This window comes from Nomascus leucogenys, chromosome 2 (genome assembly GCF_006542625.1).
Source record: "Nomascus leucogenys isolate Asia chromosome 2, Asia_NLE_v1, whole genome shotgun sequence".
NCBI classification, from domain to species: domain Eukaryota; kingdom Metazoa; phylum Chordata; class Mammalia; order Primates; family Hylobatidae; genus Nomascus; species Nomascus leucogenys.
In genome coordinates, this window is record NC_044382.1 from 129891163 (window position 1) to 130035341 (window position 144179).

The following is a 144179-nucleotide window of genomic DNA, read 5'->3' on the forward strand; positions in this document are numbered from 1 at the left end:
TGAGGATGGGTATAATAATTTCTTTTTCAATTAAAAGAGGTCATACATTTCTCAACTTTGAGAAACATTGTTCTTACCTTCCCAGTGTGCACCCCCCCAACTTTTAGTAACAGCACCCCACACATCTCTTGGAAAACCACTCTTCTCCTTGTGGTTTTAGCAGAACTATAAACCATGCTATTGCTGCTAGCCTTGTTGAAGGTAATAACCACATGACTCACATTAGAGCAATCATATTCTCCCAACCAGGAAATTTGAATATTGAGAGGAGAGACATAAAGGTAGAAGACAGATGGATTTGGGCTATTTCCAATGGAAATAATTGTGAGTTTTTGCTACTGAGATCCCTGAAGCTACAGTGGGTTTCTGTTCTTTCCTGAATCCTTCTTGAGCCTATCATTTTCTATCATGAGTAATACACTATCCTTCTTATAAATTATTTTTCTACTTTTTTCTTTTATTTTTGCTTAAGTTGATCAGTTGGTTTATTTTGGTTACCACCAAGAATCGTAACCAATGCAGTAATCTAAACAAAACTAACCCAAAGTCACACAAAATTCAGAGGAGAATTTGAGAAATTGAGAAAAAGTATTCAAGAGTTTACAGAAAGATAAGGAAGATGAAAGCAAGACCATGTATAACATTTTCTTTCTTCCTCTGTCTGGTTTATAAGTTTTGAATTCACTTATTAAAACATTTTGAAACTGATATTCTGCTCCATAATGTCTCACACCTGACCAAATGTTTCTTGAAAGCAAGAAGTAATTCATATTCATGTAATATCCTAGCATCTTACAGAAGGCTTGGCACACATAATAGGCAGACAATAAATATACTTTGAACTGATAAGTTTCACCTCCGAGGTTTACAGTTGTAACAGTAGGTCAATAAAAAAACAGTTATTATTATTATTATTATTATACTTTAAGTTTTAGGGTACATGTGCACAATGTGCAGGTTTGTTACATATGTATCCATGTGCCATGTTGGTGTGCTGCACCCATTAACTCGTCATTTAGCATTAGGTATATCTCCTGATGCTGTCCCTCCCCCCTCCCCCCACCCCACAACAGTCCCCAGAGTGTGATGTTCCCCTTCCTGTGTCCATGTGTAAAATTTATAAAGTTTCTTGTAAAAAGAGGCACAGGTGACTTTTCCAGTTACTGGAGAATGATCTTTAGTATTACTGCCATAAACATCCTCCAGTCTACAGTAGACTGCTTTAAGTTAGAAAATGGTGTTTACCTTTGTACCTCCACAAGCCAAAAAATGCCAGGTATACAGCTGTCACCTCAATCACTGTTTAGTCAATTAATGTAGACTGAGATTAGATCTGTCATTCCAGAATTTATTTTCAGGATATAAATCAATGTGACTTAAATTTGAAGACAATGTTTACATCATATTCTAGTTTACACATATTGTTGTTCTGCTGAAATTGATATCAAACTATCTCTGTTGGTTACCAAATTTCCTCCTTTAAACTAGCATGCCATACAGCAATACCAGTTCTTCCAATTGTCTATACTAGGTCTGTTGAGGTCTAAGGTGAGAACCACTGAGCATTGAACAGTAAGTTAATTGGTAATACTAACTCTTTTGGGTGTACTATCATTGTCAACATCTTTACTAAAATATTTAAGTCATTTTTGCTGAAGTACATGATACAGAAGAGATCACTTTCACCTATGCACTGGTGACCTCGCTAGTTTTTCATAGAGCATTAAGCATGAGCTAGCCATGCCCTTACCTCTCCCCACTCCATCCCCATTCCACTCCCCTCAACCCAAAAGTGTCATTTTTATTGGCCACTTAGCAGAGATAAGGCTTGGTCTTATGCAGATTCTGTTTCACTTAAGGATGAATGTTGGTGAGAAGAGTTTAAAGGAAGTCATCCTAAAGACTGAACAAAGATGTGACAAGTTCCATATGAAATTTAAAGTAGTTATTTCTAATTCTGTGAAGAAAGTCCACGGTAGCTTGATGGGGATAGCATTGAATCTGTAAATTACTTTGGGCAGTATGGCCATTTTTCACAATATTGATTCTTCCTATCCATGAGCATGGAATGTTTTCCCATTTGTTTGTGTCCTCTCTTATTTCCATGAGCAGTGGTTTGTAGTTCTCCTTGAAGAGGTCCTTTGCATCCCTTGTAAGTTGGATTCCTAGGTATTTTATACTCTTTGTAGCAATTTTGAATGGGAGTTCACTTATGATTTGGCTCTCTGTCTATTATTGATGTATAGGAATGCTTATGATTTTTGCATATTGATTTTATATCCTGAGACTTTACTGAAGTTTCTTATCAGCTTAAGGAGATTTTGGGCTGAGACGATGGGGTTTTCCAGATATACAATCATGTCTTTTACAAACAGAGACAATTTGATTTCATGTCGTTCTATTTGAATACCCTTTATTTCTTTCTCTTGCCTGACTGCCCTGGCCAGAACTTCCAATACTATGTTGAATGGGAGTGGTGAGAGAGAGCATCCTTGTCTTATGATGGTTTTCAAAGGGAATGCTTCCAGCATTTGCACATTCAGTATGATATTGGCTACAGGTTTGTCAGAAATAGCTCTTATTATTTTGAGAACATTCCATCAATACCTAGATTATTGAGAGCTTTTAGCATGAATGGGTGTTGAATTTTATCAAAGACCTTTTCTGCATCTATTGAGATAATCATGTGGTTTTTGTCATTGGTTCTATTTATGTGATGCACTGTGTTTATTGATTTGCGTATGTTGAACCAGCCTTGCATCCCAGGGATGAAGCCAACTTGATAGTGGTGGATAAGCTTTTTCATGTGCTGCTGGATTCAGTTTGCCAGTATTTTACTGAGGATTTTCGCATCGATGTTCATTAGGGATATTGGCCTGAAATTTTCTTTTCTTGTTGTGTTTCTGCCAGGTTTTGGTAGCAGAATAATGCTGGCCTCATAAAATGAGTTAGGGAGAAGTCCCTCTTTTTCTATTGTTTGGAATCATCTCCGAAGGAATGGTACCGGCTTATCTGGTAGAATTTGGCTCTGAATCTCTCTGGTCCTGGACTTTTCTTGGTTGACAGGCTATTAATTATTCCCTCAATTTCAGAACTTGTTATTGGTCTATTTATGGAAAACAGCCTGTATAGCCAAGCCAATCCTAAGCAAAAAGAACAAAGCTGGAGGCATCATGCTACCTGACTTCAAACTATAATATAAGGCTACAGTAACCATAACAGCATGGTACTGGTACCAAAACAGATATATAGAACAATGGAACAGAACAGAGGCTTCAGAAATAATGCCACACATCTACAATCACCTGATCTTTGACAAACCTGAAAAAAACAAGCAATGGGGAAAGGATTCCCTACTTAATAAGTGACATTAGGAAAACTGGCTATCCATATGCAGAAAACTGAAACTGGACCCCTTCCTTACACCTTATACAAAAATTAACTCAAGATGGATTAAAGACTTAAGCATAAGACCTAAAACCATAAAAACCCTAGAAGAAAACCTAGGCAATATCATTCAGGACATAGGCATGGGCAAAGGCTTCATGAATAAAAAACCAAAAGCAATGGCAACAAAAGCCAAAATTGACACATGGGGTATAATTAAACTAAAGAGCTTCTGCACAGCAAAAGAAACTATAATCAGAGTGAAGAGGCAACCAACAGAATGGGAGAAAATTTTTGCAATCTATACATCTGCCAAAGGTCTAATATCCAGAATCTACAAGGAACTTAAACAAATTTACAAGAAAAAAAACAAACAACCCCATCAAAAAGTGGGCAAAGGATATGAACAGCCACTTCTCAAAAGAAGACATTTATGCAGCCAACAAGCATAAGAAAAAAAGCTCATTATCACTGGTCATTACAGAAATGCAAATCAAAACCCCAGTGAGATGTCATCTCACAACAATTAGAATGGCGATCATTAAAAAGTCAGGAAAAAACAGATGCTGGAGAGGATGTGGAGCAATAGGAATGCTTTTACATTCTTAGTGGGAGTGTAAATTAGTTCAACCATTGTGGAAGACAGTGTGGCAATTCCTCAAGCATCTAGAACAAGAAATACCATTTGACCCAGCAAGCCCATTGCTGGGTATATACCCAAAGGAATATAAATCATTCTACTCTAAAGACACATGCACACGTTGTTTATTGCAGCACTATTCACAATAGCAAAGACTTGAAACCAATCCAAATGCCCATCAGTGATAGATTGGTTAAAGAAAATGTGGCACGTATACAGCATGGAATACTATGCAGCCATGAAAAAAGGATGAGTTCAGCCAGGCATGGTGGCTCACGCCTGTAATCCCAGCACTTTGGGAGGCCCGAGGCAGGCAGATCACAAGGTCAGGAGATCAAGACCTGGCTAACATGGTGAAACCTCGTTTCTACTAAAAATACAAAAAAATTAGCTGGGCGTGGTGGCGGGTGTCTGTAGTTCCAGCTACTCAGGAGGCTGAGGCAGGAGAATGGCATAAACCCGGGAGGTGGAGCTTGCAGTGAGCTGACATCGCGCCACTGCACTCCAACCTGGGCAACAGAGCAAGACTCCCTCTCAAAAAACAAAAAAGGATGAGTTGATGTCCTTTGCAGGGAAATGGATGAAGCTGGAAACCATAATTCTCAGCAAACTAACGCAGGAACAGAAAACCAAACATCACATGTTCTCACTCTTAAGAGGGAGTTGAACAATGAGAACACATGGACACAGGGAGGGGAACACCACACACTGAGGCCTGTTTGGGGTGGGGGGCTAGTGGAGGGATAGCATTAGGAGAAATACCTAGGGTAGATGACGGGTTGATGGGTGCAGTGAACCACTATGGCACATGTATACCTATGTAACAAACCTGCACGTTCTGCACATGTAACCCAGAATTTAAAGTATAAATAATAAAAAAAAAAAGATGTGGCAAGCATACTGCCCTTCTGAACTCAGTGATGTTGTTATAACTTTGAGAGCTGTGGAATTTGAAATTCATGAGCGGAAATTGAATTAAAGACTCCTTGTCCTGAGGTATTAGATTGCCCCTAAAACAAAAAACCTGTTTTGGTTTTTGTTTGTTTGTTTTTTAAAAAAAAAAACCTGTTTTGTTTGTTCTAGTTCTTTCTCTACCATTAACTAGCTCTATTACCTTAATTAAGTTATTTAATCTGTCTGAACCTCGCTGTCATACCTATCCGTCTATCCATCTATCCACTTTCAGATGGAACTTTTTTCTTTGAACATATAAGGCTCTTTCATGCCTTTGTACATTTGTACATGTTGGAAACATGCTTGCCTCCTGTAGACTGTCTGGATAAATTTTTGTTTAGTTAGCTAACACTCGCTCAACCCACACTTCCTCCTAGAAGCCTCCAAGACTGCTCTAGTGGCTTCTCCCTGTGCTTCTCATCCTGAACACATGATAACTTTGATCACACCACATCATTAGTGCTTTTGTTGATCTATCCATCTCTAATCTTGGATTAAGAACTCTTTGAGAGTACAGACTATGTGTATTCCTAATGCTATTTTTATCACTTAACAGTGACTGTGAATATTTGGAGCTCAGTACATTAATTAACAGAAGGATGAATGAATAAGTAAACAGATTCTTTTGTAATATTTGTGTCTTTTTGTTATTCATTGGAATAGTTTGGCCTCATTCAAATGTAAAAGAAGCACAGGAATTTAGCTGCATACCTTCCTGACAGAATAGGATTATACATAAGATTTATTGTTTTCCTGGCCCTTAGATTAGCTTCTTTACAATGCAGTTATCTATGTAAGCACAATTATGCCATTTGTAGTCAATTCATTACTAATGTTTTCTTTTGATTGAATTCACCATTAATGTTTTCTTTTGATGATTGCAGAAGTTAAAGAAAAAATCAGCATCATTACCAGCACAGCAATTATTATAACTGAGTTTTGAATAATAAACAAACAGTATACAAAACTATACTTTAAGAGTAGTTTATTAGGCACATTGTTTCACTTGATATATTAATTTTCAATGTTTTATTGGTAAAATGGTATCAAATGTTACGTAACCAATATGGCAATATTTGCAATATCACTAAATTCTAGTTTTAAAACATATTTTCATAAAATTATATTTAAAATATTCTTTACTGTTCAGTGTAGTAAAATAAAAATATATATTATTTGAAGCCTGAGAAGAAACCACTTAACAAGAAGGCTTTAAATATTTGTTGTGGGTGGGATTTTGTACCATAACAAATAAACAAGTCATACCATTCATATTAATGTTTGTTTGGTTGGTTTTATCATCCCTCTATATTTCATTTTACAATAGAAAGATAAGCCTGAAATTCAGTCTTAGACTATGAAGTATAGTCTAAGCCTGAATTGCACTGTTTCCAATATCTCAAAGACAAATATATCTGAAAACTAAGAGTGTGTCAAAAAGATAAAATTTTATTTTTGACGATGGTTATAAATGGAAGAAAAAAGAGCTGAAAATTTAAGAATCTAAATTATTTTCTTCTTTATCAAAATAGTTAACATTATGATGAACAATGTTCTAAAAGTAAGGTAGACTATAAGTTTCCAAAAAACAATGCATAAGCAGGAAAAAAAAGGGAGGAAATACATAGCCAAAAAGTTTATTTCTCCCAGTCACCACAGTTTTTCTGGAGCAGCTGAATAATATAGACGCTACCATCTGGAAAACCTCTAAAATGCAGTTTATGTAAAGAATTTTTCAATTACCATTTATTCCTTTGCCTTGTATACTATCTTGCATATGTGTACATTTGTGGTTATTTATTTTCACCGTTTCATACCTGTCCCTTAAAATTTATCCTAAGAATGAGTAGATTTAGGAATTAAATATATTTTTCTCTAAGATTTAGAACAGCTCAGGGTGACTATAAGTTTGAAGAGAGATATGAAGGCAGCAAATCTGATTGTACATATTATGCAAAAATAAAAAGTCAGAATGAACAAGTAAGCAAACAGTGAGTCATCATTTTATAGCAGAATATAATTGACCAGTGCAGCTCAAAATATCATGGAGTTGGTACCTAAAGAGAGTCATGGCATCAATTTTTAAATTAAAAGCTCATTTTACATCTTCTAAGCAATTATCAAAGGATGTTGATAAGTTACAGAAATTATAGCATCATCATTTGGCATTCACAGTTCTGATAGCTATCTTCGAGGCTTCCCAATAAGAGAGCTGGTTAACATAATGAGTGGATGCTTGAAATCCATTGTTCATAGTTTTATCAACATGGTAATGATAATAATAACCAGGAATACCTCATTAGTTATGTATATACAAATTTTATATATTCTTGAATTATATAATGTTTTATTTTTACTATTTTTATATTATTATTTAAAATAATAGTTGCTATCTATGGACTACTTACTATATTCCCATCACTATGCCAAGAACTTTATGGAAATCATCTCATTTAATACTTACAGTGACCAAATTAAATAGATGCTATTATTATTTTCATTTTATAATTAAGAGAACTGAGACTTTGAAAGGACTTTTTGACCTAATTATTGGCAGAACCTGAACCCTTCCCAGATCTGTCTGATTCCTGAATCCGCATTCTTAGCCACAAACTTACACTGCTTGAGTAAAGAAATATTCAAAACCATAACATTCAAAAATCTCATTTTCATGACTAATGTAGTTCATAATTTTTTAATTTTGTCTGAACTAAAAACAGGAAAAAATGAAATTCTTGAAATGCAAATGGAAGACACTTGCTTTATTGAGCAAATCTGCTGTTAAACCCTGATCTTGAATTCTGCTGACTCTTCGTAGTATTACCACTAGCAATGCCAGATTCATAACATTGTGTGCCAAAGACTAGAGCAAGTTTTTCTCTTCAACTCGTCTATTTTACCAAAATAGAATGTTTTATTTAAACAGATGTGCAAAATAATCACTAAACATTAGTTTCTAAATTATAGTTACGTAATTTAGAGTAGAAAAAAAAGAATATTATACCTATATAATCAAATCTCAAAAAAATCGTTAACAGGTGTCACATCCTGCATAGTTCAGCACAGTATTCTCTAAGCTTGATGATATTCAATATATTAGAAGTCTCTTAAATCATACACAGCACATCCCATGGGCTTCTCTGGACTGTGTAACTTACAGATTGTTTAAAGATGGCTTTACATCAAAAGCATTTTCAGTTATACTCTTCAGGACCTTCAAATTTTATCTAGATACTTTTTTACAACTTAGGGGAGTATATAACCTTGATTGTCTGTATGGTATCCCATTTACCCACCACTTTCACATCCACAGAAGTAGAAAATTAACAAGGGCCATGAAAATCTGGTGTTCATAAGAACCTTTGATGGCCTTTTCTTTAGTTATTAATATCCAAGGTCACCATTCTTCCCATTTTGAGAAACTTTGTCTCCCTTTTCCTGATTCTTATTTCTGCCCACAAAGAGCTAAATATGACACTACTGTTAGTGGACTTTATTTTATTCAGAATTTCCATAGAAATAAGATATATTTTGTGGGATAATTTCCCATTTATTCAGACCATAGTATCTGAGTTTATATTTTAACCTAAAACATCATTTTTAAACAAAAATTTAAGTGAATTGTCTGTATTTGTCTAAGACTTCCACACATTGAAAACTAAGATTCCAACCCACGATCCTTTTATCCGATTGTAGAAATCCCACCATTGCCAGGTCCCAAGACTGTAGTCTTTCACGGCAATATACACAGAGGTGTAGATATATTAAGTACCTTGTGCCCTCATAGCAGAATAATGTATAATATAATACAGTCATTCCCAAAATGTGGAACACTCAGCATTCAGAGTACTTGATATAATTTAGTTGGTACACTGATAAAACATTTTTAATTTTATTGGTAGTGTGTTTATTGAACATATATCAGAACATATTAGTAATATATTAAAACTGTAATATTAAGTAAATAATAGGAAGGGCAATATATGAACGAGGCAAAACTTAGGAAATTCTACAGGAATTACTGAGATTTAAAACACAGTGATACAATTGTAATATAATTGAAACTTGACTATTCTCAGAAGAACATCAAAATTAGGCCAAGCTAAGGTATTATAACTAATTCATAGTTTGTACTTAAAGTAGAAAATACAGGAATAATTTCTTGCTATATTAATGAATAATAACTTCAGGCATTCTCAAAGCTAATGTTTTATTAAATGTGACATTATAAACATTAACTTTTGCAAACCCAGCCAAGAAGTAAAATATGCTGCATTTTATAATCTATTTATAGATTTTTCTCCCATTCAAATTTGTGCTTTACCCTGTAAGGACGATAAATAACAACGGCTTGAAAAAATTTGTAAATACTTCTTATAAGGCTCTCCAGACATTTATTTGAGACAGAAATATTAAGAATCACGTAAAATCAAGTAAAACTGATGGTAAGTTCTATTCCTAATGGCACACCTAATAAGCAAGTTTTATTTATTTGAATGTAAAGGAGAACAGAGTAGAATTTCTGTTCAATTAGGTGAAGGTTTGAGCTTTGTCCATTCTTACCTCCCTCAAATTGTGTGAATTTGTGGCTTTAAAAAAAAACTTTAAATGACAGTTGAGTTATTTCTTTTATTTTGAACATAGGCTTCGCTTTGAGCTATTATTTTCAGGAATAATGCCAAATCACAAATACCATAAACGTTGCAGGAAAAGGAAACCAAATACAGCATGTTCTCGCATATAAATGGGAGCTAAATATTGAGGCACATGGACATAAAAGATGTGAAAAACAGACACTGGAGACTACTAGAAAAGGGAACACAAGAGGTGGGGGTTGAAACACTACCTATGAGGTATTATGCTTACTACCTGAGTGACGGGATCATTTGAACACTAAACTTCAGCAACACATAATTTATCCATGTGACAAACCTGCACATGCACACCCTGAAACTAAAAGTTAAAAAAATATAAATATAAAATATATTACACTAGAGTATTCTAAACACAAGTGGTTCAATATCAAAGGTCGGTAGTATCACAATCCAGAAGCAAATAACAGATACATAATTCCACAATTAAAAGTTTAATGTATAATTTACTGTATATAAACGATATCTCAATAAACAAAGCTTAATGGGAAAAACACAGAAAGACCTATGTAGTGAAACTGATAAAAGAATTACAGAATTAACCAGCGCCTGGTAATAATGAGTGCTGACTGACAATTATTTCATGGAATAACACAAAGATGTAAAATTATACTATACAAAGCTTTGTCATAAAAATTATGACAGACAGTAACTCAGAGGCAAAATAGACAGCTGAGCCTGAGGCACTCTAGTCGGCTTGTAAGAAATCAAATATATGTCCAGTGAGACTAAAATATATACAGCTTCAACGCAGTAAAGGGACTGGCAAAGTCACTAAGAATTATTGTTAGAGATACACAGCATCTGCACAAAATAATAATCGTAATCAGAAATCCATCATGTTGACTGACTTTCCTCCCCACTATCTACCCAGAGGAAGAGAAAGTGTCTGTTAGGCGTGTGGCAATTAAGAAAAAAATTCTCTCTGGGCTGGGGATTTCATGGCTCACACCTGTAATTCCAGCACTTTGGAAGGCCAAGGTGGGTGGATTGCTTGAGCTCAGGAATTCTAGACGAGCCTGGGCAACACGGCAAAACCCTATATCTACACACACACACACACACACACACACACACACACACACAATTAGCCGGGGCGGTGGCACACACCTGTAGTTCCAAGTTCCAGTTACTTGTGAGGCTGAGGAGGGAGAATCACCTGAGCCTGGGGAGGTTGAGGCTACAGAGAGCCGTGATCATGCCACTGCACTCCAGCCTTGGTGACAGAGTAAGGCCCTGTCTAAAAAGAGAAAAAACAAAAATCTGTCTGCCTCCAAATTTACGAAAGGATTTACATTGAGTACTCATTCTTACCACTCTGATATTTTTCTTTTTTTTTTTTTAGCTTTTTAGTTCAGGGATACATGTGCAGATTTGTGACACAGGTAAACTTGTGTCATGGGAGTTTATAGTACCGATTATTTCAGCACCCAGATACAAGCCTAGTACACATTAAATATTTACCCTGATGTCTGTTGTTCCCCTCTATGTGTCCATGTGCGCTCACCACTCTGATTTTGTATTTGTAAGTATTTATTTCTCCTTCTTACATGTTGTTTTCAGTTTGCCTTTTCCTCCCTTTTCTTTTTCCAGTTTAGTTCTGACTATATTCAGTTATTTATAGTATAGTGCTCATGACTATCATGATAATCACTGGTCCTTATGAGTCTCCTTAGTTTCTGTATCTGTTATATCTGTATCAATTATTTCCAGCACCATTCATTTATCCCCTCCAACTAAACTTCCAAGTTGCATATAGATTTATCTATGATATATAATAGTGTTATATGTACCATAACTTACAATTTAAAACAATGGTGTTCAACAAATTTTCTCTTTTGTACTCTTTCCATTCACATTATGTTTCTTGATATCCATGTTGCTATACAATCTAAGTCTATTCCTTCTATCCTGTACATAGTATCCCAAAGCATGCAAATGGCACATTTACTTATCCAATACACCTAGCAGTAACAAACATCCGCATATCAGCCGCCTTGCACACCACAGGAATGTGTCCCAGGAGTACATATCCAATAGCAAAATGACTATGCTTTGCAATATGCACATATATCAACTGATTTTTTTGACTTAATATTACTCTCACTCTCATAAATAACTGTACAAATTTAAACTCCTACTAGTTATACATGAGGTCTTATTTTTCCTGCATCCTAACCTGTCCCTGATTTTTACTTGATTTTTAATTTTTACTGAACAGACAGATGTGTACTGATATATTACTGCTTTTTAATTAGCATTTTCTGATGACCACTGATGTTAAAATGCTCATTAAGTATTTAATTTTTCCCTTCTATAAATTGTGTCTTTATATTCTTTGCCCAGTTTTGAACTGACTTTCCTGACGTTTACCGGTGTGAAGTAGTTCTATGTACATACTAAATATTGTATTTGTTGAACATCAACTTTTCCATCACCTTCGTGAGCCTGTTAACCTTTTTTGCTTTGACTGACCAAAATGTTTAATTACATTGTAAATATTTATACTGTTAATAATTCTGATTATTGGTTTAGGTCTTATTTAAGAAATTATTTCTGTTAACCTTTTTTGCTTTGATTGACCAAAATGTTTAATTACATTGTAAATATTTATACTGTTAATAATTCTGATTATTGGTTTAGGTCTTATAAGAAATTATTTCCCAATCTCAAAATATTCCCTGACATTTTTTTCATTAACATCATAGTTACATTTAGAACTTTAATTGATTTTAAATTTATTTTTGTATCAGTTTGAAGTTGGGATCCAACTCAATTTCTCTTCATATAGCTTGCCAACTTTCCCTCTTTTTCCCTTTTATAGTAATTTATCCTTTCACACAAGTTTGTAATCCTATATCTCTTTTAATTGAAATTGTATATCCTTTAGCAGAGTTTATAAAATTTAATCAGTTTATAAACGTCCTATATAAAAGTTATGTTTCTTGCTATGTTAATTCCTGGGTACTATATAATCTTGTTTTCTATTCTATGTAGCACTTTCTACTTGGTTCTTGTTGATATAAAGAATATTGCTGCTCTCCATATAGTATTTTTAAAACTGGAATTTTTTAAAAAAATCTTGGTTTTGGCCTGTTGCGGTGGCTCACGCCTGTAATCCCAGCACTTTGGAAGGCCGACGCGGGCGGATCACCAGGTCAGGAGATCGAGACCATCCTGGCTAACACGGTGAAACCCCGTCTCTACTAAAAATACAAAAAAAAATAGCCGGGCGTGGTGGCGGGCTCTCATAGTCCCAGCTACTCGTGAGGATGAGGCAGGAGAATGGCGTGAACCCGGGAGGCGGAGCTTGCAGTGAGCCGAGATCGCGCCACTGCACTCCAGCCTGGGCGACAGAGTGAGACTCCCTCTCAAAAAAAGAAAAAAAAAAATCTTATTTTTTTATAAGAAGTACTTGGATTATTTTGATTTTTCAATGTAAGTAATCAAATGACATATAATTTGAAAATAAATTGTCCCTTTCTCTCAAATCTTGTGGGTTTTTAAAATTTCTTCCTGTTGTTTTGCAGGACCCATCTAAAATCTCTCCATTTATTATCATGCTTGCTATAGGGTTTTAGTGTATAGCTTTTCTTAGATTAGAGAATTTCCCTTTCTGCCTATTGGGGGGTGGAGGGTGGAAGGATCAGGAAAGATAAGTAATGGGTACTAGGCTTAATACCTGAGTGATGAAATAATCTATACAACAAAGCCCCGTGACACAAGTTTACCCATGTAAGAAACCTACACATGTACCCCGAACTTAAAAGTTAAAAAATAAAAGAATTTCCCTTTCTAATCCTAGCTTTCCAAGAGCTATCATCTATAATTTTTTTATTTTATTGTATTTTTATCCATCTATGGACTTGATTATAAAGAGGTTTTTTAGTCTTTCATGATTAATTGCATTGATAGTTTATATAAATATTTATTATTTTTGCTGATAACACAAATGCCCAGGGTAGAAAATGTATAACATATAGTCAATTTTTAAAAAGAAAATAGTCACTAATAATCTCAACACTCAGAGAAAATGTCTTAATAAATTTCTATATTTCCTTCCAGTTTTTTTTTTCTTATTTACACACATATACATATTTTTTAGACAAAATTTGAAGTACATGTGGCCTGGGAAGCTTCTACTCCTTTGTTCATTTAACATTGTATTGTGAAAATTTTGCAGAATCATTACTGGCATTATACTTGTGTAGTCTGTATCAAAGATATTTCAACAACTGCTTATATTAAATATTTAGGTTACTTCCAATGCTGATAGTTAATGCTCTTTACATAAATGTTTATTTAAACAAGTCTGTTGTTCAAAAACCTTGGATTTCTAGGGAACATATTTACTGAGACTGTGTCATATGAGTTTTCAAAAATTTCTGTAGAAATACTACCAAGTTCCTTTTCAAAAAGATAATAGCAAATACAGCATTTAGCTGGGCATGGTGGCATGCACCTGTGGTCCCAGCTACTCAGAAGGCTAAGTAAGGCAAGAGGCTCACCTGAGCCTGGGAGGTCGAGGCTGCAGTGAGCCATGATCATGCCACTGCACTCCAGCCTGAGTGACAGAGTGAGACTCTGTCTCAAAAAAAAGTTTTTAATGTTATATGTGTATAATATATACTATATATTTATAACAGCAGTTAACAATGATTCCAGCCAAATACAAGAGTGCTCATGTAATCACACTTGTCAAATTTGTGTTACAGCAATAAAGAAATTATTAACCAAAATCTTAATTTCTCCTACCCATAAATATGACATTATTTTACATTTTGAAAGAATGCTTAAAACAGAATTACATATTCATAAATGTAGAAATGAAATTCAATGCTAAATAGCCTAAATGATGCAGCACTTTGAAACCTATTAATATATTTGTGGTCTCAGCAAAAACATATCAACAATAACTAGTTAATACATTGCCAATTGTGTTTAATATTCAGTAACCTGGCTCTCTCCCTCTAGCTCTACATAATCTGAGTTTTGGCCCTTTTTTAAATAGCTATTATCTTTCACTTGTGTCTTCACCAGTACTGTCTATATTTTCAGTTGTTCAAAGACCTAACTTTTGGCTGCATTTATCATCTGTATTTCATGTTTGCTTCCTGTTACATTAGTTTCTGCATTTCTCTTCATCATTTTCTTCCTTCTACTTATTTTGGCTTTATTCCATGAGTCTTTTTTCACTTTTTAAGATCCTTAGCTTGTTAATGTTAAATCTTTTACCCCAATATAGGTATTTAAGACTATAGACATCCTCCTAAATATGACATTAATAGCAACCTACAAAATTTTAATGATAAATACTACTAAAAACACACTGTTTTAGATTATAGACTGGGGGATATTAATGCTCAGAAATTTAACGAGGTTCGTTTTATACCCTATATGAAACATGAACTATTTTAATAAATTTTCTGCATAGGCTTGAACATAGTACATTCTCTAATTCTTCAATTTAATGTTATGCATGTCAGTTTGAACAAGTTTAGTAAGTATGCTGTTCAAATTATCTGTAGTTTTATTGGTTTTATTATACACCTATTTGAGTAGTTACAGAGGTGTTTTTTTTTTAATTTATTATTGTACTTTAAGTTTTAGGGTACATGTGCACAATGTGCAGGTTTGTTACATATGTATCCATGTGCCATGTTGGTGTGCTGCACCCATTAACTCATCATTTAGCATTAGGTGTATCTCCTAATGCTGTCCCTCCCCCCTACCCCCACCCCAAAACAGTCCCCAGAGTGTGATGTTCCCCTTCCTGTGTCCATGTGTTCTCATTGTTCAATTCCCACCTATGAGTGAGAACATGCGGTGTTTGGTTTTTTGTCCTTGCGATAGTTTACTGAGAATGATGATTTCCAGTTTCACCCATGTCCCTACAAAGGACATGAACTCATCATTTTTTATGGCTGCATAGTATTCCATGGTGTATATGTGCCACATTTTCTTAATCCAGTCTATCGTTGTTGGACATTTGGGTTGGTTCCAAGTCTTTGCTATTGTGAATAGTGCTGCAATAAACATACGTGTGCATGTGTCTTTAGAGCAGCACGATTTATAGTCCTTTGGGTATATACCCAGTAATGGGATGGCTGGGTCAAATGGTATTTCTAGTTCTAGATCCCTGAGGAATCGCCACACTGACTTCCACAATGGTTGAACTAGTTTACAGTCCCACCAACAGTGTAAAAGTGTTCCTATTTCTCCACATCCTCTCCAGCACCTGTTGTTTCCTGACTTTTTAATGATGGCCATTCTAACTGGTGTGAGATGGTATCTCACTGTGGTTTTGATTTGCATTTCTCTGATGACCAGTGATGATGAGGTGTTTTAAAATATTATAATATGATGGTAGATAGTCCTTGTGAGTTTGCAAATATCATCTTTATGTATTATTAAACTGAGTTATTTAGTGTACACAAGGTTAGGACTGTTGCATCTTCCTGGACTATATAACTTTTTACTATTTTCTAATGATTTTTGTCATATATACATATACAGGTATATATTATCTGTGTCTGTGTGTGTGTATAAACAGAGAGACAACGTTAGATGTCTCTTAGAAAAAAATATAAAATTGTATTCTTAATCCTACTTGACAAACCTTGTATGTTACTTTCAAATTGTATTCTTAACCCTACGTGACAAACTTTGGATGCTACTTTCATCCTTTTACATTTATTGTAACTAACAACATATTTTAGTGTAGTGCTGCCATTCGTATTATACTATTTGCCTTCCTATTTCGATTTATTTTTCTCTGTTTCTGACTATTTATAGATTGATTGAGAGGTTCTGTCCTTTCTTTTATTCCGCTCCTACAAATTAATAAAATATACTCTAAACATTTTTTTCCTGTGTGCCGTAGATATCTTAACAGGCACACTTAATATATAAATTTAATGATCTTTACCTTTCCTTCAAGCAACAGATGGATCTTTAATGATTTAACTCTGTTCATTCTTTGCCAATTTATGTTATTTTTTCCAGTAGTTTAGTTTCATCTTTTACTTAAACCCCGTAATTCAGACATTATTTTATTATTTTATAAGGTCATTGTTAATTTATATGTACCTATATATTTTTCAACATCTTTGCTTATCATTTTTTCTTCTATTTTTAGCATCTTTAGATTACTTTCTTTTGTATCAGGCCAGTGATGTATTTTTAAAACTTATTTTTATGTTTAATCTAGCAATTTTTAATTAATGGATCTCCCAGAGTAATTAGACTCTTGTTTTATCTGAAATTATTTATATTCTTTACTTTTTTACATTATTCAGATAAGTTTTACTCGAAAACCAGATGCTAATTTTTAAATACACTATTTGATTCAATTAGCTAATATGTTATTGAAGACTATTGCATCTATGTTTGTAAGTGAAATTGGCCTATAATTTTGTACTACCATATCTAGTTTTGCTACCAAATTTTACTATCCTCAAAAAATACTTTCTTCTTGTCTTTCACTGAGCCTATTATTTAACTGAACTGTGAGAAACATGCAAACCTAAAATATGAAGCCAAGTGAGAGATAGACAGAAACTTGAGGGGGTTTAGAACTTTAAACAGTGCTTGACAAAAAAAAAGCCAATATTTGCAAAAAGAAATTTTACGGACATTCCCAATTTACTGTTCTTCGTTATGAAATATGACTCTATACAAACTTTTTAAGAATATCAAATACTCAATAGGAGAAACACACTTGTCGGAAACATTTACTGTTTTATAAACTAGGAAAGATTACCAAAATTCATATGTTCATATAAATATAAACATAAATTTATTTAATACGTTAAAATTATATATTTAATATGTTAAATATTAATATAATTAGTATTTATAAACATAAATTATAAAATTTATATATTTAGATGAATGTAGTCAAACACTCATCTAAATAGAAATACAAATTTGGGAAAAGAGATACTGCGGAGTATGGCTTTTCCACTTCTTAAAAAAAGGTATCAAACTAGCTCTTAGAAGAGTTTTTAAATTTCCAGCTGATATGCACGAAGGCATGATTTAGCACAGTATTCTCTTTTCCTGTGTTGGCACAGTATCTGGCACGTGGAAGTTACTATGCATTCATACACTTTTACTGTGATAGCATCCCTCACCTTTTCCCTAGCCTTAGAATAACGGTCAAGAAACTATTGTATTTTTCCTGTCATTTAACTATTCCAGACATACTGGTACTTGTTCAATCTCTCTCTCTTTCACTCACGAATCACGAAAATGTCTTCTGAACCTCAGTGTTTCTTCTTGACAATAAAAAAGCTATTGATAGTATGACATAATATATTGACTCACTAATTAGCCTTAATTGATCACAATTGATTAGTTTGGCAAGCATTTGACTTAATAGAAACAATTCTGTAAGCAGTGATAAGTAGAACTAAAGGTACAAAATTATGAATGTGATTAAAAATGCTTTCACCATGATCAAAAAAAAAATCAAATGAGAATACAGTAGGTGTTTAGTTTTAAGGTCTCTGTGTAATAAGTGTATTTAAAATATTTTCTTTCTTTCTTTGTTTTGTTTCTGATGCCAGGGCTGGAGTGCAATGGCAGAATCACAGCTTATTCCATCCTCAAATTCCTGGGCTCAAGCCTTCTTCTCAAGCCTTCTTCTGCCTCTGCCTACTGAGTAGCTGGGACTATAAACGTGCACCACCATGCCCAGCTAATTTTTAAATTTTTTGTAGAGACTGGGTCTCACTATATTGCCCAAGCTGGTCTCAATTTCCTGGACCCAAGCAATTCTCTCTCTCCACTTCCCAAAGTGCGAGGGTTACAGGCGTGAGCCACCACATCCAGTAAAATATATTTCCTTATTGTTCTACAACAGGTAGATGGACCATTAAATTGTGTGATTAATTTTACGAGAAACAAAGTAAAACTACAACAAATAGATAGCTGCTGAAGTAGTAAATAGAAAACTCATACTCACTTGCAAGAGAATTCTGGAAACCAACTAATAACTTTAACTCTGATTTCTTTCCCTAGATAACTTTTATTCAATACATGGAAAATGAAACAACTCAGGTGGAAACAGATCAAAACATTTGAAGAAAGTAGTGTCAGGGAATTTATGAGAAAGGAGCGCTGAATAGTGAGAGGGAAAAGAAGAAGAAAACAGTGAAGAATTATGTGCCTAAATACTTCACCCTGAATACTAATCATGTTATACAATGAAAAACTGTGGATGAATCTTGACATTATTTATCTGGCTTGATATCTCTCTCAATACAACAGATTTTGAAAGCCACCTTCTGTTTGAGGATATAAATACATATTCTTCCTTTTTGTCCCAGTCAAGGAAGCATCAAGCACTTAAATAAGAGACATTGAAAATTGTCACTGACCATATCACACAATATAAGCACCAATCCTTTGATAAACTGTCAATTTTAAAATTTTTTAAAAATTACAGGTAGAAGCATGGATCCAAAGTAATACCAATGTATTACAGATGTCAGTTGTTCTAAGTATAGTATAATGAATATCCCATCATTGTCATCATCTTCTATTCTCTAGGTACCATAGAAAACCAGAATTAGGCAATCTCTTACATTCCATATGTATTTGTGTTGGAATTATTTTGATATAATAGAATTTGGTGGTTAAGGGTATGGCTTGACCCAGATCATCCCTGTTCAAATAGTGGCTTCAACATTTCCTCACTGTATGATATGCTTTGGTGAATTAATTTGCTAACTGTGCTTCAGTTGTTGAAACTATTGGGAAACTTTTTTCCTTGATAATGGTACCACCCTTAAAGGGTCATTTTGAGGGTAAAATAAAGCACATCAAGGGCTTAGAGACATATGGCACTTAGAAAACAAATTTTGCTGTTTTATTATTGTGAATACTAGAATTCATTATTATTTTTTATTACTGTTAACATTGTTCTTAATCCTTAACTTTTCTCCTTTTTTGTCCTTCCTGGGAGATAGAAATATTAGCAATTTGAGGTTGTTATAACTATGGTATAACTACACAACTTGCTGATTCTGAAATAATGTATTCTTTCTCACTCTCTACCCCCGGAGCCTATATCAAGTTAAAGTCTCTTGTTTTTGAAAGTAAAAAAAAAACATATACATAATGAATAAATAAAGCATATAGTTAATATTTCACAACCAACCTTTAGCAGAAAAAGATTGTCAAATTATCTTCCATGTAATTCATCACTGTCCTTTATTTTCTGAAAAAATGGAGTGATGTCCTTGATCCAGACAGTTTCATAGGACATATTTGATTAGTTCCTAAGGATAAGTATGAAATGTCAAGGAAATATTACCACTAGGCATTTTAATACCTTAATGAGATCCTTTTATTCTCCCTTCCTCTGCTCTATTACCTTCCTTATAGACTCCAGTTGCTTATTACTTTGGAAACAATAGATGATGTTACTGATATGACTACAGAGTCTCTAGGCTAAAATTTAAGTTCTTTAGCTGATGATAAAATTGTCAGAAATTCATTGTAACAAAGACGTTCATTTTTTCTCCCATTTCTTTGCTCTAAGGACTTTTGCAAAGGCTTACTCTACCATCTCCAAGTCCCAACCAGAAACTTGAATTCAGAAATATGAGAAAAGAGTATGCACTTGGGAACCATATAGGCCGAGCTAACTTAATGCTGTGGTGGGTAAATAAAACATATTTGAATAGTTCCTAGTATAATGTTCAGTTTTTAAAAAGTACTCAATTAAACTTAATTTCTTTTTCTGCTTCTTTTCTTTTGAAGTCTCACTTTTTTGCCCTTAATTGTGCTCTGTATTTTAGATGTCTTCCAACTGTCAAAAGTCTTATCTATCCTTCTTACCCAACTCACCTTTTGCCTTCTTAACTAAGCCTCCTAATATCACTATTAAAGAATTTTAATTTTTTAGTTCTTTGAGAGTAGTAATATCTCCTGTCAGAATTTCTAAAAGAGTAAGTGGCTTGAACACAATGAAAAAGTAAATTCCTTCGAATGAACTATTTGAAACTGGAATGTGAGTTTGGGTGTGAGGTCAAGAATACTGGCATGCATAAGGATCCAACTTGTGCTGCGTATAAATCAAATAGGCTGTATCAAAAGTAAACCAAGATGCAGCTGGAAGCCATTACCTAAGCAAATTAACACAGAAATAGAAAACCAAATACCACATGCTCTCACTGATAAGTGGGAGCTAAGCATTGAGTACATATGGACATAAAGATGGGGATGATAGAAACTGGGACTACAAGAGAGAGATAAAAAGGGGAAAGGGGCTGGAAAACTACTTATTAGCTAATTGAGTACTATGCTCACTACTGGGGTACTGGGATCATCTTTATTCCAAACTTCAGCATCACAAAATATTCCCATGTAACAAACCTGCACATATACCCTTAATCTAAAATAAAATTTGAAATTTATTTTATTTTATTTTAAGTTCTGGAATACATGTGTAGAATGTGCATGTTTGTTACATAAGTATATGCGTGCCATGGTGGTTTGCTGCACCTATTGATCTGTACTTTAAGTTCCCTTCCCTCATCCCCCCACAACACCGCAACAGGCCCTGGTGTGTGTTGTTCTCCTCCCTGTGTCCATGTGTTCTCATTGTTCAACTTCCACTTAAGCAAACATGTGGTGTTTGCTTTTCTGTTCCTGTGTTAGTTTGCTGAGGATGATGGCTTCCAGCTTCATCCACATCCTGGCAAAAACATGTTCTCACTCCTTTTTATGGCTGTGTAGTATTCTATAGTGTATATGTATCACATTTTCTTTATCCAGTCTATCATTGATGGGTATTTGGGTTTTTTTTTTTTAAGTAAACCAAGGTTCTAATATCGGGGGGCAAGCACATAATAAAAGCACAAACTTTTAACTATTAACTGGGAGTCTCAACATGGACCTTTAGCCTTAGAGAGCAAAACCAGTGCAGGGAAATTTTCTTAAACTTGAATAGCACATGGTTCATATAGTATGACTCTGCTTTTTCTACTAAACCTTTCTATTGCTCTGCAGCTAGAAGGTACTTATTTAGACTTTATGTAAATAATATTATTTCTACCTACTGAACTCCTGCTAGAATGACCTGCTAGCATTTGTAGTTATATATTCACATAATTATAGTACTCATACATTCCAGTTTGCGTGACAAATAAATTCTACAGTTCTCTTAGCAGGGGCTTCTATGATAAGGGGGGAAAATACCTAGGGATGTGACTGAAATAACTACATTGCAGAAATAACTAAAAATAGGACCACCAAAACTATGAACATTGATTCTATATGGGAAATAAATTATTCTGAAACAAAAATAAATTTTCAGAAATATGTATAATGAATATCAGGGTAATAATAAATAACAGAAAAATCATAATGCAATTATGTAAAATGTTGTTTTGGCACTGAAAGATTAAGTAACAGCTATATTATGAGAAGGACTGGATTTGCAAAGAGTGAAATGTAGGGAAGATTTCAAAAGTAATAGGATATTCAAAAGTTAACAATTGTTGCATGTAGGAGTAAAGGAGATGAAGAAATTAAAATCACTTCAAGTATCCATGCAGCCACTGAAAGGATTCATTTTATTATTTGTCAGTTTACAAGAGTGTTGGTTGTAAAATACGTAAGCAAGCCAAAATTAAAAAAATATCAAATTTTCGAAAGCATACAGACCCATTGTTAACAGTGTTTTGAGATCTTCTGTTTGTTTTTCTTTGTTTTGTTTGTTTTTATGCATTTATAACCGTTTGATAGTTTCAGGTTCCTTTCAACAAAAAGATAAGCATAAATGGGACCTTTTTTCAGCTTTTCTATGGTGCAATAATTATTTCATTTTCAATTTTTCACAGTTTGCAAACAAGATTAGAGTACAATAAATAACTTGGAACATATATGACTATGTATATGTCTGTGTACATTTGCAAAGTTTACCTATAGTTTTAGGAATAAAATTGCTGAAATAAAAGATAAAAACATTTTACGTTTTAATATATTTCACAAAATTTCTCTAAAAATTATTAGAATACTACAGTATTACACACCTACTAGAGCAGTGGCTCTCTGCTCATATTTTCAGTAACCCAATAAATATTTTTTGAATGTTGATTTTAAGTGTTGTTAAAACATTCCAGTGGAAGCACTTTTTCCTCGCTCTCCAGTAGAGCAAAAGTGAAAGGATTATTTCTATAACAAGGCCAACAAGAGAGAAGACATACATGCAAATGTAAATCTCAACTAAGAAAACAGTTCAAACTCTCACAGGAGAAGGGTTATAGTGAAAAATGTAGTTCACATAATAATTAAAATAATATTCTATTATGCACAAATTATTTGTAGGTTTTCTCCAACTATGGTCCAAAGATGAATTTTTCCTCACTTTAGACAAAAATTGTGCCGAATCAGAAAATAATTTCCAACTCAAATATTAGTCTTATTAAAAATATAATTAACAAATTATCTGATGTCTGTGATAGTAAAAATTAAGAATGTCTTCTGAGTATAGACTAAGTTTTTGTTTGCCTTTCTTAATATGTTTAAATTTAGAATCCACTAACTAGTGTACATTAATTTGTCAATTTAAACTTTCCAGTTTTTTCAAACAAAATATCATATTATATGATATCATGATTGAAGGATTGAAGTAAAGACTCTAGGGATGTTGTATTTTCTTTAAATTTAATATAAAGGAGCGATTAACTAGAAATAAAATTATATTCAACTTACAAAATTAAATTTAAGACCACCACTTACCTGAGTCCTTCAAACACTCATTTAATCAATATATGTTTTTAATGCTAAGTTACATGCTTACTCACAGAGCTTAATTAAGAAATACAATGATGAAATTATCAAAGGTACTAAAAGAGGCCATCTGGACATTTAGTCTTTCAGCCCATAGACTATCTGTATTTATTTTATGTTTTTAAAATTCATCTAGGAACAATTTAGAGAACCAATATAGTAATACCAGATGTACTTTGCAAGATGATTATGAAGCAGATGGTTTTATGATCGCATTTGTGTTTTAAAAGGTGTTATTCTATTATATAAGGTTCACATTTATGACACATGCTTCTTGTTTAATATCGTGGATGGTGTCATCCCACCAGAGCTTATCACACATTTCTCTTCCTTGCATCTGTTCAGTAAGTATGCAGACTGATTCTCTTAGCAGGGGGTATAAATTATCTCATTACATTGTTGGAAGAATGGTATATTACACAGTCCTAATTTTCTTATTAACATGATAATATCAGTAAAACTTATACTATAGGCAACCATGGAAAATCAACACAGATGCCTAAAAGCCAACTTTAGTTGTGTCCAGTTAGATTTGATGTGACACTTCACTCCTTGGTGGTATCTTTATGCTATGTACAATCGAGTTTTATTTAACTAAGCTCAAAGGTACAACATACTCTGAAAGTAATTCTGAATTAAGAGACTATAACTGTGATTATTCTTGGCATACTCAACTAATAATAAAAATATTAGGCTTTAGTTAAGCATGATAGAGAATAAACGTGATTATAGTAATAGGCGTGCCCTAGTGAAGAAAGCAATTAAGCATTATGCCCTTTGTCATGTAGTAAATTTTGATTTTCTCACTTTTTTAGGATATAGTTAAATGTAAGAAAAGCATTTCAGAAAAAAGCTTGCATTGGCTATAAACTCAGTCTGTGTCCTGACATCCTGTCACTGTTCCCTGCCTGACTTGTGTAAGTAACCTAATTTTGGATCTGAGTGATCCAATGGGAATGATCCTATTACCTAAACTGACTAGATTAGTGCTACTGTGAGAAGGTAACTTCATTCATTCTAGCATTTATTTATCACCTGCTAAATGGTCCTAGGCTAGTCATTGGGAATGCAGATATATGTAGATCATTGCACATGCCCTCAAGGGGATCATAGTCCAGTGGTAAAGTAGGTATGCAAGTAATCACATGTATATGTATGTATTCAAAAATATGTATTTCAGAGAGAATTACATATTGCACGTATGTATTCTATAATTACACAATTATTATGTACAATAATTGTTTTAATATAATAATTTTTAAATACACAAATAATTACATATATCAGAGAGAATTACTGTTATTGTAATAATATTACAATAATATTACACTTTGGTTAATGACATTCATTCCCAGATATTAAAGGAGAAGTTTATGGACATCTGAAATTTACATTAAAACTTACCTAAAGTAAGATGGATAAATGGTGGAGAGATAAATAGATAGATGATAGATAGATAGACAGACAGATAGATAGATAATGTTATAAAACAAATATAGTACAATGTTAATGATAGAATCCAGGTGGTGGGTTACATGTATTTACTCTCAACTTTTCGGTATGTTTGAAAATTTTTTCATAAAAAATGCTAGAAAGGAAAAGAAAGTAGGATGGCTGATAGTGATCGGATATTTGAGAATGAAAAATATGGTAAATGGAATCAAAAAACAGTTTGCTGAATGTATTAGTCCGTTTTCATGCTGCTGATAAAGACATACCTGAAACTGGGAAGAAACAGAGGTTTAATGGACTTATAGTTCCACATAGGGGAGGGCTCACAATCATGGCAGAAGGCAAGCAGGATCAAGTTATGTCTTACATGGATGGCAACAGGCAAAGAGAGAGAGCTTGTGCAAAGAAACTCCCGTTTTTAAAACCATCAGATCTCATGAGACCCATTCACTGTCATGAGAATAGCAGGGGAAAGACCCACCCCATGATTCAAACATCTGCCACTGTGTCCCTCCCACAACACATGGGAATTATGGGAGTTACAAGATGAGATTTGGGTGGGGACACAAGCCAAACCATATCACTGAAGCCTTGGCAAAGTCTGTTAGTTCCTCTAGCACATTTGCCCTTGCCTCATGGTATTCTAAATTCCTTCTTTTATCTGGTCCTGCACTCTATTAATACAGTTTGTCCAAGCAAGAAGATTAACATTTCCGTGTGTATTCTAGGACTTCTGAATTCTGCTTTAACCAGTGGCCTTTCTTTTTCTTTCTGCATGTGCGTGTGTGTGTGTGTGTGTGTGTGTGTGTGTGTGTGTGTTTAATACTTTCTGTAGCCTTTATCCGTGTTCTTTGATTTTTGGCGTTTTGGCTGGGGAAGAGAAGAGACTCTCAGCGTCCAGGTGTAAGTATTACATGGGATATGAAAAGGAGGCAGATATTCTTTTTATTTTTATGTAAATTTGCTATTTCATAATATTATCTCACCAAACTGCATTGAGTGCTTTTGAGTAGATAGGTAATTGTCTGGGAGGAAAAGTGACCAGTTGGTAGGCAAATCAGCAGAAACTTTTTAAAAAGATGGTTACCATTATCATTATATCAGAGAAATTTAGCTTGACCCAACTGTTACAGAAAATCAAAATCAACAGTGGCTTAAACACATAAATTTTTTTGTTTATTTGGTTGGTTGGTTATTGTTTTCTTCAAGGAAAAGCCAAAACTTGATATGACAGTTTGACAAAGTAATCAAGGTCCCAAGCTCCTTCGAAACTTTCCTTTGCAATTTTTATATGTGGACTCATCTGTATGTTTGCAAATATTGCTGAAGTTCATACCATTGTATCAAAATTCCTGTCACCAGGAAGGAGAAAGACTTGGAGGCACATTCACTTCAACATAAGTTGTACCTACCAATTCACTTATATTCCTCTAAAGGATTCAAAATGAGTAAGCATGCCAACCTTTCTGTACAGGAGGCTAACTGTAGTCTATACTCTGGGCAGGTGAATATATTTTTAGTTGTCCCAGCTTTTTAAAAAAATCAATGATTCTCTTAAAATATCATATAAGGAGAACAAGGAGTAGAAAAAACTATCAATCACAATTACAGAATTATCAATCTAGAATAATATATAATTAAATAGAGAACTTGAGAGTCCTGCAATCAATATTTCAAAGAATTTAAAAAATGAAACCAACTAGAAGTAAAATATAGAGGGAGACAATAGAGTTTAGTGGCCCAGGAGCTAATTCAATGTATGCTGAATCTTCAAGGACATATTGGTGTTTCATTATACTAGATTTGGTCTGAAACAGAATAAGCAGAAATGGAAAGTAGGAAACACCTTGAATTATCCTTGACTAATATTTCTTTTTGATTAATTAGAAGATAATGATGGTAAGTGGTAATTTGCCATTTCCTCACATTGGGAATTGCACAGAGAAAGCATATCTTCAATTTGTCAAAAAAAATCAGAAGTAAATTTAAGAAGCCTTTGGGGCAGGGAGTGCTGCTGTACCTTTTGTCTTGTGGAATTAAGATAGTCTATGTAGAGATCAATCTACCACCCTAGTTTTACATGTGACGATCCTGAAGTTCAAGATGAAGTGACTCTCCCAGGGCCACAGCAGTAATAAGTTTTCATATTGGCACTAGACACAGAAGCATTCTGATTCCTAGTCCATGGCTCTTAAATCTCTAAAAATTTTCTTGGCAGCATCTAGCTATTCATCAAATTCTCAATCTCGGAAAGGTATCAACATGTCAATGTAGAATTATTTTCAGATCTTTGTAACATTGAGTCAAAAAACCAGTTTAACTTGGAGTCCCTTTATAATTATCTAAATTCTGCATTTTATGAGGATTCATTTAATCCATTGCTCAGCCTGCCTTTATGTTCATGCTGACGTAGCTTTTTATTCATCTTAGTGACTATTAATAGTATTCTCGAATATTAAGAAAATCTGACTTTGCTGTTTTTTATTAATAATATTCTCAATTTAACCAAGTACTCAATCACACCATGCACAAAATACATGTAGTAGTCCCTGTTAATAGCACAGATATTTGGCTAGATGCGGGGAATAAGATGGTGAGCAAAATCAGACATGGTTCCAACTAATACTGGGCTTAGAGTTTAGTGGGCAGACAGAAATTTAACAAGCACAGTAGTGGTCACATAATTTTAAAAATTACGGAAAATAACAGGGCCCAATAAAAGCACATGATGAAGACCTTCAACAAATATTTGTTGAATGAATTATTGGACACTGACCATATATGGGAAATGGTAGACTGATTTGAAGTGAGATGGTAATGTTAAGATGCACCAAATTGTTAAGGGCTTTGAATGGCAGGATAGGACTTGAGACCTTGTACAATAAAATGTATGGATAAAGAGAGTCATTAAAGGTTATAAAATGAAGAAACAAAATGATCCTTTTATGTTTGGGGAAGAAGGTTTTGATATTAGTGAGAGAATGGCATTGTAGGGTGCAAAACAAGAAACAGGGAGACCAGTTTGCTGGCAATTTTAACATTTTAGGTAAGACATAATGACAGACTGAACAAAGGTAGTGAGATAGAGGATGAGGAATGAATTTAAAAGACATTTCATGGATACTTATGACAGAAATTGGTGACAAATAATCCTTTAAGGTGTCAGGGTAAGATAAACGAGATATTAAAATTAATCAAATGTTTCTGGTTTAGATGACTAAGATTACATCAGTAAATAAGACAGAACAAAGAATAAGTTTTGTAAATAGAGCTGAGGAAGAAAAACAGCTGCTCCTGATATTGGAGAACTGATCTAAAACAGTGTTGTTACAAACTGGTTTGATGCTCAAAACTAGGCCATATTGTTCCGCTCTTGAACATAAACAGTCTCACAGAATATCAACATCAAATGAGGTAACTGAGAGCATGACTAAGTGAAACTAAAAAATGGTCATTGTGCAACCACAAAATACCAAATATTCCTTTCCCCAGCTAAAATGAGTGACTGTTTTTATAAACCAATTTCAACTTTATCTTCACTGTAGTCAGCCCTCCCGTATACATCAGATTTATTGATATATTCGTGGATTTTCCTTCTGCTTTCTGAAAGCACCCAATTTAGATCTAACCCCTGCTTCATCAGATCTTCCCCAGAATTACTCAAGCAAACCCCTAATTCTACAAATGCTTTCAAACACCTTCTTACTGAGACCCTGTGTTTCCCTAAAGTATGCATTCTCCCTCATTGAAACAAGTAATAAATCTAACTCGTTTGACTACAGCTGTGCTTCTGGTGGTCTTTGGCTCAAGGTCATTGCATGATAATACGCCTAATATTAGACAATGTAATATTTTAGTGTTTCTTGGGATATAAGATACTACTGGAAATACAGTTGCTGTCTTGTGTCATTCATTTTCTTTTGGTTCATTAATTTCTTAGATATACACTTTTCTGAGGAAAATCGTTCTGTAGGAACCTAAAAGGGGAAAAAAATTTCAGAATCGCTTAAGAATCTACTATCAGTGTCTTTTGATAAATTCTGTATACCCAAAAATAAAGCAACCATGTAAAAGGCTAACTTAGCTAAAAGTAATGTAAATATCTTTGCGTATTAACATACTATAAAAGGTACCATTCAAGGGAAAAAATTAATAGAAGGAGAAGTAATTTTTATAAAAAATTGGAGCAGTGAGGTCTGCTTTTTATTACAAAGATTTTCTAAGCTTTATCATAAATATTGCCATTTTTGCAATTACAGTATGACATTATATGGTAACTGGTCATATGTAACAATCCACTGCATAAATAGAATGACTTGGATTAATCTGCTATGTTATGTAGCATATATACAGTTAAAACCTAGCATGAAAGGTTAAATAGGAAATATTGCCCAACATTTCTTAAAAGTAAAATGCTCCATTGTGATGAAATTATTTGGTTTAATATCACATTACTCTATATCTTTTAAACTTTTTGGGAACAGGGATAATTTGTAGAAAAATCTCGATTTAGGTTAAATATAGGTTCTTAAATCTACTAATGTTGTCCTTTTTGTACTTTTGTAAGAATGTACAAGGAAATTACTTTAGAAGAAAATGAACTTCTATTTAAATGTTGAAATATTTGTATGCTGTGAGTTTAAGAAGTCTTTAATTATCTGTAAGTTTTAGAGAACCATTTGCTTTCCATGACTGTAAAAAAAAAACAACTATGAAAGCATCATTTTAAAGGCTCCCTACAGATTATATTGATTTTCAAGTATATTTAATAAATTATTAACCAAACACAGAAAGTAGATACATTCCTACATATTGGTGTGTCACAGCACTCCCTAACAACATTACTGTCTTTGTTTTTAAGCCCAAACTTCTGCAGATTTTATCCTCTCCCACAGCCCAGCCCTTGGTACTTCATTCATACAGCTGGTTGTTATGGACACAAACATAGATCAGGGGTTTTCAACCTCAGCACTGTTGACATTTGGGCTGGATAATTTTTTGTTGAATTAATAGTGTCCATGTGGCTAGGTCAGGTATGAAAAAGTCTAGTGTGAAGCAACCACTACATGATGAGGCTTATAGCTTAGATAGTGATACATGTTGGGAGGCAAGAGAGGAAGCGGTCACTGGCTCAGCCAACACAGTCAAGTCTGTCAATCAGTGGCAAAGGACTGGGATGATGATCTCATACTAAAGCGCTCTGAAATCCAGCTTAGTGCCTAAGAGGTCACTGGTGACATTGAGAAGTAGACTTGCAGTAGAGTGGTAACAAGTAGTTACCAAAGTTCAGTGAGCACATTGAGGAATCTCTGTAGAATAATGAAGCAGAGATATCATGCTTGACTATAAATTGGGCAAAATAATAGAGTTTCTCTCTCTTACTCTTCTTCTTACTAGAGAAACAGCATTTGATTTCTTCAAGGAGAGACTAGGTGACCTGCTAATTTTACCTCTCCAGGCCATATATCTTGCCTCTCTCTTGGTCTTGATGGAGAAGTGGACCAAAAAATTTGTTACAAATCCTTTATTCCTTCATGGACAAATTAAAAATGTTTTCTCCGAACAGGCTTACATTGTAAACCTTAAGTAAAACTATTTATAGTTGAATTTCCAAATAAACAAGTTACTTGGGAATAATATACAAGGATTAAAATTGCAATTCAATGCACACAATCCAGAGTAGCTCTTAGATGTGTCTGCAAAACAAAAAGAAAGGCTGGAATTTTATTGAGAAAAAGAGAAAAGTTACGTACGTTGCTTTGAAAGAAAGTTCATTGGCACTAGCAGTGTTGAGCTGAGTGAGCGTAGGAGCTTCTGAGCTCTAAGTAGTAAGTGGCAGCAGTTACTATGTAAGGTGTAATCTTAAAGTGATGTTTTTTTCTCTTGAATTGCAAAAATAGTTCCTGGAACAGGGACTTGGGTGTCCTTCCCCATGGCTTCCCAATTCCATTTTAGTTGGGTATGACATGAATGTCTCCATTTTGAATAATCAACTTTCACAATATCATTCACTTTACTTTCTTTCAAACTTCTATCTTCAAGTATAATGCAGCAAAATTTCCTTTAGAGATTACTCAATCATTTACAGATCCATAAATTTCCAGGTATTCTGAAACCTACTTCTATCAGTCTATTAAGATTCATGTATTTTGTTTTTTGCCTTAAAACACTTTATTTCAGTTTTTTCAAATGTTTAATAACTTAAGAAAACTATCATTTTTTTAGGAGGGATGTGTGTAGAAAATATATTTAAGAAATTAAAAAGGTTTTCATTTCTAGGCCTAACAATGTTTTTGGAGATTTTAGGGGTTTATGAAAAATCCCTTGGAAGCTCTATTCTATCTGTGAAATAGTGTGTCTTCTACTACCTACTTTTATCTGACTAATATCTTCCAGTGGAAACTTTTTCTTCCTATTCTTCAGCTTCCTATTAAAGTGCTTCCTTCCTTGAAAATGAAATTCAAATTCCACCTCTTGTAGGAAGCATCCTCGTCAAACTGCTTGTTCACTGCCCTGTTAGACTCCAACGGTGCCTCACACTCTTATTACAGTACTTAATGTAGTCTATCTTGGTATTAGAATCATTTAAGTTACTACTCTGTAAGTCCACGGTGGACGTGGACAATGTCTTCATCATTTTTGTATCTCCCACTGAACCTAGTACAATACTTTGCAAAATAGACACTCAAAAACGTTTATTAAAATGAATCAAAGCCAATCACTATGTTGAAAAGAATCTGAACTGGGTTTTAATAATGTTTTCTGAACTTAACTTTAAATTATTACAGCCTTTGTTGCAATAATCTTGAGCCTATCTTGGGCTAATTGGCAAATAATTAAAATAAGTAAATTGTATATGTGAAGGAATGTATAGTTTATAAGTTATATTACCTCATTAATTATTGATATTAATTAATAAATAATTAGATGAATGGGAATTAATGACATGGTGGCTACAAACTATTAATGTAATTTTACATTCATATCATAGAACTGTTATAAAACTGCTACCAGTGATTTTATGTCAAAAGACTTGGACTGCCCCCTTATTACCTCTATGACCTTAGGTATATTTGTTATTCATAAGACATGAATCCCTCATATGTACCATGCCTATCTCACAAAGTTACTGTTAAGATCAAATGAAATAATAAAAATAACAGTAAATTATTTAGAGGTAAATATTCATCAAGAACTCTATACTGTGTTTTCATTTAAACATCACAACAATCCTGTGAGATAGATTATCACTCCTATTTTCACAAATAAAGATGCCTTGGCACAGAGAGCTTACATAATTTCCCCAAGATCATATAGCTATTAAGAGGTAGAATTAGAATTTAACATCAGATAGTCTGATTCCAGAGCCAAAGCTCTTAGCCAAAATGTTAAATTGCTAAGTACATGTTAGCTCTATCACTTTGAATTTTATAAAACTTGGCTTCGTGACATTAACTAGCTATTGAAATTTTTAAGATATAAAATTTCTAGAATAAAACTTTCTTAGATTTCCTAGACACATAAAGTAACAAATCTAATCAAAATGCTCCATAAAAATTAAAATGCAATTTATGCCAGAAATACGTTAGAAGATTGATTTAGTAAAGCTATTAGTTTAGTGACTTCTCAACTACCTGCCTCTTATACAGTAGCTGTTTACACTCTTTAGTTTGTTATATATTTTTTAAAAACAGAATCTTAAAGGAATCCATTAGTGTTTCACTTAGACACTTTATTATTGCTTAGTGACTTACTTAAAATCAAAATTTGAAACCTTAAGGTGTTAATCCTAAGCATTAAATAAATAAAAGACCTAGTATATCCATCTATTTTCTAATTCAGAAAATGCTATCACATATCATATTTAGATTGCTTTCCTAAACATCTGCAATTTGGATTACAATGTGCAATTTGGAGAACAACACTGCCACCCAGGGGATAGAGGATTGAAAGTCCAGAGTGAAAATAAAATTTTAGAGCAGTGGTACTGGATTGCAGATGAAACACTCAGTTGTGCTGCAATCTGCTGTGAGCTGAATTACTAACAATAGTTCACATACTAAAGGTCGTAAACAATATGCTATAAAAAAGATAGGATTCTCAATAATAACTTCTCTTTTATCTATTCATTTAAGTAAAAAAGAAAAATATAGAGCTACATCTACTTTCTTAGTACTGGCCCATAAGTTTCTAACAGCTGCAATACAATTAGAACACATATGGGAAAAGTGCCTTAAAAAGAAAAACAACATATCAAAGCAATTAAGGCCTCTAGTAAAATAGAAAAAAAAATACCTGGATTTGATTAAATTATTCACCATGAAAAACACCAAATACCATTTTAAGTTGTGAAATGTTAAAGCTCTTCTTCCCATTAAAGTCATGAAAAAGTAAGGGATACTCACTATCACTGTTATTACTTGCACTGTTAATACATTTGTTTGAAAATTCTCATAAATATAATCATCCAAAACAAAATAATTGTTATAAATACTGAAAGAGGTAATTATCTTTCTAATAATATGATTGCAAACTTAAAAATCCTTCTCACTTCCAAAAAATAATTGAAAAAGTGATTGGATAACATACACAAAAAAATTCATGATTTATAGTTTGTATCTATATTGGCAATAACCAGCTAAAGTATATGGAAATGAGAGAACATATTCCTTTCACAATTGCAACAACAACTATGAGACTATGTTTTAAATTTTATTTGGTTTAAAAATTAATAACACATGGTGCAAAATTTATAAGGTACAAAAGGAAGCATGGTAGAAAGACTTTACCTACATTTACCCAGCTCCTGACTTCCCCTGTAAAGAACAAAGATACTATACAAACAAGTAATTGTGGTTTGTGTGTGTGTGTGTACACATATCTTCCCTCTTAACACACACAAACAATAGCATACTATTGTGTAGTGATACTCGATTTATTCATTACGCAATATATCATGAAAAGCCTTTCATTCCAATAAAGAGCTGATTATTCTTTTTAATGGATTATTAGTCAGTTACAGGTTGATGGACAAGTTCCCCCCAATCTTCTATTATTACAAACACTTATATACTGAATAGCTTTTTACATGCATCAATAATTTGTACCAGTGTAATGTTACCATATTTTTCTAGAAGTAGAATTGCTAGTCCAAGGGTAAATGTATTTATTTTAACAGCTTTATTGAGCTTTAATTGACACACAATTAACTGCATATATATATACAAAGTATACACTTTGATAAGTTTTGACATACGTATCAACTGTGCTACCATCACAAATTGATACGATGAACATATCAATTACCGTCCAAAACTTCCTCATGACCATTTGCAATTATTTTTCTGGCATCCTTCTATCCCCTCTCTCTCACTTCTGCAGACAACCATTGATTTATTTTTGTAAATATACATTAGTTTGCATTTCCTAGAATTTTATATAAATGAAATAATACAGTGTGTACTCTTTTTGTCTTGATTCTGCCACCCAGCATAATTATTTTGAAATTCATCCATGTTGTAGTGTGTGCCATTGCTTTTACTGAATGATGTTTGTGTGTGTACATGTGTGTGTGTGTGTGCATGTGCGTGTATGTGTGGGTGTATCATAGTTTATTCATTTGCCTGTTGAATAAAGTTTTGTATTGTTTTTATCATTTGGCTATTAAAAGTAAAACTTCTCTGAACATTTAAGCACAAGATTCTGTATGGACACGTACTTCCATTTCTCTATTAATCTAGAAGAGAAGGCCTAGGTCATATACTGGAAACTTCTTAAGAAACTCTGTCTCTAAATTGTACCAGGTTACATTCCCACTAGTGATGTTTGAGAGTTCCAGGTACTCCACATCCTACTTGGTATGATCAGACTTTTTATTTTAGCCATTCTAATAGGTATGTAAAGAAATCACATTGTGGTTTTCATTCGCATTTCCCTGATGTCTAATTGTGTCTGGAATTTTTTGATTTTTAGCAGAGACGGGGTTTCACCGTGTTAGCCAGGATGGTCTCGATCTCCTGACCTCGTGATCTGCCGGCCTCGGCCTCCCAAAGTGCTGGGATTACAGGCATGAGCCCCCGCTCCTGGCCCCACGGGGAGGCGGCTGAGGCCCGGCGCGGGCGGGCCGGCAGTGCTGGGGAACCTGGGCGCCTCCACAGCTGATGGCCTGGGTGGTAAGCCCCTCACTGCCCAGGACTGGCGCTGGCCGGCCGCTCCGAGTGCGAGGCCCGCCATGCCTGCGCCCACCCGGAACTCGCGCTGCCTGCAGCCTCGATTCCCGCCCGCGCCTCTCCCTCCACACCTCCCTGCAAGCAGAGGGAGCCTGCTCTGGCCTCGGGAAGCCCAGAGATGGGCTCCCACAATGCAGCGGTGGACTGAAGAACTCCTCAAGCGCGGCCAGAGTGGGCGCCAAGGACGAGGAGGCGCCGAGGACGAGGCTGAGCAAGGGCTGCCAGCACATTGTCACCTCTCATAAAGATGCTGAACATATTTTCATGTGCTTATTTGCTATTCACATATCTTTTAAGAGTGAAATATCTGTTCAAATATTTTGCCTGTTTTCTTAACTTTTGTGTTTGGAGAGTTCTTTACATAGTCAAGGTTAAAGTCCTTTATAAAATATGTAATTTTCAAAATTTTTCTCTCCATGTGTGGCTTCTCTTTTCACTATCCTCCCAGTGTCTTTTGAAGAGTAGAAGTTCTATCGCTGATTCAGTCCGACTTTTTAATGTATTTTTATATGGATTCTGCTTTTTGTCTAATATCCTATAAATGTTTGCCTAACCCAAGGTCACAATATTTTTTTCAATTGAAAAGATTTTTTCTTAATTTTTTGTATTATTAATTTTTATAGATACATAGTAGGTGTATATATTTATAGGGTACATGAGATATCTTGATGCAGGTATACAATGTGTAATAATCACATCAGGGTAAATGGAGTATCCATCACCTCCAGCATTTATTATTTCTCTGTTTTATGAATGTTCCAATTATACTCTTTTAGTTATTTTTAAATGCACAATAAATTATTCTTGACCATAGTCACCCTGTTGTACTATCATATACTAGATCATATTCCTTCTATTTACCTATATTTTTGTACTCATTAACCACCCCACTTCCCCCATCCACTACCCTTCTCAGCCTCTGGTAACCATCATTCTATTCTCTATCTTCATGAGTTCAATTGTTTTGATTTTTAGCTCCCACAGATAAGTGAGGACATGTGAAGTTTGTTTTTTCTATGCCTGGCTTATTTCACTTAACATCATGTCCTACATTTCCTTCCATGTTACTGAAAATAACAGGATCTCATTTTTATGGCTGAATGTATTTCATTGCATGTATGCATCACATTTTATTTATCCATTTATCTGTCGATGAACATTAGGTTGATTCAAAATCTTGGCTATTGTGAATAGTGCTGCAATAAATATGGAAGTGCAGGCATCTCTCCGATAGTCTGATTTCCTTTCTTTTGAGTATATACCTAGCAGTGGGATTGCTGTAACATACGGTAGTTCTATTGTTAGTTTTTTGAGGAACCTCCATACTGTTCTCCATAGTGGATGTACTAATTTACATTCCCACCAATAGTGTACAGGGGTTTCCTTTTCTTCACATTCTCACCAGCATTTGTTATTGCCTGTCTTCTGGATAAAAATCATTGTAACTGGAATGAGAAGACATCTCACTGTAGTTTTCATTTGCATTTCTCTGATGATCAAGATATTGAGCATCTTCTTATACCTGTTTGCCATTTTTATGTCTTTTTTGAGAAGTATCTATTCAGATATTTTGCTCATTTTTAAATCAGATTATTAAATTTTTTTCTACTAAGTTGTTGGGGCTTCTTATATAGTCTGGTTATTAATCCTTTCTCAGATGAATAGTTCCCAAATATTTTCTCCCATTCTGTGGGTTTTCTCTTCACTGTGTTGATTGTTTCTTTTGTTGTGTGGAAGCATTTTAACTTGATGTGATCCCATGTGTCCACTTTTGCTTTGGTTGACTGTGCTTGTTGACTATTACTCAATAAATCTTTGTTCAGACCAATGTCCTGGAGAGCTTCCCTAAAGTTTTCTTTTAATAGTTTCATAGATTCAGGTCTTAGATTTAAGTCTTTAATCCATTTTTATTTGATTTTTATATATGGTGAGAGATGGGAGTCTAGTTTCATTATTCTGCATATATAGATCCAGTTTCCCAGCAGCATTTATTCAAGAAAATGTCCTTTTCCCAATGCATGTGCTTGGCACCTTTGTAAAAATTGAGTTCACTGTAAATGTGTGAATTACTTCTGGGTTCTCTACTCTGTTCCATTGTTCTGTGTGTCTATTTCTGTGCCAGTACCGTGTTATTTTGGTTTCTATAGCTCCGTAGAATAATTTGAAGCCAGATAATGTGATTCCTCAAGTTTTAGTCTTTTGCTTAGGCTAGCTATGGCTATTCTGGGTCGTTTGTGGTTCCACATAAATTTTAGGATGTTTTTTCTATTTCTGTGAAAAATGTCATTGATATTTTGGTAGGACTGCATTGGATCTGTAGGTTGCTTTGGGTAGTACGGACATTTAAAAAATATTGATACTTCCAATCCATAAACATGGAATATCTTTCCATTTTTGTGTGTGTCCTCTTCAGTTTCTTGCATCAGTTTTTCTTGCATTGTAGTTTTCATTGTAGAGATCTTTCACTTATTTGGTTAAGTTTATATCTAGGTATTTAATTTTATTTGTAGCTAAGTGGGATTACTTTCTTGATTTCTTTGTCACATGGTTCACTGAACACAGAAATGCTACTGATTTTTGTATGCTGATTTTGTATCCTGCAACTTTAATCAATTTATCAGTTCTAATAGCTTTTTGGTGGGGATGTTGTTTTTCCAAATATAGGATCATAAAATCTGCAAAACTAGGATAATTTTACTTTCTTTCCAATTTAGATGCTCTTTATTTCTTTCTCTTGTCTGATTGCTCTAGCTAAGACTTTCATTACTATGTTCAATAACAGTGGTTAAAGTGAGCATCCTTGTCTTGTTCTAGATCTTAGCAGAAAGGCTTTCAGGTTTTCACCAATCATGATACTGTTTCTGTCATATGTGGCTTTTATTATGTTGAGATATGTTCTTTGTATACTCTGTTGAGTTTTTATTGTGAAGGAATGTTAAATTTTATCAAATGTTTCCTCAGCATCACTTAAAATTATCATATTTTTGTCATTTATTCTGTTGATATGATGTGTCATATCAATTGATTTGCATAGGGTAAACCATCCTTGCATCCTTGGGATAAATCTCACTTTGTCACGATGGATGATGTTTTAATGTGTTGTTGAATTCAGTTTACTAATATTTTGTTGAGAATTTTTGCATCAATGTTCATCAGAGATATTGGTCTATAGTTTTCTTTTCTAGACGTGTCTTTGCCTTTAGTATTAGGGTAATATTGGCTTCATAGAATGACTTTGGAAGTATTCTCTTCTTTATTTCTCAGAATAGATTCAGTAGGGCTGTTCTTAGTTCTTCTTCAAGTGCACAGTAAAATTCAGCAGTGAAGCCATCAAGCCCCAGGCTTTTCTTTGCTGGAAAACTTTTTATTAAGGCTTCTATCTTATCACTTGTTATTGGTTTATTCAGCTTTTGGATTTCTTCATGGTTCAATCTTGGTACATTGTATGTGTCTAGGAATTTATCCTTTCTTCTAAGTTGTCCAATTTGTTAGCATGTAGTTTCTCATAGTACAAAGTTTTTGTCCTATGATTTCTTCCTGAAGTTTTATAGGTTTTACATTTAGATATAAACTCAACCATTTTGAGTTGTTTTTCTAGGTGGTGTTACATGTGGGTGAAAGTGGTGTGTGTGAACACGTGTGTGTTCCATATAGGTATCCAATTATTCAGGCACAATTTGTTGAGAAAACTAACTTTTCCTTACAGAATTGCCTTTGAAACTTTCTCAAAAATCATTTGTTCATATATGTGTGAGTATGCTTTTCTTAATTCTGTTTGCTAAACATCCATTTTCGTTGTAGTCTAGAATTGTATGGATAAAACTTAAGTGCAAAATGAGAATAATGGCAGTAATCCAGCATGCTAGATAAGAGATTACTTTGACTTCTGTAATCACAGAAGATTTCTCAAGGAAAGTGGGTGTTATGAACCGAATTGTATTCCCCGCCCTTCAAAATTCATATGTTGAAGATCTAACCCCCAATATGATGCTACTCAGAGATAAAAATCTTTAGGGATGTAATTAAGTTTAAATAAGGTCATAATGGTAGGACTCTAATCCAACAGGATTGGTGCTACTGTAAGAAGAGGAAAACACCAGAGAGCTCTCTCTCTCTCCACACGTGCACAGCAGAAAGGTCACATGGGGTTGTGGCACAAAAAAGGTGGCTATCTGCAAGCAAAGAAGAGAGCTCTTACAAGAAACTAATCCTGATGGTACCTTGATCTTGGACTTCAATAACCCTAAATAAATTTGTATTGTGTAAGCTATCCAGATTGCGGTATTTTATTATGGCACCCCAAACCAACTAACACAGTGGGACTAACACAAGTTCCTCTTGAGGAACTTGACATTGAAAAACTTGAGTCTCTATTGAATGTGTTTGTGGACCCTTAGTTCCACTATTTGGAGCACTGTAATAAAAAGAAAAAAAGGTCTCAAACTAGTTGCTTTTAATTATTATAGCTTTGTCATTTCATACATCCAGGTCAGCCCTCCATGAATAAAACAGGGAGACAATTTGCTTTCTAGATAAACTTTCAACCTAATTATTACAAATACGTTATTATTACTGGAGAAATTGGGCATTTCGTAATGAAAGCCAGTTAGTAGAAATACCTTTGTTACCAAACAAAATAATTTTTGAGATTGTGGCATCAAAAGAGGTAGGAAGATTGACTTGGAGGTGATATATCTGGAACAAATGATTTCATATTAATATTGTGAAAATGGAACAATATTAGTCTCTTGAAAAACAAGAGTATCTAAGGTTGTTGACAGCTTTTAATATAAAAGAATAACCAGTACACAAATAATTTCAAATTAGACTATCATAAATACTATAAGTATGACCCACTGGTAGACTATCATAAATACTATAAATATGACCCACTGGTGAGCAAAATTAAACTTATCTTTGGGGATGTGGAAATAATTCTTAAAAGAGATGGATGGAATTTGACCTGGTCTTGAGGAGTAGCATTTGAGAAAGCAGATGTAGCAGAGGAAGCATCATAGCTAAGGGAGACAGTATGGGCTAAGGAGGAAAACAACTAAGCAAGTGCTGATCCTGAGGAGACTGGTGGTTTAAGAACTGAGATTTTAGGGAGCAAAAGAGGTGGCCAAAAGAAAAGACTGCAAAGCTTTTCAGAGTTACAGGCAAATTTTGTATTAATAATACATTTTCTGAAGCATTATGAGATCATAATAACTCCTTTCTCCCAAATTCGAAGACAGATTTTCAATAAAGCTCTCTATTTATCTTGATTATTTGACATTCCTTCCTATGTAGTTATATGCAAAGTGTACACTACCCACCTGGAGCTGAAAAAGCTCCTACACTCCAGGAGTTCAGCTTTAATGACAGAAGGTAGACAAAGGAAACAATTACAATTCAGCGTACGATTTAGTAGTGGCAGATCTACCTTCATGTAACACTGGTCAAACAGGAAGTCAGCTGTTAAATCCATTTGTGTCCAAATAAAGCACCAAACTAAAAGAATACCAACTTCTTTTACCAAGTCAGAGCTATTCTAAGTGGAGTTCAGTTTTATGAGTTAACAGCATGGGTTCTGGACAAGGCTGGTTTCTTGGGCAAAGGCTCAGAAGTGGGCCTTGGTTAACTGAGCTTTGGGCAGTCTTGAAATTATTAGTAATTTCATTTTGGAATTTGAGTTTTGTAAGCGAAGTCCAGTGGGATAATGGAACATGTGCCAAGGCCTTGTTGTCTCAGGTCATGTGTGGTCCTGTCCCCAACAGCTCCTCAGGTGGATTCTCTGGTTTCCTGCTCTCCTGTCCCCACCCAGCAACTGCTGCCACCTTGCTCCAGCACATACACTCCTACCTGAGTCTTGGGGCAGGGGTCTCAGGCACTTTTGAGGGTCTGCCCTGACAACCTAATGTCTCTGTGCTTTAGGAAGCATCGTATTAAATAGTAAATTAACAAACACCATGAAGAGTCAAGAGATACTATGGAAGAAACTTTTTTTTTTTTTTTTTTTTTTGAGACGAAGTTTCACTCTTGTTGCCCAGTCTGGAGTGATCTTGGCTCACGGCAACCTCCGCCTTCCAGGTTCAAGTGATTCTCCTGCCTCAGCCTCCCAAGTAGCTGGGATTACAAGCATGCGTCACCACGCTCGGCTAATTTTGTATTTTTAGTAGAGACAGGGTTTCTCCATGTTGGTCAGTCTGGTCTGGAACTCCCGACTTCAGGTGATCCGCCCGCCTAGGCTTCCCAAAATACTGGGATTACAGGCGTGACCCACCGCCCTCTGCCAAAAGAAACGTTTTTCCTGCATTTTGAAAAAAGGGGCCTGGATTTTCATTTTGCACTGTACCCCACGTATTATGTAGCTGGACTTGAAGTCCTGTAGCAGTGGACAGTCCCAGGCAAGTGACTCTGGGCGAGGCACTTGGTGCCTCTGAAGTCACTTTCCACATCTGTAAAATAATAGTTCACAGCAGAGTAGCGTGGCTCACTCCTGTAGTCCTAGTTATTTGGAAGGCTGAGGTGAGAGGATGGCTTGAGCCCAGGAGTTTGAGGCTGCAGTGAGCTATGACTGTGCCACTGCACACCAGCCTGGGTGACAGAGAAAGACTGGGTCTCTAACAAAATAATATTAATAAAAGGATAATAATTTCTATCTTGTTGGATTTCTGTGGAGATTTGGAGCTAATTTATGTAAAGCTCTTGGACCAGCATTTGACACATTTTAATGGTCAATACTAGAAGGTGTTGACAATTATACATTACCTAATTCAAACACACTCCCTTACGTCTCCTATGCCTGCCGGCTAATAAACAGCCATTCCCACAGGCAGTACCAAATGTGTATCCTGGTTTTGCTTCAAATGTTCATTCCCTAAATTTAAATCCTTCTATAGTGTGCAGGAAAAAAAATGTCCGCACCTCAGCTATAATGTGAGGTTGGAACAAAAAGCTGCGAGGATTTAAAAAGGCGTGCTTGTTAGAAAAGCAGAAATCTTCACAAACACTAGATTTAAAAAAATGGAAGCAAAAAATCGTTCATTCAAGTGATCATTTTAGAAGAGCTCTTTCACCGCCGTTCAGCGCCCCCCTAGCCATAAGAGAGAAAAACCAAGGCCAGTACAATGCGAGCGCAGTGTACCAAGAGCGCGCGCGCGCGCGCGCACAAACACACACACACACACACACACACACACACACACACACAAACCGAATCTTGAAAAACTAGACGCTACCCAGCTACCAGTCCCCGTCTGGTTTCCATAGGAACGCGCAAATCCGTTGCGTAGCCCTCTGCGCCGGTAGTTGCTCTATCTCACTTCCGGTTTTCCCTTCCAAGCGTCGACTTTTCTTTTTCCCGGGCGGCAGCTAGAGTAGAAGGTGGATGAGTTTTGGACAGAAGAGGCTTCCGTTGAGGGGCGTGGCGACGCAGCCGCGGTCTGAGAGACCCGGTTCACGTGTAGGCAGCGGCGGATTAGATTCCTTCATCTACCATGGCTCAGCCGGGAACTCTGAACCTCAATAACGAGGTGAGCGCCGAGGAACTTATGGGGCTGACTTTGAGGGTCCTCAAAACCAGCTCTTTTGAGACGCGTGGTCGGAGGCGGGCATAGAGGGTGCGGTTGGAGGAACTTTCGTGGTGGGTCCAGGCGAGTTTCCCGCAACTTGGAGTTTGGCAACCGGTAATTTCCCTTTTCGGTCTCTAGGTGACTAAAGTGAGAGACATGTGTCGGGCCCCACGAATTTATGTCTGTGGGACTTTGGGAAGACCCTTTAGCCTGTATGTTCAATATTCTCCTCTGTAAAGCGGAACTCAAGATAGTTCGTCCCAGGGTTGTGAGATTAACTGAGATACGTAAAGTATTTGCAAGTGCCTGACCCTTAATAAACTTTCAGTACGCATTACTTGCTCCTTATTGCCTGTCGAAAATGAAAGAGAGAAATTAACAGCTGTAGCTTCTAAGAAATTGCTGGTCTTGAATGAGACTGTATGCTCAGTACTTCGTTTCCGCTTCCAGTTAGTGTCCTATTCCTTTGCTTCCGTTTACAGCAGAACTTCAATAAAGAGCTGTTTATACCCAATTCTTTTTTCTGCTTCTTCAGTCCATTCTCATCAGACATTTGTTCTCACCACCGTCATTTCCGTAGTGTGCCAATGTCAACAAAATACCATTTCTACCACTTATCCTGGTCTGGTTTCTGCTTCTATTCAACGAAGTAATGTCAGCCGAAGTCTTAAAGTAAGCTGGAAACATAAGGATCGAGTAAGGACCTCACAGTTACATACAAAAAGGAAATGCTTTATCCCGTTTATGAGCAAGTCACTGTTTAGATTACACACAGTAGTGTAAGGGATATTTCATATTTTTTAGTAACCTATACTCAAGTAAGAGAGCTAAGCAACACTCACCTGTATTGCAGAACAATGTGTGAAGAATGCCCCCAAAAACTAGTAATGCAGAAAAGTTTCCAAAGACGGCAAAATGAAGTGGGTGATATTTGTCCTTGGTCTTTAAGGATCTTACACAGATATTGTAGTCAGTGATTCAGGAAAGGGGAAGAAGTCCTTCCAGGCAGAGGGACTGGTATAAGCAGGAAAGGGCTAGTAGCAGAAGAACCCGTGGGTAACATAGGGATAGGTAAGTCTTCACTGATGGGAACTTGTGAGATGAAGAAGGAAATAAAACTGAAATATATTCTCGACTGCGAGATTAACGAGTCAGGATTTCAGTTGACAGTGGAGTACAGGATGTGCTGAAGAGGGAAGCTGAAAGCAGTTACTATTTACTCATAAACATACATTAAGCTTATGCTTTGTGCCAGAAAGCGTTTGGTGGGCTATTTTCCGTTGGGTTACCTGTGATGTATGAAAGTTCAGAGTAATGTCCCTGGGATTTCAACTCCAGGGAGCTTCATATCAAATTTTGTAATGACTTTGATGATGGAAATGACAGGGGATGAGTCATTTAAGACTCTTTTAACACTTAGCTAACTTCTGTTCTTCTTCAAAACAGTTAAAATTTGACCTTTAGGAAAGCTTCATTAACTCCTCTCGGTGGGGGTTAGGTGTCTATTCTTTGTGTACCCAGATTGCTTTCTCCTCTGGAAACACTTTTGTGACTGTTTCTGTCTTCCTGTGTTTATGTGTCTATCATGTGTAGCACATATGTTTACTAGGTGATTAAATGAATTTATGAAAGCAGGAACTACACACATCCACCACTGAAGTCTAGTGTGTTCTAATGTGAAAGAGATAAAAAGGACAGAAAAACGTGGAGATGATGGAGGCTATTATAATTTAAAATTAGTGGGAAAAAGACCCACAAAAGGAAAGAGAGATATATCTACATAAAAATTGAATAACCTACCAAAGAAAAGAAAAAGGACAACCAACTAGAAAAAAAAAATACAGCAAATATGACAAAGGGCTAATGCCCTTAATAGGAAATACCTCATAGAAATTAAAAGAAACCATCTCAGAAAATAGGCAGAAGAAATGAATTAACTTCTTCAAGGAGGAAATGTATCTGAAAAATAATTTGAATTTGCTTTCAATCTTTTCACTTCTTTTCCATCACCACTAGAATCCTAGTACAGCTACTGTACTAGCTTCCCAACTACTTACATTGACTCTTCTCAAACTTTAATCTTTTTTTTTTATATGTATACTTTAAGTTCTGGGGTACATGTGCGAACGTGCAGGTTTGTTACATAGGTCTACATGTGCCATGGTGGTTTACTGCACCCATTAACCTGTCATCTACATTAGGTATTTCTCCTAATGCTATCCCTCCCCCTTTCCCCCCACCTGACAGGCCTTGATGTGTGATGTTCCCTTCCCTGTGTCCATGTGTTCTCATTGTTCAACTCCAACTTATGAGTGAGAACATGTGGTGTTTGATTTTCTGTTCTTGTGTTGCTTTGCAGAGAATGATGGTTTCCAGCTTCATCTATGTCCCTGCAAAGGACATGAACTCATCCTTTTTTATGGCTGCATGGTATTCCATGGTGTATATGTGCCACATTTTCATTATCCAATCTATCATTGATGGGCATTTGGGTTGGTTCAAAGTCTTTGCTGTTGTAAATAGTGCCACAATAAACATATGTGTGCATGTGCCTTTGTAGTAGAATGATTTATAATCTTTGGGTATATAGCCAGTAATGGGATTGCTGGGTCAAATGGTATTTCTATTGCTAGATCCTTGAGGAATCACCACACTGTCTTCCACTATGGTTGAACTAATTTACACTCCCACCAACAGTGTAAAAGCGTTTCTATTTCTTCACATCCTCTCCAGCATCTGTTGTCCTGACTTTCTAATGATTGCCATTCTAACTGGCATGAGATGGTATCTCATTGTGGTTTGGATTTGCATATCTCTAATGACCAGTGATGATGAGCATTTTTTCATGTATTTGTTGGTTGCATAAATGACTTCTTTTGAGAAATGTCTGTTCATATCCTTTGCCCACTTTCTGATGGGGTTGTTTTTTTCTTATAAATTTGTTTAAATTCTTTGTAGATTTTGGATATTAGCCCTTTGTCAGATGGATAGATTGCAAAAATTTTCTCCCATTTTGTAGGTTGCTTGTTCACTCTGATGATAGTTTCTTTTGCTGTGAAGAAGCTCTTTAATTTAATTAGATCCCATTTGTCATTTTTGGCTTTTATTGCCATTGCTTTTGGTGTTTTAGTCATGAAGTCTTTGTCCATGTCTATGTCCTGAATGGTATTGCCTAGATTTTCTTCTAGGGTTTTTATGGTTTTAGGTCTGACGTTTAAGGCTTTAATCTATCTTGAATTAATTTTTGTATAAGGTGTAAGGAAGGGGTCCAGTTTCAGTTTTCTGCATATGGCTAGCCAGTTTCCCAACACCATCTGTTAAATAGGGAATCATTTCCCCATTGCCTGTTTTTGTTAGATTTGTCAAAGATCAGATGTTTTTAGATGTGTGGTGTTGTTTCTGAGGCCTCTGTTCTGTTCTATTGGTCTATATATCTGTTTTGGTACCATGCTGTTTTGGTTACTGTAGCCTTGTATTATAGTTTGAAGTCAGGTAGCATGATACCTTCAGCTTTGTCCCTTTTGCTTAGGATTGTCTTGGCTATGCAGGCTCTTTTTTGGTTCCATATGAATTTTAAAGTAGTTTTTTCCAATTCTGTGAAGAAAGTCAGTGGTAGCTTGATGGGGATAGCATTGAATCTATAAATTACTTTGGGCAGTATGGCCGTTTTCACGATATTGATTCTTCCTATCTATGAGCATGGAATGTTTTTCCATTTGTACATGTCCTCTCTTATTTCCTTGAGCAGTGGTTTGTAGTTCTTGAAGAGGTCCTTCACATGCCTGTAAGTAGTATTTCTAGGCATTTTATTCTCTTTGTGCAATTGTGAATGAGAGTTCACTCATGATTTGGCTCTCTATTATTGGTGTATAGGAATGCTTGTGATTTTTGCACATTGATTTTGTATCCTGAGACTTTGCTGAAGTTGCTTATCAACTTAAGGAGATTTGGGCCTGAAACACTGAGGTTTTCTAGATACACAGTCATGTCATCTGCAAACAGAGACAATTTGACTTCCTCTCTTCCTATTTGAGTACACTTTATTTCTTTTTCTTGCCTGATTACCCCGGCTAGAACTTCCAATACTAAGTATGCTGTAAAGAGATTAAGATTAAAGTTTGCCATTATTCTTGCGAAGTAAAGTAAAAATGTATCTTTACTCTTCTAAAAAATAAACAATCACTTTTTACTCTATCTTGATGATTATTTATTGCGTATTTTTGGTACTTCAAAGAGAGAATTTTTAATTACTTTTATAGCAGCTTCCCTAACCTCCAGCACAGTACCTTGTCTACAGGTAATAAGAAGTAGGTATATAATGGGCAGATAAAAGCATGGATAGCATAACTGTCAACTAATGTTTAAATGAGAGGGAAAATCTCCTAAATGCTGACTTTTTTTCCTCCCTTTCCATTAGAACTAGAGGAGAAATGCACAATTGAAAACAACAGTGCCATAGCATTTAGTGAGTAAATAATTTGCAAAGCTAGAGCTAGATTTTCTCAAGTCATCTGTTTTCTAAAATTTAGGCAGCAGTGATAATGTAAAAATCAGATTTAGGAGGTGTAGCAATCTGATGGAGTGCTTTAATTTCATAGGAAGGCCAAAGGCCTGTATATACAACTGATGTTTTATTTTATTTTTTATTTATTATTTATTTATTTATTTATTTTGAGACGGAGTCTCACTCGGTTGCCCAGGCTGGAGTGCAGTGGCGCGATCTCTGCTCACTGAAAGCTCCGCCTCCCAGGTTCACGCCATTCTCCTGCCTCAGCCTCCCGACTAGCTGGGACTACAGGCGTCCACCGTCACACCCGGCTAATTTTTTTTTTTTTTGTATTTTTAGTAGAGACAGGGTTTCACCGTGTTAGCCAGGATGGTCTCGATCTCTTGACCTCGTGATCCGCCTGCCTTGGCCTCCCAAAGTGCTGGGATTGCAGGCGTGAGCCACCGCGCCCAGCCTATTTTATTCTTCGATAGCAAATTACCAATAAGCCCATTAGAAAATTGCGTTTCATTTTATGTAAGACAGTAAAGGTAGAAACTAAAGTGCCAAAGAACAAAATGAGTTTCCTCCACATATTGTAAAACATACGAATGTTAAGAATCATGTTTGTATGCGCTTAAGAAGTTACAAAACGTCTGTGTCATGATTAGGTGCATAGTACTTTTTAATAATTTTTTTCTGAAATATTAAATTAAGGCCTGTCCATAAGAACCAATTTGTGTTTAGTTATTAAACTATTCTGGGAAGTTTTGCTAGGTGGCAGCATATGCCCAATAATGGTTAAATTGTAGATAATCACTAAGCACTCTATATATTTTAAAAAATTGTTGCTCATCAGAAATAAAAAGTAAAATCAACAATAAGTTATCATCTATATGATAAAATTAGGGTCCTCTTTATAAAAAAATAATTCTGGCCAGGTGCAGTGCCTCACTCTATAATCCCAGCACATTGGGAGGCTGAGGCCGGCAGATCACTTGAGCGCACAAGTTTGAGACCAGCCTGGGCGACGTGGTGAAACCCCATCTCTACAAAAAATACAGAAAAATCAGCCAAACATGGTAGTACGTGCCTGTAGTCCCAGCTACTCAGGAGGCTGAGGCGGGAAGATGGCTTGAGCCCGGGAAGGGGACGGAGGTTGTGATGAGTCGAGATCACACAACTGCTCTCCAGTCTGGGCAACAGAGCCAGACCTTGTTTCGAAAAAAGACAAGACACCCAATAATTTTGTTAACTATGAATTACTTCAAACGTATGGAAAATAATGTAACGGATCTTCTTATATTTACTTCCTATGTTTAGGAATTGTCAGTGTTTTGCTATATCTTAACGTTTAATTCCACCCATCTTCTTTTCTACCTCAGAGTTAATTATTCCTCTTGGTGTGTTTTTCTCTTCTATATTTTTCACAATTTTAGTAACATACTTATCTATACCCAGTGTATATTGTGTTGTATACTTTTAAACTGCATATTGTTTTACAGATTATAAATTATAGTAGTCTCCCTTTATCCATGGGGGTTATGTTCTGACACCCCCAGTGTATGCTTAAAACCTCGGATAGTACCAAACTCTGTCTTCATTATTATTATTATTATTATTATTTTCTGTACAGTAATGGGCAGGTAACTGGTACAGCAGAAATACACTGGATGTATGATTTACATCCCATGTGGTATGGAGTAGTACAGTGAGAGATTTCATCATGCTACTCAGAGTGGTGCACAATTAAAATTTATGAGTTATTTATATTTGGAATTTTGGGTAACCACAGGTAACTGACACTGCTGACAACAAAATTGTTCGTAAGGGGGGACTACTGTATTTTATTCACCAAATGTTACTTTTCAGGTTTTATCCATGTAATACCTGCAGATCTTTTGCATTGATTTAAAATACTATATTGCTATATGCTTTATTTATATACATTATTTTCTCTCTTATGCTACATTTTGTTAAAATGATGCAATGAATAATGTTGTGTGTAGCCTTTTCCTATTGTTGAGAATGTGTCTTCTGAATAGATTCCTAGAAGTAGGACTTTTGTTAAAGTACAGCATGGTTTCCCCCAAAGGAGTAAATCAGTTTGCATTTCTACCAGCAGTGTATTTGTCTGTTTCCTCACAACTTCATACAAAGAATGTGTTGTCATAGTTTTTTTTGTATTTACTAATCTGATAGGTAATTAATGAATAACCAGAAGTGTTAGTATTCTTAGAAACACAGATATACTTAGATTTTTCTTAACACTGCAAGTTCTCCTGGAATAATACTAGCTCTTAGAATAACTATTTTCTAATAACTATAGATTTTTGTTACAGGCTAACTCAAAAACATGGTAAAGTTGGTGAATTATCAGAGGCTAACTGGTTGGCCAACTCTATCACGTAGCTAGCCAAAAGTCAATTCAAGTAGCATTTAATTTTGTCTTTGGACCAAAGTCTCCTGTCTGCTTTGTATATCAGAAACTTGCTGTCATTGTCACCCCAGAAATAGAGCTCATTCTCTAAAAAGCAAATTCATGTTAAACGTAAGTGTATAAGAGATTGTGTGAATGAGAAAGCTAGTTTATTAAAAAACGTATCTAATATACGTAATAATGCTCACATTGTAAAACACATTTTTTTTCCTGTATACTGACCATCAGCTGCTTGGTATGTAGAAATACAGAAAGGGGTTTTAGTTGCATGATTCATGTTGAGCTATGATGCATCTGTTCCCATAATTGAGTTATTCCAGAACAGATTAGATTTCTCAAGTCTGTGAGCTGGGGAACCCTTTCTTTGGAATTTCCTTGAGTTGGACACTGCCAACTTTTGCCTTTCTGTGGTTTCCTTTCCTGTGTTTATGTTGACTCTTCTGAGTCATCTCACATGGTCTTTTCTCAAATAGCTATATTAGACTTCCACTTTATTTATAGTATTTTTATACTGTCTATGCAAGAGATGCCCTATGTTTAGATTTTGCCAGGTTAACTTTAAAGGCTTCTGTATGCCTAATTTCTAGGTGATACTTCATTGTCAGTACGTATATATTCACTGTGTATGTAAGTCTTAACTCTTCAGATCTTATAGATTGTCTTAAATGTGTTCTCTTGCTGTTTGGAAGACCCTCGGCTTGGCTTAATCAGTCTTGTTGGTGATGGCCTCAGATTTTCCCTTCAATTTCTGTCTTCAGACCCCTTCCTTCTACTTCTCTTTCATTTTCTTTCTTCTGTGTCAGCATATTTTATTTACATTTCTATGCCTGTTTTCTCTGTGCTCACACTATTCCTCTGTTCTTTCCCTCCCAAACAATAATCATTACTGTTTTTACAATTCTAACAATGATAGTTCTTGCTTTTGGTTAGAGTTTTGCCAAAATATACTGCCATTAAGCAGTGCACTTGGACTTCTGGCATTATTGGTGTGTTAGGCCTGTTCGTTGCCTTCTGGGTTGTCAACCAACTTTACAATTCCTGGGTGACAAATACATTGGCAGCCTTTTAAATCCTAACTTAAAGGCTATATTTGTCATCAGTTTTGCAAAAATCTAAGTGCTTGGGGAAACCTAAGTCTTAAGTATATGAAGTGTTCCTTTTGCTTTTAGAATTCCCTTATCCATTAATGACAAACGTAGTATTTCTTAAATTGGAATTTTAAAGTTGGAAAGAAGCTTTCTTATGATTGGAATGTAACCAAGGACCAACTCTGCCCACTGCAGTTTATTAGTTAAGTTTAGTTAACAGTGGTTAGCAAATGGTATATTATCATCTCATGCACCTGCAAAGTTCAGCAATTAGAAACATTTGTTAATATATTTTAATGTACATTTCATCGCTTGCTATTAGTTTATTTTATGAATAACTTAACTTTAAAAAAATGTATCATGACACTGTATAATTCTGTTTATGCAACGTGGCAGTTCTTTTTTTTTTTTTCCTTAAGCCTTGTCTGCGTGCCTTTTCATTTATGCAAAGTATGATTTTTTTTTTCTAAATGGGTCTTTGAAACAAATTCGGTTAACTTATCTAGCGGGAAAGAAACCTGATTACTGTGCATTTTTAAAGTATATTGTGCATTTGAAACAGTGAATAGGCAGTGTGTATTGCTACATTTCTGGTCATTTAACCAATATTTATTGGACACATACTATGTGCCATGCACTATGTTAGGTGTTAAGATGCAGTGTTGAATAAAACCAGATACTTGACCAACTTCACAGAATTTATAACGTACTGGGGAGAGACACATTAAAAATAATCAGATTAAAAGTAAAGTATTAAGTTACCAATTAAAGGTACTTGTGACCCTCTCAGGGAGGCCAGAAAAGACTCTTCACAGAAATGACAGTTGGTCCAAAATCAGGATGAATAGATGTTAACAAGTTGACATGGGAAAAAAGAACATTCTGGCCAGTGGAAATGGTAGGTGTAAAGGCTTTGTAGTAGAAGTGAGTGTGGTGAGGACAGGGGACTGAAAGGCCAATGTGATTTTTCTGAGAGCAATTGGAGACCGTTAAAGAGAGTTACATAAAGGTGCGGCATTGGATATATACTTTAAAAAATTTTATTCTGATGGCATTGTGGATAACTGATTGGAGAGAGGCAAGAATAGGTGTGGAGAAACCGGTTAACAGTAATTCAGCCAAGATTGTGTAAAGGTCAAGATAGGGAAAAAAGTGGTACAATTTGAAAGATAATTAGGATTTAAGATTAATAGGACTTGGAGATTCATTGTGAAGGATTAAGAGAGCTACCTCTGATGACCTTTAGATTAATAACTAAAAGGATTGTTCCATTCTCTGAAATACGAAAGCACCCTCCCCCACAAAAGAAGGGAAGGGTTTTATTGGAGGTGAAGAACATGAATTTAGGTGTGAATTTGAGGTGATTTTGAGCGCACCCAGACAGAAATGTCAAGCAGGAAGTTGCACATTTGGGCTTGAAGCTAAAAGGAGTGATCTCAGCTGAAGGTAAAATGTTTGACTCCTCTTTGTTTAGGTGGCAAATTAAATATGCACACATAAGATCTCTTAAGGCTAAATAATGTATTGTGAAAAGAAACACTGGCTTGGGACTGCCTCTTCGACTCGTAACATTTTATGACTGGGTAGAGGTGGATGAATTTTCAAAGAAGATCAAAATAGAGTGAGTAGAAAGGAAAGAAGAAAACTGTCTTGGAAAACCAAGGGAAGAATGTTTGAAGAAAGAGAAAGTGGTCAAAAATGTCAAATTTCCATTGGATTTTAGGGGCTTTTTTGGAACTCATTGGTGTCCTTAGTGACATCTTTTAGTAGATTAATGAGGATGAAAATCAAACTGGATTTGTGTGGCATGCAGAAATAGAGATACTGAGTTTGGACGTCTCTTTCTAAAAGCTTGGTTCTTCACACAACTAAAGAGGGGGTGGTCCTAGTGAACTATGTAATGAGGATGTTTATTTAGTCTCCAATGAAAATGACTCAATCATGTTTAAAAATCAGTGAGAAAAAAATGCATTAAAAAGAAGAGAATGACAATGCTATGGTAAAGGGATAATCCATAGTAGAGGCTCTAGGAAGGCAGAAGAGAATGGGCTCTAAAAGACAGTTAAAAGATAACCTCAGATATGTGTAGTGGTATTTCTTATATTGTAACTTTATTCGTAAAGGAAGATGGGTCATGGAAGTACATTTGCATTCATGGTAGTAGAAAAATGATGGTTCCCAACTGATAATTATTTTCTCCACACGATTGAAAGAGAGAATGGAGGATGGAGACTAGATGATTTAGGAGAGTAGGCAAAAGCTTAAAACAGGCATTGTAGAGTGAACTAAACAGAAAAATATAGGATGGCTAGGAAGAATGGGGGTCCACTTGAGGTTAATTATGATGAATTTGTAGTAGACAGAATGTTACAAGTATTTGCTATTGGCATATGACAATGAAGAACTCAGAGTGTTTTTTTCATTCAGGACTACGGTTTCCTAACCAGAAGGATAGGAGTTTAAGAAATTGGCAAATGTTTATCATGTATCTAAACTGCATAAAAAGAGGAACATTAAGTGGAGTCGGTGGATTGGTGGTCCTAATGAAGTCAAAGATGGTTGTGGTGGGTGGAGTTGAATAAGCAAGCTGATAGAGGTTGTGATCACAGTGTGGAATATTTGAATTAATGGTTTTAGAAATTGAATATTATGAGTGATGACAAGGTTGACAGTGTGGCCATGGAAGTAGATGGCTGAGATAGAATAGATTAGGTCTTTAGAAAATAAGTAAAGAAGTGAAGATATAATTATCAGATGGGCTATTCAAGTGGACATGTAAGTTAGACAGAATGATGGCAGAACTTAGGGTGTAAAGAAATTGTAAGTTGGTTGCTAATATCTTCAGTGAATAAGGGAGTGAATGACATGAAGGGTAAGAAAAGATATTAATTAAATGAAAGAGCCTTAAAGAAACAGGATGATGTTGATAACGTTATTTTGGCAAGAAGAATTTGAGGAATTTGGTGTGCCAGGCACTCTTGCAGGACAAAGAAAACACTATATAAATATATCAAGACTCCTGTTTTCTAGGAGCTTGCTGTCTATAGGAAAAGACAGCCACATGAGCCATTAGTAACAATGCAGTGAGGTAGATGCTTTAATGACAGAATCTATATAGTGGGGACCCCAGGGATGGAGTGGTTATCCCTAACTGAAGAAGTCATTGAAGGTTTCACTGGAAGGACTATATGGGAACTGAATTTTATGTAGTTTCTAAAGTGAAGAAGGGGAAGAAGGACATTCCAGGAGTAATTTTTAAGATGTATGCCTCCTAACTGTTAGATGAAACATGAACTCCGTGATTACATGCCATTGCACTGAAAGCTATTATAGTGTGTATTTTTTTTATAACTAGAATTTCCATTTCTTGGCCTGTAGCTCTGTTTTTTGTTCTTAGAGTTAAACATTGTTCTCTAGGAGGATGATTTAAAGTATGTATTTGTATGCGTGTGTGTGGCGGGGGGCATTTATGTTTACATGCACATATGCTTGCACACAATGCCCTTGTGTTTGTGGATCTTCTTTTAAAATTATACTTGAAATAATTTATTTCTAAAAATAATGAAAGATTTGTTTTACAAATAAGTAAAATAAATTGCTAATTAAAAGCTAATTTGCTAATTAAAATACTCATTCAACAAATTAAATTCAGACCATTATGAGTGAGGCTTTGTTTTAACGGTGAGAATACAAAGATGAATATGACAGGCTGTGATTTCAGGGAACTCACTGTTTATTATGTTCCAAGCCCAGCAAGATATAAGTGTAACATTAAAATACTTATCTCGGGTAATACTGTGATTTTTTTAAAAATTATAACTTGTTTTTCTTAAGCTCTCAGACACATTTTTAGACTGTTGATTTATTCCTTCACTATTTATGGAAGAGGTTTGATTTCATCAAGCTACGAATATAGTTAGACAAAAAAGGTAGTTAAAGTGGTAGACTAAGTCTCAAATATTAAGACTCAAAATAAAGTGTGTTTGTTCCTGAAGTAAGTGCCTTTCTTCTAATTGTTGCTTTATTCTTCAAAGGTTGTGAAGATGAGAAAAGAAGTGAAGAGAATTCGAGTTTTAGTTATCCGAAAACTTGTCAGGAGTGTTGGCCGACTGAAGTCAAAAAAGTTAGTCATTTAAAGTAATGATCTTGTGACTAATAAAATGTCAAAAGTTGTTTTTATTTGATACTTTAAAATGTTTAGGGTGGGATATAGAGAAGTAATTGAATATCTTATACACCATTTTTGTTTTCTATGCAGAGATGATGTGAGTGAGATAGAATGTGCTGTGTCAGCATGCCCTTCTATGGTTTGGACCATCATTGTCCAAGATACAGGATGAATTTTTTTGCTCCTTTTGCAAAACTCTCTTTTGGTCTTTTTAGAATGAAATTCCCTTGGGCTTGTGTGTTTTATGTTATCAGAAGTTATTTTAAGATACTGATATAGCTTAACAAATCTAGTAATACTTTAAGAATCAGTTTTGAAGATTTTATATCACATTTTTTCTTGAATTGCTAAGTAATTTGAAATCTTCAGTACCTTGTGAAAGTGTTTATTAGAACATTGTGTTCCACGTAATTTTTTGGAAAAATACAATATTTTGTGTTTTCAGTATCCCTAGTGTTAGTGAAAAAGTATTTTATTTATAGTTCTTCTTATGATGTAAGCGTGAATACTTAGCCTTCAAGTATGTTTTGTTCTTGATTAATTTCCTATTCTTTCATAAATATGTCAGAATATAGCCCTTCTTTATATTTTCCTTAAATGCCAGAGAGCAGATTTTCATTTGATAAAATTATAATCAAACTCTAATTGTAACTTATGACATTTATATTACATTAAATACAATGTACTCTTGATTGATTGATTTAAAAAAGTGTTATTAAGGAACTAGAGAAGGCAAACTATCAGCGGTAATAGTCATTAATACAATGCCAAGACAGTACTTATTTTTGCCACTTTCCAGCATATGGGTTTGTTTAGTAAATTGAGGTGTGTTTTGGGAGTGGGGGAAATGGGCAGTGTGGGATAGTGGCGTGTTTGTTATTTAGAGATTTATTACACTTTTCTAAAAAGAAATGAAGTGATTATCCGTTACAATATGAGTCTAAAATTAATGCTTTGCCTGGCTGCATATAGTAATGTATTTTTTGCAGGGGTACTGAAGATGCACTGTTAAAAAACCAAAGACGGGTGCAACGATTGCTTGAAGAAATCCATGCCATGAAGGTAAGGACTTGTGTGGGTGTGTATGTGTGTATGTTTCTTAGTATCCTGTTATCCTGCATTTTGTTTGTGTGTGTTATTGCTTATTTGAATATTCCTGAGAGTTGCCTAAGATATCTTGTATCAGTCTGTTTGGTGAAGAATGTAGCACATTTAGAAAATTGTAACATTTAAGCTTGCATTTTTCTGTTTTTGACCGAATTTCTTAAAGTGCTAGGCTAATTTGAGTCAAAATTGTGCCAAACTAAATTAATCTATGTTTAATAATGCCTCATGCCTCAGGTTTTTATTTTTACTCTAACTGTAGCATGAAGTCAGTTCAAGAATTAAAGTCTTCATGCTATTTGGGAATGTGGATGGTGATATTGGTGGCTGACATCATGCTTTCCTTGTTGCCAACTCAATAAATTTTTATGTATTGGTATCAGCATTTTATTAAGTTCTGTAGTAACTTCAAATAAAATTAGTGTTACACCAACGTGATCCCTTTTTTTTTTTTTTTTTTCATTCAGACTCTTCACTAGTGTAATTTTTAGGTCTTCTTGCTGCTCTTACTTTGAGGAAACTTTCATTTACCAAATGACAGGACATTAAATGTCTGGGAGACTGTTTTACTGTAGAACTTAAAAACAACATCTGGTCCCAGCAATTTTCTTAATTGCAGGGTCATTTTGCATGCATGTTTGCCTACTATATTTTGGTATAACTTTCAAGTTTTGAATTAAGTAAAAGAGAAAGAAAACTGTCTAACAATATTTTAATTGAGTTACGTTATCAAAGGTTGTCACCATTTTAATTGAGTTATGTTATCAAAGGTTCTCACCCTTTCTTCCTTTTAAAGGGATAGTAAAGTGTTTAATAGGACAAAGTTATCCCAGTTAATCTGAATAAAAACATCTAGGAAACGACTCTTTGATATGAAGTATATTTGTGTCTTGTGTTCTTCCCTCTCCCTGCTGCACACTATTATAAAATTCATGGAATCCATCTGATATAACTTTTATTTCTCAAAGTTATAATCCCCTTTTTATTCAGTCATTCAGGAAAAAAAAGTCTTCTGTATTTGACTGTCAATGATCATTTGCGTCTCTGTGGTTTGCAGATTATTTAGTCTTTTTCATATACCTTTTTAAAATGATATTCCTATGAGAAATAAAATCTTTAAAGATATTGTCTTGAGAATAGCAATAAAATAGGAAGTTACAATTCATCTCTTTCACTTTCTCTTAACCAAGGTTCTTACTAAATTACATTGCCTACCTAAATTTTTCCCTGTAATTTCTTCTGAATAGTCATTTTTGTAGTCTTAAATTATTCAGAGGCTTTGAGCTACTATATAATTGCTGATTTTATTTTACCACGGAAAGAATGCAGTGTGTGTGCGTAAATGTATATGTATATATATATATATATATATATATATATATACACACATAAACACACAATGTATAGTTGGCTACTCTGACTTTAACTTCTTTTGTAATGCTGTTTAAAAACTGTAATAAACTGGAATTTATAAAATTTTTATATATATAAAAATATATATATACACGTACACTACATTCTTTCCATGATTTGTTATATATAATAACTTGTATGTGGTGTATGAAGAGTTTGAGAACAAAAGATAATCTTTACAATACTTCCCTTCTGTAAATTTCAGTGACACATTTGATTAATTAGAAAGAAAAGTTGTCCTTTTTAATCTAAATGTAAAGCCTGTTTTCTGTTTCTTGTTTTGAATCTCATCAGCAAAGGGAAATCTGATTCAGTGATAAAGTTTGTAGGTTTACAGGATTACCACATCAGTACCGTGGTTTGGTTTGGTTTGGTTTGATTTGTTCTGTTTTTCCCTGTGATTATGCAATGGAATGGTTGCATCATAGAAAGCCAAATTCCTAGCCTATGTATTCCTTGAATTCATAAAATTCATAGTATGTATATGTCTTGGGTTTGTGGCAGGAGTTAGGGCACGCTGGGTTGGCTACTCTGACTTCAACTTCTTTTGTAATGCTTTTTAAAAACTGGAATAAATTTAAATATAAAATGAATACTAGAAAGACTTATGTATTTGCTGTTCTTACGTGTCAAATTTTATTCTTTATTTATGGTTCTTTTACAAATTTTGTTGTCTTTTCTAAACAAAGCAAATGAATAAAGCATTTTTCTTAATTAAAAGGTCTTTTGTAATTTTCTTAGGAAATGGTTATTACCTACTTGGGAGTATCAAATAAATGGTGACAAAACAAACTCTCAATCTCAATTAAATTTGGAGAAAAGACCTCTGCTTATTTATTTTTCCAGAGAAATTTTTTCCTTGGCTCAGATACTGCTTCATTTTTATAGTCTTATTGATGACATACTATCCTATTCTTGCTTTCTATAACAGTAGAGTATTTTGTTGCAGGATGACTTCTTTGTGAAGAAATCATGAGTATTTTTAGAAATGAGAGTTTGCTTTTTCTGGCCAACCAAGAAAAAAAATTGGCTTGATCTTTACACTGTAAAATCATAGGTTCTAATTTTGTAGACTATAGTGTATGAAACCCATCTTTGCTGCCTTTTCTGTTAATAGTGTCCATACTTTTAACTTTGATGTTAGTAGAAATATTGGCTTCTAAAACAGTTTCTTTTTCTTTGGAAGTTAGTTAAATTAGCCTATCAACATTTATAAATCAGAAGTTACTTAAATGGAGAAGGAGATGGTAAAATTCAAACATATACTGAAATTACTCAAAATGTGCAACGGATCTCTTACTCGATAATAAAAGTAACAACTAGCTTTTACTGAGCATTTACTATGTGCCAGGCAGTATATTATGTGTTTTATATTTACTGTGTCACTAGGTAGATATCATTTTTATCCCTGTCTTACAGCATAAGAAACTCAAGCTTAGAGAAATTGAGCAACTTGTAACTGATTATAAAGCTAATTATGTTATCCACTGTAGTATACTGCTTCAGTAAGTTGAGAACATCCTGTGATATATCCAGACTCACCTTCCTAGATATTGGAGGAGATAATTTAATAAACATGAAACTTGCCATCTAGGAAAAAAAAGACCCAAAGATGTGCAACATGTTTTCAGATCCTTTAATTCCTCACAGGTAAATATACACAGTAGCCTATATCTGTATTTTTTTTTTTTTTTATTTGAGATGGAGTCTCTCTATGTCGCCCACGCTGCAGTGCGGTGGCCCGATCTCTGCTCACTGCAGCCTCCACCTCCCGGGTTCAAATGATTCTCCTGCCACAGTCTCCTGAGTAACTGGGACTACAGGCGCCTGCCATCACGCCTGGCTAACTTTTGTAATTTTAGTAGAGACAGGGTGTTGCCATGTTGGCCAGGCTGGTCTCGAACGCTTGACCTCAGGTGATCTGCCCACCTCGGCCTCCCATAGTACTGGGATTACAGCCATAAGCAACCACTCCTGGCCTATCTGTATTATTTTTTAACCTCTTCCTCTCTAAGGCTGTTACTTCTTCCTATCCTGAATATTCTTTAAGATGAGAATTTATGTATTCTTCTTTGAGACCTTGTTCTGCCTGCCACCTCTTACTTCTCTAGTTTAAAACTCTTTCTCCTTTTGTCTTATTCTTCCCGTAGTTTTACATTCTGAAATCCATTATTAAAATCATCCTTTGAGCTTATAATCAGCTGTTAGGATCACTTTGTCTCAGGCATCTGCACAGCTTGATCCTAAGTGGTTGTCATTAGGAGATCACAAATAGAAAAAAATAGTATAGATTATAATCTGTAAAGGCATAAAAGTTAAGTAAAATGATACATCATCAAAATAATATAATAACTATATCATAGCACTTGAACCTCACTACAACTTTAGGGAGAATCCCATTTCAGAGGACATGTTCAGAAGTATTCTAGGCTGCGTATACCCCTTAGATGAGAGGTTTATCATTGTATGTATTCATATACTGTTTAGAATTTTGTGATATTTCTGGTTATATATGCTTTTTTAAAAGTTACTGAGTTTTTTCTATAGTTTCACATATTGTGATTTTGGTAAGTTTTTTTCCTGTGAATGCTTAAACAAGTTTCTCCATAGGGTAAAAGATACCTTATTGAAGTCTGTAAGTACACTGTACTGTGTTAATTAGCTATGTCAACGTAACATTTTGTTCATTTATTCATGAAAGTAATTGTATTAAAATTATCGTTAATCTTACACTATAATTATTTCTGACAGTTTTATTTGTGAGCCAATACAAATAATCATGTTATCAAATCAGACTCAACGTGTTAGAGATCTTACCTAGAATCAGCTTTACTGATAATTGTAAGGATGCCGAGTAGTGAAAGGGGACGGGAGAAGCAAGGAGAGAGATCTGGGACTCATGTAATTCCACAGGGTCCTTCGTTTCCACATCAGACGTGTACTTTCCAGCCCAGAGTCTCCAAATGAGGAAGTCTGGTTATTACCTCGTATCAGAGAGTGTTTACATTTTGAAGCTTCTCCGTGTAATATCCTAAGGTTATATAGCTTACATGATATTTTCCAGTGTGCCAGGCTTCATAAACCCATAAATTCTGGGTTTGTTTATTGTAAGCATCCTTAACAAGGGACAGCCTACTGAGAGCATTCTTCAGATAAGGACCCTCCTCCTAACAAAACTCATTATCCTATCTACCAGAGAGACTGCTTACCAGCATGTTATCACGAAAACTAAACTGCATCACCTCCCTTTGCTAGAGTTTCCTCCTGGTAAAGGAAGTGAATAGATCCCAAGATAGCTACTTTAATTCTTCCCTCCCTGATGTGTAATAATCTTCCTTTTGGCCTTTCTTTTGTGTTTCATAATCTCTAATAATACTGTATTTATACTTTTCCTTCCAACTTTTTGGAAAACACTTCAAACCTATAGAAAATTGTAATACTACAATATAATAATAGTGCATTGTATCACATCCATGTTTGTACCTTTACTATCAGTGCTGAGTTCTGGCACTTGTTTTAAGTGCCGAGTTCTGGCACTTGATTTAAGTGCCACATGCCAGATTTCTCCATTGTAAAGGTATCTTTTCTGTTTGCTGTTACTGAGTAATCTGTGAAATGATACTGTGAGACTATGTGAATATCCTGTAGTCTTTCACCCAGCGATTATGTTCTATGGCTACATCCGTTAAAACATTTTTATTGTTTCTGTTTCTCTGCTGCAATAATTTATTTCTCTGATAATATTTTCATTTTTTGAGAGCAATTTTTTTGAACACCATCAAGGATATTGATAATAGCCATTTTTGCTTACGGAGAAGAAAAATGTTCTGTTTCCTTTCCTGTTCATATGCTGGGTAATTTTGGACTGTACCCTGGACATTATAAAGTTGCAGAGATCCTGGATTTGGTCATTTTTCTCAAATAAGTGGTTGTTTGAATGAATTTTCTTGGCTAGGTTTTAACTTTAAACTATGTTTCTTAGCAGTTCCAGTCTCAGTTTAGATCTTTTGTCTTTCAGCAAGATGCTTTGAATCTGCTACTTGTCTGAACACTTAAGATGTTTAGAGATTTCTTCTCTCTCCCTTCTGGGCTTACCCTGCTGTCTCAGCAGATAAAGTATCCTGGATTCATTTTTTCAGGGGTAGCTCTGCCACTGTTTCTAAACCATGCCGATTGCAGTTGGCCTTAGGCTAAACCTTGGAGAAATGATAACTACTTGTGCTGTATAGCTTTCCATCTTCTTTCCTCCAAGTAAGCTTGGTGGACCCTCCATCAGAGTCTGTCTGTTTCCATTTACTCTCTAATGTCTTCAGATAGGGCTTTTTGGTAGTATGTCCAGGTGTTATGGTTGTTTTCAGGGTTGGGGGAATGGGGATGATTAATCATGTTATCTTGTTCTGAGGGCCTCAAGACACTAAAATTTTGATTTTAGGAAGATGAAGAAGAATAAGTAAAAGAGACTGAAAAATGTAGCCAGTGAAGGAGGAAAAGAACCAAGAGTATCTAGGAAACTTTGTGAAGAAACTCTTTCAAGAAGGGAATGATGAATTAGGTGTTTTTAAAATGAGCACGTTTAAAAACACATTCAAATCATAATAGACTTCCTGCCTCTGGTCTGGCCTTCAAATCATGTCCTGCACTCTAACCAGTGACCTTTCTAAAATGCCTATCTAATGGGACTTCTTCCCTGAATGATATACAAGACCCTTTGTGATCTGTACTATAGCTACCTCTCTGTTGCTTCTGTATCTTCCACTTACCCTGTACCTTTTTTTTTTTTTTACCAGCTAAACTGAATCCCAAACTTAGCAGTTTCATGCCCCCTTGCCTACATCAGAGTTTTTAAAAATAGCACATCTCTCCCACCTGAACAAACACTTACTCTTCCTTCAACACCTTTGACAAAGAGCAAGTTGCAGGCCTTTGTTGACAAAAGAGATGAAAATGCTATTACTGTTTACTGAGTCATAGTATACATCTAAGTTTTAAATAAGGAACTGATTCTAAGGAACCGATTCTGGAATTCTCACCTAGATAAGCCTACTTCAGAGGCTACTGAGTGTATAAACAAGATTCAGCAGTATGAAGGGAGAAAGCAGTATAACATGGCTTTTTTTTTTTAATGTTTCCCATTTATTTTTGTTTTGTTTTGATTAGATTTTTTTGTTTTGTAATTCTGGAAATTTGAACCTAAACCTTAGCCAAACATTTCCTAATAACTGTGAAAGTATCCAAAGCACTTTTAAATTATTAATTCAAAACTTTTGGACAACCAATACTACTATCATAATTCTAGTCTGAAATAATATGGTGCTTGAAAAAAGAGTTAAATATTACAACATATTTTGTTGGAAACACATAATAGGAGACAAAGGGCCCTAGAGAAAAGCAGCAATAAGATCAGTAAGTAACTGGTCTTACAAAATGGGATGTTCTTTTTGTTTTTTTTTCAACTTGATATCACCTCAATTTGGGGTTAAATGGAGACAAATTATTTTCAAACAAAAAGCTTTTCTTCACAAAGCCATCTATTTTGTTAGAAGAGAAGATCCAGAATGAAAAAGTCTGTCTGTTTGATTTATTTCTTAGAATATGGAAGTGTTCTATGTAGAATCTTCAGGCTTATGTAATTGCTGGGTGTCATTTTCTCTGTCTACCTCTTTGTATCTGACAGAAGTGAGTAATTTTATATGCCAGGAACAATTTTGATGTTTTTATTTGGTGTAAAAAATGTGATCATGTTTAATCACTTACATTAAACAAGCTATTTTGCCTTATTTTCTAAAAAGTATTTCACTGTGAGAGATAGGACTGTATGGTAAAACAGAAGTTTTTGGAGCTTCATTTGACTGCTTTATTTGGTAATGCTTATGTTTAATTACTATTTTTGATAAGATACAGATCATTGTACAATTGAATTATACAAGTTTTTTAAGCTTTTGTTCACTGAAACAATTATTTTTATATATTGATGAAAATAATTTATAGGTGAAAAATGCATTCAGCTTAATTTTTAGAATATGAAGATTCAACTTTTGACATGAAATTCAACTTGGAACTAAAGTGAGACAGTACTATTTGTAGACATTTAGTAATTCTTTAACTGGCTGCCAGCAAAAACCTGACATTAGTAAAATTTCTTAGTAGTAAACTTACTTTGTTTTATTATACTGTTCTCCTGTTCAAGACCCTAAAATTAGCTTCCTGTTGTCTGCCATATGGGATCTAATTTCTCATGAGTATTAAAAGCATTTTCATCAGTTGACCCCTGTCATCGTGCACAACTGTATTAACCTCATTTCTATCTAATACTACAGTCAACATTATATTCCCTATACATTGTTCATTCTTATTTTTTAAGTTTCTACAGTTCTGTCTGATAACAAGGCAGGATTTTCCACCACATCACACATACTTCTGCAAAATCAGAATGCATCATTTTCACAGCTTTCACCAACCTCTAAAGTAGTGATTTTATTGGAAAGGATGGAGGATGTATGCATAAGGCTTCGTGCCTTAGGGCATATGTCATAATGGATGGGAGTTTTGTGTGATTGGAGAAAGCTCCTCTAGTAATTTGGTTATATTTTTATTGTTCCCACCAACTGCGCTAGACAGAAATTACCCCACTTACTTCAAATTACCCTGCTTACTTCATCTTCATACGTACGGTACTTAGGTGATTAGTTTTTAGAAATCTATTATTAACACAACTTTCTTTTTGTTACTATGACAGGTTATTGGCATGTTATTTCAAACATGAAACTCTGTTTGGATTGCCTTTTTACGCAGTGTTCTGCACATAGAAGGCTTTCTGTGAAATTTCCGTGACATGTTTTAAATATAAATGGGCACATCTGTAAATAGATTTTTAAGAGGTTATAGCAGTATATAATTTTTGTTTCACTTATTTGCTGTGGTGAGTAAATAACATATACAACATCAACATTCCTAGCCATACTACACTTTATTTTTTAAGAATTTGAATTTCTATAGTCTTTTAATCCATGTAAGTGGCATAAATGAAATGTTATTTAAGATGACCATTGCTTTCAACACGATTTTGAAAAGTTACGATAAAACTAATAATGACAGAGGGATCCAGAACAGAGATATTTTCCAGATCAGCTGTACCACACAATCCATTATCATTGTCCAGATTGCATTGTGACTTTAGACCAGAAGCTAAAGTAGCTGTCTTTATTTCAGTTAGCACTGTAGGATTCAAAAATTTTTTAGTCTGGTACTTTGCCAGAAAAGTTCAAATACTTATTTATAATGTCATCTCAGAACCATCCTCATTACCAAAACACTTGATGTTGGCTCAACAAAAATACATGTCTATACTTTGTGTGCGCCATGTTTGGCTAGTTTATCAAAATACAGAAATTAATATGGTGCCTGCCTTTGAGAAGCTTAAAGTCTAATGAGAAAAATGGAGAGAGCTTCACTGTGATGTATTGAAAGACACTGATAGACACATTGGAGGAGGGACACTTAGCACTCAGTGCTTGAGGATTCAAGGAAGTCTTTCTGTAACGGTGAGTCTTAAAAGTTGAGTGAAACTTTACAAATTATAGGGTGAAAAACTTTAATTTGTATTGCTTCCTTGTTTTGTCTTGGTATTGGGTTTTGTTTTTGTTTTTTTTTTTTTCTTTTTTACATTGTAAAGGAAGTATGTGTAGAATCAAGAAATACAAAGCTTTTAGATTATTTTATTAGTTTCTATTCATGAAGTCTGTGTAAAGGAAGATAGTGATTTAAACTCAGATTTCAACATGATGAAGAGAGATTAACTGGTGTGTTTTTTTAATCTAGGTAATAGAAAATAATAAACTTGAATGAAAGACATAGTTATTAAATACACTGTTTGCCATGGTTCCTGTACAGGGGCAGTGTTTACTGACATGTCTGGTTTATGTTATATCTAATACTGCGATAATTGAGATATTTATGATACCTAACAAGTAAAAATAACTTCAGTATCCATTCTTTCAACAAGCACTTATCGAGCATTTACCAAATGCCGTGTACTTTTCTAGACACTTATGATATACCTGAGAAGAGTAGACAAAGGTTCCTGATCTTTTGTAATTTATTTTTGTGGGCGGTTGGGGGATTAGGGTAGACAACATAATAAATTTAAGTTAATTGTATATCATGTTAGTAGATTATATACTGTGGAAGAAATAGAGCAGAGTGGGAAGGATTAGGAATAATGATGTGAAGTAGATACTTGGATATGTAAGTCAGGAGTTCAGAGAAATTATCTTGGCTACAGATGGAGATTTTGGGGAGATGTTCACATATATATGATATTTAAAATAATGAAACTGGATGAAATCAGTGAGGTATTATTAGATAATGGTAAAAGGAAGAGTACCAAGGACAGAGTCCTCTTCCATTCTTAAGTTAGAGAGAAGAGAAAGAACTGGCAAAGGAGACAAAGAAAAAATAACCAAGAATATGGGTCCGACGTAAGTCAAATGAAGATAGAGTATCAAGAAGAAAGGAAGAATTAACTTAACAAAAATTGATAGGCCAAGAAGGGCACAATGCTGCTGATACGTTGAGTAAGAGGAGTACTGAGACTTATTCATTAGATTTAGCAGCGCGGAGATCATCACGGGCTTAAAATAATGGGATTGATGTAATTGGGACAAAAGCTAATGAAGTCAGTTGGAGAGAAAATAAAGAGTATTTGGAGGTGGCAAGTGTTGACAAGTGTTATAATTAGGGTGATCATATAACCAAATTTCCCTGGGATTTTCCTGGTATTCATTCACCATGTGGCCCAGCATGTTTATTAATAGTGCCTTATTTTATTCTCAAATGGGCCCTAGTCTGAACAACAAATATATGATCAATGTGGTTGTGATTCATTGCTGTCAGTATTCTTTTTGACACCCAAATTTAGCCAGTGGTAGCCCCTTTAAGCCAGCCTACATAGCTTGTTTGAGACCCTAATTTGAATCCCATTTGTCCTTTTCTGGCATAAGAAATTATCACAGGGTTTATACTTTTTCTGCCTCATATCTGTAATCAGCCATTTCTCTAAGAAGTCCTGCTTCATTATTAGTGGTATTTAAAAACCAAAATCCGAAACATGGATAGTTTTTGACTGGAAGGGAAGGGAGTGAGAAAGTTAGGTAGCCAATTAGAAGGCATTCTAAAGACAAAATTTTAAAAAGCAAACATATTACAAAGATATTGAGGTAGAAATTTCTTCAGGTGATTCTATGTAGAACTGAATGTTCAACATGGAAGTGCGTTATAAAATTAGAGCAGTTAGAGCAGAAGGATGCATTGAGGCCAAGTACTGAAAGGATTTAAATACCAAACTGAAAGTTTGACTTCATTCTGTATTCCGGATGGTGATATAATGGGCCTTGGAGTTACTCATCCTCAACTCTGAAAAACCAATTAGGCTATTATAATCCACACAATCCATAAAGAAGTCTTGAACCTAGGAGTAGGATAATGGTAATACAATGGAGGGAACAGATACAACTGACAGTACCAAAGAGAAAGCAGAAAGGGTGATAGGAGCATAACAGAAGCACAGTGAAGGGACTCCCAGTATCACGTGACTCTGAGCTGTCTAATCCTAGCAGCAGAGGATTGAGATGCAATTGGTTTCTATACAGAACACAGGAATAGGTGTAGGAAGAGGATACAATATTTTATTTGGAAAAAAAATCTATTGGCGATATAATGATAGAGTATAACTTTATTGAAGTTTCATCTAGAACTGTATTTAAAAAGCAGAACAGTATTTAGGAAATAAAGTTTTTGTTGTCACTGAAAGGTAATCATAATGAAATTCTCAGCTATAGAAAAGTATGGAGATTTTGATGTCTCTCACTCTCACAAGTTATTCCAGATTCTTTATTTCAGAGAAATGACTCATTTTCAAATAGACCAAAAATCTAGAACCCAGACTTTTCTTGGCACCTTCTAATTTTTTTAATTGGGGAATAATCCCTTATAGCCTAAATATACTACTACAATTTTGATCACACTTTGGAAAATACAAATGTGTTTTATATTTTATTAAGTTAAAAGCCTGACTCTGATAAGATTCTCTTGAAATTAAAAATGTCAACATGGTTATTGCCTCCAAGTTGCTTTTTGTATTTACCCAATCTCCTTTCCCACAGCACAATACAGAATAGTTTGGTTACAAATGTTTACTTTCCCTACTTAACCAGAGGCAACACTACACTGCTTATACAGTTATGAGTCACTATATTAGATTTTTCAAATAAAGTCCCTGGAAAGAAGAAAGACAAGGTTGTAGCCAAATAACCAAAATTGAGATTACCTAATTTTGACTTAATTTTTTTGTGTAAAAGCAAAAAGTGGCATCTAGCACTGTGTGGAATAAGAGAACTGGAATAATTCTGATGGATCTGGTTATTAGGGGATGACGTCTTTAATTTTGAAATCATGAATAATATTAGTTTAACATAATTAGGAAGGAATTCAAACAATTTTTAATTGATCGTCACTGACAACAGAATATAGCCACAAAGCAGAATACGGGGATTCTAGTCCTAGCCCTGGGTTGATTCTTTGAATGAGTTTCTTAAAGTTCCTTGGGTCATGATTTCCTCTTCTATAAAATGAGTGGGTCAGAAGTCCCCAAGACCACTCTGAGTCTTGATGATTCTCTAGAGAGATTCACAGGACTCATAAAAGGCTGTTATACTCACAAAAAGTTTATTACTCTTCAAGGATACAGATTAAAATCAGCAAAAGGAAGAGGCACATGGGTGAAGTCCAGGAAAAAATAGGCATAATTCTAGGTGGCATCTCTCAGTGGCCACATTCCCATCATAATGTAACAACATGTTCAAAGTGTTGTCAACCAGGAAAACGCACCTGAGCCTAGGTGTCGTGAGCCTAGGTGTTGAGGGTTTTTGTTGGCTGTTAGTCACGTAAGCATGAATTGCCTGCATGGCTGACCTCAGCTATTCAGACTGAAGCCACCCAAAGTGAAAACACATTCACCATAAATCACATTGTTAACATAAACTCCCTGATCAAATTGGTACCTTGTGGCCCACAGGCTCAGAGGTCATCTCCTAGGAGCTGGCCAAGGGCCAGTCCTGATGACAGGCCTTTCTCAAGTATGTACAGAGTTGAGCAACCTAAATTTTCTTTTTCCAAATTGAAATGTATCTAGATATTTTTTTTCTCCTAAGTTCATAATGTATAACTTTTCCATAAAATTTGCATATTACTATGTGGAAAAATGCATTATATTCTGCATTCAAAATTGCAGAATATTTAGAGTATTTGCAGTTATATTCAATTTAGAGAAAAATCTAAATTCAAGAGAACTACATTTATCTGAAAAAAAAAAAGACATTGGAATTTGTTTGTTTGTTTGAGACGGAGTCTAGCTCTATTGCCAGGCTGGAGTGCAGTGGCACGATCTCGGCTCACTGCAGCCTCCACCTCCCAGGTTCAAATGATTCTCCTGCCTCAGCCTCCTGAGTAGCTGGGATTACAGGCACGCGCCACTACACCCAGCTAATTTTGGTATTTTTTTTAGTAGAGACGGGGTTTCACCATGTTGTCCAGGATGGTCTTGATCTCCTGACCTCCTGATCCCGCCCACCTCAGCCTCCCAAAGTGCTGGGATTACAGGTGTGAGCCTCCACGCCCTGCCTGGAATTAGTTTTAGATGAAGGAAAGCTAAGTGTTGCTGTCTGGTTAATCATTTTACTTAGCATTAACAATATACACTAGGAAGAACATGGTGTAACAGTATCATATAAGCACAAACTAGTTTCTTTCACAATTTTAAGTGATATTAACCACGATTAAGTGTGGTGCATGAGGGACTAAGTAATCTTTAAACACTGAATACATATAAAATGTCCTCGGAATAGGTATATAACTCCTGTCTAAAATGTCTATTACTGGGTCTAGAAATGGATCTTAGTTTTCCATTTGGCATGAAACCTTTCCTCAGAAAGAACAAGGTTGTATCTGGCACCTGCCTGGCTTAATACCTAATGTAGTTTCTCAGCCATTTACAATTATAAATCTGTATATTTCAGTGAGTCTTTAAGTAGTGCTTTACCTTCTCCCATTATAAGTAAAACAGAGTAATTTATGAGCAGTAAGTACCTTCTTTTCAACACTCTAGTAGTCCTCTTGGCGGATTTTTTTTCCCAGTATTTGTTCTCTTTAACTTTGTTTCTCTAAAGAAAAAGCCTAGATTGGCAACTGAAAATTTTTTGGCAAATCTTTGATTTGAATTTTTTGCTAATAAGAGACTTTACTGATTCTTTTTTTCTCTCACTGAGAAATAGAGTTAAAACGGAGCTACCATTCAACCCAGGAATACCACTACTGGGTATATACCCAAAAAAAAGTAAGTCATTCTACCAAAGACACATGGATGTCTATGTTCATGGCTGCACTATTTACAATAGCAAAGACGTGGAATCAGTGCAGGTGTCCACCAATGGTAGATTGAATAAAGAAAATGTGGTCCATATATACTATGGAATACTGTGCAGCCATAAAAAAGGAATGAAATCGTGTTGTTTGCAGCAACATGGATGGAGCTGCAGGCTATATTCTAAAGCAAATTAACAGAGGAAGAGAAAAGCAAATACTGCATGTTCTCACTTACAAGTAGGAGCTAATCATTGAGTACGTACGGACTTAAATATGGGAACAGCAGACACCGTGGACTACTAGAGGGTGGAGTGGGGAGAAGTCTGGCTTAAAAAACTACCAATGGGGTACTGTCCTCACTACCAGCATGACGGGATCTTTACTCCAAACCTCAGCATCACGCAATATTCCCATGTAACAAATCTGTACATGTACCCTTGTATCTAAAATAAAAGTTGGGGAGAAAAGGAAATAGACATGTAAAATGTTTCTACTCTGGTCCAATTCTGTTCAACATGTGTCATTGTGCTTGAGTCTCATAGTCAAAGGTGAATAAGACACCATTCTTACCCTCGAAGAGCTTACACTCTAGGCTCTTCGTTCCATTTTTCTGTCAAGAATATGGAGAACACAGGTTATTATAAGCATAAGTTGTTTGTTTTATGTATGTCCTCAACACATTTTCTTTTGACTACATGTCTTATTGCCTGACCACGTTCTCACATGAAGCAGAATTGTTCCCAACAAGCTGGTTAGAATATATGTACACTTCTGAATAGTTAGCCAGAAAGCTATAATGATTCTTTAGTGCCCAAGCCTCTACATGCCATTTGTCTTTCAGAATTTGCTACTTTTTAGCCAAATTAGGGCTTACCTGCTTTCCAGTGCACTTGTAGAAAGCAATTTCTAATGAAGAGAGTTGATGTAGTGTCAGGTAAGGGACCCCAGCTTCAAATCCAGGGAAGTTGTCCATCATGACAGGCATTCTTTGTAAATAACGAATTACTTCAGATCTTCAAATCTCCGTTCCACATGTCTCTTCCAGTTTTAATTACTGATCTTCTAGATTCTACTGAGTTTTGCTATGACTGGCTTCCATAATCAATTTGATAGGTAATTTATATGTTCTTAAAACGTAAGTAAATTTCGTGGCCAAATTATAATGTATTATTGACACTATTAAATTCAGTCCTACAGTGATAAAAAAAAAAGTTGTTTAAAATTCTCCCTTAAAAAATAGATATTTTGAGTTAAGATATATGTAAATCTAGGTTTCAGAGCAGTTAGAGAAATAATTTGCAAGTCCTGACAATTTAACATGAACTTGCCAAGCAGACTTCACAGCAGACTCTTAGGATTCAGAAAAGCTGTGTGTGAAATTTTCTCTAATCTTTTAGTAGGAACACTAATATTTAAGGTGCTATCTGTGCAATTGTAATAGTACATCAAAAGGAGCCTTATTCTGAAAGTCAGTACCTGATTTCTTCTGAATAAGAAGTATAGGAAGATAAGAATAACTTCATAATATATCATTTATTGCAGTTTTTGTGTTGTCTAAAAAAAAGTCTTAGTTTCTCATTGTTTACTTAAAATAGTACCTGACAATTCCAGTTATAGCACAGCTTTGCTATCCATCCATATTTGCTAAACACAATTTTTACATTTTATATGAACCATGTTTTAGGAGATAGTATTCCCTTTTAATGACATATAAAGCTGTATTTAAAACTAAGGTAATAAACGAGTTGGTCCAAAATACTAAAGTATAAATGGTATAATACAAAAAGTTTAAGCCATCCAAATGCATCTATATTTTACTTAGTTTTAAGGTAAATAATTATTGGCATTATTTATGGCACATAGTGTTTGTCTGGATAATATGGTATAATGAATTATTTTATAATACGAAGACATAGGAGATAGAAAATACATTAGTTTCCTAGTGCTTCTGTATCAAATTATGACAAATTTAGTGGCATAAAACAACACAAATGTATTGTCGTGCAGTGCTGAAGGTTAGAAGTCCTAACAGTAACAGGACTGTATTATTTCTGTAGGCTTTCAGTGGGGCCATATTCTCTCTGTAGGCTCTAGGGGAGAATTTTTCCTGCCTTTTCAGCTTCTGTAGGCCACCTGCATTCCTTGACTCATGGTGTCTTTCTCCATCTTCAAGGCAAGCAGCATAGCATCTTCTCTTCCCTCTCTCTTTCTCATCTCCCCCCTCCACCTCCACCATTTCCCACACTTCCATTTTTTTTGTTTTGTTTTCTCTGCATCTCCTTCTCTTTGGCCTTTCTGCTACCCTCTTGTAAGGAAGATTGTGATTACATTTGGCTTACCTGGATAATAACCCCATCTTAAAAAATTGTTAACTTAATTACATCAGCGAAGTCCCTTCTGCCATATAAAATAACATATTCATAGGCTCATGGACGTCTTCCAGGAGCTATTCAGCCTAGCATACAATGTGTAATTAATCGCTACTTAGGTTCTAAAAGTAGAGGTTATTGTAATCATGCTTTGTGTTTGTGTTTCATACTACTAGAGCTACAAATGTTTTTCCCTTTCTCAATCAAATAATACGTTTTCCACTTATTAGCCCATTTTAGAGGTATTATATTCCTAAACTACTCCCTTTAGTTTTTATTACATGGATTTTTTAATGTCAAGTTTAATATCTACCATGTATCTGGGGCTTTGGGTTTCTGGGGCAAAAAAAGTAAAACAGTGAGTGAGCTTTTTAAAAATTTTGGTACTCTGGCTCCCGCTATTTCTATGAGTAATAAATTGCCCTTTGTCTCTGACCCAGGAGCCTTGTGTCTTCTACCAACATCTGTGATACTGTATTTGGCTAACTTGTTAGCTTGCAAATCTTGACATTGGGTATTGCTAATAATTAGTCCAACAAATTGACAGCCTTAGCGGCAAACGTATTTCTTTAAATATACCCAACCTGATTAAATTCATATCAACTTCACTTTCTATATATCTTTTAAATATATTTTGTTGATTTTGAACCTTCACATCATTCTCCCTGTAATATTTCTGAAAGACCACAAAAGTTGCCAAAATTACCTGCCTGGGTTGCTCAGTCCCTCACATTTATGAAAAAACATATGTATATATTCCTTTCTGCTGAGAGGGTTATAATAACACTCAGCTCATTATAAACATGCTTCATTTTAAAACCTGTGTTTCTCATAGCTAGAAGATTCCAATGGTCTTGTTTAAATGGTCATATGACATCATCACAAACCATGAAATATAAATTGATTTTGTGTTAGTTTTTCATGAATGCTTTTAAACATTTAATGACATGGTAGAGATTTTTTGAATTTATCATAGAGGCAGTAGGCCAGAAAGATGATGATCTAATAAAGGTACTAGTTAAGGTCAGTCTTTCTACCACCCAGTTATAGGACCTTCGACAAATCACGATTTGAGTCTTACTTTTCACTTGTTGAATGAAGAATTGACAGAGGTAATTTCGGTTACTTTTAGTTGAGTAATTTAATTCACTTACTTTCATTATTTTTATTTACCAATACAGTTGTTTTAAGGCTAATAACCACTTTAAATGCTTTTCATAAATTTTGATATGTAGCATTTCCTTATTGTTAGAAATTCTGACATATCTGTTTATCTTTCCCCTTCTCTCAAGACTTGTTTAGTGGAGGTGGTTTTATTTATTTATTGTTTTAATTCCAGGTGGAAGGGCCTTTTTTAATTTTTCCTTTATTGATTAGTTGATTTGCTTTCATTTCTACTTTTTTCATTGTGATCGGAGAGTGTTGCTTATAATATTTTACTTGATGGAGCTTACTGTTACTATACTTTCTTTGACTTAATAGATGATAATTTTTATCAATATTCCATGTGTACTTGAGAAGAAGATACAATTGTTGTTAAGATCTTGTAATTTTATTTCCCTGTTTTGTTCTTGCTTGACTAGAAGTTGTGTGTCAGAGTCTTGAGCTAATAAATAGTATTTCTATTTCCTTTATTTCATGAAGTTTCTGCTTTGTGTAATAGTTGTATTTTATTTGACGCGTAGTCATAAATGTTATCTTCTTTGTCTTCATTTTGTTTTCTTTGCCTCAGTTTTGTCTGAAACACAGTCTCAGCACCTACTTTCTAATTTTTCCTGTTTGCCTGGTATATCTTTGAACCTTTTTAAATAACTGTTCTTTGTGAGTCTTTCTTATATATATACAGTGTAGAGTTAGGTTTTTTTTTTTTTTGAGACGGGGTCTTGCTCTGTCGCCCAGGCTGGAGTGCAGTGGCGCGATCTCGGCTCACTGCAAGCTCCGCCTCCCGGGTTCATGCCATTCCCCTGCCTCAGCCTCTCCGAGTAGCTGGGACTACAGGCGCCCGCCACCACGCCCGGCTATTTTTTTTTGTATTTTTAGTAAAGACGGGATTTCACCGTGGTCTTGATCTCCTGACCTCGTGATCCGCCCGCCTAGGCCTCCCAAAGTGCTGCGATTACAAGCGTGAGCCACCGCGCCCAGCCTAGAGTTAGGTTTTGCTTTGATTCAGTTTGAAAATATTTTTCTTCTAATAGGCACATTACACTAATTCACATTCCATTACATTCCTGATGTTTCCTTTCAACTCTGTCATATTTTATATTGTAATTACTGAATATTCTATGTTGTATTTACTGTTTATTTCTCCACTTTAATGTGTCTTATTTGCGATTTTCAAAAAATTATTTTGGTATTTAGAAAAATCTGTATTTTCTTTCCGTGGATGCCATTGTATTTATATCTCTCATATTGCCTATACTTTTCCATTTTCTTATGTAATCTTTTATTTTGTACTCTGTTCATTTTGAACAGTATCCTTTAACTCCTGTTTACCTGACCTAGATGGTAGTCGGTAATTCTTTCCCCGTCTCCTCTACTTTTTCTAGTTGTAGTTTTTCTTGCTTAATCAAAACATATAAAGCCTACCTACTGTTCTTTCTCCTATACCCCCACACTTATTTTAGTCATAGCTCTACAAATAGATACAGTACTCAACATCAGTTATTTTATCGAAGTTATCTCTTGCTGGCTTCTAGAAGATTCCTCAGGAGAGGCACATATATATAATATTTCCTGAATTCTTGCAATTCAAAACTGTTTTTCTATGTATTAGATATTTGAAGAGCTGCTTGACTGGGTATAAAATCCTAAGGTTAGAGTTGTTTGTATTGAGTTCCTTGAAAATATTGCTTCTTACTTGCCTTGTGTGTTTTTCTTAGAAGGATTTGCTTTTAAAGTCATTTTGCTGTGGCTATTTTAGTAGCATGATAATATCTTACTGGGGTGGGAATTAATTCTTTTCTCAAAATTAAGATGTTATTTAATATTAAGTTTCTTAAGATACGGAAAGGAACTTAGTGATAATTTAAAAATAGACACATAACTAAAATTAATTTGTTTTATTCTTTCACAGGAATTGAAACCTGATATAGTAACTAAATCTGCTCTTGGTGATGATATCAACTTTGAAAAAATCTGCAAAAAGGTATATCTGCAATAGATTCTATTTGTCTTATGAAAAGTTTCTCATTTATATTGCTTACTTTTTTCTTGAAGAGAAAACTTACCAAGAAGCCATGCTATTAGTTTGTAATTACTTTTCCTAACTGAACTCCATTACTGCCACCAAAAAAAAAATTTATGCTAATTTATACATTTTGTTTTGCTGTAATATCATACCTTCGAGGTCCTTAAAGGTATGTTGAACTTAATATGACATTTCACGTATTATATAAAATTTAGTCTGTTCATCATACTACTTAAAACTAAGATGCTTTATTATTTTTCCAAATATTTTTTATGAATGTCTCATTTAATCTGTACATTTACCCTTTGAAAGATGTTTTATCACGCTCTTTTTACAAATGAGGAAACTGGAACCCAAAAAGAATTAAATTAGGTGATTAAGAACACACCACTGTTAGGTGGCATCATCATTACATTTTTCTACATCTTCTGCTCTTTGGATTTTCTACTCCTGCTTCTTCCTTACTAATTCCCTTTTATAATTTGTACCTACGTTGCTCCACTTGAGAACAGATTTTGTATTAATTGATTTTTCTGTATTGCATTTGTTTTTACTTTCATTGATTTTTGCTCCACTCTACATTCTTTCCATCTTCTTGATTTGTGTTTTTTTCTGGTTACTTAATGTGGAAGCTTAAATTACTGGCTTTAGACCTTTTCTAATAAAGGCATTTAATGCTATTCATTTATCTGTAAGCAATACTTTAGCTGCATCTCATAAATTTTGATATGCTGTATTTTCTTTTCTTAGTTTAAAATGTTTTAAATTTCCTTTGGACCCTCTTTGATTCATGGTTTAATTCGAAATGTGTTGCTTAATTTCCAGACAGGGGTTTTCCAGTATCTTTTTGCTATTTGTTTATTTAATTCCTTTATGATCCCTGAACATAAACTTTGTGATTTGTATTCTTTTGAATGTTTTACTATTTGTTATAGTCCAGAGTGTAGCATATCTTGGTAAATATTTCATGTGCACTTGAAGACAACATATATTCCGTTGGGATATCTGTAAATGTTAAGTCAAATTGGTTGATGGAATTCAGATTATCCATATTTATACTTTTTTTTCTGCCTACTTTATTAAGAGGTGTGTCAGTTTGCCTATTTGATCTTTCAGTTTTGTCACTTTTTGCGTATGCATTTTGAAACATGTATGTTAGATATGTGAAATTTTAGGATTTATGTTCTTGGGGCGCTGATCCTTTATCATTATGTAATGGCCTTCCTTAACCCCAATAATATTTATTGTGCTGAAGTCTATCTTGTCTGAAATTTATATCACTGCTTTAGCTTTCTTTTGGTTAGTGTTTACATTCAATATCTTTCTCCATCATTTTACTTTTAACCTGCATATGTCTGTGTACTTAAGGTGATTTTTAAAAAATCAATAGCATATGCTTGGATCATGCTTTTTATCCAATCTGATAATCTCTCTTTTAAGTGGTATGTTTAAGCCATTTCTATTCATTGTGATTATTGATGTGGTTGGATTAAAATCTACCAGTTAGCAGTTGTTTTCTATTTGCTTCATATCTTTTTTGCTTTGTTTTTCTTCTTTTTTTGGTCTCCTGTGAGTTAATTGAGCAGCTTATCTCTTCTATTGACCTATTCATTACATGTACATATTTTATTATTGTTTTTTAGTGTTCACTCTACAGTTCATAATATACACCTTTAATTAACCAAAATCTGCTTTCACATAATTTTATGCTGTTTTATATGCAGTGTAATTATCTAAGAACCGTAAATGCCAATTACTTTATGTCTTCTATTGTGCCATTGTCGTTAAACATTTTGCATGTGCTATAAGCATATAATAGATTTTCCTATTTTTGCTTTGAACATTTGAACATTCGAACATTCAGTTCAGTTTCGAAATAATTAAACAAAAATAAATCATTTTTTTACTTTCATTTATTCAGTTTTGATTGCTGTCTATTTCCTTGTTTAAATCCAAGTTTTCTGCTGGTGTATTTGTTTTTCCTGAAGATTCTTAAAATGTCTTGAAGAGTAGATCTGCTGGCAATATGTTTCTACAGTTTTTTTGGAAGAAAGTTTTTGTTTGTCCTTTATTTTAAAAAATATTTTTACTAAGTATACAATTCTGTGTTGATAGTTGTCTTTCTGCACTTTGTCATCTAGCGTCTTTAATTTTGTAAAAGTCTGCCATAGTTCTTACCTTTGGTCCTCTGTATATAATGCCCCACCTCATCCCACTCCAAATTGACTATAAGATGTTCACTCTGACTGGTTCAGTGTGAATTTGCTATTTGTCCATCTTTTTTGTTTTTTGCTCTTTCTGGTTCTCTAACTCTCCAGACAGGAACCAGAAATTCACAAGTCTCAACATCTGAATTTTAGAAGAAAAACCAGAAATCTAAATTTTGCATTAATTTTTATGATAAACTATAAGACTACCAAATTTTGGGTTATCTAGAGTGTGACCTTGAACTGTATGTTCCCAGAGGATACATTATCATTCTTTCTGCCTTCAGGGGACTTGAATAGAAAAAAATTTGACATACACTGACTCTGGATGTCATGTTTTTAATCAACAAAATACTTCAGTGAGATCACCATTAAAGGTCCCGCGTCCAAGCTCCTAAGTTTTTCTCTTTTTTCTAAACCTCCATAAAGTTTTGCTTTTGAGAATCAGTCTCAAAAAGTGATGGGATAATTCAAATGTAATAAATCAGAGCGTACTTTAAAATATACTATGATAATTATATAAAAGTTTCTAATCATAACTACTTGAGTAAAATGAATAAAAGTTTGTGTAATGTTAAGATCTCTCAAATTGTTGGAAATTTTGCTATAACAGATTGGTAGCTAAATACTCATTCAGTAGATGTTTATGTGCAAATCAGTATGCTAGATGATTTAGGGCCATGATTTCCAAAACTTATGTTTCTCATAACCTTTTGTTAAAAATTTTACCCCACACTAAGTGTTGTATATTAAATAAATGAAAACAGCTACTGTGGGGATTGAGGCTGGCAGTTAAGAAGCCAAGTCATCCTTTGGTATCTTAAAAGCATTGCTAAGGACAGTACAAGAAAATGTAAGAGATAATCTTAACCACAGAGTTTATTTCTAAAAGAGAATTTATACTTGTAACTAACTATAAGCTGTGTGTAAGAAAAAGATTTAAAAATGCTCATTCTTATATTACATATTGATTTGTCTTTAAAATTGAATTATTTATTAAATACAACATATATTCAGTGCTTATAGTGTTCACTAAGCACTGAATGTGTGTTAGATACAATCACATTTAATTTTTAATATTCGCAACTCTAGTGGAGGAGTTTTGATTGGGAGAGAATTACATCCCCGTTGTATAAAGTAGGAAACTAGAGACCATGGAGATTAGTTTGTCCAGATTAATACAATCAGCAAGTTAACTAAACAAGAATGTAAATCCATGTGTTCTGAAGGTTTCATTAACATAGCAGGGTTTTGATCTGGATTTCATTCTTCTTCATTCTTCTGCATAATCTGATTTTCATCATTAATTATGACAAATACTGGATTTTCCTGTGTTTACTTTTCTTCAGGATTGCTGTGGAATCCATGTAATGGGCTTACTCTTTTTGAATTTTTAAATATAGTATAACTTCAAAAACTAAATTCTTACCAATGATTTTATTTGAGGTCCTGATTAGATTTAGATTTGGAATTACGTATTGTGAAAGAATGTTTGGAACAGATACTGCATAGTTTTTACTTTTCTTCCTCTCCGTCATTCCTAAGGAGGAATCATCAGTCCACTGGCGTCATTAGTAGTTCATGGCAGTAATTATGTGAGATGTGAGAAATTGTCGAATATTAGAGTTTCAAATGTTGAGAATATTGTGAATATTGAGAATATTGAGAATTATGTGAGAAATTGTTGTAATTATGTGAGATGTGAGAAATTGTTGAATATTAGAGTCTCAAAGTGTTGAGAATATTTTTCAGGGAAAATCCAAAGATTAAAAAGTTCTTTGAAATGAATGATGTTAAGGTCAGCCTTATGAAAAAAGCACTCTGATGCTACATTTATGTAGACTCTCACTCATTTCTCTGCAATTAATTGATATTAGTCATGTTAAATTTTAAGGCGTTTTATGGCAAGAAAAGCTGTCCTTGTCAGAAAAGCAACACCAAAGTTATGAGTGCAGTTTTGCAGTGAGTATTTTTATTCTATATAATTCATTCATAAAGAGAAGAAAGGCTGGGCATGGCGCTCACCCTGTAGTCCCAGTGCTTTGGGAGGCCGAGACAGGTGGATCGCTTGAGCCCAGAAGTTCAAGACTAGCCTGGGCAACTTGGTGAAACCCCATCTCTACAAAAACATCCAAAAAATAAGCTGGGCATGGTGACACACAGCTGTAGTCTCAACTACTCGGAAGGCTACACTGGGAGAACCACATGAGCCTGGAAGGTCGAGGCTGTAGTGAGCTGTGATCATGCCACTGCACTCAAGCGTGTCTCAGAAAAAAAAAAAGAGAGAGAAGAAAAATGTTATCACTAAAATGGTTTTAAATTTGTGCTCAGGTCTTACTGAGACAAAATAATGACATGTTGAAAAGAATAGTGCTAATTAAATCAAAATATGGCACAATATATTTGTTTTTATTTTCTGAGATGTCAAAATATAATAATTTTTTTTTGCCATATATGTTATTAGCATACTGATTTCCTTTCCTTTGGGTATATACCCATACCCAGTAATGGGATTGCTGAATCTTATGGTAGTTCTGTTTTTCATTTTGTTTTAGAACCTCCATACTATTCCTCATAATGGTGGTATTAATTTACATTGCCATCCAACAATGTACAAGGATTCCTTTTCTCTACATCCTCTCCATTACTTGTTATCTTTAGGCTTATTACTTGTTATCTTTAGGCTTTTTTGTAATAGCCATTCTTATGGGTTAGAGGTGATATCTCATTACGGTTTTAATTTGTATTTCCCTAATGATTAGTGATATTGAACATTTTTTATATGTCTGTTGGCCATTTGAATGTGTCCTTTTGGGAAATGTCTGTTTAGGTCCTTTGCCCATTTTTAATTGGGTTGTTTACTTGCTAGTGAGTTTCCTTTTCTTTGTTTCTATGTTTTATTTGAGACAGGGTCTCGCTCTGTCACCCACACTGGAGTGCAGTGGCAGGATCTTGGCTCACTGCCACCTCCACCTCCCGAGTTCAAGCAATCCTTCCACCTCAGCCTCCCAAGGTGGGAGATGCCAGCCTAGAGGCTGGCGTGCAAGTTCTGGTGTAGCAAGTGTAGCTGGGACTATAGTCATGCGCCACCATGCCCGGCTAATTTGCTAGTGAGTTTCTTGGGTTCCTTTAATATCAGTGATATTAGACTCTTACCAGATGTATGGTTTGCGTATATCTTATGTTTTCATCTAGCAGTTTTACAGTTTCCAGCCTTACGTTTTGGCCTTTAATCCATTTTTGAGTTGAGGTTTGTGTATGGTATAGTTGAGGTATGTGTATGACATAGTGGTCTAATTTTTTTTTCATGTGGATATCCAGTTGTCCCAGTACTGTTTATTGAGCAGACTGTCCTTTCCTTATTGTGTGTTCTTGGCAGCTTTGATGAAAATCAGTTGGCCATAAATGCGTGGATTTATTTCTGGTATCTCTATTCTGTTCTTTTGGTCAGTATCATTGGTGTTTCTGTGGTTATCATTTGTAATATTTCCTCTTTCATTTCTCATTTTATTTATTTGAGTCTTCTCAATTTTGTAGTCTAGCTATATAGGTTTATAGTTTTATATCTTCAAAAACCAACTCTTCATTTTGTTGATCTCCTCTTGTTTTTCTCATGTCTCTCTCATCTGTTTCTGCTCTAATCTTTATTTTCTTTTGCTCACTTTGTGTTTAGTTTGTTCTTATTTTTCTAATTCTTTGAGGTGTAACTTTAAGTTATTTATTTGAGATCTCTTTGGATGTAGGCATTTATTGCTATGAACTTCTCTCTTAGAACTGTTTTTGCTGTGTCTCATAAGTTTTGGTATGTTGTGTTTGCATTTTCATTTGTCTCAAGATACTTTTTAATTTTCTCTTCAATTTCTTCTTTGACTCAGTTGTACAGGAGCATGATGTTTAATTTTCACATATGTGTGAATTTTTCAAAAACTCCTTCTGTTATTGATTTTTAGTTTTATATCACTGTGGTCAGAAAAGATAACTTAATATGTTTTCTGTTTTCTTAAATGTGTTAGGCCTAATTTTGTGGCCCAGCATATCATCTGTTTGGGAGAATGTTCGTTGTGTTCTTGAGAAGTATTCTGTTGCTGCTGGATGAAATGTTCTGTAGCTGTCTATTGGGTCTATACAGTCTAAGGTATACCATTAACCTGATGTTTCCTTATTGATTTTCTGCCTCGATGACCTGTGCATTGCTGAAAGGGGAGTATTGAAGTCCTCTATTATTATTGTATTACAATCTGTCTCTTCCTTCAGCTCCGTTAATATTTGCTTTATATATTTGGGTCCTCTGATATGGGATGCTTATATATTTACAAGTGTTATATCCATCTGATGAATTGACACCTTAATTTATATAATGACCCTTGCTTGTCTCATTGTACAGTTTTTGATTTTGTCTTTTTTTAACTGAGTATGGTTACTCCTACTGTCTTTTAATTTCCATTTGCATGGAATATCTTGCTTCATTTCTTCACTTTTAGTCTATGAGTCCTTACAGATAAAATAAGTCTCTTATAGGCGGCATATGGTTGGGTCTTATTTTTGTTTTTGTTTTTTGCCTTTTAAATTCATTGAGCCACTATGTGTTATGATTGGAGAATTTAATCTGTTGACATTCAAGGTAATTATTTCTGCATGTGGACTTACAACTGCCATTTTGTTAATTGTTTTCTGGCTGTTTTGTAGCTCCTTCGTTCCTTTCTTTCTCTCTTGCTGTGTTTCTTATTAAATGATTTTCCCTAGTGGCTAATTTGATCATATTTAAAAACTGTATACTTTTGTTCCTCCTTCTCCTGCATTTAGCTGTTTTAATTTACATGTGTATTCGTTAACAAACTGTTGTAGCTAACAATATTTTAATAGTTTTTGTCGTCTGATCTTCATATTAAAGATACAAGTGATTTGCACACCCCCATTTAGAGTATTAGGAGATTCTAAATTTGACTACGTACTTACTTTTAGCAGTGAGTTTTATCATATATTTTAGTGTTAAAATTAGTGTTCTTTTCTTTCAACTCCAAGAACTCCCTTTATCATTTCTTCTTGTAAGACAGGTCTGGTGGTAATGAGCCCTCTCAGCTTTTGTCTGGGAATGCTTTTATTTCTCTTCTTTTCTGAAGGACAACTTTGCCAAGTACAATATTCTTCATTGGCATTTTTTTTTTCATCAACACTTTGAATATATCATCCCACTCTCTCCTGGCTTATGAGGTAGACCTTTACTGAGAAATTTGCTGCTAGTCTTATTGGAACTCTCTTACATGTTATTTGCTTCTTTTCTCTTGCTACTTTCAAGATGCTGTCTTTGTTCTTGATTTCTGACAGTTTGATTGTGTGTCTGAGTGTAGTCTTCTTTGGATTGAATCTCATTGGAGACCTTTGACCTTCCTGTACCTGGGTATTTATATCTTTCCTCAAATTTGAATTTTTTTCTTATATTATTTCTTTATGTAAGCATTCTACCCCTTTGTTTTTCTCTTCCTCTTCACAAACTCCTGTAATTCAAACATTTGTTCTTTTGGTGCTGTTCCGTAAATCTCATAAATTTAATTCATTCCTTTTCATTCTTTTTTCTAATTTCTCTTCTGACTATATATTTTTACATAACCTATCTTCATGTTCACAGATTCTTCTGTTTGATCAGTTCTGCTGTTGATGTTCTCCATTAACTTTTTATTTCAGTGTATTTTTCACCTCCAGAATTTAAATTTTTCATATATGTAATTTTAGTCATTCTGTTAATTTTCTCATTTTGGTATTTTATTGTTTTCTTTATATTATTAATTTGTTTCTGTATGTATTTTGAAGTTCCGTAAGCTTTCTGAAAATAATTATTTGAATATTTGAATTCTTTGTCATTCTGTTCTATATCTTCATTTATTTGGGGTCAGCTACTAGGATATTATTCTGTTATTTTTGTCGTGTTGTATCTCTTAGGTTTTTTCTGTCTCTTGTTGCCTTATGTTGATTTTTGCATATTTACAGAAGTAGGGACTTATTCTAGTGTTTGCATACTCACTTTGTCTGGGAGAACCATTCTCCAGTCAGTTACATCCAGAGATTTTGGGCAGAGTGTCTGGCGTGATTTGAGGGCAGGCTTGCTGCTGGAATCCTTGGGCATGCCGGCCTGGTGACCAGGTCACCATATGGGCTGGCCTGGCATCTGGGTTCATGTGATAGGGCCTGAAGACTGGATCAATAAGGGCTGGGCTGGAGACACAGTCTACACGGGTGGTCTTGGCGCCTCAGTCCATGGCATTCCGCCTGGCACTGCTGAATGCTGAGATGGACCTGGACCCTGGGTCTACTGGAGTAGGCCTGGACTCTGAATCCTCTAGAGCCTGGGACCATGGGGGATGGCTGGGTATCAAGGCCAGCATGGAGCCTAGGTCCACAGTGCTGGTCTAAACTTATTATTGCTGGTGCTGGCATGGTGTCTGGAGCTACTGGGACTGGTCTGGATCCTGGGGCCATGGAGACCAGCATGGAGCCTCTGTCTGTTGGTACCAGCCTAGAAGCTGGTGTGCAAGTGCTGGTTTAGAGGCTAGGTCCACAAAAGCTGGCCTGTATCCTGCAGCCTCAGGGGCAGGCCCGGGACATGTGTAGACAGGAGTGGTCCTGCACCCTGCGTCTGTGTTGGCTGGTCCAGTGGCAGTTTTCTGGGACAGACCTGGACCCTGGGTCTGCTGGAGAATGGGGCATCAGAGGCCAACCTGGAACGTGGGGCCTTGGGGACTCAGCCTGGCACGAGCAGGTCTGGAGCCTCTCTCTGCACGTGCCTGCCTGGTGTTTGTGTCCAAGGGTGCCAACCTGGTCATGGGGCAGGTCTGAAACCTGTGGCCACAGGGGCAGACTTAGTGCTGCGTAGGCCTGTGTCCTCAGTCACAGGGCCTGGCCTGGTGCTTGGGTGGGCTTGAAGCGTAGAGTTATAAGAACCACCTCGGTACTGGAATCAGTATCCTGAAGCCAGTGAGGCAGACCTGGACCCTGGGGTTTGTAGGATCCTGCCTGGTGCCAAGGCAGACTTGAAGGCTTAGTCTGAATGTACCAGCCTGGAGCCTGGGACCTGGCAGATCTGACAGGGGCTGACATAAATGCTGAGACCACAAGTGCTGGCCTGATACTGGGCTGCCCTGAAGCCTAGGGCTGGCCCGAAGCTTGGGGCCGTGGGGATCATCCTCAGCTGAGGGCAGTTCAGAACCTGGGGCCACTGATGTTGGCCTGTCTTGGGACAACCGAGAGACACAATTTGCTGTGTAGGCCTGGAGCCTGGGACTGCGGCATTCAACCTAGCACTGGGGTGGGCCTGGAGTCTCAGTCGTTGGTTACCAGCCTGAAGTCTGGGCCTGTGATGGCCTTCCTGGTGCTGGTTTTACTGGAGTAGGTTGTGTTTTGGGTTCCCAGGCAAAGTATAGTGCTCACCTCTCCCTTCCATCACCACCTGGAAACTATTTCTCTCCATGGTTTACTGCCTGGGGTTGGGGAAGGGGTAATTTGAGTAGTGTAAAACTGTCCTTCCTACTGTCTTCAATGTGTTTTTCTTGTTGTTGTTTTTCCTTTTTTGTTATTTCTGTGCTATACCTAGGTGCTGTAATCTCTCATCTGGTTTCATTAGCTCTTATAAAGGTATTTTTTTTGTGTAGATAGTCATTCAAATTGATGTTTCTGTGCAGGTATGAGCCCTAGAGAGTCCTGTTCTGCCATCTTGCTGACATCTATCCCTATGAACATTGTTACACATTTCTTTTGGGGCATATACCTGAAAGTGGAGTTACTTGGTTATGGAATATGGTGTATTTCAGAAACTAGGACCAAAAATAAAATATTAAAATATGTTCCTTTCACCTTTATTTTCTTATTGCTTATGAAATGACATGAGTTTTGGGAGTTCTGGCTAGGAACCAAGATAAAGACCAAATATATATTTCTTATTCTGTAACAGTATCACACATATGTTCAATTTAGGAGATACGCTGGTTTTCCAAAGTAGATGCACTAATGTATACTCCGACCTTCAGTATATGAGAGTTCTAGTTAAAGTTGTATTGCTAGTCTTTTTCATTTTAGACATCCTAGTGCATGTATTATACCTAAATTTAATTTGCGTTTTTCCATTGACATGTCATCATTTTGTTTGGTCATTTGCATATCCACTTTTGTGTAGCGCCTGGTTTTATCTTTTTTTAAAATATTTAATTGGTTTGTTTTCTTAATGATACGAGTTCTTTAGATATTTTGGAGTGAGTTCTTTGTCAGGTTGGAAATAGCTGCCTTTATTATTTGGTTTCCTTTTACTTTGTTAATAGCGTCTTTTGATGGATACAATTTCCTCATTTTAATTAGTCTCTTCCATTATGATAATATTTTCTCTTTCTTTTCCCCCGTTTTCATGTTTTCTGCCTACTTTTATTTGGTATTTTCTTACTATATGTTATATCTGTGATCTTTTAAGTTCTTTTTGAAACTGGAAGCTGGAAAATAAACAGATAAAGATGTGACATTTTAAAGCTCACAGGAAGTATTCCATTCTTCAGATGGGTGGAAGGATAGATTCATGCATAGTTCTTGGTAAGTTTTCCAAGTAGGGTGGCCACCAATAGTTAAAATGACTGTCCTGTGTATGTGTATCTCTTTGTATTATGTAGATGAGCATGGTCCTGAAAGGATTACCTTACCTATTTCTTGTCTATGTACTATTCTTGCAAGCAAGTCAAGTTGATGAAAGTGGTTCATGTTCTGCAGTAATGGCAAGGATAATTCCCATAATCTCTCAAGGGAAAATATTCTGGGCCAAGTTTGTCTTTGGAATTTTTGCTTTCTATATGCCCTCAATCTTTTCCATTTTTCTTTTAGAAACTAGTGCCATAGTGGAACATCCCATCCTGATCTGTTTAGCTGTTCTATGCTTCTTTTTTGGCACTCAACTCCATCTTCCCCTTTAACCTTCCCTTCCCACTAACTCTGCCACCAGTACCAAACTGTAAGATCCAAAGACCCATAAAATAGTCATAAGTATAAGCACTGTTTGATTCAGTTGTGTCACATCACTACTGAAAATTTTTTTAAAATTAATTTCTACACTTTTGATTTTCTCCAGTATTCATTTCCTTCTGTCATATTATTAACTCTCTATGGGTTTCCAATGTTAAAAGGGCAAATTAGAGGAAGGTTCATTTTTGGCTTCTGCTTGCCTAGAATTTGTTATAAGTACATGGAGTTCTACATAGTTTTCCTTTTTGCTCTTGTTGTTTTGTCCTATTTTTATGTGTTTGTTCTTCCTTAGTTGACTATAGGACGTATACATATGGTGCTCTGGGACCAAATACATTTAGAAATTGATCCACTGCTGGAAATAGGAACCAAACAAGGCTGTAATTGGTATTTAATGTAAGTTTTAATTGAAGATAAGCATCACTATCACTTAAAAGCAGACCCAGTGGCTTAGGGGAAATAGAGCAGTGATTATGTCGTCTCCGTTTTCATGCAGAAAAGAAATAATAGCTGCAGATACCCCTACTACAAAGCTATTACTGCCTCCAGTTGGTTGATAAATGGTTAGCTTGAATGATTAAATGACTGGCTTTATCACTTACACTTATGTTCCTTCCCTCACAGTAATGTTCACATATAACATTCTGTGTGTATGTGTGTGTGTGTATCAAATTAAATTTCCCATAAAATTTTACTTAATTTTCACAAAAAACTGTATTTATATATGACCAGTTTTCAGTGTTTTTATTAAATGTCTTCAAAGACAGAAACATACAGTAGACAGAATATTGGAGAGTATTTTTCCAGGGAATTCTTTTTCCTTCCTATGCAAAAGATTTCATTTGTCTATTTTTACCATTTATTTTAAAAATCTTAGTTGAGTTTATATTTGATAATATAATTGAGACTTTTTTCATCACCACCTAAATATCCATGTTTAGTTAGCCACAATTCTCATGATACAGCCAAATGGACTGTTTGCTATTATTTTACTAAATGTTTTTGATAAGTACAAATATTAATATGTGGGATTATGTCATCAGATAAAATCTATAATTGAAATTAAGTCCATCTGATATTCAAAGTACTGCTACTAGCATTCTACCTCCACCAGTTTAGTCACTTTATTTTAGGTAGCATTTCAAAGAAGAGATCTTTTTCATTTTTGGGTTATTTACATTCTGAGATACATCCAAATGCTTTTCTGTTTACAATAAATACCCAAATAAAAATTTTCCATTAGAAGGTAAGGTGTTTTCCCTTTTTTATTTAATTTATTTGGAATGGAAGAAACTAGAGGTACATGAAAACCACAGTTTCCAGAGAATTTTCCATGGCAAACATTATGTCAACTTTAAATAAGGAAAGCTGTGGTTTCCTTCATACCTTCCGATATTGGGAAGACTTTTTCATGCAGGTGTAGAAATTATGTGTGCATTGAGATTACTTAGTAGCCTTTTAAGCTTCAAAATAAATTTATTTAAGATGCATCAGTGTATTTTTATTCCCTCTGTAAATCTCCATTTTCTATCTCACCTATGAAGCCTATCACATTCTGCCTTGTATTAGTTATTTGTGCATTTGTCTTAGCCTTTTAAATTAGAGCAACATTGTGAGCTTCAGAAGTTGATCTGTGTGTCCTCATGTGTAAGACAGTGTCTTCACATCATAATAAGAGTTCAGTAAATATAAAGAGGGAAGAAATTAAGTGAGGAAGGAAGATGGGCAAGAGAGAAATGAGGAGGGAAAGAGTCTGTTTACTCATTCTTGTGAGTTTCTACACTAACCCAGTGCAGTAAGCAAGGTGCAAATATTATCCCAATGCAATAAGCAAGATGCAAATATTATCTCAGTGCAACAGAGACCCAAAACACTGCCAAGGGAATAAACCTGAGCCCATCTGCTTCACCAGCTTTCTTTTCTAATGCTTATATTTCATTTCTTTTCAAAAACACATGAGGGGAGCTTTACGCAATTTATAGTGTAAAAAACACCTGGAGTTGGGTCATGAAATGTGAAAGTTATCTGAGAGTTGAAAACTTGTTGAGAATACTAGACTGAATTCAGAAAACAGATTTTGAGTTCTAGCTTGTTCCTAATTGGCTAGGTAATCTTGAAATCAAGCCTAGAAGGTTACTCTAATTGATTGATAAAATCTTTGGTCCATTTCCCCTTTAGATTTTTTTGAAATTTGAATTTTAAAAGTTAAATGTAGGATTTTCTAAGAACAAAATTCTTAAGAATAAAATTAAAGATTTAAAATGAAAATTAGGAATAAAATTAAAAGCTAAAAATATTAAATTTGACTTTCTCTTAGGAAGAATAAAAATCTTTAAATAATTGCTATAATTTACTAAATTGGTATGTCAAAGACTTTCTTTAAAACAAACATTTCAAGTACATGTGTAATATTTTTATTGGTCTTTAAGAATGGAAAACTAAATTTAGTATTTATGAAACGTATAACTAATGTGTATGTTAATAAGTTTTTCATTTGCACAGTTTTTTCCCATTAGAATATTTTTCTACTCCCAGAATTGCAAGCAACTGAGATTTGCAAATTACTAACATGTCATCAAAACGAAATACAAATTAGTTAAAAATAGCTGGCAGCTAAATATAAGGAATACTGAAGGACCAGATATATACTAAGGAGATATATGTCTCTCCTACAATACATTCTGATGTTTAGGAATGCCTTGATTAAATAATTTTTAATTCAATGAGAGCCTCAATTCTAATTATTATGATTTCTTAAAGTGTTATAATAACAGTATTCTAATTAGTACTTGAACATAACTTGTGCCTCTTTCTTTGAGGCTGACAATTCAGATACGCTTCTAGGAAGTGATTGGTAATATCCTCATTATCAGTTGTGAACTCACCCTCTGCAAAGATTCTTGTTTAGCAAAAGTTAGAGGTTTAAATATCTAGGAGTTTTTGCATTTCAACTAGTGTTGCCTTCTCCCTAGTTTTGTGACTTTAGTCAGGTTACTTACCACTTCTGACTCTGGTTCCTTCTGATTTCTGTAATAAAGAGATCTTCCAGATCAAACGTCCTGATGTTGCATTTTAGTCCCTCTTCAAAGTTGTTATGGCATCACATAAAAATGACAAAGCTCATCCTCCAAGTGTTTATATTTATTTTGCCCCAAAACTTCACTGTGTCATGCACTCACTATGTCTATATTGTAATTTTTAAATATATTTTGTTAAGTATTCTTAACTCTAACATTTTTCATATTTCAATATAACAAGTAGTTCATTCTCTAAGATGTTTGGCCATGGTATTGGGGAGGCAACTTTATCAAAATTTCATTTATAAAAATTAGAAGCACCGAGTACGTTTTCAAATATATATACACCATAAAATTATGGTACAAAGTAGATACAGCACATACTTCGGAGACATTTTTGTTAAAAAATTCAACTAAGAAGTCATGAAAGTTTGACTCATGAAAATTTTAAATTTCTCACCCAGAAAATTTTCCAAAAAAAGATTTTAAAAAATACTAACATTGCAAATACATGTGAAAGGACACAGCTAATTTTCTAAATATATGAAGATTACTTATGATGAACAAACCAGCAGAAAAAGAACAAAGCAAGATTTATGAACAGACGTTTATAGAAAGGGACATGCAAGTGGTTTAGTAACATAATGGAAAAAAAATAACGTTATAATGACTTACTGTTCTTAGTTCAGGATTACAAAGAACAAAAAGTCTGCTAACATTCTGCATGGGAAAACTGCCTAGAAAAACATACTTTAATATATTGCTAATGGAAGTCAAATTTGGTAGATCTCACTTGTATGTGGAATCTAAAAATGTCAAACTCATAGAAATAGAGAGTAGAATGGTCGTTACCAGAGGCTGGGGGCAGGAGTAGTACAAACTGGAAAAGGGAGAATCGGTCAACAGATAGAAAGTTACAGTTAGAAAGAAGGACCAAGTTCTGGTGCTCTGTAGCACAGCAAGGTGACTACAGTTAACAATATATTTCAAAATAGCCAAAAGAGAGGATCTTAAATGTTCTCATCACAAAGAAATGATAAATGTTTAAAGTGATAGATATGCTAATTACTCTGATTTGATCATTCTACAATGTATGCATGTGTCAATATCACTTTGTACTCTATAAGTATATAAAATTATTGTCAATCAAAATAAAATAGAAAATATATCTTAGTTTTATAACAATATTTATATATTTATAACGTAGTTTATCAGCTGATAGAATTAACTGTTATTCAGAACACAAATTGCATATAATTACAGAACCTAAAGCTGTAGTATACATAATTCTACATAACTACTCATTTTATATACCTACATACCCTGTAGACCCAAACTTTTTTGTTCCCCTTTGACTCACTGCTGCTACAATATGGCTACAGAGCTCCAGTTTGACAACTGCAATGTGAGTGACTCTCCGGGGATTATGCAACACGGTGGCCCTTTTCGAATCAGTCTCATTTTTTATAAACTTGATATTCTTCCACAAATAAGTGCACCACAAAGATTGCAACATAAAAACACAGTTATAGAAGAAGACATAAGAAAAAAAATAATTAAAAAAATCTTCATTTGTGAGATTTGTACATAATTAAAGAATTTAAATCTTTTTCTAGAGCCTTTCAAAAAAAATGAAGTTCACTGAAATCAGATTACTAAATCGGAGTTAGTCTGGGATATCTTCCGGGGCAGAGAAACAGCTTTGCTAAATAAATTAATGATAAAATGATTCTTAACAAAACAGAATTTACCCCAGAGTCAACACTAGACATGCAAGTATTACCACTGCTCTTCTAAAACTTGTTGTAACTAAGATGGGAAGATATAGCTAACTCTGGAAAGAAATACCAGTTCAGCAAAGATTTTAGCAAGTTGGCAAAGCAGGGATTTGGAAACAGCAGTAGATGTGTTTTTGAACAATTGTTTGAATACATTTTAATCAAAATCTGGTTAGGATTCCCAGAATTTCTTATGTCTGTTTTACATCTGTTCATATATTGGGAATTACCTTTGAAGTGGATTTTTAGAAACTGTAAGGGGTAAACATGCTGAAAGAAGCAGTAAAAGGTAAAAAGCTGCTCCTGGAATATCTTCTTTTTTCCTATAACCTGAAGGGCAGTTTCCTGGAGAATACGTTTCTCAGGATTAGTCATTTTTGTTGTCATTGTTTTTACATACAAACTTTCTGTAATTAATCCTGAGGATTAAAATATACTGCTTCTTCATTGAATACCAAATTATTTCTACCAAGCCAGAATCTCAAATTGTGTTACCAATCTGGAAGCACACTTATTGCTATAATCTGTTGCTTTAATTTGGCAACAGAAGTCTGTCGTGGTAGTATTTTTATTTTAAATTAAATTTTTAAACATCACGGGCCTACTACACACTTTTTTCTTTCTTCCTGATTTTTTAGTTCTGCCCCACCAAGAATTCTACTTGCATGTAATTTAGAGCAGGCATCACACTTTTTCTGTATGAAAGACCTGAAATGAATGTCTGTGTAAGACACACAGCTTCTGTCACAACTCTTCGCTTTGCCATTGTGTCATGAGTGCAGACATAGGCAGTATATAAATGAATGACTTTGGCTTTGTTCCATAAAACTTTATTAAATAAAAGAAAGTTCCAGCAGCAGGCTGGAACAGCCCCCATGGGCCAGTTTGCCTATTCCTGGTTTTGAAAATCAAATACTTCTACAAGAATTTTTTTATAAAAATGGCAGTACTCTATTATTCCTTTCCTGCTTCAATTGCAGTTAGTTCGTACAGAGTTTACTCCTACAGTAAGATGTTTATGTACTGTATTAGCTTTTTCATTTTAAGTACTAGCTATTAACTTTATGTTGTGATAGGTAAGGATTTAGATCTCTTTTCTCCTTCAGGCTCTAAGTCATATATCCCCTCCATCCTCCTCTTATACTCATCTCCTGATATCCCTCCTTATCCCCTCCATCCTCCTTATATACTTGAATCAGATTAGATGAACATTTAGTGATTATGTTATTGTGACTGTGAGTCAGGTGCTGAGTTATTATTACTTTTCTGCATAATATTTCTGTTTTCTACAGTTTGTGATAGGTTTGTTTTGTTAGTTTTCTGTCTTATCTCTAGTGTAACACCAAACTCTCCATCTGCTATTGACATGTCCTCTCCAGATATTCAACACACCAAGTATCCCAAACCTAAGTCTCCTGTCACCATCACCCTGGGAAGTTCCTTCTGCCTGGGTCTTCTGTTTCTTTTCTCCTATGCCATTCTTATTATTTGTATCCTTCCTCATTTTAGGGGAGCCAGTAGCTTCTTGGACAGAAATGTACAAGGGATGTAAATTTTTTTGAAAAAACTTTGCATATGTGGAATGATTTTTCTTCTTCCCTAGGTTGGAAATTCTTTTCCTTCATAATTTTAGAAGCATTAGCTGCTCTGTAGTTTGACTTCCAGAATTAAAGTCTGAAACCATTGTGATCTGTGCATCTTTTCTTTTTAGTTTATTATTTGGTGACTTGTTTTATTATCTGAAATCTTGTAGGTCCCAGTATACTAATGTGACTATTTTCATATATTGTTTTCAGTCTTCTTAGCCTGAAAAATCATGTTTTTCATTGGGGTTTCTATATTCTAGCTTTTAATACTCAAGCAAGCATGTTTGACCTATGGCTTCAGCAGCTAAGTGACTCAGGATACTAGCAATAGGCTTCCTTCCTAAATTCTCTTCTATCTTTCCTCTATTGTATCAGGAAACTCAGCAGCAGGTTGAAGAAACGGGTTCACTTTGCACTGTACTTAAATGAATTGTCCATAAGTAGATGACATTTCTTGGAAAAGGTTGAACAGAAGCTGTGTCTAATAGTCAGAATAGATGCGTATCAGTTTCCTAAGACTGCCATAACAAAGTATCACAAATTGAGTGGTTTAAAACTACGTAAATTGGCCGGGCGCAGTGGCTCACACCTGTAATCCCAGCACTTTGGGAGGCCAAGGCGGGCTGATCACAAGGTCAGGAGTTCGACACCAGCCTGGCCAACGTGGTGAAACCCCGTCTGTACTAAAAATACAAAAATTAGCCGAGCGTGGTGGCGGGTGCCTGTAATCCCAGCTACTCGGGAGGCTGAGACAGGAGTATCGCTTGAACCTGGGAGGTGGAGGTTGCAGTAAGCCGAGATCACGCTACTGCAACTCCAGCCTGGGTGACAGAGTGAGACTCCGTCTCAACAACAACAACAAAAAAGTAAATTTATTTTCTCACAGTTGAGGAGGGTGAAAGGTTGAAATTAAGGTGTCAGTGAGGCCACGCTTTCTCTGAAAGCTCCAGAGGGGAAACTTTCCTGCGTGTTTCAGCTACTGGTGGCTGATGCCAGGATAACTCCAATCTTTGCCCTTAGTGTTCACTTGTCTTTACTGTGTCTCTCTGTGCCCCTATATCTAAATATTCTTCTTCTTATAAGGAAACCAGTCATACTGGGCTTAGGACCACCTTGATCCACTGTGATTCCACATAATTTAATCTGCAAAGACTTTGTTTCCAAATAAGTTCACATTCTGAGTTTCCAGGTGGATGTAAATTTTGAGGGGACATGATTCAACCTACTACACAAGGTAATTAAATAGCAGGTGGTCCTGGCACAGGATTCGCACCAGGTGTAATTTAAATAAATTATTCTTTGAGTGACATTACTCAGATAAATCCTACAAACAGAATAGCTTGCGTACTGCCATCATCTTGTTTTTATTTTGGTATTCGTACATTTATAATACTGGGTTGGAAATACCTTATATTTGACTATTCACAATGAAGGGTAAATTTAGGATAAAGACATTTGAAACTGGTTGTTTTACTTTCACACACTAGTGAAGTTTATTCACTTGCTTTATTAAATGTATATTGGGTGCCTACTATTGTTACCAGTCACTATTCTAGGTACTGAATCTACAGCAATGAGGCAAACAAAGTCTCTGCTTCGCAGTATGTTGGTCCAGGTGAGAGGTGTTGGTGATTTAGTCAAAGGTAGTAAGAATAGAAATGGTGAGAAGTGACTGGTTCTGGATATGTTTTACATTTGGAACCACAGGGTGTATTGTGAGTTTTGAGGGAAAGAGAAATAGTGGGAAAGAATCCTTAGAGTTTTAGGCCTAAGCAACCAGAACAATGGAAATTACATACAATAAGATGGAAAAGCTACAGGAGAAGCAGATTTGTGAGGAAAAATTAAAGAACTCTGTTTTGACAATGTCAAATAGATGTCAAGTTAGGTGGTTTGATGTATCAGCTTAGAGCTCAGGTTGGAGCTGGAGGTCAAAATTTAGATGTTGTCAGCCTTCATATGGCATTTCAAGTCATTAGCCGGCATTATGATTTTTCCAAATTTATAAATATATTGAATATTGTATATATTGTTCCCATTCAGTCTAGGCCCTGAGAACGTGTCAGTGATAATAGACATTTAAAATAGAAATATAGAGCATTAGATAATTTCTAGGTCTCTGTTAAATGGGACTTCAAGTATTACAGTAGTCTCACCCAGTTTAGCACTAATATGTTATTTGATTCTTTGATATTTAGTCTTCTTAATTAGATTGTTTAAGCTCTTTGATAGTAAAAACTATGTTCTTTTTTTAATGTTACACATGGTGCTTATCACAATTCTGGGAACATTTAAGTATCCAAAGAATATTTATTAATGATTAAGTGATGATTTTAATCGTTCAAAGGCAGTAATATTTTTGTCAGGATGATCTTTGTCTTTAGCATGTATTGATTATACAGATAACTTATCTAAGGAGAATATTAACTAGTTCTATTCTCCAATTCTAATTTTAACGAGTATGTTAGATTTTATTTTATTCACTTTCAGTAGTGTCATTTTTATTTCATTCCCATACATTTATTATATTTTTAAATTTGCAGCCAGATTCTACTGCAACTGAAAGAGCAATTGCCAGACTAGCAGTACATCCTCTTCTGAAGAAAAAGATAGATGTGCTAAAAGGTATGAATTAAATGACTTTTAAGCCATGTACTTAATGCATTTGTAGGATTTGGATAATGGCTATTGACTTATTTTAACTCTTGAGGCTCTGTTATAAATACGTTTTTTTCAAATATTTACCAACGTGGAAGGTGTCTGAAAATACAGAAAGTGTGATCTCTGAAGAAAAACCAAATCTGTATTGTTTAATAGATTCTAATATATGAACATATAATATGTAATATATATCTTTTTATATATAATATATAGAAATAAAGTTGAATAGTGTTTTTAAAATTTTGACATAACTCATTACTTTCGGTTTTGCCACTTAGGAACATAATTTTTTGTATGTTTATTATAAAATGTATTTATAAAATGAAATGTTTTTGTCACGATACTGAATTTTATGTCTGAAAGCACAATTTATAATACTCAATGCATTATTATTATATAAATTAAAGTTGCCATTTCTTTTTATTTGTATTCTGTGATGTTTTTAGTGTTCTTCGTAACTCCAAGACAGGAAGAAAAGATTTTCTTTTCATTTTCAGAATTTAAAATGAATACGTCTGAGCATATCATGTTTGGTTTTTAAGAAGTCAAAAGATTTCTTTGTGAATTCAGACTGAGTATATGTATTTAATATCAATTCCAACTGCCCTCTTAAATCTTTTCAAATAATTTTTTAAAATACTGTTCTAAAACAGTCATGTTTTATGTTTCAGTGCTAAAATGAGTCATGCACTGTTTCTCTTGCAGCTGCTGTCCAAGCCTTTAAAGAAGCAAGACAAAATGTTGTTGAAGTTGAGTCATCAAAGAATGCTTCAGAGGACAATCATTCTAAGAATACTTTGTATTCAAATGATAATGGAAGTAATTTACAGCATGAAGGAACTATCATCAGTGAGCAAAAAGTCAAAGAAACCAAAATATTGGCGAAGAAACCAATACATAATTCAAAAGAAAAAATAGCCAAGATGGAACATGGACCTAAAGCAGTGACTGTTGCAAATTCTCCATCAAAGCCTTCAGAAAAGGATTCTGTAATTTCCCTTGAGTCCCAGAAGACACCTGCTGACCCAAAACTGAAAACACTAAGTCAAACCAAAAAAAACAAAGGATCTGATAGCTCACTCTCTGGTAACAGTGATGGTGGAGAATTATGTGAAGAGGAGAAGGAATATTTTGATGATAGCACAGAAGAAAGGTTTTACAAGCAGTCTTCCATGTCTGAAGATAGTGATAGTGGTGACGACTTCTTCATTGGGAAAGTCAGACAGACACGAAAGAAGGAAAGTTGTCATTCTTCAGTTAAGGAACAAAAACCACTCGAAAAAGTGTTTCTTAAAGAAGATCAAGGTGAAACTCATGGGGATACAAGAAATGACAAAACCAAGCCAAGTACAGAAACCAGAAAGTTAGAATCAGCGTTTTTCCACTCTTTATCTGGATCTAAAAGCTCTAGAAGGTAAGATTCTTTTTCTATTCTAAAATAATCATTAGCTCTTTTTTAAAAAGCTAGAAATATCTACTTGTCCATACATGAAAAGACTATAATTCTAGTTTGTACAACCCATCCTGTTTTTAGACATGGCCCTCTCCAAGGTTACAGTGGGATATTAGGTACAGATACACATATGGCAATGCCACATTTGCCCAGTTTCATCAGCTAATGAGGTGTTATAGCCAAATAATATGCCAGCTAATTTAAATTTTATTCCTTCACTTATCAAAGTTTTGAAACTTTGAAATCGTTTTTGATGAAAAACTTTTGAAAATGTTTCGTGTATCTTTTTAAACAGAACTTTCTGAAAAGAATATGGTGTTTTTTTCTTGATGATCCAGGACGATTATTGTAAACATCAGTCATTTTACTGTCTAGTACCATTTCAGTATATAAGGCTGCTTGCCCTTAAACTGAGTTTCTCTAGACTGCTTTTTATTTGATGATGTTGCTATCTCCATCTCTGTTGCTCACCACTTTTCATAGCTGTTCTGTTTATAAATCAGTTTAACTTTATTTGTAATTCCAATTTGATAAAGGATATCTTCACATTTTAGAGTGAAGGTTATGGTTAGCTAATTTCTTCAGTAACAGCTATAAACTGTTTTTGCATATATTTACAAGTCAGGGATAGTCTTTAATGAAATAGAAAAATGTGAGGTAAAAATTTTTCAAAAATGTCACAGTATGGCAAAGACATAAAAACGTGTGGAGTGTTGAAATAATTAAAATATTTACCTATATATTCCAAACTTGCCTCTAAAAGCTACATTTTTTTCCTCATTTGAAAATGGCACACCACTATCCCTTTACCACAAAATATAAATCTTTTTTTTTTTTTTTTTTGAGACGGAGTCTCACTCTATCACCCAGGCTGGAGTGCAGTGGTGTGATCTTGGCTTACTGTAACCTCTGCCTCCCAGGTTCAAGAAGTGATTCTCCTGCCTCAGCCTCCCGAGTAGCTGGGATTATAGGTGCGTGCCACCACGCCCGACTAATTTTTGTATTTTTTTTTTTTTTTTTTAAGTAGAGACGGGTTTCACCATATTGGCCAGGTTAGTGTGGAACTCTTGACCTTGTGATCCACCCTGCTCAACCTCCCAAAGTGCTGGGATTACAGGCGTGAGCCACCGTGCCCCGCCAAAATGTAAATCTTAATTTTTGTTATATGAGAGTCATTCTTCCTGTGACAAGACTTTAGGAATTCTTTATCTAGATAATCCCCAAGAGTAAAGGCAAGGTGACCAAGACAAGATATTTTCCATTACAAACAAAATTCTCTTTAAAGGTGGTGAGGGAAATAGGTCCTCATGTGTCTGTAGTAATGTTGGATTCTAACAAACCTTTGTTTGATACAGCTACAACCTGGGACTTTCGTAATTATTTTATTGTTTGCTGGTGTGACTAAGGAGTATAGTGGCCCTTTGAATTAGTTTTATCATCAATTTTGTTATGTTATTTTCTTAAGATCAGAGGATTTATCTTTAAAAAGTCATAATGGTGTTTTTCTTCTTTTAGAAATTACAAAGAACAGGCTCCAAAAACAAGATCCCTAGGTATGTATTCACAGTTGCCTGACCTTCATATGCAATTAAGCTATGTTTTACCAGAGTAAAAGAATGAGAAATTGTTGTTGCTTAATAGCCTGAATTCATTATATACCCACAGAAATATTAACAGAGCATCTTACAATTATCAATATAATTTTTTGTTGTTGGTGTTCTTTTTTTCTATGTCCTGCCAGAGGGAAAGATATAGACAAAATATATCAGGAAATATTATGCCTATTTAACTTATCTCGAATTAAACCAACACATTTTTAAGTAAATTATGTAAGTTATATCTTAATTATTAGTGATCCTAAACACTAATGTCATGCTATTAAACATTGAATAGCAAGTATATTACTTTCTTGGGCAAGAGTATAATCAGAATATTTTCAGATTAATTCATAACAAATCTAAGTTTAATGTATTTGGGTAGAGTGACTTCTTACACAATCCTAGACTTCCACTAACTTAACATAGCAAAAATTCATTTCTCATTCACATCACAGTCCACGGTGATGAATTAGCAGAGAGGATGTGTTCCGCATAGTCATTCAAGGATCAGGCTTCTTCCATCTTTTGGCGTTTTCCTCCTCCAGGTTCCAGAATTCTCCGTTTGCCAATAGAAGGGAATGGAGTACATGGAGAATTTTGCAGGTGTTTGTGAGCCAGGCCTGAAAGTAGCAGAAACCAGTTCTGCTCACATATCATTAGCCAGAATTCAGTCACATGACCCCATCTAGTTCTTGGAGGTAAGAAATGCAGTCTTACTATATATCTAGGAGAAAAGAGGAAGTGGAATTTCGTGAACACATAACTTTTTCTGCCAGTGAGCATACTTTCTATCACCAGATGGCCATTTCACTTTTCCTCCTACACAGAGCACACTTACCTCCTTCCCAAGGAAGCCAACCCAAGGATGCCAACCCAAAGTCACATCCAGTCACTGCATCTAGCTCAAAGTCCAGGATCACTGGTCATGGAGTACTTTCCATCAAATCTCATGGATGAGATTCTTCAAAGTTTGGTGACCTTTGTACTAAAAAGAAATTCATACCATGATATACCATGTATCAAGTAGTAGAACAGGGACAAAGTAATGACAATGAAAACTCTTCATTGCTTAAGGAAAAAATGGAAGGCACACAACAGGTCTACTACCTGAAATTCTGCTGAGCAAAGATTATGAAGGCTCTGAGAGGAACTTCTTTATCCATTATTCTTCATGGTCCGTGTCTAGGGAGAGTCTTTGTTTCATGGCCACATCTGAGGTGGGTATTTAACATGATCTCTTTGGAGTTTGCCCCAAGTCACTGGTACAAATATAAAGTGATGAAGATTGTACAAAGTTCAGCAGAGGTTTTTTCCATCCCAGGCTTGTGATTTCTTTCACTATATACCTCCTCAAAAACTCAGTGGATTTCTGACCTCTGTTTCCTTCAGTCCATCTGTGGGCTAGTTATTGTACTGAAAATTCTTTCTTAGAGCTAGTTCTCAAACTTGTCTTATTTATGTTTGTTTGTGTTTTGTTTTGTTTTTCCCACTTTCCACTCTTCATTCAGCATCTACTGCATTGAGAATTATCAGATTTGGATGGAATGCCATGCATTTAGTCTTATCTCTGCTCTAGGGCTGAGGTGCTGTGGGCCTTTTATTGCTTAAAACTTTTCTTAGACTTGCAGGTTACTGTTTGGAAGTCAAAGGCTTTTCTAAACCTTAAGTTCCCAAATATCTAGATTCTTTCTGTTCTCTCTGTTCTCTTTTGTGTAGTGCATAGTCAAGGACAGCCAGTAATACACTGATCTTTTTATTCTTTCCAACCAGTTACCTTTGTACTGCAAACTCCATAGGCTTGTGGCCTGCTTGCCAAGTTATCACTGACAACAGTTTTACCTATTTCTTTGGCACATAGACTGCTTGCTTATTCTCAGTTATCTGTTTCCTTGCTACCCACCACCGAACTGCTAAGCCAATGCCAAATTTTTATGTTATTGTAATGGTACTTCAGAGTACCAATTTTAGTATTATTCATAGTAGACTACCTGCTATAACAAGTAACTACTAAATCTCAGTGGTTTGTCATCTATCACTCTGTCTGCTCCTAGGAGTTGTATTCTATCTTGTGCCTCTTGCCTCCTCTGGATCCTAGGCGTTCTCTTCGTTCATCAGCGATAGAGAAGTAATGGAAGATTGAATGTGAGGTTTTTATGGTCCAGGCCTTTTACTAACATTTTATTGGTCATAACTCAGTTAGCCATATGACCTCACCTAACTGCAGCAGGAATGGAAACTATATTCTGACTGTATGCCTAAAAGGAAGATAATACAGGATTTGACAGAAACATGTCAGTATGCCCCATTTATACCATATATTCACAAACATAGGATAACTAAATATAAGACATACCTACATTTTCACAATGAGAATATCCAAGTAAAGGGTTTTTTGTGCTTAGCTGGTATACTTAAAATATTTGCCAGTTTATTTACATATACAACTCTATGTAATATATAAAATAATATATTCATTTAGAAATACTGCCTTATTCAAATCTCAGTTTCTATGAAACAGGTTTTTTTAAAACTTTTCATTACAGCCACTCTTTGAATATTGTAACAGATTTCTAGAGCACATGTGATTTGTGTAAGATAAGGGTTGTTTTGATTTCTGTCTAGATAATGTTTTGTAAATATTATCCCAAACTATGCACTGGTTTATATAACATTATTACATTTGTTTTCTTAAAGAGGTCTTTAAAAGGCTTCTGACAGGCCGGGCACGGTGGCTCATGCCTGTAATCCCAGCACTTTGGGAGGCTGAGGCGGGTGGATCATCTGAGGTCAGGAGTTTGAGGTCAGCCTGACCAATATGTCTCTACTAAAAATACAAAAATGAGCCAGGCGTAGTGGCACACGCCTGTAATCCCAGCTTCTCAGGAGGCTGAGGCGGGAGAATTGCTTGAACCTGGGAGGTGGAGGTTGCATGAGCCAAGATCACGCCACTGCACTCCATCCTGGGCAACAGAGCAAGACTCCGTCTTAAAAAAAAAAAAAAAAAAAAAAAAGGCTTTTGACAATGATTTCTAACTTGCAATGGAGAAATTACGCAGTCACAGGACTGATTAATAAGTCTATATTAAGTTTTTTGTCTTTTTCTTTCTGATTCCGTCTCCTAAGTTCTGTAAGCACCTAAAATGTGCATTGATTCATGTCTTTTCATGCTAGTATATCTTCCCCAAATAAGACTTGGTTCAAAATCATGTAAAGTGATAAGATACTGTATGGACTAGAATACAAGTTGCCACCTTCATATCTGGAGAGTAACATTACAACTAGAAAAGAACTTTGTCTTGTATTCTTGAGTAGACTTAGTAATTTGCCTTGTAATAACCACTTGTGGTTCAATAACAGATGGGAGTGAGATCAATTTATAGCCTTTAAAAATAAGTAAACACTATCAGTATTGTCAGACCCAGACCCAGTGGAGTGTCTTAGCTAAGATGTGAATTTTCTGGCTACGTCTGCTTCATGTACACAGATAGCATAAGCTAATGATGTTCCTTTGAAAATACATGATGCCCTTCTTTTTTGCCTTCTATACTAGTACAGCAGAGTGATTCCTTTCTTTATGTTATTATAAATAAGACAGCATAGCATAAATTAAGAGTCACTCAATAAACATCTACTTATAAGGGTTAGAAAGCATGTGTGTCAAAATTGACTACTCATATGTAAATTTTCAACTTCAAACTGTTCCCTGTTGGACTTCAGTTTTAAATGGTGAAATATGCCATTTAAGAAAACAAAATTTCTTTGTTTAATATTGGTTTGAAAAAGATGAAATTTACTTCTCCTATATGCTCTTTAGGTATATAGTTATTATTATTTTTGCTTTCTCTTCCTAGATTTTCCACAGAATGAGCCTCAGATCAAGAATCAGTTTAATAAGAAGCTATCAAGAAGACTTGAAAGTACAAAACAGCAATTGCAGCTGCCTCTTCATCCTTCATGGGAAGCAAGCAGAAGGCGAAAAGAACAGCAATCTAATATTGCTGTGTTTCAGGGGAAAAAAATTACGTTTGATGATTGATTAGTGCCTCTTTCTGCGAACCGGTTTTTTTTTTTTTTTTTTTATGGTTTCGATCTCCTGACCTCGTGATCCGCCCGCCTCGGCCTCCCAAAGTGCTGGGATTACAAGCGTGAGCCACCACGCCTGCCCTCTGCTAACTTTTGCATCTAAAAAAAAAAAATGTTTTTTTAAGACAAGGTCTCGCTCTCTTGCACAGGCTAGAGTACAGTAGTGCAATCACAGCTCACTGCAGCCTCGAACTCCTGGGCTCAAGTGATCCTCCCACTTCTGCCTCCCGAAGGGCTGGGACTGCAGGTGCATGCACTACCATACCCAGCTTTCTCACCCCAGGCCCTGCAGCTATTACTTAAACTCGTATTTGAATAAGTCTCTTGGGGAGAATTATAGAATGTTTGTTTTTATATTTCTTTTTTTTTTAAAGTAAATTCAAGTTATGTTTATATAAGCCTTTCACAAATCCAATAGGTACTTAAATTGATTTTTAATAATATCCCTCAGACTGTTTCCTTATGAAGTAATTTGGGGATTTTAGTGATCTCATATTTTCTCTTTAGTGCTTATCATGAAATGTGCTTCACTGGTTCAGCTCTGTTGTTTCCTTAAAAATAAATGTCATTATATATTTAAAATAATAATGGAAACATAGGAAATCATAGCTATTTAAACCAGATCACCCTTGTTAAAAATCATCCTTGTTAGCAAACTAAAATAGTAACTTTTATTATGGATGTACAGGTAAATAAACATTAATTTTATTATAGTTTTAAGTACTTGTGATCATGTACTTTTTGATTCTAAAATAGTTGTCTAGGACAATTTTGGGATTCTTAATTATATTTTAGTTAAGAAAATTGTTTAAATGTAGCAATACAACCAATAATTCATTTTATGTTTCACTACATATAAATATTTCCATTAAATCAAGAATATATTATCTAGTTTTGACTATATATTCTTATTTTAAAATTTTTGAGGAATCATAGATTCTGATTTTTAAGAACAAATTCTGAAGGCGGTAGGATTAAAAGGCATTTCCACTGATGGCTAAGCAAAGAAGTTGTAAGATAACTCACTGAGGAAAGGACTGCTTTGTACATCACAGTACTGCTATTTAAAAGGAAAACAGAATTTTTTAAATCCCTTCCATGTTTCACTTTTGCTATGCTGGGAAAAATTTTGAAGTTCTTGGTAAACTGAATAATGCTAATCCATGTTTCCTGCACATTAGTTCCTTTAATGGTAGGGAAGGCCATCTGGTTAACCTGTATTCACAAACTCTCAAGAGTTTCTACTTATTTCAGGAGCTTAAGAATTTAGATAACTCAGCCGGGCGTGGTGACTCATGCCTATAATCCCAGCACTTTGGGAGGCTGAGGCGGGTAGATCTCTAGAGGCAAGGAGTTCAAGACCAGCCTGGCCAACATGGTGAAACCCTGTCTCTACTAAAAATACAAAAAATTATCCAGGCGTGGTGGCCGGCACCTGTAATTCCAGCTATTCAGAAGGCTGAGGCATGAGAATTGCTTGAACCTGGGAGGTGGAGGTTGCAGTGAGCCGAGATTGCACCACTGTAGTTCAGCCTGGGCGACAGAGTATGACTGTCTCAAAAAAAAAAAAAAAAAAATAGAATAATGGAGTTCAAGAGATTATGCAGAGAGAAAATTACTTTTGCTGTGTCAAATGCATACATTGTTTTTATACTTCTTTCTTTTAAATTTTATTTTGACATAATTTCAGACTGACAAAAAAGCGAAAGGAAAATGTCTCTGTACCTACCCAGAGTTTGCCAGACTGTGAAGTTGGGATCACTGTCCTCCACACTGCTGAGTCTGTCCAAGACTTTTTACCTCAACTGGAAGGAGTTAGGGTCCAAGTAAAAAGTTAAGAGGGAAGAGTTTAAAATTTTTTAACTGTTAGCTGTTAGGTTTTGTTATAAGTGCTGTTGGACTTTGTTCAGGGATGCAGTGAAGTTACTTAGAATCAGATTGGTCATTTTGAGGTTTGTGCTTTCTTAGAATAGGTCTACAAGAGCTATTAGTCTAGGGCATTGGTTCTCAACTTGGAGTGATTTTCCCCCCAGGGAACATTTGGCAATATCATCTGGAGATATTTTGAATAGTCAAGGGTAGGGGAGTGGGTTGGGGGTGGTAGGGGGCTACATCTAGCAGATATAGGCCTGGGATGCTGCTAAGCTGTCTGTAATATATACACACACAAAAAAGGAATTTCATAGCCCAAAACGTTAACAGTGCTAAGGTTGAGAAACACTGGTCTGGGGTTCATCTGACTCCACTACGAGGCATTACCATTTTAGGAACTCTACCTGATGCTGTGTCTATTAGGAAATATTTCTGCAATGGCTGGTCAGAACACAAACTATACCTGGGCTTCTGGAAGGCATAGTTCCACTTACTCCTTTCTAGTGTTTAGTTTTTTTTTCCTGGCCTTAATATGTTCTTTGTACACCTCATGCAGGTTGATCTTCTACTAAAGACTTGAAAGAACCCTTCTACAGAGCTTTGGAGCACTTTTTCTGTGTATTTCCTTCCTCTGGTATTTTGCCTCACAAATTCTAATCACATTTTTTCTTAACTCTGAAGTCTCTCTCTAATTTCAGTAAGGCCACTGAGCTCTTTTGGGGTTCTTCTCTCTGCACTATAGTTTGGAAACTTCAGGCAGTGAGCCGGTATACTTGTAGCACTCAAACTCATTTGTTTTTATTCTGTCAGTTATGGTTATCCTTTGCCATCTGTTCTCCATTGACTGAAAACTGTTCTTTGGTGTACTTTTTGCAGTTTCCTAGTTGTTTAATATAGAAGGGCAAATCCAGTCCCTGTTATTCTATAATGGTCAAAAATTTAAGTCCTTCGTTATTTTACTGCTCAAATTCTACTTAATTTGGCCAGTGGGAGCCTCCACAAGCTGTTTCCTATGTCCTTTTAACATGTAAGTTCTTCAATAGTGAGAAAATTGATTACCATTATCGAGGATATATTTACATATTTGAAACTTCAACCCTAGAATACATACACAAGTTAGTTTCAGAATTGCTAAGTGATAGCTCTGCAAAACAGAAGCCTACTAGCCAAAGGGTTCAATATTTGTTTAGAGCTCTTTAAAAGTTACCTGGGGTATTAACACCTAAAATGGCAGAGTAAGAACATCCAAAAATTTTTCTCTCTATGAAAGCAATAAGAAAACTGTCCAAACTATTAGAATCAACCTTTTCAGAACTCTAGAATTAACCAAAGGCTTGCAGCAATCCAAGAAGTATTTACTAAAGAAAAAATGTCTAAATCTTGAATCTTGAATCTAAATCTTGATAAGAACAGGGATCATTGTGAAACCTTGCCCTATTCTAATCTGCTTCCCAGATTCATGGTAGCTGTGAAAACCAACAGCCCATGATCATAGTGCAAACCAGCAGCCTGGCAGCCACTGGAGGGAGTTCAGAACAGAGTTGGAGTTTCTTCAGACACATTCCCTGAGAACTGTCATTATTTGACCTGACCGGTGGTTCACTGGAAGACTTAACTTGCAATGCTATGTTTGTTTCATCTGAGGTAGAGCTTGCCCAATGAGATAAGCTTTTTCCCAGAGACTGTTTCTCAAAAACAATTAGAGGCATTTTTTTTTTTTTTTTTTAACATCAAGACTACCTTAGGCAAGTGAGTAACAGTTGGGGTAAACAGTAAATTAACCAAAAAGTAAGTAAGTTAAAATAGCGTCTTTAATGTCTTTTTTGAGTAAGTCTGAAGTCTGGGCTTCCTCAGGGAATTTCTATTGCTTTTTTTCTATTACTCTTCTTAACCAAAAGTAACCACACTACTAAGCTTAATGAATCAGAGATTTCAACGACCATACACAGCAAAGAATATAGACCTTACACATAAATAGTTCAGAAAGGTTAAACAACTAAAGATAGGGACTTTGATAAGTTATGACAGATTTTTTTGGAATCAAGGAGATTATGTACATGCATAAAGCTGTGTGCATACTCAGGAGAAAGCTGAGAAAGCCCTAAACTCTCACCAATGGCTGACCTTGAGGCACTGCATAAGTAGGTGAAGGCTAAGGAGAAGCTGTTAACTTGTGGCTGAGTATTAAAGGTGTGCCCCAACACAGAGTCCTCAATATAAAGAGAAGTATTGACTCCAGACATTTAAGGAAATCTGTCCAATTATTAGCACAGTACTAAGCATATGAATCAGATATTTCATACACAGCAAAGAACATAGACTTTATACATATATACTTCAGAAAGATCAGTAAACAGCAAAATATAGCAACAACAGCAAAACCTGGTGAGGAAAGGGAGTCTGATTTACAGAGTTGTAACATGTTATTTAAAATGTCCAATTTTCAACAAAAATGAGACATGCACGAAAACAAGCAAGAATGGTCCATGCACTGATGGGGGGCGGGGGGGGGAAGCAATAGAAATTCCCTGAGGAAGCCCAGACTTCAGACTTACTTAAAAAAGACATTGAAGACGCTTTTTCAAATATGTTCAAAGAACCAAAGTAAACTGCCTAAAGAGCTAAGAGGAAGTATGAGAACAGCGTCTCACCAAATAGAGAATATCAATAATGAGGTAGAAATTATGAAGAAAAGCCAAAAAGGAATGAACAGATTCTCAGAGACCTGTGGGACACTATCAGATGTACCAACATAGGCGTGATGAAAGTCTCATGTCACCCAGAATTTTCACCCGTAGCCATACATGCCTAAGACAATTGAAAACATGTTTACATGTTTTCATTAAACGTGTAATACTTGAATGTGAATGTTCATAGCGGCATAATAGCTACAAAAAGAAACAACCCAAACATCCATCATCTGATGATGAGTAAACAGTGTGGTTTATACATACAATGGACTGGATTGGGGCATAAAAAGGAATGAAGTATTGATACAGACTACAACATGAATGGATGAGCCTTAAGAATATCATGCTAACAAAGAAGCCAAACACACAATATGGTTCCACTTATATGCATTGTCCAAAATAAGTAAATCCATAGAGACTGAAAATAGATCAGTGATTGCTAGGAGCTGGGAGAGGGAAGAATAGTGAGTGCATGCTAATGAGTCTGACATTTATTTTTAGGAAGATGAATGTATTCTGGAATTGGATAGCGCTGATTATACAACCTTGTGAATATACAAGATCCACTGAACTGCACTTTAAAAGGGTGAATATTGTGTCAATCATATCTCAATTTAAAAAAATAATATAAAGTTCCCTGGGTGAATACTGGTTTCCCTCCTCCCTTCAGTATATGTAGTACTTCATTTGAAATGTAATGAAATTTATATGGTTCTGAGAGTATTTTATTTTAATGATTTTTCCTCCATCCTTGGTAGTTTTGTTTTTTTTTTCCCTTTATGTATATGAAACGGCAACACTGTTCCTGAAGTCAGAGCTACACAAACTACTATAATTAGAGGAATGGCAACTCTCCCCTTTCCCATTGTTTGTACTTTCCACTCCATTCTTGCCCATCCCCTGTAGACAATAAATCTCATTAATTCCTGGTAAATTCTTCCTGTGTTCCTGTTTGCACAGATGAACAAATACATGTCTATTTTCTTACCTCATATTCTTTCTTATGCAAAAATTAGCAGTCTCTAGATGATTACGTGAACTTTGCCTTTTTCATTTAAAATATATCCTGGCAATCACTGCAGATTGTTCATAAGAGATCTTCCTCATTTAAAAAATTGTCTTATAGTACTCCACTGGATAAATGTATAAGAATTTACTAAACCACTCTTCTATCTATGGGTATATGGATTATTTTCATATTTTGCAATTACAAACAATGTTGCAAAGGAAATATATGAAAAAACAGTATGTATTTCATGTTGCAGGTCTATCTTCAGCGTAAATTTCTGGAAGTGGGAATGTTGTGTCAGAATGTAAATGCACATGTAGTTTTGTTGAAAATTGCCAAGTTCCTCTCCCTGAAGGTTGTACCAATGTGTATGCCCTCTGCAGTGTATGACAGAAGCCTATTTTCCCATGACCTCTTTGTGACAGTAAGATAGGTAAGAAATATTACCTCTGTGTAATTTGGCTATGTATTGCTTACTCTTTAGGAGGATAGTCGAATACTTTTTAATGTTTAAGGACCACTTTTGTATCAATTTTTTGAATTTTTTATATATTTTTGCCCATTTTTCCACTGGTGAAGGTTTTTTTTTTCCTTTTTCTCCCTAATTTTTAAGATTTATTTATTATATATTAGAGATAGTAGCCCTTTACCTGTTTTATGTATTGCAAATATTTTTCCCAATTTGTCAATTGTCTTGATTTTATGTTGTTTTTCTATCATGTTATTTCTTTTTCTGCCATTTATTTCTGCCATGTAATCAGATGCTGGGTTTCTCTTTTTATTTCTTTTTATTCCATTTTTACAAATGGATTGAGAAAAATAGTTCAAAAATCTTTCCTTACAATGGTTTGCTTGCTTTGCTTGCTACTTCATCCAATATCAGTATTGTATCAGTATTAGGCTCCTACTTGCTTGCTTTTTTTTTTTTTTTTTTTTGAGATAAAGTCTCACTGGAGTGCACTGGTGCCATCTTGGCTCACCGAAACCTCTGCCTCTCGGGTTCAAGCAGTTCTCCGTGCCTCAGTCTCCCCATTAGCTGGGATTACAGGCGCCTGTCACCATGCCTGGTTTTTTATAGTTTTAGTAGAGATGGTGTTTCACCGTGTTGGCCAGGCTGGTCTTGAAATCTTCACCTCAGGTGATCTACCCGCCTCGGGCTCCCAAAGCGCTGCAATTACAGGTGTGAGCCCCCACGCCCGGCCGGTGCTTCTCCTTTGTTTCCATTTGCCTGGAAGACCTTAGATATTCTTTTATTTTCAGTCTTTTTTTTTCTTTTTTTTTTTTTTTTGAGACAGAGTCTGGCTTCATTGCCCAGGCTGGAGTGCAGTGGCACGATCTTGGCTCACTGCAGCCTCTGCCTCCCGGGTTCCCGTGATTCTCCTGCCTCAGCCTCCTGGGTAGCTGGGATTACAGGCGCATGCCACCACGCCCAGCTAATTTTTGTGTTTTTAGTAGAGGCGGTGTTCCTCCATGTGGGCCAGGCTGGTCTTGAATTCCTGACCTCAAGTGATCCACCCGCCTCAGCCTTCCATGGTGCTGGGATTACAGGCGTGAACCACTGTGCCTGGCCTATTTTTAGCCTTTCTAAATAATTATTTTAGGTGTTTCTCTTGAATAGAGCATATAGTTGGTTCTTTATGAATCAAAATGAAGATCTTTTCCATTTAGTAAGTGAAGTAAGCCCTTTCACATGTGTTAAGATGAATATGTTTGCTGTCAACCCTGCTAGATTATTTTATGCTATAATTATTATATTTATTACATTTAGTCTGTTTCTCATTATAATGTGTTTACTGTGCTCTCCTTTAAAAACAAAATCTTAAATTTGGTATTTAGGAAGGTTTATGTTTCTGTTGTCCTTTTGCTTATACTTTTTTTAATGCCCTTGGTGCCGCCCCATTTTTTATTTAGAATCTGTATTGTCCATCTTTAATGACATTCTTTAACTTTCACTTTTTGCTTAAATACCAGTTATTGAGTTTTTCCTACTTTCCTCTTTTCATCTACCTTCTCTTCCTATTTTTAGTTGCACCATTTTTTGTTCATCAGAGCATACAGCATGTAACAAATAGCATTATCATATAACCTATTATTATTATACCCGGTTCTCACCTTAATTTTGATCTTAGATTTGCAATTAAGTATATTTAATACTAAATTGCTGAAGTTTCTCTAGTCATTTTTTTCTTTGAATAAAGTTTATTTTCTAGCAGATTTCTTTAAAAAAAGACCCATGGAAAGAATTTTTTGAGCTCTTGATGTTTAGAAGTTTTTCAGTAGTTTTGATACTTAAAGAACCATGGCTAAATATTGGGATTGTTACTCTCAGTGATCCTGCCACTCTTCCTTATGACAGCAAAACTCTTCACTGTATCTGATAAATATTTTCCAGGAGTGTCTCTTGCCCCTTTCCCAATTAGGAGATCTGTCTATTAGTCTGGGCGCAGGATAGCTTTCTGCCCCTTTCCAGGGATACAGGGTTTGTTGTTGTTGTTGTTTTTTCTATTATCCTTTCACAAGTCACAGTGAGTCTTCACCTGTGTCCTGAGTGACGGTGTTTGATGTCCTTCCTTCCAGTGGCTTAAGTTTTTGTTTGTTTGTTTGTTTTTTCCAGTAGGGAAAAAGGGTCCTAGTGGAGATTTGTATCTTTCCTACAGCAGCAGCCCCTCCTCTTTCAGGCCTACATCCTCAACAGTTTTTTCTGACCTGTCTCCCATCTTTCTCCTGAGTGTCCAGTGTAGGCTCATATCTATGAGCCTAAGATTAGATGCAAATTCCCCCTATGTCAGCAGCTCTCAGGGCTTCATAGTCTCAAGTTAGCCCACATTCAGCTGCAGCAATTCATCAAAAACTTTAATCAAATACTTCTTACCTTTATGGCAACCCCATCTTCCTTCTGAGCTCTGTCACAAGTGAGCCAGTGCTCTGACATCTTGCTCCTAGGAGGTGCTTGTACTTCCCTAGATCTCTGGCTGTTTGGTTTTCCGACCACCTCATCTCTTTGTTGGATTCAAGAAAAATTATGATTTTGTAACTTTTTCTATTAGAATTTTTAGAGTGGAAATAATGATCATTCCAGCTTACTATATTCTATGCCCCAGTTTCATTTTTATGGTATCTTTTGTGCTGTATAAGTGTTTTTATGTAACCAAATTTATCAATCACTTCTATTTGCCGTCTGTGTTTTATCTTATGTAAGAGAGCCTACCCTTGTTGGACAATGCAAACGGCCATAAGCCTTGAGTTTCCGCAGGTTCTCGCTAAGTATACCAAGAGCTCAAAGCCCTGTTCACCTTTCACCTGGGTCATTTTTCAGGATTTTATTTGCACTGAGCAAGCTTGAGGAATGAGTAACATCTCCTCCAGGACAAAAATCAGTCAAGTTCAATACTCTTCTCCTACAGTGAATCTACAGGTATCAAACAGTGGTCCTTTGTGTTTCCCCCATAGGACTTGGGAGAATACAAGTGTACAGGAAGGGGTTAACTCAGCTGGCCAGGATTGCTCAAACTCTGCACATTCCCACGGTATGCTTGTCTTCCAGACTGGTTATTGGTCAGCTCCTGGGAGATGAGCTCTGAACTAACAATTCTTCCTGATAAGAGCACTTTTGTATGCATAAGGCCTTGGACCTTCTAATACCAGTTTTATCAACTAGTTTTATCTAAGTGATTTATGGTGCGTACAGATCTGTGCTCTGGGAGACGGTAGTCTGAGTAGCTGAGGTCAATCATATGGGTGATTTATATCTATGTGACTGACCCCCCATTAAAAACCATAGACCCCAAGGATCAGGTGAGCATCCTAGTTGGCAACACTTTGCACAAGTTGTCACACATTGTGCTGGGAGAAATAAGTACATCCTGAGAAAGGCCTGTCTTTAGGACTGGCTCTTGGACAGCTCCTGGAAGATGACCTCTGAGCCTTTTGCGAATGTGGTACCTATTTGATCAGAGAGTTTATGTTAACGATGCGATTTATGGTGAACATTTCTTTCTCTGGGAGGCTAGAGATGGAGTAGCTGCGTTCAGTCCTGTAAGTGATTTACACCTATGCGATTGACCCTCTGTAAAACCCTTGAGCACCAAGGCTCACGTGAGCTTCCCTGGTTGACAACATTAATACATGTTTTCACACATCATTTCTAGGAGTGTGTCCATATGACCCAACTGAGAGAGGACACCTGGAAGCTTGCCCGTGTTTTGTCCTGGATTTTGCCTTATATACCTTTTCCCTTTGTTGATTGTAGTCTATATCCTTTAATCTGTGATAAACGATGACTGTGAGTATAGCAGCATTTTCTGACTCCTGTGAGTCTTTTTTTTTTTTTTTTTTTTTTTTTAGAGATGGAGTTTCGCTCTTGTTGTCCCGGCTGGAGTGCAATGGCATGATCTCGGCTCACCGCAACCTCTGCCTCCCTCCCGGGTTCAAGCGATTCTCCTGCCTCAGCCTCCCGAGTAGCTGGGATTACAGGCATGTACCACCATACCTGGCTAATTTTGTATTTTTAGTAGAAACAGGATTTCTCCATATTGGTCAGGCTGGTCTCCAACTCCCGACCTCAGGTGATCCGCCTGCCTCGGCCTCCCAAAGTGCTGGGATTACAGGCGTGAGCCACTGTGCCCAGCTTCCTGTGAGTCTAGTGAATCATTGAGCTTCAGGGTGGTCTTAGGGACCCCCCAGCCCAATGGGGAAACTGACACAAGCATCATGCTCACACTCTGCCTATTGTTTTTGCCATGACTAATAAAGTTATTTGTCTCTAATCCAGGATCACATGTCTTCTGCTGGCATCCCTAAAATTGTCACAGGCTAACAGCAGCTTGCAGGTAGGGTAAACTCCCTCATAGAATTCTTACCATCTTCAAATTATTCCATGTTTTCCTCTAGTATTTTTATAGGTATATGTTTAAATGTAGCTCTTCTCTTTTTATTTTATTTTATTTTTTTCATTTTTTAGAGTCTCACTTTGTCGCTATGTTGAAGAGCAGTGGCGTAATCATAGCTCACTGCAGCCTTGGACTCCTGACTCAAGGAATCCTAAGTAGCCGGGATTACAGCCACATGCTAACACACCTGGTTATTCAGTTTTTCTTTTCTTTTTTTTTTTTTTTTTTTTTTTTTTTGGTAGAGATGGAGCCTCACCACGTTGCCACATTGCCCAGGCTGATCTCAAACGCCTGGCCTCAAGTGATCCTTCCACCTTGATTTCCCAAGGTACTGGGATTATAGGCATGAGCCACAGTGCTTGGCCTGAATGTAGCTCTTAATCCATCTGGATTTACCCCTGTGTGTTCTGGCAGAGATTGGCAAACTGCTTGATCAAACCAATTAGTATGCAGCTAATCTACATTTTCCAACCCCTCTTGAAGTTAGGTTTGGGTCATGTGACTTAGGAATTGCTTAATCCTTAAGTGGAATGTGGATGAAAACCATGTGAGCCATTTCCAGGTGTGGCCCATAAAATCTCATGTCCCCACTCATTTTTTATGTGTCAGATGGATGTCTGCCTTTTTAAGATGAAAGAATAATTATCACAATTATCAGCCTAAATAACAAAGAATCTCTAACACTTAAGCCATTTGGACTTAAGTGATCATCAAATAAACATCCATTTTGTTAAACCAATGAGAGTTTGGAATTTTTTGTTATAGTACAGGTAGCACTATTCTGATACAGAAATTGGTGCTAGAAAAATGACACTCCTATAGGGGTGGGGGATGGGGAAGAAGCCCAAAAGCCCAAAATATAGGGTCTGGCACAGGGTCAGGAGGAAAATGACTACCCAGGGCTAAAAAACTGGAGATTCATGTCATACAGTGACAAAACAGTTATTAAAATGGTCATATGTAATATTTTGGAAAGTGGGCCACATGGTTCCTAACTCTAGCTCTAGGAAAAAATACTGGAAACTGAAATGTTATTAGTGAGTGTTGGGCTGTGGGAATCATTTACTAGTTTGCAAGCGAAACAAAAATGAAAAGCAAAGGATGGAAAATCACTGCTTCCAGTCCCAAGTGATAAGAGATTGTGTACAAAGATCCTTTGAGACTCCTGGCTCTAGCATAGACCTGAATAAGGGTGTGCAATTTCCTTCCAAACATGATAGCCTTTAAGGCATAAGGACAAAGGAAGGAAAATGCAAGGCAGGCTTGAAAACTTTATTTAGGAAAGAACTTTAAGAGATGCTACCAATGTATGTAATAGAATAGACACCCTCCTCTCAAAAACTGTAGTCATTTGCCTATTTTTGGTGCCAAAGTAATTGCGAGACTGGACTCCATCAGCCTTTGAATGTTCTATCATTAAACGTACTTTGGGGCTCCCAAACTTGCTCAGGGAAGAGGTGAGATGCAAAAACTATAAAAACCCCCAAGGAGGGTACACACTCCATCATTTATTTCAAATGTGGCATATGGTAATCATGGAAAAAAAAAAAAAAAGAATCTCCGACAGGATGGCTCTAGTGCTTTGAAAAACAATGAACAAGTACTTCCTTCAGATAGCAAAATTAAAAGCAAAGAAATGCCCTCACTCCTGGATCAGAGGACTTCAAAATACTTGCTAGTGAGATATCGTAACTATAACAGAACTGTGTGTACTCTGTATCTCTCATATTCCCTAATGGGAATGGCAGCTTCTATTATAAATATGTCCTTACTCATCCTATTGTGTTGGGCCTGGTGGCAGGGGAGAAATTTCTATAACTGGTGTTTAAGAAGGTATATCGAGAATTGATGGAAAGAACCATGCTTCCTTCAGAGATCTTGGACTTTGAGCTGGTTATAGTAACTGGATGGAATTTTGAATTGCCTCTGTTGAGGAAGGAGGGTGTATGTTCTAGGTGTGGTAGGATATTTGGTAACCAGAAGGACATAGTATGTTAAAAACTGGCTAAGTGCTCACTGAATCTATTTCTTCTTTCCTTAGGCACCTGGGCAAATAATATTTCCTAGCCTCCATAAAGTTAGGCAAATTCTGGCCAGTGGAATACAGGTAAAATGATTACATGATTTTCACCTTCCCCACAAAACTTTCCAGGTAATCTTCCACACTTCTTCTATTATTTCCCAGAGAGACGTTGATATACTGGGCAATTTTCAAGATAGAGTTTGAAGATGGTGAAGTTTCTATTTGCCAGGTTCTCTGAATAATTGCATGGAGCAGATCCTCCCAAGTCCATCCAGTCTTTACACAAGCAAAAAATGAATGAGTATTGAAGTGACTGAGATTTAGGGAGTTTATCTGTTACTGTAGTTAGGATTATCCTTACACATATATGATATATGGTTGGGATCTAACTATTCTATTTTGTCCAAAATGAATAATGTTATAATGCTATATTTGAGTTATTGGGTTATCCTTATTTGAAATGTCACCATATAATCATGTAAATGTTCCTGGAGACTCTTTTTGCTTATCTCTTTATCTGATCCAGTATTACATTTTAAGCTATTATACCTTTATATTTTATTCAGATAACCAGTAGCTTGGTTTATCCATAAATCTTTTCCCCCAAATTTTCTTAGCTATTCTTATACCTTTTCTTTACAAATAATTTTTTTAATCAATTTGTGAAATTTTATTTTTCCTAATTATGTTGGGTCATTACTTTTGATTACTTTTAAGAATTATTTGTAACCTGGGAAGTATTTGTATTTCAAACATCTCTTTTTGTTATTCTCTAATTAGTTGCATAAAATCATGGATTTACCTCTGTGAATTGGGCCTATACTATAGAATTGTAGAACAAATTATATGTACAGGAACATGTTCAGTAGCCTAAGTATGATATCATCCTGCAAAAATTAAGTAGCCTTAAGCTGAATACTGGAATGTTGTTTGTACTTTGAACATGTGTTTCTCTTCAAGGGAAAACTTGTTTTGAAAGAAAGTCATTCTCCATGTTGTTTTCAGGATAAAATTAAAAGGATGTTTTTCAGTAAAGACAGCCAAAGCTTAGAGGGTCAATAAAGGGAGGAGGGTATTTGTGTTTATTTTTCAACTGACCACGGTATGAATACTCAATGCTTAGCTTTGCTCTCTCTATCTGGACAGAAGTTCATAGCCTTCACATACACCAATGAGCAAGCAATTTAGCTCGTATTCGAAATAGATGTGAATTAGTTGATATTGTAGGCACCAGCTGTGATAAAGGAGAGGTTGTCAGGCCCTATCAAATTTTTAAAGATTTACAAGCACTAAAATTGCACAATTAATATACCTAAAGTGTCTGTTCTTGAGTGCTTGAATTTATGTTCTGCACTTTAATACCTGCAAGCCTCCCTCCCTCAATTTTTCAGATGTCTGTTCAAAGGTCATCTTGTTCGAGAGAACTTCTCTGACTTCACTTAGAAAGTATCAACTAGTTATTTCCTCCTCTTTGCTTTTTCTTCTATGACATTCATCACCTAACATATATAAGTTTATATAGTTTTCAGCTTCCCCCATCTAGAATATAGATTTGTGGATTAGCGACAATTTTGAACAGTGGTTGATACATAGTAAGTGCTCAGTTAAATATTTGCTTTTCTAAAATATGTATAAGTTTTTCAGTTTATCAGTGACTCATATGGTTGAATAGCTGTAGTCACCAGTTAGGAGGCTATTAGAATAATCTAAATGAGAGATAGGGTGGCTTGGGCTTGAGTAGTAGCAGTGGAGAATGAGAATGGGAGAGAGAGTGATGGATATTTGATTATATAGAAAGGAATGAATCAATCCCCTAAGGAAAGTGTAATTGAAGTAAGAAACAGTATTATTACTGGGCAGCATTTGGGGCCCATTTGAACTTTACCATCATTGATTTAAAGTGAAAGTAATCAGTATAGGCATTTGTATTTTTATTTCTGTGTTATGCTTTTTTTTTTAACCATATCTATTTTGGGCTCTTGATCTTTTTCGTTATTGGTTTGTGGGAGCTCCTCATATGTTAAAGGAGTTAGCCCTTTGCCTACCATGACTTGCAAAGAATTTTCATTTTGTCATTTGTCTTTTAGCTTTAATTTTTTTCAAACAGAATATTTTATTTTATTCATGTTATAAATGTGATCTGATCTTTTACATTCTAATTGGCTGTTGGTGGTATATGTGAAGGTTATGAACTCCTATATACTGATAATTTTCTCAGCCACCTTACAACACTCTCACTATTTTTAATAGTTTCTCTGTTGTTTCTCTTGTATTTTTCCAGGTTCAGAATTGTATCATCTAAAGATATTAATAGTTTTACTTATTCCTTTCTAATTTTCATAATTCTTTATCTTGCCTAATTAGAATTGCTGGTACCTCCAGTAAAACATACAATAATAGCAATGATGTTAGACCACCTTGTTTATTTCTGACTTTAATGGGAATAATTCTAGTGTTTGCTTTAAGCATGAAATTCACTTTTAAATTTAGATTGATATGGTGTTAAGATCTATTCCTCTTACTGAAATGTGTTTTTTTCAGTTCAAGAATAGACATTGAGCTTTATCAGATACCTTTTAAATATTAATGAAAATGAAGATATGATTTTTTGTTGTTCTTTAAACATTCCTTGGAATAACTCTGAAAGAACATTTGTGCCTGGTGCATTTTGACTACTCTATTTTTTCTATATTAAGTTATCTGTTTCTATTTTAATCTGAGCCCAATTTAAATTTTTCTTTAAAAGTAACCATTTTTGTCCCTGTTTTATATGTTATTTGCAGAACTAAACAATGTAACCTCTTGATTTTTTTAAATTTTAGTTTTTATTTTTTGAGGCAGGGTCTCACTGTGTCACCCAGGTGAGTGTTATAACTCGATCATGGCTCACTGCAGCCTTGAGCTCCAGGGCTCAAGCGATCCTCCTACCTCAGCCTCCTAAGTAGCTGTGACTACAGATACATGCCACCACACCTGGCTTTGTAGAGACAGCGTCTTGCTATGTTGCCCAGGCTAGTCTTGAACTCCTGACCTCAACTGATCCTCTTGCCTTGGCTTCCCAAAGTGCTGGAATTACAGGCATGAACCACCACACTTGGCACCTCTTGGTTTTTAAAATAACTTCTGCTAGTTTTAACTATTTTGCCCTTTTTCTTATTTTGCATATTTGTGTTTTATACTTCTTTTCTAGATTAGTTAACAATTTTCCTAAGGAAGGTATGTATTTTTTCTTTGTGTGCTCTTTTAGCCATATCCCACAGGTTCCAATGCATTGTGATTTTTAAGATACTGTTTTTCTCTTTTCTACCTTTTCAAAATTTCATTTCAGCTGTTTTCTCAATTTTCCTTCTCTGCTATTTTAGAATTTCTTTTGGTATTAACATTTAAAGTTAAAGGTATGTATTTTCTTAAAATCTAAATGAATCTCACTCTATAGGCCTACCAAATAATATAGAGGCCTCAGAAGTCTTTCACCACTCTTATCTTGCATGCATTTGTGTCAAATATTTTAATTACTAGATATTATTGCTTAAAACAGTCAATGTTCATGTAGATATACCCACTTTTACCAGTTTCTGTGTTCATCAATTTTTCCTTGTCTCCATCTTTCTTTCTAATATTACTTTTCTACGTTCTTAAGTACATATGTTTTCAGCATTATATAGTGATAGTCTCATTCTTAAATAATAGTCTAATAGGGTAATAATACTTATTTTCTTCCATTACTATGAAAATATCTTACTGTCTCACTGTTTTCTTTTTTTTTCTTTTTCAAGACGGAGTCTCCCTCTGTCGCGCAAGCTGGAGCGCAGTGGTGCAATTTTGGCTCACTGCAACCTCTGCTTCCTGGGTTTAAGCAATTATCCTGCCTCAGCCTCCTGAGTAGCTGGGATCACAAGCATGCCTTGCTACACCCAGCTAAGTTTTGTATTTTTAGTAAAGACGAGGTTTCACTCTGTTGGCCAGACTGGTCTCAAACTCCTGACCTCAAGTGATCTGCCCACTTCAGCATCCCAAAGTGCTAGGATTACAGGTGTGAGCCACCATGCCCAGCCTGTCACTGTTTTCTGACTTTCTTTTATTTCTGTCAAGTCGGTTCTCAGTCACATTGTCATTTTACAGGTAACTTTTGTGTGTGTCACTGATACTTTTACAACATGAAATAATTGCATTTCTTAACAGAGGCTCTCTTTACAGTTGTAATTTTGTATACTATACTTAATAATACTCCATGGCTTTAGAATAAGGGTCAGCAAACTTTTTTTGTAACAGATGAGGTTGTAAATATTCTAGACTTTGCAGGCCATAAGGTCTCTGTGGCAGCTACTCAACTCTGGTATTGTAGCACAAAAGCAGCTATGGATAATATGGAAACAAATCATTCATTAAATTTTTTTTCTTTAACTTTTAAGTTTTAGGGGTGGGTGTGCAGGTTTGTTATATAGTTAATCTCCTTGTCACAGGTGGTTGGTGTACAGATAGTCTTGTCTCCCTGGTAATGAGCATGGTACCTCATAGGTAGTTTTTCTGATCCTCTCCCTCCACCCTTAAGTAGGACCCAGTGTCTGCTGTTCCTCTCCTAGTATCCACGTGTTCTCATTGTTTAGCTCCCGCTTGCAGGTGGGAATGTGCAGTATTTGATTTTCTGTTCCTGTGTTACTTTGTTTAGGATAATGGCCTCCAGCTCTGTCCACATTGCTGCAAGGAAATGATCTCATTTTCTTTTTAATGGCACCATATGGGGCATATGTACCACATTTTCTTTATCCAGTGATCATTTAGATTGATTCTATGTCTTTGCTATCGTGAATAGGGCTGCAGTGAACATAGATGTGCATGAGTGTTTATGGTAGAACAATTAATATTCCTTTGGATATATATCCAATAATGAGATTGCTGAGTCAAATAATAATTTTCTTTCACATTCTTTGAGGAATTGTCACAACTACTTTCCACAATGGCCAAACTAATTTACACTTCAACCAGCAGTGTATAAGTATTCCCTTTTCTCCACAACCTTGCCAGCATCTATTATTTTCTTTTTTTACTTTTTAATAATAGCCATTCTCACTGGTGTGAGATGGTATCGCATTGTGGTTTTGATTGACATTTCTCAAGTGATTAGAGATGTTGAGCATTTTTTCATACGCTTGCTGGCTGCATGTATGTCTTCTTTTGAAAAGTGTCTATTCATGTCTCTTACCCATTTTCTAATGGAAGTTTTTGGTTTTTTTCTTGTAACTTTGTTTAAATTCCTTATAGATTCTGGATATTAGATCTTTGTTAGATGCATAGTTTGTAAATATTTGCTCCCATTCTGTAGGTTTTCTCTTTATTCTGTTGATAGTTTCTTTTGCTGTGCAAAAGCTTTTTAATTTAACTAGGTCCTACTTGTCAATTTTTGTTTTTCTTGCAATTACTTTCAGTATCTTCGTCATGAAACCTTTGCCAAGTCCTGTGTTCAGAATGATATTTCCTGGGCTGTCTTTCAGGGTTTTTATAGTTTCAGTTTTTGCATTTAAGTTTTAATCCATCTTGAGTTGATTTTTGTATCTGGTGTAAGGTAGGGGTCCAATTTCAATCTTCTGCATATGGCTAGCCCATTATCCCAGCACCATTTATTGAACAGAGAGTCCTATCCGCATTGCTTGTTTTTGTCAACTTTGTCAAAGACCAGATAGTTGTACATTTGTGGCACTATTTCCGGACTCTCTATTCTGTTTTGGTCTTTGTGTCTGTTTTTGTACCAGTACCATGCTGTTTTGGTTACTGTAGATCTGTAGTATAGTTTGAAGTCAGGTAGTGTGATGCCTCCAGCTTTGTTCTTTTTGTTTAAGATTGCCTTGGCTATTTGGGCTCTTTTTTGGTTTCATATGAATTTTAAAATAGTTTTTTCTAATCCTGCCAAAAATGTCATTGGTAGTTTCATAAGAATAGCACTGAATCTGTAAATTGCTTCAGGCAGTATGGCCATTTTAACAATATTGATTCTTTCTATCCATGAGCATGGAATGTTTTTCCATTTGTTTGTGTCATCTCTGATTTCATTGAGAAATGTTTTATAATTCTCGTTGTAGATATCTTTCACCTCAGTAGTTAGCTGTATTCCTAGGTATTTTATTATTTTTGTGGTAATTGTGAATGGGATTGTGTTCCTGATTTGGCTCTTGGCTTGTATGTCGCTGGTGTATAGGATGCTACTGATTTTTATACATTGATTTTGTATCTTGAAACTTTCCTGAAGCTCTTTATCATATTGAGGAGCTTTTGGGCAGAGATAGTGTGGTTGTCTAGATATAGAATCATGTCATCTGCAAACAGAAATATTTTAACTTCCTCTCTTCCTATTTGGAGGCCTTTTATTTCTTATTCTTGCCTGATTGCACTGGCTATGACTTCCAGTACTATGTTGAATAGGAGTGGTGAGAGAGGACATCCTTGTCTTTGCCTGCTTTCAAGGGGAATGCTTCCAGCTTTTGCTCATTCAGTATGATGTTGGCTGTGGGTTTGTCATAGATGGCTCTCATTATTTAAAAATATGGTCCTTCAATGCCTAGTTTATTGAGGGTTTTAAACATGAAGCAATGTTGAATTTAGTTGAAAAGGCTTTTCTGCATCTATTTAGATAATCACGTGGTTACTATTTGTAGTTCTGCCTATGTGATTAATCACATTTATTGATTTGCATATGTTGAACCAACCTTGCATCCCAGGGATGAAACCCACTTCAGTGTGCTGGATTAGCTTTTTGCTGTGCTGCTGGATTCAGTTTGCTAGTATTTTCTTGAGGATTTTTCCGTCTATGTTCATCAAGGGTATTGGCCTGAAGTTTTCTTTCTTTGTTTTTTCTCTGCCACGTTTTGGTATCAGGATGATCTTGGCCTCATATAATGGGCTGAGGAGGAATTCCTGTTATTCTGAGAGTTTGGTTAGTATGATTCTAGTTTTTTTTTTTCACTTTGCTGAGTATTGTGTTTTATGTTTGATTGTATGGTTGATTTCAGAATGAGAAGAATGTGCCATGTAGCAATGAGAAGAATGTATATTCTGTTGTTTTTGGGTATAGAGTTCTGTCTGTTAGGTCCATTTGGTCAAGTGTTAAGTTCAGGCCCTGAATATCTTTGTTATTTTTCTGCCTCAATAATCTGTCTAATACTGTCAGTGGAGTGTTGAAGTCTCCCACTACTATGGTGTAGGAATCTAAGTCTTTGTAGGTCTCTAAGAACTTGCTTTATGAGTCTGGGTGGTCTTGTTTTGGCTCCCTATATATTTAGGATAGTTAAGTCTTCTTGTTGAATTGAACTCTTTATCATTATGCAATGCCCTTCTTTTATCTTTTTTTTTTTTTTAATCATTGTTGGTTTAAAGTCTGTTTTGTCTGAAATTAGGATAGCAACCCCTGCTTTTTCTGTTTTCCATTTACTTGGTAGATTTTTTTCCATCCCTTTGTTTTGAGCCTGTGGATATCATTGCATGTGAGATTGGTTTCTTGAAAACCCTTCTTGGGTCTTGCTTCATTATCTAGCTTGCCACTCCATGCCTTTTATTTAGGGCATTTAGCACATTTACATTCAAGGTGAATATTGATATATGTGGATTTGATCCTGTCATCATGTTGTTAGCTGGTTATTATGCAGACTTTTTGTGTGGTTGCTTTATAGTGTCACTGGTCTGTATACTTAAGTGTGATTTTGTAGTAGCTGGTAACAGTCCTTTCCATATCGAGCACTCCTTTTATAAGCTCTTGTAAGGCAGGTCTGGTGATAGTGAATTCCCTCAGCATTTGGTTGTCTGAAAAGGATCTTATTTCTCCTCCACTCATGAAACCTAGTTTGGCCGCATATGAAATTCTTGGTTGGAAATTTTTTTCTTTAAGAATGCCAAATTAGACTACCAATCTTTTCTGAGTTGTAGGGTTTCTGCTGAAAGGTCCACTGTTAGTTTGATGGGGTTCCCTTAATGGATGACCTGCCTCTTCTCTCTAGTTGGCTTTAACATTTTTTCTGGCCGGGCACGGTGGCTCACGCTTGTAATCCCAGCACTTTGGGAGGCCAAGGCGGGCGGATCACGAGGTCAGGAGATCGAGACCACGGTGAAACCCCGTCTCTATTAAAAATACAAAAAAAAATTAGCCGGGCGTGGTGGCGGGCGCCTGTAGTCCCAGCTACTCGGAGAGGCTGAGGCAGGAGAATGGCATGAACCCAGGAGGCGGAGCTTGCAGTGAGCCGAGATTGCGCCACTGCACTCCAGCCTGGGCGACAGAGCAAGACTCCGTCTCAAAAACAAACAAACAAACAAAAAAAAAAACAAACAAACAAAAAAACAAACATTTTTTCTTTCATTTGGACCTGTAGAATCTTATTATAATGGTGTTTTGGAGATGGTCTTGTGTAATGTCTCACAGAGGTTCTCTGCATTTCCTGGATTTGAATGTTTACCTCTCTGGTGAGATGGGGGAAGTTTTTATGCATGATATTCTGAAATATATTTTTCAAGTTGCTTGCATTCTCCCCATCTCTTTCAGGGATGCCTGTGAGTTGTAGATTATGTGTCTTTCCAAAATCCTATATTTCTTGGAGGTTTCATTTTTTACTTTTTTATTCTTTATTTTTGTCTGACTGAATTATTTCAGAGTGCCAGTCTTTGAGCCGTGAGATTCTTCCCTCAGATTGGTCTATTCTGCTGTTAACGCTGTGTTTGCATTATGCAATTCTTGCAGTGTGTTTTTCAGCTCTATCAGGTCAGTTTAGTTCTTTTTTATGATGGTGATTTCATCTGTCAGCTCCTGTATCATTTTACTGTGATTCTTAGCTTCCTTGGATTGAGTTTCAATATTCTCCTCAATCTCGATGATCTTCATTACTATCCATATTCTTAACTCAATTTCTGCTATTTCAGTAATTTTGACTTGGTTAAGAACCTTGCTGGGCAAATAGTGCGGTTATTTGGAGATAAGAGACTTTTTGAGTGATCAGAGGTCTTGTGCTTGTTATTTCTCATTTGTGTGGGCTGATGTTCCTTTAGTCTGCGAAGTTGCTGTCCTTTCGGTGGATTTTTTGCTTTTTTTTTCTTTGATTCCCTTGGGGATTTGATTATGGTATAAAGTGGGTTTGGCTGGCTTGCTTTGATTCTAGTCAGCTCCTGGGTCTCGGAGGAGCCCCCTCCAATTACTGCCTCCATGCCCTTGTTTCTTTTGTTGGGTGTCCCGGTCCATGGGGCTGCTCAGGCAGGGGCACAGTTGGCAGACAAGCTATGTCCTTGCCCAGTCAGCCCTCATCTGTTGTCCATGTGCTTCCTGGGAAAACACAGGGTTGCACCTGGTCACAGAGTTCAGGTGGAAGCAGGACCATTGAGTTGGAAGCTTTAGCAGGTGTGTCCTGTCTGGCTATAGGAGGCAGGGGTGGATGGAGTTGCCTGCCTTGCCCTCTGGATGTTTCCAGGGTAAGAAGAGGCTTCACCCCTTGGCAAACTCATGCAGAAGTAGGACTTCTGAGCCGGAAGCTTTAGCAGGTGTTGCCTGCCTGGCTGCCAGTGGTGGAAGTGAGTGGGTTCCTGTGCTCTGCCATTGGGGTGTTTCCCAGGACAACAGGAAGCTGCGCCCTCCAGCTGAGTTCATGCAGAAGTGGGCCAGAAGCTCTAGCAGGCATTGCCTACCTGGCTATCAGTGGCAGGGGTGGGTGGGCTGGCCTGCCCTGCCATGTGGGTACTTCCTGGGACAATAGGAGGCTGCACCCACCAGCTGAGTTCACACAGAAGTGGGGCCACTGGGCTGGAAGCTCTAGCAGGTGTTGCCCACCTGACTGCCAGTGGTGGGGATGGGTGGAGTGTCATGCACCCTGCTGTCCAGGTGTTCCCAGGACAACAGGAAGCTGTACCCTCCAGTTGAGTTCACACAGAAGCAGGACCCCTGGGCCAGAAACTCTAGCAAGCATTGTCCTCCTGGCTGTCAGTGGTGGGGGTAGGTGGAGTCACATGCCCTGCCACCCAAATGTTTCCTGGTACATCAGGAAGCTGTACCCTCCAGCTGAGTTCACACAAAAACAGGACCACTGGGCTGGAAGCTCTAGCAAGCATCGCCCACTTGACTTCAAGTGGTGGGGTAGGTGGAGTGGCCAGCCAAGTTCAGGCTGAATCAGAACTGCTGGCCCAGAAGCTGGCAGCAAGCCCCATCCAGCAGTGTGAGATGGAGCAATCTTACTGCTTCCAGGCACCACAACTGCAGCCTCTGTTGTGGCTCTTAAGCTGATACTGGTCTGCTCCAGGGCCCAAAGCTTGTAGAGGTCCCTTTGAACTTGACTGTTGCCCCCACAAAACATCTGAGTGGCTCCCTGCCTCAGTCTAGAAGTGTGGTGGGGGTTTTCTGGGAGGTCCAGGGAGATTCTCCTGATCCATCTTGCACAGTTCCTGTGGAGAGCATGAATCCCCCTAGGGGCTCTCAATCTCTCACCTTTCCTGTATTGGAGAGGTTCTCCCAGCTCCGAGCTAAGGCCAGACAGGCTGGTGCCCAGCTTCGCTCCTCTCTGCTGTTTGTGTTCCCCTGCTGACTTGCTGGGTCCCCGGTGTCGTTTCTCAGATCATCAGCCTGCAGGGTCCATGTTCACTAGCCCTTTTGTTTCCTGTCCATTAGTGTGGCATACATAAGCTGTTTCTAGTTTGCTCTCTTGGTTTGAAACACACCGTAACTGTGTTTCAGTGAACTTTATCTACAAAATCAGGTGGTAAGCCTGATTTGGCTCATGGTTCATATTTATTGATGCCTGCTATAGATAGTACTTTTTACTGCCTTTTCTGAGTAATGATTAATATATTTATCTTTCTCAGCTTCCTTTCCTCCACTACTATTAGTTGGCAGCATTATCTTTCTTGGATTTTATTTTTATATTGATAAATGTAAGAATTGGCAAATGGATATATTTATTTGCTTTAAATTGCATATTTTGACCCCAGCTATAAAAATATGAAGAAATAAAACACACCTTTTCATTTTTTCCCCTCAAATTTGTTAGTTTTGTCATTTCTACCTTGTGAAGGCTTATGACATTTACATTCTGTAATACCACCCGAATCGTTGTGGGTCAGGTGATTTATTGAAGATCACGCAGACAATAAGTGATGAAGCTAGGATATAAACTTGAATAAACTTTGCTGTTGACAGTTGTCATTGTCTTAGCCTGTTCAGGCTGCTGTAACAAAATACTATAGATTGAGTGGCTTGTAAATGACATACATTTCTTTTTCACAGTTCCAGAGGCTGGGAAGTACAAGACCAAGTTTCTGGCAGATTTAGTGTCTGATAAGGGCCCATTCCTCACTCATGATGCCTTCTTGCTGAGTCCTCACATGGTGGAAGGGGCAAACAGGCTCCCTTGGACCTCATTTATAAAGGCACTTATCCCATTCATGAGCACTCTGTCACCTCCCAACGATCTCTTAATATCATCACCTTGGGAGTTAGGATTTCAGCATATAAGCTTGAGGAGAGAAACACATTCAGACCATAGCAGCCACACTTTTCTGAAGCTAGGATAATCCCGATACTGAAACCTAACAAAGATTGTGGGGGTGGGAGGAGCCCAATCATTTGTAAATGTAGATGTAAATAATACAGCAAACCAAATTCTATACAATTTTAAAAGTTGTCCAGCATTGTCGTGTTAGTTACATTTTAGAAAGTAAATTTGATTAAATATATCATTCCAGTAAAACCAATAAAAGATATTTTTTCATCCCAATAAAAAACCAAGACATATTTAGTAAAATCTGTTTTTATTTCTAAGAAAAGCATTAAAAATCTAGGGAAAGAAGGATGATTTCTCAACATGAAAATGGATGTCTTAGACAAATAGCGAATATTGTATTTAATGGCGATATGTTGGAAATTAAAAACACAATGAGGATGGTTGCTATTACCATTTTCAGTTAATGGTGTTGTGAAAGTTGAAACCAGTGAAAGGAAGAAATAAAATTAACATTGAAGTTACCTCTCTTTATTTGTAGGGGAACTTCTCACTAATTTTGTTTTCTGTTTGGTCAAGGAGTAAGAGTTTTGTTTTGCTTATGCCTTCGTCTTTATTTAAGGTATCCAAATTCCCTAACCACTTTCTTCAGGACTCAAACTGCCCAAGAGTGTTGAATAACAGGTTTCTCATAGGTGAAAAAATTAGAGAACCTTTCATCTGGTCCCCAAACCTCTGAACGTTCTTATCTGTTTTCTTTCTGTCCATTCTTCCTCTCTCATTTGACTGCCCATTCTATCTTCTCTCTCTTTTTCCCAGTTTCAGTTTTAGAGATGGAAAAAACAGCCCTACAAGTATGTCATAAGAACATGTCTGGCAATTTAGGGCTGATCTTTTTTGAATCTTTGTTCTTGAGTGGTTATGAACTTAGGGTAGAATAATGACTAGCTGAATATAAATAAGAAAGAAGAGAGGATGGGAAACAGCTGGAAAACAATCAAATAAATACTAAAACATAGCCCTGATACATTTGCAAGTAGAATTTTATGGTTAGAGCAATTTGACAAGCACTCAGTAAATATCAGCCACTAATTCTTGAGAAACTCATCTGGCTGCCAATAAACATTCCTAACCATTATCAATCTTTTAGTCACTTATATAGAATTAAAAGTTTAGGGAGAAAGCACTATTCAATTTATCTAGTTTTGAACCTGGAGCTATTTATTGCTTGGTGTGGAACATCATGATTAACAATTCCACGTGTGGGATGTGTCTTCCCAAAAGGAAATTAAGGTGCTAATTTTGTTTAAAAAGTAAGAAGACAAGGTGTTAGCCAAGAAACACTTTGTCTTGTTAGACTTGTAGCTGTCCCTTACAAGTCAAGAGAAGATGCATGTATGTGAATCTATAAAAAGGAATCAAGCACCTTCAGAGATAGAAAGGTAAAGTCCCTCTGTGTCCACAGGGCATGTACTTTACTCCTGGGGAAATAAGAGGTCTAAGGGAAATAGTCAGTTGTCTAGAATGGCCAGAGGAAAGAATACATGAAAAACAATGGGATATGAAACCAGTGAAGAGGACAATTGGGACCAGATAAAGGAAGGCCTTAAATGTCAGTTAGGGTGCTTGAAATTTAGTTACAGGAAATTGAGAAACCAAATTTAAAATTGAAAAATCTGAGGAAGAAGAATGTTATGTAAAGCATGTAATATAACCACCTTGCCAAGTGTCCTTAGCTTTCTTGTCTTTCCAGTAACCTCTTTGAAAATGTTCTAGGTCAAAGTTTTCCCATGATATTTCAAGTCAACAGATCATTTGTATAAGGTTAAAATTACACTTGACCATAATGGGAGAAAAATACACATGCACATGACAAAAACAGCTCCAAAAACAATGTTTTGGCTTTTCTGGTGAAAGAGCACAGCACCTTGAATATCTTTCATGAGATTCCAAAACTATCTTGAATTACTATCAGAAGAAAAGGAAAGGTTTATTATCAAGTTTTCAGGTTATTATTTAATGAAGCTCATTAATGAAAGAAACAAACAGTCCAGCTCAAATGAAAAAACGTATATGCCATTTGGATTGCTCTCAGTTCTCTGTGTGTGTGTGTGTGTGTGTTTGTGTGTGTATGTGTAGAAATGAGGATCTAGCTATTTGTGTGTGTGTGTGTGTGTGTGTGTAGAAATGAGGATCTAGCTATTTTGCCCAGGGTGGTCTCAAACTCCTGTCCTCAAGTGATCTTCCCTCTTCAGTCTCCCAAAGTGTTGAGATTGCTAGTGTGTGCTACCACTCCTGGACTGCTCTCACTACTTTAAAAAACAAAATACTGATTTTGATAATGAATCTAACAATGTTCATTAACGGCTGCTAAAATGATTAAGTGAAACTCTGATGGGGAATTTTATAGTAGATGGATCAGACTGACAACATTGAACCCACTGATCATTCTTAACATCACAAAAAGATAGCCAGAGACATCGTGGGCTTCCTCATGTGATACAATTATGAGGGCACAACACCACACCACCAAGTCTCATTTCTTCCTAAAATCAAACCTAACCTACATCTGGTCAAGCCTCTAAATATGACTTTTTAAACTAGTAAACACAGAGAATAGAAGAATGTGTTAAATGACATCACAGGATGTAACAGCAAAATCCAGAATGTGGAGAATTCTATAAGATATAATGCCTATTTTTTCCCCACACGTTAATAGGAAGACAAGGAAAAAATCATAAAAGGAAAACATCTGTTTATATGTTTTAAAGAGTCTTAATAGCATAATAACCAAATTCAATGTGTAGAACTTGTTTGAGCCTGGTTCAAGCAAACCAACTTTTTTTAAAAAGAAAATGATTTTGAGATAATTAGTGAAATTTAAATACTAACTAGAATTTGATGATATCAAGGAACTTTGACTTTTTTTAGGTGAGATAAGGATATGGTGATTCTGTTAGAAAGATTCCTACTCTTTTAGAGATACTGACCGAGGAATTTAGATAAAATTACATGACGTCTTGGATTTGCTTTAAAATAACAGAGTGAGCATGGGGCTTGAGAAGTAGTGGATAAGGAATAATCAGCTGATAACTACTGATAATAACTGCTGATGCTGAGCGATGTGTACATGAAGTTTCAACAGATTATTATAATGTTTATATGTTTGAAAATTTCCATTAGAAAATAATGCATGCTATCCAGAGAAAATTCATAATATGCAGAAAAAATATGAAGGAGAAAATAAAATCTTTCATTATCCAAGGCTTCAAACTTAAACACTACTAAACTTTTGTTGCATTGTCTGTGAGTCTCTTTTTTTATATGAATGCATTCAAAACACACATGTAGACAAATGTAAACCAATACTACTATTTTTATGTTACAGCAGAGCATTTTCTCATACCAGCAAATTTAAAACAGAGTTTTTAGAGGCTGCACCATAATTCTTTACAGTAGGATTGAAAACTAACAATTATTTACATGGGTTATTTCTAATGATTAAACTGGTTTGATTATGCTTCATAAATCTTTATCTGTGCAGAGATAAAGATTACTTGTGTATTTGATTATATTACAAAATTATATATATATATATATACACACATACATATAAAAATTTTTTTGAGACAGGATCTTGCTCTGTCACCCAGGCTGGAGTGCAGTGGCGTAATCACAGTTCACTGTAGCCTCCAACTCCTGGACTCAAGCAATCCTCCCACCTCAGCCTCCTGAGCAGCTGGGACTACAGGCATGCACCACTACTCCTGACTAATTTTTAAATTTTTGTAGAGACAGAGTATTTTCAAAGTTGCCCAGGCTGGTCTCGAACTCCTCAACTCAAGCAATTCTCCCTCCTCAGCCTCCCGAAGTGCTAAGATTACAGGTATGAACCACCATGTCTGCTTGCCTTGATTATATTCTTTTTTTTTTTTTTTTTTTTTTTTGAGACGGAGTCTTGCTCTGGCACCCATGCTGGAGTGCAGTGGCGCAGTCTCGGCTCTCTGCAAACTCCGCCTCCCAGGTTCACACCATTCTCCTGCCTCAGCCTCTCCGAGTAGCTGGGACTACAGGCACCCGCCACCACGCCCGGCTAATTTTTTTGTATTTTTAGTAGAGACGGGGTTTCACCGTGGTCTCGATCTCCTGACCTTGTGATCCGCCCGCCTTGGCCTCCCAAAGTGCTGGGATTACAAGCGTGAGCCACCGCGCCCGGCCTGACTTGATTATATTCTTAAGAGAAGTTCCTCAAAGTGTAATTATTGCCCAAGAGGAATTATTTAAGGTTCTTCATATATATTGTCAAATTATTTACATAAAAAGTGATGTCCATTTAACCTCAAGCAGTTTATTAAAGTGTTACTCTCTCACTTTCTTGACAGCATTATAGGGTAATATTATTTAAATCATGATTTATTTGCAGTGTCCAGTCTTCCTATAGAATGACATAGTACACTTCTCTGTTCAACAAATATTTGGGGTTTTCTTCACATGAGCACCATGTTAAGGTTATGTCTAGTTATAAACAAAATCTTTAGAAAAGTACAGTTTTGCACTTTGGGAGGCCGAGGCGGGCGGATCACAAGGTCAGGAGATCGAGACCACGGTGAAACCCCGTCTCTACTAAAAATACAAAAAAAAAAAAAAAAAAAAAAATTAGCCGGGCATGGTGGCAGGCGCCTGTAGTCCCAGCTACTCGGAGAGGCTGAGGCAGGAGAATGGCGTGAACCCGGGAGGCGGAGCTTGCAGTGAGCCGAGATAGCGCCACTGCACTCCAGCCTGGGCGACAGAGCGAGACTCTGTCTCAAAAAAAAAAGAAAAGCACAGTTTTTAATTGGTTATTACTGGCTTAAGAAAATTTTTGTATCTTTTACATAATTAGTTTTTTGGATTTGTATTCATTCTAAGATATTTGATTGATTTCCTTGGGTTTTCTTTGGAATCGTCATAACTTGGGCAATGGCTTAGCTTCTTGAAGCCTCCCAGTCATCTGTAGAATGAAGAAAATAATAAATCCTACTTCATAGCTGTGAGAAGACAATGAGATAGTGTGTGTGTGTGTGTGTGTGTGTGTGTGTGTGTGTGTGTGTGTATAAAGCCCTATGTCTAGAACATAGTAACAACTTATTAAATATTTAATACCTATCATTATATATCTGGGCTCTCTCACAAAAGCTAACACACTTCCCCTTAACTAGCTTCTAAAAATGTTGTCATTGTTATTTTATATGGGACTGCATTGTAGGAATTAGGCCTCTCATGTTGTTGGGGCATATGATTTAATATTTTTTAGATAAGCCCAAAACAGTGGTAAATTTGTGATTCTGTGAACTGTGTTTGTGAAGTGCTGGTAGCATGGTATCTCAGTGAAATGAGCGTTATTTATTTATGCCAACCAACTAAAATTATTTCAGTGAAACCAGGATGAAGATCTGAAATATTCTGATGGGGAAAATCCAATTCTTTGATTTTTCTAGAAAATTCAAATGAGACCAACATTGAGGTTAAAGCATTCCCACTGGCCTCATGTTGCAAGGTCATTGAAAGAGAAAGAATGCCAGAGGATCCCCTGTAGTTAAATTGTGAAACCCTAAACATGAGGACAGAGAAAAGAAGAATATGTCGTTTTTTTCCAAGTCTCTTTTACTCAGAAGTATTCCCCCAGAGAAAATGGTAGGAGATGGGGTAACAAGGCTTTGTGAGACTCACTCCTGACAAGCCTTCTCAAACTCTGAAAGAATAACAGGGTAACTCCCTGTGGACTAAAAGGCATCTCTGGTCAGTCTAGACCTTGGAGAAAGTTATTTTCTTGAGGTTGGAGGTCTGTTATTTCCCAGAGAGCAGGTTGCCTAAATTAGTGAGGAAACTGTACCATGTATGTGTTTTTTATCCCATCCCTCTGACCTCATCCCCTTACATCTCTGATCTGCAATGCAAATTTAATGCAGTCACAGATATTCTTGGACTCAGGTTTAGGAACGCCTGGGATGAGTTGTCACTCCTGCACACATCTCCCACCTTACCCTAGCAAAAAGTATGTGTAAATTTTTCTATACCCCTAATTAAAAGGAATGGTGACAGTAGCAAGAGATAATATTAGGAGAGGAATGGATATAGCTGACTACTTGTTACTCTCATTCAAGCTTCCCATGTTACTCTCATTCAACTTCTCTGCAGTTCTTGAAGAACATGGGTATTTTGCTGCACTATTCTCTGAAGCTTTCCCTTCCCCTCTACCTGGCCTTTGGACTGTACTCATTCTATAGTGTCTGTAAATGTGTTAAGAGTACACTATAACTAACAGAAGTAAAGAGTGCAATGTATGCTGATGTGCTCCTTCCAGAGGGAGACTGACACTAATGGTCAAAGACAAAGAACAGGATAGAGGGATGGTGAAGGTGGTCAGTGGGAAAGAGTAGCAATTGTAGAAGCAAAAGCTTGAAAGAATGGTTCTCTCTTGCTCTTACTCTTTTTCTGTTTGTGTTGACCCTCCTTTTTGGAACTCCAGTGTGACATGTTGAATAAGAAGGAACTTGGATCTTCTCTCACTTGTTAAGAATGGGCTTTCCTCCTAAAATGCCCTACTAAGACTTCATGAAACACAGAAGACTAGGTGGGAATGAGCAGGCTACTTAGATCTGCCAACAGAGAGGGAAGTAATATGGAAGTAGAGAAGATGGTGGCATTAGTTCTTTCTGGAGAGAAAGTCAGGCCTTAGATACTATGAATAAGGGGATTCTTAACAGAAATCAGGTAGGTGAGCAGCCTGGAAGGAAAGATTTTGAGTTGGATTGTGTAGATGTTGATTTTATTAATCTTTTTGCTGGACGTAAACATGGTGGCTTGATGGTCCTGGTAATTTTCTCATTGGCAATATCCATAATAACTCACCCCCATCTGGGGAATCATTTTCCTTTCCTCCACCTTCCCATCACACCCACGCATAAGCCAAAATGCAGTCATGTGATTTGGATTGAAGCATCGTCTTACTTGACCTCACCTTTTTTACTTCAGTGATTAATAAAATAAGAGCAATTGACTCGATTTGTATCAGCTGTAGTATCTACAACGACTGGGTCAAGGATTGGTAAATGACACAAACTGAGCTTACGAAATACCTTCCCCTGAGCTTTTCAAATTGGAGCCCAGGTTAATGCCGCTTTTTTCTGGTCAATAAGCTGTGTACATATGTACCCTGGTTTGCAGGCAACCAGGGTTGCATCTTCATGAAACCTCAATGAAACCAAGGAAATAAAGTTGATTCACAAAGAAACAGACAATAGATAGCAAGAATGTGATCTTGCTGGTGTTTGATTTCCTGGTTCCATCTGCTCCTGCAGCAAACTCCACCCTTGTCCTTTGGTTACATGAAGCCGAAATTCCTCTTTTGACCAGGCAAGCTTAAGATATATGCCTGGCTGGGCGCGGTGGCTCACGCCTGTAATCCCAGCACTTTGGGAGGCCGAGGCGGGCGGATCACGAGGTCAGGAGATCGAGACCATCCTGGCTAACACGGTGAAACCCCGTCTCTACTAAAAATACAAAAAATATTAGCCGGGCGAGGTGGCGGGCGCCTGTAGTCCCAGCTACGCGGGAGGCTGAGGCAGGAGAATGGCATGAACCCCGGGGGGCAGAGCCTGCAGTGAGCCGAGATCGCGCCACTGCACTCCAGCCTGGGTGAAAGAGCGAGACTCCTTCTCAAAAAAAAAAAAAAAAAAAAAAAAAAAAAAAAGATATATGCCTGTCAGCAGAAACCAGAATCCTAAAACAAACATGAAGTGATCAAAGCTACCAGGTTGTTTTTATTCATGAAGCTTAGCCCCAGCACCAACCCAACTATAAATCAGTTTAAAAGGGTTTTTTTCTAATATCATCATTCTAAAAAATAATGTCAAAAATAATTGAAAATTCTTGACTCCAATATTAGCTGTATGGCAGTGGTTTAGCTCATCAGTTTGCAAATGACTGGCTGGTAATATTGGCCCCAAATTGTCAGACTCAAGATTCATGCATTAATTCACTAAAGATATATATATGAAGACCCAACATTATTTGATTCATTTTTTTCAAACAAACGATCTCTTATCAGGCTCTATCATTAACTTTGTCTTTAGCCCTATTATACAATTGTGTCAAGAGCTCTGGTTTGACTTGGTGTGTAAATTGAGAACTGGCAATATTGTTTCTAATAGTGACACAGGCATATTCTTGGTAATTGTTTTAATGGTTCTCTTTTTGGTTATATAGCTATATTTTTTTCTCCAAATTTTGTGCCTACTTCCCATAATTAAGAAACAAACAAATTATTGGGAGCAAATTGTAAAGATATGAATACATCCTTCCAAGTCATTTATTTCCAGTCCCATTTTTCTCTGCCCACAATGGGAAGTACAAAACTTTAACTGAAAATTACTTAAGTTTTGCAATTATGCGTAACATAATTTTAAGTATACAAAATGAATGAACCATGAAGGAAATGATTGTTTCACCCTAGTGTTATAAACAGCTAAGATTTGTGAGGGAGGAGATTTTAATAAGCGGTACCTAAAAGCATTCAAGTTATCTAACAAATAGGAAAGACCTATATTTTTTTCTAAAATAGAACATGGTTTAGAGAGTTAAATAATCCTTTCCACTGAAAAGGTCCTATTTCACCATGTTCTGTAGTTTTTAGAAAGTGAAGCAGGCAGTAAATTAGTGAGTTTTGGATATCCAGTATCCTTATGTCCTATAGCTCAAATGCTGCCACATTTATTTTAAATACTTTGCAAATGATCTCATTTCTACAAATCTAAAATTACTTAAGATGGTGTATCCGAGAGTTTTCCAAGCAAAAATTGTATACTAGGATAATAATACTATTAAAAAAAAAAGACTCGTGACAAAACAAATTTAAGAAACACTAGATAACAAAGTGGTTTCTTTACTGCAGGGTTTCTCAGACACTTATATATGCTAAAAAGTATTGTGAATCTGCCAAAGTATGGAAAGATAACATTTCCCATACTTACTTAATATTGGATTCTTTTTGAGTATCTTGTGAAACTGGAACTCTTTAGTACATGCTTTAGGAAATCAATATTGTCCTAATTCTATATAAATATTATTTACTCTCCAAATTAAAAAGGAGTATGGGGAAAGGTCTCTGATTTTAAGCTACAAATTACTATGATGAAAGTGATTTATTCAACCTGTGTGTTAATCCTCTACTAATATCTGTGGTAAGGAGTAACAAATGAGTCACGTAAAGGCAGACAAGTTTGCAGGCAAAAAGGAAAGATCTACACACCCCTATCTTTGGTTACGGAGCTAATTAATGAACACTGCTTGAAACACTGTACGCTAATGAGACAAAGGAAATCATCTTTGAATTAATAACAAAAGCATATTCAGATGCTTTGCCTTGCGCAGGAAATAGAAGCAGGATATTTGTGGTTTCAAGTATCACTGATATTCTACAACTCAAATCTGCTAATGGCCAGCCACAAGTGTACATCTGTTTTACCTGCAAGACTCCTTAAGGATGAATTGTTTTTGTGGGTTAATTTTGTGAGTTGTTCCCCCAAAACACTTGCCCAAAATTTGGGCCTGTTTGCCCTCTCATGTTACCAGATTTCAGGCTAATCTTATGCATGTTTAAATAAGGATTACTCTGATAGCAATGTGTCTCTTTATATAAATAATTTGTAGCTAGAATTAGATATATCCTCTAAATGAATGTGTGTATATGTGTGTGTTTATATCTATAGGCAGATATATTTCTTGTAAACCTTAATTAAAGCATTGTGATTGTTCTTGCAATGCCTGCTCTGTGTCCTTATAAGTAGCTGGTAATGGTGAAAAAGTTTATGTATGACAGGGTCTACTTAAAACATCAGCTAGATTTTTATCCATCATAGACAAATTTCCAGTGTGACCTAATTAAACAATTTGTTAGTACAAAAGGCAATTAAAAAAAACTACCAACCATATCCATGGCTTATAACTTTTTAACCTAAAATGAAAATCAGATTATTTATATAACAACAAATGACTACTATAGACACTTGAAATCATTTATTCAAGGCATTTTTATATAATCTTGCAATCATAGTATAGATGTATAATAAGAGAATATGAGAACACAAAGAAGAATATAAAGCCAATGTCTTAGCATTTAAAATAAGAGTTCTTCAAAAAAGTTACACATCTTAAAAATAACATTCCTGAAAAATTTGGGAGAAGCTAAAACTTCATTAAAAACCTAACACCAAATGACATGTTACTTAGTTTATAGCAAGCAGTTTTATATTAATTAAATGTTTATATAGCACAAGCTAAGATTTAATGCATTTTACATTCAGATTTAAATAACTCAGCACCATTTCAGCTTAGAGGATAAATGAAATGTTTAGTGTTTAAAAGTGGCCCAGGAATTTTGGTAGCTAAGAATGAGACTTAACTCACTGATTGAATATGTTGATTGTGAATATGAGTTCAAAAGAAAAAATATATAGAGAAAAAAGGGTACTTTTTAGTTATCAGTTAATACACTGATTAGTATCAAAACACATTATTTTTAAAACAAAATATCTCCTTACCAGGAATTCAGTCTTTTCATGCAATCTGCTAAAGATTAACTCTCAGTGCCAGGAAAATTTTAATGAATTGTATTTCTTCTAGAATCCGAATATTGGGAATGTTTATAAGTGTGACTATCCTATGAGATTTCAAAGAGAAAAAAATTACTACAAATAATGCCTAGTGAGTAATTGGATGATAGAAATTGTAAATAAAGTTATTCTATAAAAATATACAGATTTTCTGGAAACAGGCAAGTTGTATATTTATATATGTTATGCTAGCCTCAGAGGTCAAGACATCTTTAACCCAGACTGTGGTCTGAATCATTATGAGATCACTAATATGGCATATTGTAAACTGACTCATAAACTCCGAAATTATGTTCCTATTTAGTCCATTTTCTGTCTTTTTTAGTGTAAAGGCCAATCTCCTGTCAGTACTCAACATTCTTTTTATCATTTCCAGTTCCTATTTTTTTAAATGTATTTAGAGTTTGGTAAGACTGGTCTGTGTTCTTTATTTTATTAACTGATAACCTTCATCAACTAATCATTATCTTTGAATTTAGGCAGTTATTCAGAGAAAAGATTCAAAGTTCAAAATAGTTCAAAGAAGTTAAAAACTACTGAGTGTTAAATCAGTACTTGTGAGTTATTTGGGTATGTTTAGAGGTGCCATGAGGGGGATGGATGTTCAAATAAGGAATAAAGTAGTATTTTTAGCTTCCTAATTGAAAAAAATATTGTCAAAATTAACCAAATAGTAGATGTTATATTTAAAAGGCAGACATTTCAGGGATTGAACACATTTTTAATTATTAGAAATACATACATGCATATAATTAACCTTTAATTTATTTTTAAAAATAAATTATGGTCATGAAAAACAATAGTGCTTAAAATTGAAATTTTATAGACATGTAATTTTATTTCCTAAAAATGAAATGAGATGAACCTTATGGGTAATAATGGGATTTTTAATACTTATTGAGGTTATAGACAGTCTTTTTTCTGTCTCAATGCATAGCATGTGAGTACTTGGTGTATATTAGGCCTTCAACTAATGATGGATGGATAGACAGATAAAAGGCCCAATGAATTGATTGTAAATGTGTCTTCTCCTGTATATCCATGATGATATTGCCTAGTTTTTAATACAAGCTTAAGAATCAATAAAATGATGGATCTGAAATCTGTAGATGCCAGTCTGGCTCAGTATTAATACTGACAGTAGTTTTTTTGTTTTTTAAGAAAGCAAGTATATTAAAATAGCTCTATTAGAAAAGATTACAATTTGAAAGGATCATTCTACAATCTTAGAACTAAAAAGCAATTTAAGGCAAAGAGGTACATCAAAGAAGCTATTCCATAGCTCAGTTACAGCTCAAGAAAAGCTCTGTCTGTATTGTCTACTGGTAAGCTTGTGCCGTGGTGGATAAGGATCATATGTACCGCTATATCCGCTAGTTGATGACTGTCCATCTGTAGCCCCTCTAACTGTGCTATGCACCCAATGAGTGCAGAATGATTACTAGTAATTGATGTTGACTTTACAATTCTATGACATGTAATACAGGATGCCGAGGCACTTTTAAAATTCCACCTAACATGTTCTGGCACTGGAAAATCTTACTTGAGATTTTAATACTGGTTAATGTAGGAAAAATTCTGCTTAAGCACCACTAACTTAAAAGTGTAATTTCATTTTCTTGAATTTAGGAAAAAGCGAAATTCTCAAAACTCTATTATGGCACATGGTTTCACAGTTTAAAATGAAATCACAGCTGTCTCATGCAGCACAGTCCTTGGTTTTGCAGAAAGTATATTTTTCCTTTGTTCACCAACCCCTCAAGTATGTAATACTATGTGCTTTGCTAATTTAGACTATATCTCAGACACACACGCATGTGTGACTGATTCCTGAATAACCCAGGATGATGTTCCTGTGTTCTAGATAATATAAAATTTTTAGCATTCTTCTCTAACAGCTGAACATCTTTTTAAAATCTAGAAAAGTTGAAAAATCCTAAAATGTTTTTCAATTTTTTTAAGTTATTTGAGAGACAGTTGTGGTTTCGGGGGGACTCGTTTGTATGATTTTTATGTCAGCAAGAAAATTGTGTCTTTGGCAAATACTTTAATATGTTTAAATGCATATTATCTCTGGATGTATCACATCAGTCATCAAAATGACTTCCCAGTTTCACGGCTGCCTTACGTATACCAGTCCCAAGAATGGTGATATTAAGAATCCCACTTACAACATCTCTGCCTATGGGAAAGATAAAATGATAGACGGCAGCCTCAAGAAATATCAGACAGGATTGGGCAGCTCCCTTACTTAATTTGTTCCAAAACAAAAGTGGACTCAAGTCAAAATGAAATTGTGCACTTGAAAGAAAGAAAGTTATCTACTTATTTTTTAAATGTAAACATAATTTTTATATAGGGATGTAACTATCTGAGTACATGTATTGCCGTTTCTCTGCTATGTAGTAATATTTTTGACACCAATAGTAATGTGTTTGTTTCTTTCTCAGCACCAGATGTGTCCATATGTATTTAAACAGTAGGAGCATTGTTTCTAAATTCAATCTATGCTATGACATATAAAAACCCATTATTATTGTGTTGCACTAAAGTTCCAGCACTTTAGAAAAGTTTCAGTTCAAAGTCATTTTGGCTCATTCATTTAGATAATACTGACCCTTTTGCACTATAATTTCAAAAGGAACATGAGAAATTTGGATTTCTTTGAAAGAGTCAAATATGTAATTACAGAATTGAAACACTGTTAATTCACAAAGTGATGTAAATAATAAACATTAAAAATTTCCCAAGTAATGATGACTTTAAGTGTTCAAAATCCAGTTATGTGCTTTGTTATTGAAAACAGTCCAAACAAAAATTCTTTTGTTGTTTTCTGTTCTCTTTTTCAAAATACATAAATCCTACTGAAGTTAATCTATTTTTTCCCACTTCAGAACACCAGGCACTGATTTATCCATTGGGAGTTTTGCCTTGCCTTCTAATACCTAGATTAAGAAGACAAAATAAGACAAATTATTAACCTGATAATATAATGAATGAGTACAACAGACAAATTTAAAGTCAACCTTTTAAAAACTTTATGCAACAGTTTCTCTCCACCTAAGCAGCAATCATGTTGTGAAATTATGCAGTGGTATATCATTTTAATAATGGTTTGAAGAAAGTGACTATGTCAACAGCAGAGATGCCCGATGCCTACACTCTTCACATTTAGAGGCAAAGAAACCACTTCTGAAACGCTGAAGAGGACAGCAGGACTTCTGGGACCTGCAGCCCTGACCAGGGGAATTCATTCCATGGAACAAGGGTGGCATGTCCACCAAGAAGCAGAGTCAAGGCCTACGCTCCATCTTGAATTAGTCCTTCTCCAGCATGGCTTTGGATGTAGAATAATACATTAATAGGCAGAAACTGGACCAAAGCTAACCAATCAAATATTACTGTCTTTAAATGTGATCATAGATCTTCATGTAAGGAAGTAAAAATTCACTTATTCCAAATCAGAAACTATCAATTTCCAAACAGTAAATTCTGTGAGGAGAAAAAAACAAAAAAAACTTACATAGTATCTTATAACTGAAAGGAACCTCAGAGTCACCTGATCCATGTATTTTGTTTCAATGAGGAAAATGAAGGAGACAGGGTACATTAACAGCACACACCTATTTACTGGGTGGCTTTTATACATCAACAGAATGCTCTTAAATGTCTGGCAGGAAAAGCAATCAGTGAACTGATAAATGATATGTCTTCAGAGTCACACTCACTGCTGCTTACACAGCCACCAGACTGACCTGATGGCCTTAGGCAAGTTACATTTCCTGCTCAAAAAGCTTCAGCCTCCCACTGCCTCCAGAATAAATTTTAGCCTGCTCTTCAGGGCTCTCTTCCATCTGGCCCCAACTTACTTTTCCATCCTTTTTGTCCAGCTCGTAACTCCACAAAATTTATGCTTTAGCCAAACTAGAAGACTTGTTTTTCCAAACATGCCCTGCAGTTTCCTCCTGCCATGCAAGTTGCCTGTGACGTTGACTCGCCCTGGGCTTCCTTTCCTTAATGCTCCCCAGTGCATTCCTCAGACTTCAAGGCTCAATTCAAATGTATCCTAAAGTCACTCCTGAAACTCAGCCCAAAGAGACCTCTCCTCTCTCTGAACTCTGATGCCTAGGAAGGGAGGCCTGATGTGAAAGTCAAACTATTAGAAGCAAGCATTATTATCCTGGAGGTGTGGGGATTTTTCTCAAATATTCTATACTTTCCCCAATATTTCCACTCAGAATAAGTATGATATTTTATTATGATCATTAATTATGAGTAATTTCACTTTTTCATATTTTCATCTGATCTATATTGGTTATAAACATTCCAGCTTCAACCACTCTTGAAGTTTGTTACAGTCAGTAATAACTAGTAAAAAAAAAAAAAAATCAACTCTATGTGGGCGACCACATCAGGAATCCCTCTTGTACAGTCATATTACTGGAGCAATACAACAATTTTTATTTCTTCTAAATATCTAGCAATATCCAATTCAATGGATTCTACTGATTAAAAGCAAGAGACATTCTTTGCAACAGACCTCTCCAGACCTATTTCTAGTGGGAAGTCAGTAAGACATAGTTGGGAGTTACCAAACTTACAGCAAAGGTCCTTCTGATCCCACCACATTTTATTTTACCCCCCATGAAACTTCTCATATTGTGTCTCTATTACAGTTATATATGTAATTCTCTCGCTTCCCCTACTCAAAATGCCTTTACTCAAATTATTTGAGAAAGAAATTCATTAAGCAGTGAGTGAGAGGCTGCAAGGTGGCAGACCTGTACCTGATAATGGGTACACAACAGCGGACATGATACTAAATCACAGCCATCACTGAGTAGTGCAGGAGACAGACATTAAACAAAGAAATTCATAAGTAATTAACTGAAAATAGTGTAATAAGGCTACTGCAGTATAGAGATTAGTAGTCCTATTTATGTTTGCATTATTCAGTAATATCTAGTTCAGGGCATCAACAAACAGTACAAAAATGAGAGTGCAAATGAATAAATAAATGGAGAATGGATGAATTAATTAAGGAATTATAAAAATTAAGAAAAAACTAATCTGTTTATTTAAGTGCAAATTATTTTAGCTTAAATTATACTGGTATTCTGGCAGTGGGGGGCAGGGGTTAGTTATGCTATAACCAACTCCATACAATATGGGCCATAAAATCTGCCAGGTTTTCTGTGCTGTGGGCATGTTCAGAAGAATGTATGTGACTCTATTTTTTCAGTGCTATCCTTTTGCTATCATAGGCTTCATCTATCTCTAATGTTGTGACAACACTTGTAAAGCACAGTCTCTGCTTCTTTATGTATAAAGTCCTGGGTTTTTGTATCAGGCAGAAATTTCTATTAATTATGAATTTCTAGTATAGCTCTGCTATACCTGTCTGTAGGATCCAGTGGCACTGGTGGTTCTCCAGTGACAAAGCAAAGCTGATGAGTGTTGAGTATCCTTCCAATGGAAATAGTATTCTCGTTGTTGGGAAGGCATAACTCAAGTGGCATATGTAATTATAATCTAGCACCCAGCAACACTTGGGGAGGTAGTGCTTAAGGAGATGGGGCAGGACAGACAGGCATGCAGTCAAACCTACCCAACTTTCTTTCATTATTTTCATCAAAACACCTCCCTGTGAATAGATATCTTCCAATATTTCATTAAAAGAAGAGTCTCAGGAGTAGGAATATTATGAAGAAACCTCCACACACCTCAATCTTTTGCAGAGTATTTTCGTAGTATCCATGGTTCTAGAACTCAAATATATGGCATCTTGATTTGTACAGACCGGGGGGGCTATCTCTTCAGTTGCTTACTTTATGGCAGTGGTTTTCAAAATGTACTTTGAAGAACCCTAGCAATTCTTTCAGGGACTGTGAGGAAGCGGCAGGAAGCAACTAATGGGGCTTCTACAAGCTCATCCACTCTACATATTGAGCAATTTGATATGTTGGGCCTTCACAAATGCCTTCTGGATAAACACTGTAGTCTGCTTATGTCTTCTCCTGAAAACTAAGCTTCTCCTGAAAACTAAAAACCTTAGTACATTCCCCTTTGCCTTCCATTATTTAAAAAAAAAAAAAAAAAATCAGACTGCATACCATTTTCTGCCTTCGGTCTGCTTACAAGAAAGCTGCTATAGTAGTAGAAACAGATACATTCCATGTATAATGTTTGAGCATGAATAAAAATTATTTGTGACAACAACTACTTAGCTAAGCAAATAACACTTACGGTGAAATTGTGCAGCCTGAGGCATATGCATGATGTCCTGTGTAGCGAATGTCACAGCGCACAACGTTGTTGGTATAGTCAGATTCAGGAACCAGGTAGCTGGGGTTTACACTGACCTGGGCAAAACAAACAGCATTTGTGTTAGAGTTCCTCAGTATTTCTTTTTCCATAGGGCTACAATAAGGAAATTGTTAATGAGGGACTTGGCTAAATCAAGCAGGGAAGGGATTTTAACTTAAGTAAGTGATTAAACTCTGGAGACGTTATGGAAAGAGACTGCATATTTTCCCCTGAAGTTCTTTAAAATAAGACAGATTAGATTAGATTAGATTAGATTGTTTATAGATAGTTTAAGGATGTATAATTGCTTCCAATACCATGATTATTTAACATGTGAATCCAGAGAAGAGGGCCTATTGATCTGCAATATCAATACATGATATATTTTCAAAGGTCTTTACCTTTAGGATATAGTTTCCAGGTTTTACATCTGTAATATCAATCCACTGGCAGTCTATGTCTGCACCATAGGTATCATAACAGCCAGGACTCAATCCCTAAAATAAACAAAATAAAAAATTTAAAATGATGATATATGGTCAGACTATGCTAAATAATAT

The 144179-nt window shown here is 35.7% G+C and overlaps 2 protein-coding genes across 2 annotated transcripts in view; one reads left to right on the plus strand and one right to left on the minus strand.

The window, feature by feature from the left end:
• The first annotated feature begins 42530 nt into the window (after positions 1 to 42530).
• Positions 42531 to 102696, plus strand: SRFBP1 (serum response factor binding protein 1). The gene is made up of 8 exons (XM_003259881.4): positions 42531 to 42637; positions 54725 to 54813; positions 55848 to 55920; positions 75235 to 75306; positions 95471 to 95552; positions 96294 to 97002; positions 98557 to 98594; positions 102491 to 102696. The coding sequence occupies exons 1-8, from the start codon at positions 42602 to 42604 to the stop codon at positions 102673 to 102675; spliced, it is 1284 nt and encodes a 427-aa protein (XP_003259929.1). The 5' UTR covers positions 42531 to 42601; the 3' UTR covers positions 102676 to 102696.
• Positions 102697 to 136713: 34017 nt separating this feature from the next.
• LOX (lysyl oxidase) overlaps positions 136714 to 144179 on the minus strand; it is a 15336-nt gene continuing 7870 nt past the window's right edge. The window contains exons 5-7 of the mRNA XM_003259882.3: positions 144021 to 144116; positions 143560 to 143675; positions 136714 to 140258 (exon numbers count right to left, since the gene is read on the minus strand). Coding sequence (XP_003259930.1) covers positions 140252 to 140258; positions 143560 to 143675; positions 144021 to 144116 — 219 coding nt within the window. The 3' untranslated portion in view covers positions 136714 to 140251. The remainder of the gene's footprint in view (positions 140259 to 143559; positions 143676 to 144020; positions 144117 to 144179) is intronic.

What these genes read in the sequence shown, in the direction of transcription:
- SRFBP1 (XM_003259881.4), top strand. Translation starts at nt 42,602, where the DNA reads ATGGCTCAGCCGGGAACTCTGAACCTCAATAACGAG. An exon ending in AAAGATAGATGTGCTAAAAG is followed by an intron (nt 95,553 to 96,293) that starts GTATGAATTAAA and finishes TTTCTCTTGCAG; the next exon opens with CTGCTGTCCAAGCCTTTAAA. An exon ending in GGATCTAAAAGCTCTAGAAG is followed by an intron (nt 97,003 to 98,556) that starts GTAAGATTCTTT and finishes TTCTTCTTTTAG; the next exon opens with AAATTACAAAGAACAGGCTC.